The sequence below is a fragment of the Ictidomys tridecemlineatus genome, chromosome 16 (assembly GCF_052094955.1).
Source record: "Ictidomys tridecemlineatus isolate mIctTri1 chromosome 16, mIctTri1.hap1, whole genome shotgun sequence".
Classification (NCBI taxonomy): domain Eukaryota; kingdom Metazoa; phylum Chordata; class Mammalia; order Rodentia; family Sciuridae; genus Ictidomys; species Ictidomys tridecemlineatus.
Genome location: NC_135492.1, coordinates 7,076,659 through 7,220,837, shown reverse-complemented (window position 1 = coordinate 7,220,837; position 144,179 = coordinate 7,076,659). Strand labels below are relative to the sequence as shown.

General features: G+C 37.4%; 1 protein-coding gene across 1 annotated transcript; it reads right to left on the bottom strand.

The window, feature by feature from the left end:
- Positions 1–51,871: 51,871 nt before the first annotated feature.
- On the bottom strand, positions 51,872–143,513 carry LOC144371382 (uncharacterized). The gene is made up of 3 exons (XM_078033720.1): positions 143,229–143,513; positions 54,780–54,828; positions 51,872–54,177 (listed from the first exon to the last, which is right to left on the bottom strand). Exons 1-3 carry the CDS (start codon positions 143,511–143,513, stop codon positions 52,922–52,924), a joined length of 1,590 nt encoding a protein of 529 aa, XP_077889846.1. The 3' UTR covers positions 51,872–52,921.
- Positions 143,514–144,179: the final 666 nt, after the last annotated feature.

Sequence of the window (144,179 nt, the reverse complement as noted above, 5' to 3'; positions counted from 1 at the left end):
CATTTTACAGACACCCACCTTGGGCCTGCTAAGCTCTCTGGAATTCTGATGCATTTCCTCTTCACTCAAGTGCCTGGTGTGAAGGGACTCCTCAGCTTTTAGAATGTGAGCTCTTTACTGGCTGGGCTTTGATTCATCTTGTGAAAAGTCCAAGCGCCCCCCCCCACCCCTGCCGCCTTCTGCATCTCTGAATTTTAACCTCTCTGCAAGTGGAAGCTCAAATTCCACCTGCTCCCAGTCACCTCCCCACCCCCAGAGCCTGCATGGATCTTTTCTTCCTACCATCCTTGCAGGTTCCTAGCAGAGCCACACAGGACACTTACAGTCAGTAGCAGGCAAGATGCGTGTGGTTTAGATGATAAGTCACAACAGCCAGCCTGAGGTAAGGACTAACCCGAGCACCTCACTCAACCAGCTCATTCAGCCTCACGACTCTCCACTGAGCAGACCATGATTTGTAAATAACAAGGAAAATGTTATCATTCCCCAAGCAGATGTTAAAGGACTATGTCTTTTGGGGTTGGGACACAGTAGTGTAGACCTTGGATGTGGTGGGTACAGAGTAAGAAATGACAAGTCAGCCAGTGAAAGAAAACTGTCTACATCTTCACCGGTCAGCAAAAATAGTGATATATCTCATAAATGGAAAAAGAAAACCAACATCTATCAACAGCTCACCAATGCAATTGCTTCCTCAGCAGCTGCAAGCTCTGGAAATGGAGGCTCAAGCCCTATCTGTTCACTGTTGAATTCTGAACCTGTCTATGCTTTCTAGTCCATTTACTGTTAAGTTCCTTTGTTAGGGGTTGCTTCTGTGCATTGCTGATTAGCTCTAAATTTAACTGAACTTTCAGGGGGAAATCTAGAATTCAAATCCACAGAGACTGAAACTACTGACCTGTAACTGTCAGTCTTAATTTCCCCAACATACCACGAGCATGTCCATATTTACTATAGTAAGTGGATGAATTCTAATTTTAAAAGTGCTGAAAAAAATATAGTCTCCCTCCTCATCCAAGTGGCAGATGCCATCGAAGGAAGCATAAGGACTGACAATGACATTTTCAGAGAAGCACAGGCTATTCAATGCCAGATCACTAGAGACCAAACTCAAAACTTTTTTCCCTATCACCTTTTTATTGGTCACATAGTGATAGGAGAAAAGACAAGTGACACTCAGTTTTATTGTAAGTTACCTTAGGTATGGACGATACTGTGGTTGGGTACCTGTTTTAAGTGCTCTGTTTTAAGGACTTGTGTTATTTGGACTTGGGGCAAGTATCATGATGTTGGCCACACACTTGCAAATGATTTAGTGAGGAACATGTTAGAAAACCTGAGCCAAAAGAAACTTTTTCTTCTCTGAGTTTTTCTTGTCAGGCATTTTGGTCACATTGATGCCAAAAAATGACTAACACAGAGTGGGTAGTATGGATGAAAGCCTGGAAGGAATCCACATAGCTCATGTGGCAGGTGCCTGTGGGTATGGAGTGGAGAGTAAATGGGCTCCTTGAAAGGGCTGGTAGCCATATGCCCAACCTTACTGAGATAGGAGTAACCTTGTTTCCTGCTGTTCTCTGTATATTTAGGGTGCCAAGTAAAGGGTGCACCTTGGGGAGTCAGACTGTCCTCTCCCTGTGGCTTCTTTGCTTGGCAGGGTCTAAATCAGGTTTCAGGTTGCAAAGTCTCAGTTTTATGTTGACCCACAAAATTTATCACTATGTGGCATCAAACTATCCATTCATCTGACTTGAAAAAATGGGGCTTAATCTAGTAGGAGTCCACAGGACAAGGAGGACAAGTGTTTAAACAGTACAGAAGCCACAAATGCTGTACCTATAGAAGGGGTGGCCTTTAAACTGTATGAGCATAAGCCACATTCCCCTTGATTCTGTCAGCTGGCCCAGATGGTTCAGTCTGTACTTCCTTCCTTCCTTCCTTCCTTCCTTCCTTCCTTCCTTCCTTCCTTCCTTCCTTCCTTCTTTCCTTCCTCCCTCCCTCCTTCCTCCCCTCGTTCCTTCCTCCTCTTTTTTTCCTCCTCCTTCCTTCTTCATCCTCCTCCTCCTTCTTCTTCTTCTTCCTCCTCCTCCTTCTTCTTCTTCTTCCACCTCCTCCTCCTTTTCCTCCACCTCCTCTTCCTCTTCTTCTTTTTAAAATATTTTTTTATTGTCAGTGGACCTTGATTTATTTATATGCAGAGCTGAGAATTGACCCAGTGCCTCACACCTACTAGGCAAGTGCTCTTCCACTGAGCCACAACCCCATCCCCTCCTTTCGTTTATGATTATCTCAAGATTGAGTCTCAGTAGATGGTCCACTGCCATCCTCCTACTTTCTCACCCTCACCTGCTGTCAGAACAGCTCTTGAAGACCCTGCATAATCTACAAAGTACTGTGTCTGAAGGCTGCTTCTCTGCCTTCTTACTCCTTGCCATCCTTTGATTCCACAATTAGCATTTGCCACTTTCTTCACATGAGGTCTTCCCTCCTGGTTTTGAAATCTTTGCTTTCACCTGTGTCCTTTTCTGTAGTGCACAGACTCCCTAGAACCTTGCCCACTCCAGGACTTGCTTCTCGCCATATTCTCCTTTTCACAAATGCTCTATCTGTGAATGTCTAGTGTGTTCAGGTCCCTGGGTAAGGGTCACAAAATAACCGGGACACAGGGGATGCAGAGCCAAGGCAGCAATTGCAACTGCATGCTGAGGTTTATTTGCATGTTCCTTTTATATTCTTCTTCTAACAAAGCAAGCAATTTTTCAGTAACACTTCATCCACATAGCCCAAATATCATGCCTCAGTGGGTACACAGAGCTAAATTCAAATTGTTCCTGTTCTTTTTGATAAGTACCCTCCCAAAGTTCTTTGTAGACATTATGTAATCCCCTGAGGATAAATTTGCTTCTTTAGAATGTACTGTTCCCAGGTCCAGTATGCAGGAAGCTTATTCCTCTTGGCCAAACCATGCAGGACTTGTGAATTTGTGATAAGGGGAAGAGAACTTTTCCTCCTCCTAGCTGAGGCATGCCTCAGCTGACCTAAATCACAGCCACAGCCCTTGCAAAAAGTCTGGCCTGAGGGAGCTAAATTCTGCACACTTAAACCCCAACAATTCCTTCCTTTTTTGTTTTTGTTTTTCTAAAACAGATTTCCACAAATATAGAGGTTTGAGATGGTCTTATGCACATGCAGTATGTTATTACAAAAAGGATAATAACTAAGCATAACACTATTCCGACTCCTTCAGCCATATAGGTAAGACTTTGAGCAGTTACTTTGGGATCTAATCCCTCTAACTGTTTTAAAAACAATTCAGCAATTTGTGAAGCATCATCATGTTGAAACCCTTTTCCAAAAATTTCAAATATATCCTTTTGTAAAGAATCAATCATTAATCGAGCTGTTTCATTACCATCGAGATAATTTTGTATGGTACTCCATTCATGTAAGCTTTGATTATATTGTATATTAGTTATACAAAAAGAAGTTGAATTCCAGTCACATTTTAATCTAATTTCTTGTTCTAAGGTGAGTATCTTTTTTCCTAACCAATTAACTGTCTGTTTTAGAATATCTATTTGAGTTTGAAGTCTAGAATCAATTTGAACCTGGGATAGCCATAACTCATGCGAATCTTTATGCCATTCCTCAACAAAATGTTTTGTTTGTAAAGAAGTATGTAAAGCTATCCCTGAAACTGTAGCAACTGTAGCCACTGCAATAAGACTTAGAATTACAGCAACCACAACTCCCACAAACCGTTTAGTACATTTTAACAATTTTCTAAAAAATTACAGAACCAAAGTATTTATAGGATCTTGGGACCATGGTCTTTGTAAGTTCACAGGAAGCCAAATGTGAGAGCGCTGTTGTAACAGCACAATGGAATAACCAGAAAGAATAGGAACAGATGTATTAATATAGGCGTACAATTTACAGTTAAAGAATAAAATTCCCTCATCAAAAGTAACATTTACAATTAAGAACAGGTATGGAATGGGAGCACATGTAGTTATATTATATTATTTAAATATAGTAAAATTATAAGAAGCAGCAGATTGACTAGTCCCAGAGAAAGAGCCATTAGACAAAATTATAGGTTTAGTTGCAGCAGCAATTTTCCATAAATGTGTTTGTAATGATGAGGGTACTGCACTGAAGCCAAGCGTGGGTCAGCAATTCCACCATCACCCCAGGCCATCAATTTGTCGTTTTAAATGGTTTCATTCCATCTCTCTTTCGGCGGGATTCTGTATATAGAAGATAAATCACAAGCAGTAATATTCCATTGTGAACAATTTTTTAAGAACATCCCATAAGGACCCCATATTATAATATCCTGAAATATCTTCCCAAATTTGCCTAAACACTCCTGCCATATGAAAGGGGAGTATCTCAAGTCTTGATAAGTAAAATCAGGACACTCGGGGAACATAGGGTATTTTTGTTCAGTTATATTATCCCAAGTCATATTAATGGACCATGCAGACAGCCATTGTAAATGGGTTCGAGAACCATTACTCCAATTTTCAACTAATATCCAATGTTGCCAATCTAATTGTAAGCAAGGAGGAATGCCCAAGCATATAGGTTTACTGTTATTATTCTTATAAGTGAAATTAAATAGTGTTCCATCATTCATATTCATATATGTTAAATTGTTCCAAGGGGAAGATAAAAGAGCAAGAGAAGTATATAAGGTAATATCCATGTCACCCCAAGTATCAGGTTCCAGCAAAGGTGGATTGGGAATAAAGGCCCAATAATGAGTATTATTATTTTGTACCTCAGAAGTGGAAGACACTGTCAGTAATGCACACATGGCCAGAAATAAATTTTCTGGGGTGCAAATCTTCCCTGTTCATTGCAGCACCTTTTGCCCTTCCCCACTCAGCTTTTTAATTTGACCCCACGTAGGTAAAGGAGAGAAATTAGGACGTCGACGACGTCGGGCCCCAAGATGAAGACATGCCATTGCTGACACTGGGGTAGTGGATCTTGATTCCTCAGCTGGGGTAGTGGATAGGGTGCCCCCCTTGGTGCCGTTCTGATTGTGACGGATCTGGATCCACCACCCTGGGAGCCACTGCCAGTGTCCATTTTCTGTTGAAACATAAGCATAGCCCTTTCCTCTATAAAGTAAAATCCCTGGCTGCCATTCAGCATCTGCCACAATTTTTATCCAGATTGGTTCATAAACTATTTCTAAGGTTTTTTGCTCAAAATGTCGTTCTGCTCTTGTCAATATTTCTCCTTGTGGAAGATTAAGGAAATTTAAAATAAATAAAGCTTGATGTAACAATGCTTTAGGTTGACTTTGCAAATGTCTAAACAAGTGCATATTTAAATCTGTCATTTTCCTCCTTTTTAATTTTTTAATTTGTGTTTTAAGCATAGCATGTACACGTTCTACTAAAGCTTGTCCTTGTGGATTATATTCTATTCTGGTTAGATGAACAATATCATATAATTTGCAAAAATCTTTAAAATTTTTACTAGTATAAGCTGGACCATTATCAGTTTTAATCATAGCGGGAATTCCCATAACAGCAAATGTTTCCACCAAGTGTTGAATAACATGACGGGTGGTTTCTCCCATTTGAGCGGTAGCCCACAAAAATTTAGAGTATATGTCAATAGTAACATGAACACAAGAATAGCGTCCAGACAAGAGAACATGTGTAACATCCATTTGCCATAATTCATTAGGTTGAATCCCTCTAGGATTTACTCCGGAAGGTACAATCCTAAGATGTAAAGGTTGACAAACTGGGCAATTTTTAATAATTTGTTTTGCTTGTTTATATGGAATCTTATATTTAATGTGTAAATGTCCAGCATTAGAATGAAACAGATTATGTTCTTCTTGAGGAGTTTTAAACATCACTAATTTTCTACCTGAGCATTACCATATGTCAAAAATCCTGGTAATTTAGAGTGTGATCTAATATGATCTATAAATATGCGAGCATTACGAACTTGTAAAAGTTTTTGTAAAGTAAGAATAAGATTTCGTAGAGCAGGTTTATTAGAATAGGCTACTGCAGTAAATACATTTTTAACCACTCCCATCGTGTATGCAGAGTCAGTAAGAATGTTAATATTTTGATTATCAAAATCATTTAAAACTTGAATGACTGCAAATAATTCATTTTGTTGGACAGATTGATAATTTGTTATTTGAACCCAATATTGATTCTCTGTCCATTAAGCACTTTTAGTTTTTGATCCATCAGTAAACACAGTAACAACATTGTCTAAAATATATTCACTAATAATATTGTTAATTACAAATCGTTGACGTTTTAGTATGTCCCATAATTTGCCCTTGGGGAAATGATAGGAAATACCTCTGATATATTCAGCCAATGCTATTTGTAGCATTTCAGTCATCTGTACCAAGTAAGTCTATTGGTCTTTAGGTAATGGAGTAACTATGTGAGAAATGTCATTGCTCGTCGAGGTTATACTTCTCTGTCTTCCCTGTTCAATTAATAATGCAATCTGGTCAGCATATGGCATAATATTTTTGGAGAATCTATGTTTTGTATAAATCCATTCTAAAGGAAGCTCATGCTGTCCCTGAACTGCAGTAGGATATTGAAATGTATTTAAGATATAAAGAGAAATAGGGGCTGATAAATCTATTCTCTGAAGGAATGCACTTTTAATGCATTGTTCTACAAAGGTTAATTCATCAGAGGCTTCTTTAGTAATTATATGAGTGCTATTAAGTGAAGGATCCCCTTGTAACAATGAAAACAGATGGCTTAATTGATAAGTAGGTATCCCCAAAGAAGGTCATAACCAATTAATATCCCCTAGTAATTTTTGAAAATCATTAAGTGTTTTTAAATTATCTCTCCTGATTGATAATTTTTGAGGAATTATCTTTTGTCTAGTAACTGTATATCCCAAGTATTTGATGACATCCTCCTTCTGTATCTTTTCAGGAGCAATTATTAACTCATAAGGTTGAAAATAAATTGGCAATTTTTGTAATAGGTCAGTAAGTTCCTGTTTATCAGGTCCTGAAAAGAGAATATCATTCATATAATGAGAAATATATAACTGAGGCCAATTTTTACGGATAGGTTTTAAGACTGCATCAACGTAAATTTGACACATCGTAGGGGAATTCATCATTCCTTGGGGTAATACTTTCCATTGATATTGAAAATGAGGTCCTTTATGATTAATTTGCGGTAAAGAAAAAGCAAAGCACTTACGATCAACAGGATGAACAGGAATGGTAAAGAAACAATCCTGTGAATCAATAACTACAATATGCCAATCTTTTGGTAACATAGCAGGAGAGGGGATTCCAGGTTGTAAATCCCCCATGGGTACATGGAATTATTCACTTCCCTTAAATCAGTTAATAATCTCCATTTACGAGATTCTTTTCTATGACAAATATAGGTGAGTTCCATGGGGATGTAGAGAATTCAATATGGCCTTGTTGTAATTGTTCCTTGACCAACAGGTGAGCAGCATCTAACTTTTCTTTTGTTAAGGGCCATTGTTCAATCCATAAGGGGTCCTCAGATTTCCACATAATTTTCAGTGGCTCTATCTAGAATTAGTTAAAATTGAATATAAGCTCCCCATTGTTCTAAAATATCCCTTACAGTTATATTAAGAGGAACTTCTAGAATGTAGGGTTTTAATACAGCTATTGAATAGTTATATGGTTTAAAGCTAGGCCAATACTTTGGATGGGAGCCGAGCTAACTTCCTTAATCTGACAAGGTATAATTTGATACTGAAGATTAGATCAATCTTGAGTTTTTATTATAGTAATATCAGATCCTGTATCAATTAAAGCACTAATCATTTTAGTTCCTAGTTTTACTTTTATAAGGGGTTGCATTTTAGTAATTTGTGTAGCCCAAAAAACACTTTCTGTGTCAGTACTGCCAAATCCGTTCTGCCTCTGATTAGAGGAATCCCCTATAGGGAGGTAAGGTAATAAGAGAAGTTGGGCAATTCTTTCTCCTTTGGAAAAATGAACATCAGCAAGAGAAGACATTAAAATCTGAATTTCTCCTTCAAAGTCTGCATCAATAATGCCTAAATGGACAGTAATACCTTTAGCATTAAGGCTGGAGCATTCTGTAAGCAAAGCAAAAGTCCCTGGAGGTAGTGGCCCAAATATTCCTGTAGGTATTCTTTTAGGCATAGCACCACCCTGGAGATCAAAATCACTTAAGTCTGGGATGTCCACGGCAGCACTATGTTGAGTTGCGGGTTGTAGGAAAAAATTGTGAGTTGCCCCCATTTATTTGTCCAGGGCCTGGGGTCTGGCCCGATGGACTGTTGCCCTGAACTGCAAGAGTGGCCTTATTTTTTGTTCTACATTCTCGAGCCCAATGTTTACCCTTTTTGCATTTAGGGCATATCCCGGGTCCCCTAGTTTCCTTATCATTCTTTTGTTTGCAATGTTTCCTCAGATGTCCAGTCTGTCCGCACCCAAAACACTTTATATTAGCCAAATTTCTATTAGTATTCTGAAAAGCATGCCATGTAAAGGCCATGATTTCAGCAAATAATTGCATCTTTCTCAATTCTGATGTTATATCTTTGCACATCTTTAAGTATGTATTAATATCTCCTGTATCTTTAATCAGTAAAATGGCTCATTTACAATCTTCATTAGCATTTTCATAAGCCAGCAAACATAGTAATTGTTGTCTTGCAGCCTCTCCCACCACGGTTCGTTCAATTGTTAATTTTAATCTAGACAAAAATTCTACATAAGGTTCATTGGGTTTTTGTGAAACTTTTGTCCATGATCCATAATGCTCTCCAGTAGGTCTAATTTTGTCCCAAGCTTCTAAAGCTATTTCCTTCAATTGCTCATGAATCTCAGGAGGAATATGAATTTGATGTTGAATGTCATCATACATACCAGTGCCAGATAACATAGGATATCCTATGGCACAAATAACAGGGTTTTGACTGTTATCACTTTTTCTAGCCTTAGTGGCACATCCTTCTAAAAACCACATGTGCCATTGAAGATATTCAGGTTCCTGTAGAAGAGCATGGCCCACAATCTTCCAATCCTCAGGAGCAAAATTATTGTAATGAGTAGCAAAAGCATTAAGCAATTCTTTTACATAATGGGACTGAGGTCCGTACATTGTCACTGCCTTTTTTAATCTACCAATATGATTAATATCAATCCCCTCATACCGAGGTGGATGTGCCATTCCATTAGCTGGATCAGGCCTGATTATAGGAAAAGCAAAGAAAGGAGTTTTGTCCTCATCATCAGAAAACTCTGAGTCCATTTCCTGGACAGCCTTTAAAGAAGCTGCCAAAAAAGGATTAGAAGCCAGAGGGGCAGAGGGCCTGGTTCCCGATAAAGGCCTAGGGTCCAGTTTAGCTTCTAATTTATTAAGATGTACCAGAACCTCCTCCATAACAAGTTTGAATTGCTCCGAGATGGAACAATCATCAATCGTCGTTTTTACTTTTGTTTTCTTTTCTGTCACATTACTAATTAAATCAGCAGAATTTTGTGAAGAATTATGAGTCAATTGTTGCGTATCTTTTACTACCTTCTCCTTTTCACTAATATCCAGAGGGAGATCTAGAATAGAAGGAGCTAGTTCCTTTTGCAAATTGCCAATCAACCTTTCTTCCTCCATAGCTTTAAACATTGTATATAAAATAGACCAGATAGACCAAAACCGAATCGGAATTTTTTCGCCTTGCCTCATGGCCTTTTCAACATTATGATGGACCCGTTTCCAATTATCTACATCCATAGATCCTCCCTCCAGGAACCAGGGATTCTATTCCCTGACCACCTCAAGACACATCTCTATATCAGAATGAGAAATAATAATACCATAGATGGCAAGTGAATGCCTAAGAATATGTAAAAAAGGAGAAGATGAAGATTGTCCCATTACCCTATAATATAAAGAAATATACTCACCCTTCCTGACAATCCAGCAGAGTCCCTGTTTTGGGTGCCACTTGTGAATGTCTAGTGCATTCAAGTCCCTGGGTAAGGGTCACGAAATAACCGGGACATAGGGGATGCAGAGCCAAGGCAGCAATTGCAACTGCATGCTGAGGTTTATTTGCATGTTCCTTTTATATTCTTATTCTAACAAAGCAAGCAATTCTTTAGTAACACTTCACCCACATTGCCCAAATATCATGCCTCAGCAGGTACACAGAGCTAAATTCAAATTGTTCCTGTTCTTTTTGATAAGTACCCTCCCAAAGTTCTTTGTAGACATTATCTAATCCCATGAGGATGAATTTGCTTCTTTAGAATGTACTGTTCCCAGGTCCAGTATGCAGGAAGCTTCTTCCTCTTGGCCAAACCATGCAGGACTTGTGAATTTGCAATAAGGGGGAGAGAACTTTTCCTCCTCCTAGCTGAGGCATGCCTCAGCTGACCTAAATCACAGCCACAGCCCTTGCAAAAAGTCTGGCCTGAGGGAGCTAAACTCTGCACACTTAAACCCTAACATCTATCCACGCCCATTTTTTTACTTTCAACCCCAGAGGAGCAATGCCTACTTTTCAGTTCTCCAGTTCAGAGTCTCCATTACATTTCCCACTGCCGGTTGCAGCTCAGCCCCTGGATGTACCAGCAGCACAGGTAACTCCACATGTCCAAATGGAGTGGGATCTGGAGGGTTTTCTACTCCTGGGTTTTGGGCAACCCAGGCTCACATCTTAGAGGCATCTTTAGGTGATTCTTTCTCTCATCAAGTAGTGGGCAAGTGTTTCTGATCAACACTGACAATATTTTATATTAGTTTTGTTAGTTTTACTCTTAGCTCCTCCCTCAGACCCTGACTTGTTTTCTGGACTGTTGTTCTGTAATGTTCTCTGCATCACTCAGGCATTTTGTGAAAAGGCAGATTTTGATGCAGAAATGCTCATGTGGGAGTGATTTTGAGTAAAATGCTCACACTTCTGGGTCATTATAATTGTCTCATAAGTGATTGTCTCTAGACCAGGCATTCTCAAAGTGTGGTCCTCAGACAAGTAACATGAACATCATTTGTTAGAAATGCAAATTCTTAGCCGTATCCAGCCCTACCCAGGCAAGCCCTCGGAACAAGCTTGCTGGGTCATGTGCTCCAAGTGATTCTGATGTGGGCTGGAGTTTTAGAGCACCCATCTAGAGTTTGCCTTTTTTGTCACCATACACAGCAAGGATCTTTGTACAGGTGCAATAAGAAATTGTCAATGTATCCACAAGGTGGTTTTTCAAACGCCTGCAGCTTTGCCCCCAGCTGATTTTTTTTCTTTCTTAGTTAATCCTTACTCTGTTCCTAATTTTAAAATAAAAATCATCACCTTTGTTCCCTGTCCGTTCCTGGTTGTTCCTATATCATCTCCTTTATTTTTGTTTCTGTTACCTGAAATACTTCTATTCTTTCTCCATGAAAGTCTATCCTTTCTTCAAATTCTAGCCAAATTCTGTCTCCTCTGTCTTTTTTTCTCAGTTCACCACACTGTGGAGTGTTGCATTTTATGTTCTTGAACTCGATTGTGATTAGCACCTTGAGTACGGCACTGAGACAGTGGTTCTCCACTGGGGCTGACCTGTCCCCCTGGGGAGCACTTGGTATTCTTTGTGAACTGAAGGTCTTGGTCCTTCACTTTGTAAGGCCACTAATAATCTAGCACAATATGATTCTCCTTGCTCTTTGATTCTACTGGTGACCAAACAATACGGCGCTTCGAGGTGAGGCGTGATGTGCACAAGGTTCTCTTTCCCACAGAGCCCTTGCCAAGGTGCACCCTCATGAAGATCCTGATCTGAGATGAACCATGGGCTGGAAATTATCTCTAGGAGCTAAAAGAGACCTTGGAAACCCACAAGTCCAGTTCTTATTCAGTTCATATACCGGTTCATGTGTGTGAAACTCCTGGGCAAACTAAACTCAAATTTTCAGATTTTTAAAGGAAATCAGTCATTCTCCCATAAACTCCATAACACCCCAACACCCCAGCAGAGTCTGGGCAGCACCTGGTGCTCAAGCACACAGTTGTGTGACAAATATCTGAGCAGCCACATAAAGCATGATAAACAAAGACCACAGATGGCTTGCAGCCAGCACAGAGCAGGTTTTGCCACCAAGCCAGTTGTGAAATGTTATTTGGGATATTTGAGAGAGCAAGGTTACAAGCTGATGATCAGATGGTCATTAGTTTTTTCTTGACTAGCTGGTTGCTTGACCTGCATTTAAGCCCTACTATCCTTACCACACTGGGAAAGAAAATGTCTCAGGTTGGGCCTGGGAGAGCATGTTTCCCCAGAGAACTCAGCCAGGTATCAGCAGGATCTGGTCTGGGATATGCAGTTCCAAAACACCATGTGCCCCCGTTGCTTGGCTTTTCTCCTCTCTGTGTCATACAGATGTTCCGTCATTTGGTCAGCTGGTGAGATGAGGTGTCCATAATCCACTGGGATTGGCCTTCTCTTGCTATCTGAGCTAAGCTGAGCTGATCATTCTAAGTTTTTATATTTGGCTGGTGAAAGACCATGGCAGTCTGGAGCAACACTTTTGCAAACAGATATTTTTCAGGCAGTACTTAATGTTACTTCCCCACACCAACATGGGGGTCTTCAGATCTTATGGCCCAGGGTCACAGCTTCTAGGAAGAAGGGGGATGACACTAAGGAAGAGTTCAACTGGAGAAACCAGACAGACCAAACACATCGAGTATTTTGGTGGTTATTGGTATGTATCTAATTTTTATCTGTTATTCAGTTTAAATGCTGCTTTTATCTTATTATTATTTTTTTAAGAGCAGCTTTCCATAATGTGAGTCTTATCAAGATGAACAGGTCATCACTGGCTAACCTTTACCTAGGTCAGCGCCAGTAAGATATGACCTTTGCGTCACCCTAATTTTTAGAAAATTGATATTTTATTTTTTAACCCATAACTGTTATCGAGGACTGAAATATTAGTGCATGGTATTGCAGCTGAATCAGTATTAAAAGATCTATTTGTAATGGTGTAATCTAAGTGTTCCTTTATCAGACTGTGGTGATTAGCTTTTTCTGTGTTTATGTCTGGGCTTATATCCTGTTAAGTGCATTGGGTGTATTTAGTATCTACCATAAGGGGCTGAATAGAAAAAGAAGTTGTGCTAGCTGAAAAATGCCATTCCCATCTCAAAAGGATGACCCAGGATCTGGAAATTCTGTACACCTAAGAAGCATCCACCTGGGGGAGGTGTCTTACTTGCTCATCAGCACAGTGAAAGCCAACCAAAGTTTTCTTGCCACTTGAGGCTTTTAATCAATACATATCCTATATTTCACTAACTGATCAACCTTATTTACCAAGGGACACTGTGGGGCTTCAGGCCATTTTACTGTTCAGATAAGACCCATCTATCTAGCTGGTCATTTATCCATCATCTCCCTCCTTCCCTTCCTCTCTCTCTCCCTCCCTTCCTTTCTGTCCATTTTTCAGCTATCTTCTGTCTTCTGCCTACCTATCATCTATCTCTGTGTATTTATGAAAAGAAAAAAAAAAAAAGATTGGCTTGAGTAACTACGCACACTTCAATTTTCTTCTCCTCCTTATAGCTGTGATCCCAGAGGTTCCTGGATAAATAAGTTCACCACAGTCTGGTACCATATGCCCTTAAAGAAATAAAGGAAGCAAAGGCATCTTTGGTCTTCAAGAATTGCTAATGTGGGCCATCCACTGAGACCCAAAGTCATTAAAAAAATTGCAAGTTCCTGCTAGGAGGATTGTGTTAGCATATCATTAGTTTTCCCTGCACAACTCTCAGCAAGAACTGCATCCTACTGTTTACTTTTGAAAGGTTAAACCAGTTATTGGTTGTGAATAAGTAATGTCTATACCACACTCTGCCTTGATGAACTTGCATTTCACTCTACAACTCAGATGAAGACCAATCTCTATCTTTAATGCTACATATTTCTCTCTCTCTAGAAGGAGAGGTGGGAGCATTTCTTTGAGGAAACCCAGAATCCCGGAGTCCTACAGTAAACAAAGCTTCAAGGTTTAATGCCTAGGTAATTTTTAGAAAATTCATATGTAATTTTGTGTCTGCTGCTCTATTCTGGAAGTTAACATTTCCAAAAAGAGGCACAAATGAAGTATATTTGGATTACTGTTAAATTTGGAGCAAGAACCATGACTTCAGACTTTGAGCTGAATTAATCTATGTGGCATGAAGGGCAGTCAGTTTTAAAGGAAGATGGCAGCCAATTTCTTTTGTTGTTTATTTTTTTTATTTTTTCCAAAAACAGTTAACATATTCTAGGCAACTATTGGCCTCAGTCACTTGCATCTAAAGAGTGACACTAATTCACCCACAGCCTATGTTCTTTGAAATGGTTAGCCTTATTTCTTAGCTCTGTTAACCACTAGTCTATCATTAGCTTCAAGTTCAATTTTAATCATCTACCCCATAATTATCTACTGCTGCCTGCCAAACTGTTCAGGTGAAAAGTGTCCAGGAAAGCTCCTAAAATGAAGGCTTTCCATTTGGAAATGGCTGCTCCTACCCACATGAGAATCTAAATCATAAGTCCTGTCTACAAGGGCATCTCTGGAACCACCCCACTGGAGGAGAATCAAAACACCTCCTCTTCTGAATGGTGGGAGGGGTGAACTTTACTGAGTCCTCAAGAGGAAAAGCTCCAGTAATGGAGTCCACATAAGTACATTTTATCCTGTTTTCCAGACTCACTGGAGTGTGATAATGACTTTTAAGGGGGAAAGAGCTCTTTGGTGGATATTTTTAAATGCTGCTTCTTATTAGAATTTGATGGACAGCCCAACTGCCCCCCCTTTGCTGCCCTGCTCACGAATAACAAGGGCACTGAGCTATGACCACAGGACTCAGCTCTGGGAGGGCTCTCCCTGTGGTCAGGAGCTGTGGTGCTCAGGTTCCTCCTGGGTGGGGGAAGGGGGTTCAGCAGCATTCACCAGAACCTCTGTGGCCTGTAGGCTTTACTCTGAGATGGATGTCTGGGCAGTCCTGAGGAGAGGCTACACAGGACTGGCTCCCTCCACTGCATGATGCCATCTTAGCCCATCAATTCTAATTGGCATAAGGACCCAGAATATTCTTAAGAATGTGTCTCTTAGGACAGTTATAGCTTGTCTCTACTTCTAGATAGCAGCCAGTCTTTGGAACCCTCTGTAGTTATATCATGAGGCACCAAGGACTCCTGGGCCACACCAGGGTGCTTTTTCATTGCCAAAAGTGTGAGATTCTATGGAAGGCTGGTGTGGAATTCACTGATTCTGCTGATGAGTTTCTCTGTACCCTTGCAATTAAAGACTAATATTACACTCTTGAATGCAAAATCAGTGTCCTAGAGCCTCCTGACAGGTCTCCCTAAGAGCTAGAGACAGTTTGCTCACTGCTGACAGAATTTTGCAGTGTTTGCTATAATAAAAGTGGTTGCTTTCCATAGAAGGAGGTGGCATTCACAATACATTTTGTTTCTGTTTTCCTTTATGGTTAGGCAGGTACGTTGGCATATGTGCAACTGTGAGCCACATTGGTGACCTTGTCTAGTGCTCATGACCCGATTTATTTATTTGTTGGCTTCTTTGCTTTTAGTAAAGACCAGAACTTAAGGGGGGCCAGTTAGCAATGTGTCAGAAGGAAGCAGGGCCATTGCAATCACCAGGGAGTCACGCACAACACCAAATGTCTTCCAGATTGATTGCAGTTGGATGGAAAATTTGAGGGTGAGAGGCTAACTCCTCTGCTGATGTACATATCTCCTGCTGATGTCTGATTAGAGGAAAAAATGACTTAAGGTCAAGAAGACAGCCTGGTGTTCTTCTTTCCCACCCAAATGGTTCTGCTCAGGACATCTGCACCTGCTTGAAGGGGTAGATGCTACTCTGCAGTGTCCTGGGATACAGTTCCAAACCTATACATTTCCCTTCCATGCTTCCTTTATCTGGTTACTGGTACATGACTTTCAGGTTTATCTTCTAAACTCAACTTTTCCAAAGTGTGGCAGGAACATAAGACATGAGCAGAAATGGTCCTGTTGACAGTTCTGAAGAGCAACCAGCTATGAAGGGACAGTCTTGCTGTGATGCCCACCAAGAGAGGGAGAGAGAAGTTGTCAATCAAATACAAGGCACAAGCTTTGCCCCGTTGTTTTGATAGTTCCTGCAGAAACCCAGAAAAAATGAATGTTTCTATGAATGCTGAAAAAAAAACACCTATAGATTCATATTAGTTCAGCGTCTATAATTCAGAGCTCCTAAAACAAGGAATGTTCATACAAATCACTGGGGCATCTTATTAGAATGCAGCTCTTCTGCAGAAGAGCTGGAATTGGTTAAGGCACCAGAGAAGACACTTCCTTATCTCTTAAAACCTGCCAGAATTGTAGGAAAAGAAGAAAAAGAGGCCACCACTGAACTGCGAGGTTAGGTGGAAGAGTCTCAAGTCACAGGGCTTCCTTATCCTCATGGGAGGCTGAACCTAGAAGCTTTTAAGGGTTGGACCGGGTGCCTTATGTTGGTCTAAAGCTCCACCCTGGTTTCTGATTTTCCGCCATTCTGACCGGTCAGTGTAAGGATTTGCAATTGTCCTCAGATTTGCAATTGTCCTTGGATTTGCAATTGTCCTCGGGGTGGAGAGGTCACTTTGGTGGGCAGCATTTTTGCCAATATCTCCAGAATATCCTTTCAGAAATATGATCACCTCATCAGGGAGAGGGCTGGGGATGGCAAGGAAAGAGTCATGTGCAGAAGTCAGGAGAACTGGGTAGGTGAAGGCATAGAATTGTTGTTCCATCCTTCATTCTCCAAACAAAATCAATATGCAAAATGAAAAGTTTCAAAAACTTGCACTTTGGGTTAAAGAACAATGAACCCATGCCGCTTATATTATTAAACAAGGTGTTCATATTTTACCTTGTATATTTCCATCTAATCTTTGGCATTCCTTCAAACAACTGAAAAGTGGAATAACATAAAATACTTTCACAAATAAATGTGTGAATTAAGCTCAAAATTTAAGCAAGAGGAATGTAACAAAATTAGAAAATTAAATGGAATGACTTACAAGTTAAAATTTGGTTTAAGAATTTATCAATGATTTGTAGGTAATAATAAAAAGCCAACTGGACACAGAATAGTTATGAGACCCTCAAGATACATCTCATGCCAAAGAAAAAAACAGGACATCCTGGGTCCTCTATTCTGTTATCCCAATTACAATAAAGAAAATGCAACTCAAACTGAGTTTCAAAAACTACGCATGGAAAATGCTGGTGTGTACTGTCTTGACAGTCTTCCTTACACTTGTTCCTCTCTGAAGGCAGGTTCCTGATAGGCATTTGTGCATATGAACCTGTTAGAGAATTTGCTTTGAATATGTGTTTACATAACACAAAGGCATTTCATATTCCTAGTCAAAGTTGGGGCAGTTCCTCTCCGGGTGCATCTCAGCTGAGGGACTGGGGTGAGAGCCTGTGCTCAGGGGAAAACAAGGCCTGGAATGGCCCTGAGGAGCCTCTTACTTGAGTGGTTGTTGGGAGACACGCTTACAGGGGAGATGGAGGGTGTGCGGGAGGAGGAGTAGGGCCTTTGCCGATCCTTCTTGATGGTTGAAGATGAGGCTACAAAGTGATATTGTGATCATCCATCCTAAAAAATACAGTGTGCTCCTATTATACAGGAAGGCAGAGTGATCCTTCACCTCCTGACATTTGAAAGTTCTAAGCATTTGAATTTGCAAAACATTTCTACAGCATATCAAAAGAGATTACAGAGCTCCTGGCCATCATCAAGGTTAAAAGAGGGAATATGAATTAAGACACACCCCTTCTCCTCCAGGCAGCCTGGCTGGGAGTCCCTGCTTTTAGTGCCTGCTTTTCTTCCCAGATGTGGAATAAATGGTCTCTTTGCAAATTTGCTTTGGTTAGAGGTTTTTATTAAATGCAAATATGATGCTCAGAATGTCAGATGACCCTGAAAATGTCTATCCTTTGTTTACCTGTCTCTGGCCATGCCTGCCTTTTCTCCCACTGTCTCCAAGTCTTCCCAAAGTGATTACTCTTGTTCTCAGGACCGATTTGTGAGCAATCAGGGTGCTGGAATGGCAACCTCCCTTCCCACTTACCTTCTTTACCCTGTTTTCAACCCTCTTCCCTGCCACCGATACTCAACCCTGCCTGTCTCAAAGTCTTAGCAGCTGCTGCTAAGTATCCACACTAGACTGTAGTGTTCCCTGGCACCCTGGAAGTTACATTTTAAAATTTGGAGCATATTCCAAATGCATCCTACCAAGTCTCCATTAGCCTTTTAATACCCAGTTCATATATGAAAAGCATGCATATGATTATAAAATATAAATACTTTCTGGATCATTTGGGGAAAAGGAAGGAAGGAAGGAAAGAAGGAAGGAAGGAAGAAAGGAAGGAAGGAAGGAAGGAAGGAAGGAAGGAAGGAAGGAAGGAAGGAAGGAAGGAAGGAAGGAAGGAAGAACAGCTGGTTATTTCATCTTCTCCACCCCAGATAGCTCTTGTTAACGGGTCACAGTATTTACTTCCAGTCTTTCTTCTTAAAATTCAACTATATATCTATCAAAGTAAAGTGTCCAATAGTATTAATGTTGTAACAAAGAAGAGCAGGACTCTATCCTGCTCCCAATTCGTGCTTCACAGAGACAACTGTTTCCAACTGTTTCAGCTTTTCATTTTGGATAATATTTAGACTTTTAAGGGAATTCAATGCTTTTTAGAGAATCATTAAAAATATCAATAGATAAAAATTAATAAAAACACAATTCATACTCATTTTGCTATTGCATCTCTTCATATATCAAACTTTTGTTATTCTTGTTTATTTGAATGCTGGGATGAAGTTCAGATTAGAGGAATATTATTTTAAAAGATACTTTTGTGTACTTACGATGGTGTAAGATCCTCTTATCAATCCCAAGAGCTGGATGTTATTATTCTCCCCAGTTTACAGAGGAGGAACTTGAGCCTTACAATGTCAAGACAGCTCCAAAAGTGAAAATGTAAGCAAGTTAAACATTAGTATTAAAATGTGAAGTACTTAGAAGGGAAGGAGGGCAAAGAGAGAGAGAGTGTGGTGGGTCATGCTGGTGTGACTATTTAGTGGCCTATGGTCAAGGAAGCATTTTGGAGAATGACAAGGTGTCTGACATGGAGGACAGAGGTGGGACTTCAAAGTCACAGGATGAACAGAGGTGACGGTGCTGGGTGGGAACTGGTCTGACCCACGTGAGAACAAATGAAAGGCTCCTGTGACTGAGCAGAGTGAGCAAGGGGACCAGGACAGCAAGAAGCTTTCTGTGCCAAGGACAGTTTACAAAGAATAGAATAGAGGCTGCAATTTCACCAAAAGAGAGGGAGATGCCACACTGACACAGATGGGGTGTGCATGGGGAGAAAGGGAAGATTTGCATCTATGCTGGAGGGTTTTACAAAGAGTGTGGGACAGAGAGATAAAGTCTTACCCCAATGCTTCTGGTGTGAACCAGAATGGCAGGAGCCACTGACTAAGGGAGAACAGGGAGAGAAGTAGAAGGGGAAACCAGGACCACCTTGGCACAGGTTAGGTCAGAGATGGAACAGAGGCTAGAGTATCAATCTGAACCTGTGAACCCAGAGCAATGTCAGGGTTAGAGAAGAAATTCTCGAGTTGAGCATGTAGATATTATTCAGAGCAAGAGAATGGGTGGAACCATATATCTGAATGGAAACACATTAAAGCCGAAGACAGAAACCTGGTGGGCCCTGGGGCATTCCAGAATTTAGAGGGTGCAAGGAGTCAGGAGTGTTTCTCAGGACATTGAGTAGGAACAGGGTGGGCTGGGGGAAAACAAAGTGGGTATGATGTCAGCAAGAGTAGGAGATCAGATACATAAGGAGGAAGAGAAGGCCAATCAAAGGAGAAGGACCAGGCAAACCCACTGTTCCTGGAAAGATGGAAGTCATCATAATTTGAACAAAAGTACTTGATTCTGCCAGACTGTGTCTCACTCAAGAAGGCTCAAAAAATACTGGGGAACTAATGAAGGAGAGACAGGAAATCCAGACATCCTATGGCACAATTCTACCATAAAAGGACAGCAGAGGAATAGGGCTTGAAGAGAGAGGGATCAAGAAATATTTTAATAGATCCCTGGGAAAATTTTGCAGCATTTTGTATGCTTATAGAATGACTCAACATCAAGGAGGGAAAAACTGGTGACATAGAGGAGAAAGGAGATCACAGGAGGAAACAGGCTGATGGGATTCAGTGAGCAAAGGAGTTACTGGCTATGGGAACAGGAGAGAGGCCAGACAGGCTCTCCAGCCAAGATGCAGTGAGGTCATCTGCTGAAGGTAAGGATGGGTTGGAGTTTGGAGGATAGAAGAGGAAAGAGAAAGGAAGGGTGTGGAACAGTTTGGGAGGTGAGGGGGGAGGAAGTTGTCTATGGCCAGGCGCTGGGTGGCCAGGGTGGGCAGAGGGATTGTGGAGACACTACTTGAGGTGTGCAGCAATGAACAGACAATGAGGCGACCACTCAGTGTGGTCCTTTGCTTTTCTTTCCCCAGCCACGTCCAGCTGCTCTGGGGCAGGTGGGCAAAGTTGGATGGAGGTTTTCAGTCATGCAACTTGGAGAGGAACAAGGACAAGAGAAAGTCATGAAACTAAGCCAGGTAAAGAGGAAAATAAAGATGTGAGAGAGGGGATGGAGAGTCAGGATTAGCTAATGGACTGAAGATCCCACAAGTATCAGAGTCTGCGGGAGTGGGGGTGCCTCCCAGATGCTGGGAGTTCCTAAAAGGGAAGAAAAGGCCAAGTTCTCAAAGGAGTAATTAGGAGAAGGAGGGCATTAACCCCACCTCCAGAGCCAGTGACATAAGGTGAGGGAGTCAAGGAAAGAGGAAGCAGCTACCTCCTGAGAGGGTGGGCGAAGTCCCCAGGGTCTCCAAGGGTCAAAGCAAGAAGAGGAAGAAAGAGCAGCCAGGTAATGGACATAGAGGGGCTGCTACCAGCACACTAGGGGTTAAAGATGAAGGTGTAAGACAAAGACAGACTGTGGAGGCAGCCTGAGGTTGATGGATGACCCAGAAGGCTCAGGAAATTTGTAGCTCTTGAATTAATGAATGAAGGGTGTAAGGTGTAAACGTGTCCTCAGGGAATGGTGGGATCATGCCATGGTAAGGGGTAGGGATTGTGGTAGGAGGAGAGAATGTGTTCACTGGAATCCTATGGGTTTTTCTTAGATCCTCTAGAGGGTGGTGTCCATGACAGGAAGGGACAGGTTTACTGAAACATGTGCAGGGTGGAAAATATTTTGAAAGTGTATGTACACATTAATCATATAGGAGAATGATTTTAAAAAATTGTTTATATAAGATAATCTTTTGTTTTGAAGGCAATGCTTGGTTGACAGCAGAAAAAAAAATCCTAAATATGACCCAATGAAGGCAGCTCATTTTATGTTGGTCTCATTTGCAATTTAGAAGGTACACCTTGGGGTTCTAAGTCATGGCTTAGGACAAAGCTTCAGTCAAATCTGAAGCAGTTTAGATTTAATGGAGCTTAGGGTACACTGCTCCCCTATAAATTATTCCATATCAGGAAAATGGCCGTACAAAACTGCTTATGAAGGAAGGAACCCTCAAGGACACAGACACACAGACACACACACACACACACACACACACACACACACACCTTTCAAATTTTTCATAATGTCCAATCCTGAAAATACTCATGCATGACAGAGATGTGACCTGGCAGGTAACTTGTCTCTGGGTGATGGGATTAGCAGGCACCCGAGGGTGGTGAAAGAGGAGGTGGTAAGAGGCAGGGAGGAGAATGCCACTCTGAGCCAGGCCCCTCTCATGGCCATGCAAGTGGGCACAGAATCTTCTAGTGGAGGTGGGGAGAGGGGAGCTTAAGGAGCTGGGCTGTGGAAATCCAGTTAAGGATGTTGATTCGGGCAATTCCTGAGCCACTGCAGGGGAGCCCCAGGAGGAGCAGAAAGAAGAGGTGCTTCTCTTCCCTCTTAGTTCAAGATGCAGTAGACATTTCAATGGTTAAACTGTTGGACTTCAACTTTGCTGCATTCAACCATGCCTGGAAGGGGCTTAAAATTCGAGTTCTGAATGTGCCTATTTCCAAATGTCCCAGAAGCCAGTGTTAACACTGGATGCCAGACCAGGGTACAGCTGGCCTAGGATACAAATTAGTCAATGCTCATTACAAACAGTTATGATGAAGAATCAGTTACTGTGAGGATGAATTTCATGGCTCTACACACCTTTTATTGTATGAAATTTTGCATAGGTCAGTTAAAAAACAATGTTTGGCTTTCTAAATAAGAAAGAAAATGAAGAGATAGTTTCTTTGGGAAAGTTGTTGTTAAGTTAACCTTCTTTCCATCCCACTAGCCACTTACATATTTGTGATCAGCTAGCTACCAATCATTTCCTTCCCACTCTCATTCAGAAAGGCTCAAAGTGGTTTATGTAAACATGTGCCACTTGGAGAGGTATCTTCAATCATTGTTTGCCTCCTTAGTCATGATCTTCTTGTTAAAATTTTAACTCACTGTCAGCCAGAGACCTTCTTGGAGCTCTAGTACATTGGGTTCTTGGACCTAGACCCCCATTGCTCCATCTCTCTGGCTTGCAGGAGTTAGATAAGAAAGCTCAAAGAAGAAAACCAGAGAATTCAGAATAGGCACAGTAACCAGGGAAGGGCTGTTAATCCTCAATATTGACTATAAGGAACTTTTCCAACATCTGTGGCTCAGCAGAATGACCCAAAGGTTGTGCCCTCCAGCTCAAGACCCAGCTAAGCTGTCAAAAATGTGATATGATATCTGCGCGTCAAATTGGTTTTTATTTTTAAACACATTAAACTTAAAACTGGAGGCTGTTAAATGGTTCCAAGTAGATAGAGATGGAAGTCTAAAGAGGAGTTCAAAGTCATTGAACTTTTAAATTGCCATCGGGAATCATCTGATTTTCTTTATCGTACCCCTTTACTGTCTTTCCACCAGTTTAAGTTTCTGTGTCAAAGTTTCTGATATGTTTCTTTATGAAATTTATCATTCCCCAAAGCTGGGGTCTACCCCATTGACATTTTCAAGGATGTGGAGTGCCCGAATGTCAAGTTCATGCACATTCCACAGCCTCAAAACCACTGGGTCTTCACGGTGCGTCTAGGCAGCCGTTACTCTATTCAGTTTCACAGAACTTGAATATGTTTAGGTTCCTGAACTTTTAATACTCTCCATATTATATTTATTGAGCAACCAGTAAATATCTCAAGCAGAATGTTATTACTGGACAGATTTCTTCCATTTACAGAGTGTGGACAAAGGGTCTAAGCAGCTTTCAGACTGTTGAGGATAACACATTAGCCCACAGCTTCTTACTCTGGAAACTCTGTGTGACATTCAATTCAACTGTGCAAGGGATGAGCTAGAGCAGTCTGTCAAGGCTCAGAAATATTATCAGGAATATGCTTCCCCTACTCAGGGTATTACCCTGGGGGCCCTCATAACAGGGCCCTGTAGCTGGAGAGGTGGGATTAGACATCTACAAAGGGTCAGCCCCTTCTTCTCAGTATATATAATGTAAACACAGCTTCAGTTTTTTTCTCTTCCATAAATTAAGTGTAACAAGATTCATGAGCTTGGGGAGTTTGAAAAAAAAATAATACCTAGGCTGTATCCACGGAGATTCTTCTGTTTTAAGTTGTTCTGGGCAGGGCCAGGGCATCATTCTTGGTGAAATTTCCTGCCTCCCCAGAGTTGGTACTAGCAAAGCACTGTGATCATACACTACTGGCTTGGAGGTTTTGCACAAGTGGAGGAGATTACTAGTTGGAATGCAAACGAGCTTTTAAAGTACTAAATCCTAGAAAGCCCTTCAGCCCCTATTCCATGTGGAATGTCTCAAGGATGACTTCTACAGAATCAAAAATAGGTCACAACCTCAGGGTGCCACACACACAGTGAGCTGCAGTCACACCCGATTGCACAGTATTCACTGACTGTGTGATTCAATTTCACATGTCCACACTATTCAGCAGGCAGCACCTTCCCCTTTTGTATCTGTTGACTCTTACCTGGTCAGTTGTGTGCCAGGTAAACAGGAGACAGGCAGCAGATGTCTATCAAATCACGACTGCTCTGAGACTTGGGATGCCTCTGAGACTTGGGAGGAATGTACAAGTCACATGACTATGGTTTTCTTTTCCTACTATTAACAAAATGCTTTCACACCACCTGAAAGTCTCTTGCCATCCTGTCTGTCTGCCCAGCTGTGGGGCAGGAAGGGTGAGTACCCTCTTTATAAAGCCTTAGTGCCAACTATAATGCCTGGAACACAGAGGTGCCTAATAAATTCTAGCTGGATTTAATACGATGGCATTTATTATTGCAAAAGGAAATGCTAAGCAATTTCGTAGGTTATACAGATAGCCTGTACTGTTCTTAAGGTCTATTATTCTATATTGAATAAATATGACAGTCTTATGATATTTTATTAATTTTAGATTAGATTAACCTCACCAGATGAATCCTCTTCTGTGTTGGAATATCTGTCTTTTATGCCATACATGCAGCTGGGCTCAAGGCAGTGTTAGTTTAGGCTAAATAGTAAAAAACAAAAAACAAAAACTGTGCTCCAGCCTGCCTGCTCCATTTTAAGTGGTAATTTCTCTCAGCTGTCCATATTTCAGTATGAGGCAAATGAACTTGCCTCCTCCTTACCAGATCTTGAAAATAATTTTGAAGCATCATTATATCTGCACATCTGGCCCCATATTGGTGCTGATTCCAAACATATCTCTCAGGGCACACATATCAGCTCACCAGTTCCTGCTCACAGCCTCACAGACAGTTCTCTATCCTCAAACCCCTAAGGAGCACCAGGAGAAAAGGATGAGAAGGGAGGGCATATCACATTTCCTGTAAGATATGCTCCAGTTTCTTTCAAGATTGGGTACAGCCACCCACAACTACCAGAATGTGCCCACTAACCTGAAGAGGCTGCTTCCTGAATGTGTCACATCAACATTACTGGGAGGGAAAAAAGATGACAGTCACATTCCTGTCAACAACATGATCTTGTTGATACAGCCTGTCACACCAAGGGGGGTGTGGTGGTGAGAATGTAGGGGAGACAGGATATGAAGCACCTATGTGGGATTAGGTACACAGTCCCACTTGGCCCTAGGGAGCAGAGAACATCCTGTTACCACGAACAGCCAGAATTCACTCTGAGAACAGAATTATCAGGGGTATCATCAACATTAACTTTCCTGATTGTCCACTAGGCCACCTTTCATCCCAGCCCAAGGGGGTCTCTAAAGCGTGTCTTTTTCCAGAAGGTGAAGTCAGAGGGCACCAAATAGTTAACTCAAAACCCCTTTTCTGCCACTTTTCATCTCACTAGTGAGGATTTGGTATATAATCCCTTTTCTCTCTGCCTGATTGCCAAATCCTCCAAACCTACATTCTAGCAGCTCTTGAGATATTTGCTCTTCTTTATAAACTCTTTGTTGTGTGGATGGAGCCAACTTCTTTCCCTGGGGCCTCTTCTCCTCCTTCATCTGGTCCTTCTCCATCCTTTCTCACTCATGAGTGAATTCTGGCTGTTTGACTTCAAAATCTAGAAGTCAGATTTAGCCAATCTTTCCTTGTAATCAAGAACATCTCTGACTCAGACATAAGTTTCTGTAAAAAACAAACCTTGACTGTAGACAACAGTTTTTTATTTCTACTGGGGACATGAGTTGGACTCTGGCTCAGACACTAGGACACCCGTGGCTGGTGTACAGTCACTGGCCTTTTCCTTCCTGGTTTGTAAACAGCTCTGGAACTTCCTCAATCTGGTAAGATTTATTTGGCCTCAAAACAAGGATTTCTCAGTGGGCATACATAAACTATTTGATTCTGAAGTAACGAATACAAGTTTTTCCCCTTAGCTGTCCTTGAAGGCTCTATAGCCCATAAAGCTTGTCAATTCTAATTTTCTTTGAGTGAGTTGAGATACAAAGAAAAGTATGGTGAAAAATCCTTTGGGCTTTTAGCAACGCAAGACCATCTACTAGTCCGCCTCACTGCTTATTCTCGTCACTTACACTCACAAACAAGATTTCTTCTTCAGGGACCTGTTTCTCAAATGAAAGTTAAAACATAAATTGTTGCTACACCCCTGCAAGAGGCAACCAGCTAAGACATTAGTCTCACATGTGAAAAACTTGATTTTTCAAAATTGTGACCATTTCCAGTCATTTTTAACTGTACAAACCTATTAATGTAATCACATTAAGCAGAGAAAGAAAATATTCCAAATTAGTGGTAGTTATACATTGTCCTTATTTCAATAAAAGGTTATTAAATAGAAAAAAATGGAAGCAGGATACTCCCATACATAGTCACAGTAATTGAAGACCCAGGCAATTTTGCATATCAGTGAAACCTTCTGCTTCTCTTGGCTTTAATAAAACAAGCTTCCATCTATTTTTAAGGTAAACTGTTTGTTAAGATTCATTTAAGCTAATTCCATCAACAATTCAAAAACCCACTAAAGTTAAATATTTAAACTAAATTTTAAGGGCCAAAATGGAATATTTGCAGTTTAATGCAGGAATAAATACCACCTGACATGACAGTGGCTTTCAGTAGCTAGTTTCAGCTCTGCCATTTATAATGAAATTTAATTTAATTGATTTGGATATTTAAAGGTACAGTATATATGACGATCTCCTGTAGTGACATCTTTTCAAAAAGACTGTAAATTCATTTTGTGAATTCAATTTAATTCAGTTGGCCTAATCTTAAAGAACCCACTTTACCAAGAAGATTTGACAGGTTGGAAAGAAATGTATATAATTTAGTTGAAGAAAGTAATATCATTGTTAACTGCCCCGAATTAATCATTTATACCAATAGGATGAAGGAGGGGAGAGCTTGGGGAGTTGAAACAAGATCAAATTAGTTCTTTTGACTTCCCTGCTGTCACTTTTGAGACTTTGACCCAAAGATGTGACATGGATGGTCTTTAACTCTGTCCTCTGTGTTCCAATCAATATTGCAAAGCTGAACTTGGGATGCAACTGAACAAAGTCCTGCTGCCTTCAGGTTCACAAATCCAAATGTCTGGCTTTTAGCACTTCAATCACTTTGACATTGGAAATAATTGGGTATTTTTCATATATGCTCATGAGGGGTCGATGAAGACCTGGGTCCCAAATCTGAGGTCTCTGCAGAATGCCCCACAGTGGACAGGGAAGGAGTCACTGAATGCACCCCTGCTGTGCCTAAGCTCCTAGGTAGCTACAATGGAGGTTTATTTAATCAGCACACAGAACCACCTAACAGTTGGCTTCTGATGAAATTTAATTAAATTGATGTGTGAATAGAGAAAGAGACAGGCATAGATCCTGATGATAAAAGGGGGAGAAATGAGTATCTAAAAATGGCCATAGCAATAGCTTCTTGCAAAAATGACCCATGAAAGAAAAGTCTAGCCTTGGTAACCATGCCATGCATGGCATTAAAATACATCTCTATTTTAGAATAGAGCCTGTTAAAAATAATCCTATAGTAAAACAATCAAGAAATAATGACTGAAAAGAATGGCCTTTATGAAACTGGGAAAAGGCAAGCTAATATGGATGTGCTCACTTTGGGAAACTAGAAGAGAGTCAAAGACATAGTAGGTATTCAACAGATATGTGTTGAATGAGTGTAGAAATGGTCATTGGCTACTAGAACAGGGAGGATGACTAAGAGGAATCATGTGATATTACATAAGGAGATTTAGAAAAGGGGGTACTATAGTTTAGAATGGCATAGAGGAAACCCAGTTGATGCATTTCATTATTTGATGCTATGTATGTCATGGTAAATCTGTCATCTGGTTAAATCAGACAATTAGCATAAATGATTCTCAGAGGATGTGTGAGAACTGTGGGTTCATCCGGGTTTATCACCAGGCACTTGGCCAACCTGCCAAGGGCACCATGTGCTAAAACAGGGAAAGTAAAAAAAAAGAAAAATCCAAAGTTTCCACATCCTATGACCTCACTTCATCCTCTGACATTACTGATGCTCTTTGCATTGTGAAAGATTATTTTTTAATAATCTGGAAACTTACAGGTCTTCTTTTTTTTGCCCACTGCACTGGCCTCCTGCATAGGACTAAGGAGTCATATAAATGGCTGGTTTTCAAAGTTGAAGTCAACTGCTGTAGAACCCTTTGCAATGAGAGGTAAGCATAATGGGATCTTCCAAAAATGTACTTTGATAAAAACTGGGCACCTAGAATCAAGGAGTTTGGTGTTGATATGTACAGAACATGCACATCATGAGTATAAACATGTCAGTAACCTTTTAAAAAAGTCTCCACCTTGTAATAGAAACACTAAGCTTTTGGTTAGGCTTCCAGGTAGAGAGATCTGCCCACATGATTTAGAGCTGGTGCCATGTCTCCAAAAGAAGAAGGCACATGCTCTGGCCCATTTCCAGTTGTTTGTTATGTGGACAGACTGAGGGTCAACATTAACACTGAAGATGAGTCTGACACTCTAGAGGTTAAGACAGCGGGTGAGGAGAAGCCAAACCCTGACTCCAAGAGGTGTTATTTCACGGTTTGACTATTACACTCAGACTTTCATCTGAGAGAGTATGGGGCTGAGTAATGGGCCCCAAAGATGTCCTTTTTCTAATTCCAGAACCTGTGAATAGACTACATTAAATGGCAAAAAGGACTCCGAAGGTATGATTAAGATCTCAAAGGACAAGGTCAATCTGAGGATGCCAGGGCCATTTCAACCACCATGTCCTTCCTCATGAGAGATTCAGGAGGTGAGAGCTGGGGAAGGCAATATGGTGCTCAATGGAAGCAGAGAGAGGGACTCAAAGATGCTTTGTTGCTGATGTTGAATATGCAGAATGAAGCCACCAGCCCAGGCATGAAGGCCACCTCTAGGAGCTGGAGGACATAAGGAAGGTGACTCTCTGGAGAATGTAAAGAGGGAGTGCATCTCTGCCAACACTTTGATTTCAGCCCAGCGAACCTATTTTGGATTTCTGGCTTCTAGAACTGCAAGATCACTTATTTTTGGTATTTTTAACTTTTTTGGTGGTAATTTGTTAGTATTGTAGTAGGAAGTAAATCCAGCAGGTGATCCATTTCTAACTCCCTTTGAGTCATGTTTGTTCAACATAATGACTTAGCATTATGAAAAACTTGTGGATAATTACAGAACTGACATGGTACTGTGGCCTGTGTTAATATGATTTTTTACACTGTCTCCATTGCCCCACATTCTCTAATTACAGTTCTAGAGCATTTGTTCATAACTGCAACAGTGGTAGACCAAATAGGCTTCTGCCATATTAGCATGTGACCCACTTTAATATGGTCTAAGATTAGGCGAGGAATTTTCTAGAGGTTGGAAAAGAGGCACTTCATGAAGGGGGCCAGTGGCTGAGTATTCCTCACACCCCATCTCTTAAAATCCAGGGGACAAACTTCTTAAAGAGCTTGACCATCGGCTCCCTGGAGTTTGGGTGTTGCCAGAGCTGGTTTCTTGAGTAACGTGGCAGGATGATTTGGGGTAAGAGGCGATTTGACCATGTAGCACAAGAAGCTTAAATTTTAGATCCTCCCACTGCATGAGCTCCTTTGGAGGATGGTACATAATTTTATAATAATAAAGTTACTCTTCTTTTTTAACAGGACTTCCAAAACTATGTTATCTATAGGAATGCAGAATTTGTATCTAACCAGTCTATATACAGTGAAGAAGCAGAAGCCTGAGGCTGATGCATAATTCTGAGAAGTTGGAGGAGGCTGGGCCCAGGCCAGGCAGCAGACGGAAGGCTCTCAGCAGCAGGTGACACTTCTCTGTAAACCAACCACTACCCTCACAAGAGAAGGAGCTAGCAGGTGGACATCTCCCACAGCCCAAGTGCACCAAAGCAGGATATGGCTGCATTGGTCAGGTTGGATCTCCTCACTGTGGCTTCCTTTCCCACTTGGTCTAACCTCGTTGGTGGCACTGGGAAGGGTAAAGACACAGCTTATGAGAGAGGGAGGGAGAAAGGGAAGGTGAGGGGAGCATGAGCACACTCAGCCAAGTTGAGGTTTTCATAGGTGACATCCCCAAATCTACTGGGATCCACTGAAGATGGAGTGGGTAAGGTTGACGTGATCACCCAAAGTAAGCCACAAGAATGCACGTACACTGAATGCTTATGTTAAACTTCTTGAGTATTCTAGTTACTGATGCAATCATTTTTTTTTCTGTCTTTTTTCTGTAGGGTATTTTTGTCATGGGTGACACTCTGTAATAAAGTTGTATTATAGGGGAAATGTATAATTTGGGCACTGCTATGTGGATTTCCCTGACTTGGGGACCTGTCCCAGCAATAGCTATAACTTAGTCACTTCTCGTTTAGCATCTGCCCTGTGCATTAATTTCCACTTTTGCCCAACTGATTTTTGCTTCTGTTCCCATTTGTGCCTTTGTTTTTGGACAGATATCATATGATGAGTGCCTGAGAATTCTCTCTGAGAGGTCAGGGGACCTCATGAAGAAAGAACTTCATTGTCAATAGAAACATCAACAAGTAAACGCCCAGATTTATGGAGTAGAAAGTACCATGGACGAGTTTAACTTCAGCCTTTTCATTTTCTACCCTAACTTCATATCAAGCAGTTTGTAAAAGAAAACACTAGAGGAACTACAATTGTGAACTTTGAGGGCTCCAGCCTTGGGGTTGTTTTAGAATCTGGCTAGAAGTCCTTGTGTTTTTCCAGTCATACCTTGGTGAGCCATTTTTTCATCACTGCTGAGAGATTAATAAATTCCTGGTGAACGGGTTCCCTGATAAAATGATGGTTCTGCATTTAGTGGTTTAATTTATTTCTGCAGAGGATTTAGTGCTATTCCATGACTATCTTAGATACCCAGAGAATAAAATCTATTAATTCTCAAAATGGTACATACCGAAGGAAGTATTGAAGTATGTCTCACTCTTCTTACTGCAAAGCTTAAGGATCACAATTTCGAATTTTAACTTTGTTGTGTTTTTTCCTTGATGATATTTCAAAATAGATTTCCGATTTTCATCACAAACTAGGATTGTTCTTCAAATGCCCAGCAGACCAGGCTGATGAAGGGATGTCAGACATGAGCCCTTAACTTCAATTTGCAAGAACAGGACTCTTGGCTCATTTATGTGCAGTGGTCATCCTTGAACAGGCAGAGGAGGCCACATAAGGGCTGGCTTCACTTTCCCACCTGTTGTGGTGTGGACACCGGAGGAGACCTGTAGGCATTCCCTTACCTATCCATAATTACTTATTGATTTCTTGTTTTGTCAGTGCAATGATGGTAAAAGCCAATGAAATGAATACCATGGTAGGAAGAAAAGATAGTCCTGTGTGAGACAGGCTGTGAAGGGCATAAACTTCACTTCTATCAAAGCTCATTATTCACTGGCTTAATGGAATGTGCATTCTGAGAGTCTGTATTCCCTGACAATAAAGGGAAGGGCAGCTAAATATTAGCTTTATGTTTTGTTTCTCACATCAAAATGGCAATAGCAAATACAATATTGCTATTCAGAGAAACATGACCTTACCCAGTTTCCAGGACAGGCAGCTTGGCATTCCAGGAGAAAGCAAATCACTGTGCATAATGCTGACATTTCACTGGGGAAGGGGCATGATCCTAAAATCCCCAGGCCTGGAATAATCTGATTTCTAACCCTAGTGATTGTCAACAAGAGTTTGATTCTGATGTTTGATTGATCTTGGATTTGATCTCTGCATATATATGCTAAGGGTTGTAATTCTTACGGAGAGGCTGAGTAGATGTTGTTCTCTTTGAAGCATTTTGAATTTCTTGGAACACATGAGTCTCAGTAACAGAAGGCTAAATGCTGGAAAAAATCAGCTGCCACTTGGCAACAGGAACTGGCCTGTCTCTTCCATGGTAACACAATAGTTTGTTTCAAAGGCTTAAACATGTTTCTAGGAAACATTTCATGGATAAGCAGGGGATTGGAAGAACAGAGGGGGTCTCACCACATACCGATTGCTCTGTCAGCACCCAATGCTCACAGGCATTTTTACTCTGGTGTCTGGCTGACTGATACTACTTCCAGTTGATCCCAGATGTACCAGTATATGTTTCGGAAGGCAGAACAGAGTTCATTGTACCTGAAGCTCCATGATTGCCCTGTAAATCAGTTACCCTGAGGTGGGTCCCCATGGAATTACACAAGAGGGCACAGATGGCTTGGGTAGGTAGGGCTTCCGGAGCTTCCCAAAGCTGTGGCTGAGTGGCCCCAGCTAAGTCCCACTGAGACTCCAAGAGCAGATTGTGAATGTCGTGGCTTGTGGAGAGCAAAACACTGATGTGTGGAGCTGAAATCTGACCAGTTTAGGGAGGAATCACACACCAAAAAGATGTCATGGAAAGTGACAAGGAATCTCCTGGCTGGCAAATTAGCCTAGAGCCTACCCACCACCAGGCAGGGATGATTCACTGGTGAAACATTCACGTACACTGGTTGTCATTCTTCAGCAAAAAGTTATTTTGCTTCAATGTGACAGTGAATATGAGTTCTTATTTGCATTTTTAATAATCAAACAATAGCATAATTCTATTTTACCAAAATTGAAGGAAGAGTTTGATCCAAAGCCTAAAATCTATATGCTAAATCTTGTTCAAATATCTGTCCAGATTTAACAGAAGCTCAGAATTTTAGGCCAGTAAAAAATACTCTGTATGATGCTATCATAAGAGATACCTGCCATTATATATCTGTTCAAAATCAAAGAATACACAATACCAAGGGTGCACCCTAATGCAGTCTATGAATTTTATGTGACTATGATTTGTCAGTACAAGTGCACTGACTATAACAATTGCCATTCTGGTGGGGGATGCAAATGTAGTGCAAGGGGTATATGAGAAATCTCTACACCTTCTTCTTAATTTTGCCTAAATTTAAAATTGCTTTAAATAAAGAATTCAAAAAAATGTATTTAAGGGAAAATAGTAAACTTCCTGAGAGAACAACAACAAAATCTGAGACCAAGTGCTAAATATGCTTACATTTTTAAGAGTCTGCTACATAAACAATACTTTGAAAGTAAAGAGGGTCATGTAAAATGTAAAACCGAAGTCTGTCACTGAATTCGTATTCTGGAAGGCTAACTAAATTAATTATAGACCTACAGCCTCATGAGGACAAATAAAACAGAGATCAATATTGGCTGGGGGTGAGATAAATATCAAGTTTCTTTGCCATTAAACTGCGAGTTGTATCTTTTTATATTCTGGTATCCAAGAGTGGAGTTTTGAATTTTGGGAAACAGAATAATCAAAGTAGTTGAGATAAACTATGAACTATGATTTTAAATAAGTCAAAAACATCTGTTTTTGCTTAAGACATAGTTATGCTTACTTTCATTTATTTCATTTTCTGCATTTCTGTTTTCTAGCACATATGAATAAAATCTCTTTCAGGCAGTACTTCTTAATTTTGCCTGGTACCTATTTTTGATATTCCTTAACTCAATACTGTTAATTAGGAATGAATACTAATTGTACCAGAGCTGGGCACTAACACCACTGCAATTTCCTTGGAGAAATCACTTTGCAACATAAGTTCAGGGTGCAAATTCTTCCACAATAAATATTTGGAACCAAAATAAAATTATTTTCTAATAAAAACACAAATACAGATTAGGCTGTAACATTTTAGCTGTAGGTTCAAACTATTCCTAATACTTGAAAGTTATTCTTTCAAAGTATGAATTTAAACAATTTTATTCATTCAAATTAATCTTCTATGTAATGATTTCAGATTAGTAAGTAGTGACCTTACTTCAGAGTTAAGGAGAGGTCAGAAACATTATTTTCAAGGAAGGTGGTACAAAAAATGAAGGGAGAATGAAGATTTAGATGGGCTAACTGGATGGAGTATGGACTTGGGAAGGCTTTGGAGGATGGTGGAGATGGAGAGTGACCTGCAACTCTGCTCAGCTGTGGTGGTGGTAAGGGCTTACAGAAAGCAGGAAAGAGCTACAGAGAAAAGCCAATTGAATTATTTCTTGATGATCTGACAGATTATTGCAGTATTTACACAAGGACAGGTACCAGTGGTTTCCCCAACTCTATATTCTTTCTCCTACTAACCCGGTCGGAAATTCCAACAGTCCCCAACCGTGGTCAAATGTAAGCACCTCATGTTGTCAGTGACATTCTAAGGTTCTGGAAAACCAAGCTCTTCTGAATTCCTGCTCATCTTTGCTCACACCTGCAGACAGTTCCTGGGGCTAATAGCCACCAAGATAACACAGATGGCAAAGACGTTTTGCAGATTTATTTGTGGGTAGCTAAACTTAAAGACTTCAAAAAGGTGACATAGTATTTATCTTGCATGTCATAAGTTTCTTGCAATGGTGTATTTTTCCTGTGGGGAACAAACCCAGAAGGCCGTGTCTTACTCAGGTAGAGGGACAGAGAATACAAATGTGGTTGGGCTCCAAACATAGGAATTACAACACTCGGCCTGAAGAATATTCCAGCCCAATAGTCCTCTAAGAGGTAAATAATAAAGTAGACAAGCTAGAACTAAAAGTCCATGGCCTCTGTGCCTGGGTCTAAGGGAAGATATCTGTGACAGATGGGTCTGAGTTCTGTCCCTGACACATGTGGCTGTCATTCCAATTTCCATCTCCCCCTCATATACTTTTTCTCTGGCCATGACTCCCTTACCTCTCACCTCCTAATTATGCATACTGTAAACATTCTTCAAGACTTTTCTCTATAAGTTTCCTTCCCTTAATTCATGCTTTAAAGCCTGAAATATATAATTCAGGATCTAACAAAATCTCCAGTAATTGTTCCATCTTTCATTTGTACTCATAGTGGCTACATCCATATCTTAAGTTTCCTTTGGAACTCTTCCTTTGCTCAGCCCATAATAGGTGTTTAAAAAATAAATCTGAAGTGTGGGTAGTTAAAAGATATGAATCTGAACTTTTTCTGATTATATGTAAATTGTCAATGAAGAACAGGTTAATGTGCCCTGAACATTCTCCAGTCCTTTTTTCCTCTTGTATCACCTTAGTGCCTCAAAGCTGTACTCCACTTTATTTTAGAACAGTTATGTTGAATCTATTTCAATAGTCTTGAAAAGTGTGTCCCTGACTATTTAATTTTATTTAGGATAATTTTATTTTGATACCTTGAAAATAGTCAAAGCAATATGAAGTACATGCTCATAAGAAAAATATTTAAATCATTTTTTTGTTTCCTGCCATCTAGATATAGTCATAAAGTAATATGATTAAGTCAGATAAAAACTGATTTGAATGTATTTTGGAAATTAGAATTTAGATGTTTTTTTGTAAATTGTCTTCAGTTATCCTTTACCTAAGTATCAGAGTCTGTTTTCTCACCAAACAGGTAACTCTTTGAACTTTTTTACATAGTACTAGGTTATTTTGAGCAAATTGCCTTTTAAAAGTGACTTACCTATCCTCTTCTGAGAAGTTTCTGTTCATGTCCTTGGTCCATTTTTTGATTGGGTTATTTTTTTGTTGTTGTTTAACTTTTTGAGACCTTTGTGTACTCTAGAGATTAGAGCTCTATCTGATGTTTGAGGGGTAAAAATTTGTTCCCAGAATGTAGGCTCCCTATTCACCTCACATATTATTTCTCTTGCTGAGAAAAAACTTTTTAGTTTGAATTCATCCCATTTGTTGATTCTTGGTTTTAACTCTTGTGCTATAGGTGTCTTATTAAGAAATTTGGGCCCTGCCTCCATGTGATGAAGATTAGGGCCAACTTTATCTTCTATTAGACGTAGAGTCTCTGGTCTGATTCCTAGCTCCTTGATCCATTTTGAGTTTACTTTTGTGACTTGAACAGAAACTTCTCAGAAGAAGATATGCAATCAATCAACAAATACATGAAAAAATGCTCACCATCTCTAGCAATCAGAGAAATGCAAATTAAAACTACTCTAAGATACCACCTCACTCCAATAAGAATGGCAGCCATTATGAAGTCAAATAACAATAAGTGCTGGGGAGGATGCAGGGAAAAAGGTACACTCATACATTGCTGGTGGGACTGCAAATTGGTGCAGCCAATTTGAAAAGCAGTATGGAGAGTCTTTGGAAAGCTGGGAATGGAACCACCATTTGACCCAGCTATTCCGCTTCTCGGACTATACCCAAAAGACTTAAGAAGAGCATACTACAGGGACAGCCACATACATGTTTATAGCACCACAATTCACAATAGCTAGAATGTGGAACCAATCTAGATGCCCTTCAATAGATGAATGGATTAAAAATGTGGCATTTATACACAATGGAATATTACTCAGCACTAAAAAAATAATAAAATCATGGCATTTGCAGGCAAATGGATGGCATTAGAGCAGATTATGCTAAGTGAAGTTAGCCAATCCTAAAAAAACAAATGCCAAATGTCTTCTCTGATATAAGGCGGGGGGTGACTTAAAATGGGATAGGGAGGAAGAGCATGAGATGAGGACTATCACTAAATAGGGAAGAGAGGTGGGAGGAAAAAAGAGGGAGAAGGGTAGTTGCAAAGAAGATGGAAGGAGAACCTCATTGTTATACAGAATACGTATATGATTTTGTAATGAGAAAAAGGGAAAAAAAGTGTGTCACATTAGATTGGATAGAGAGAAAGAATGGGAGAGGAGGGGAGAAGCAGGGAGAATAGAAAGGGCACCAGAATAGAATAGACAATATGATTGATGTAAGTAGATTCCATGTATGTATTATATATCAAAATACATTCTACTGTCATGTATGACTAAAAAAAAATTAAAAATTGACTTACCTAAAAATAATTTTTGTTATTAATACTTTTTAAAAACACATTGTCTATAACTGTATTTCCCCTTTGTTTTTAATGCTTCTTTCTCTGAAACCCCTTGATTTTGTTTTGCTAAAACTCATTTACTAAGACCTAACTATCTTTGGGTTTGCTGTAGTGGCCTCGACTAAAACCATATTATTGGGTGCCCCTAATGACTGGCACTGACTTTGTGGTCCAAGTCTGTTGGTTGCTATTTACTAATTCAGCAGTATTTAGTTATCTCTGTAAAGTGATAATCATTTTTGGCCTTCTGTCTCAGGTGAGTGAGAGAGAATAAGGTGAAGGAGAGTGAAGAAAAATGTTAGGATTTCCTTAGATAATTTAATTTATAAAAGAAAAAAATGCATCTTTCTGAATTCAAAAAACTGATCTACCAAGTGGAATGTTTGGAACATGTACTTCTGCTCCCAAATGATTTTCCAAATACATCAAAGAGGAAATTTTAAAAAATAGAGGTAAATGAGAACACAGACACAATATATCTAAATTTCTGGGGCACTATGAAAGCAATTCTAAGAGGAAAGCTCATTGCATGGAGTTTATTCTTTAAGAGGAAAAAAAGTCAACAATTAAATAAGTTAACATAACATCTCAAAGCCCTAGAAAAACAAGAGCAAATTAACACCAGAAGCAGCAGAAGGCAGAAAATAATTAAAATCAAAGCAGAAATCAATGAAATTGAAACAAAAGAAATAATTGAAAAAATTGACAAAACAAAAAGGTGGTTTTTTGAAAAACTAAATAAAATTGGCAGACCCCTAGTCATGCTAATGAAGAGAAGAAGAGAGAATACCCAAATCACTAACATGTGTGACGAAAATAGAAATATCACAACAGACACTATGGAAATACAGAAGATAATTAGAAACTATTTTATAAACTTGTACTCCAATAAATAGAAAATATTGAAGACATCAAAAAATTTCTAGAGTCATATAATTTGCCCAAACTGAATCAGGATGATCATTTTTGAGTGAAAAAATAGCAGATGTCATCAAAAGTCTACCAACAAGAAAAGCCCAGGACTGAATGGATACACAGCCAAGTTCTTAAAGACCTTTAAAGAAGAACTAGTACCAATACTCTTCGATTTATTTCAGAAAATAGAAAAAAAGGCAAAACTTTCAAACTCATTCTATGAGGCCAATATCATCCTTATTTCAAAACTAGGCCAAGATGCATTAAAAAAAAGAAAAATAACTTCAGACCAATATCTCTAGTGAACATAGATGCAAAAATTCTCAATAAAATTGTGGCAAATCAAATAAAAAACATATCAAAAAGATTGTTCACCATGATCAAGTGGGATTTATCTCAGATATGCAATGTTGGTTCAACATATAGAAATCAATAAATGTAATTCATTACATCAATAGGCTTAAACATAAAAATCATATGAATATCTCAATAGATGCAGAAAGGGCATTTGACAAAATACAGTGCCCTTTCCATTCAAAACACTAGAACAACTGGGAATAACAGAAATATATCTCAAAGTCATAAAAACTGTCTATGCTAAGTCTCAGGCCAATATAATTCTAAATGAAAAAAAGAAAATTTTGAAGGCATTCCCTCTAAAAACTGGAACAAGACAGGGGTGCCCTTTTTCTCAACTTTTATTTAACATAGTTCTTAAAACACTGGTCAGAGCAATCAGACAAATGAAAGAAATTGAAGGAATACACATAGGAAAAGAAGAAATTCAATAGGGACTATTTGCTGATGATATGATTCTATCCTTAGAAGACTCTAAAAGTTGCACCAGAAAATTTCTAGAACAAGCAAATAAATTCAGCAAAGTAGTATATATATCAACACCCCTATATCAAAGGCATTTCTGTATACCATTGATAAATTCTCAGAAATCTAAAAAGAGAAAAACTACCCCATTTACAATAGGTTCAGAAAATATAAAATACTTGGGAATAAACTTAAAAGAAGGTGAGAGATCTATGTAATGAAAATTACAGAACCCTACAGAAGGAAGTCAAAGAAGACCTTAAAAAATTGAAAGTTCTATCTTGCTCTTGGATGGGCAGAATTAATATTATCAAAATGATCATACTTCCAAAAGCAATATACATATTTAATGTAATTCCAGTCAAAATTCCAATGGTATTCCTCATAGAAATATAAAAAGCAATCATTAAATACATCTGGAAAAATAAGAGACCCAATATAACTAAATCAATCCTTAGCAGAAAAAGTGAAGCAGGTGGCATCACTATACCAGACCTTCAACTATACTACAAAGCAATAGTAACAAAAACAACATGGTATTGGCACCAAAACAGACTGGTAGACTAATGGTACAGAATAGAGGACACAGAGTCTAACCCACATAATTACAATTATCTTATATTAGACAAAGGTGCCAAAAAGATGCATTGGATTAAGGATAGCCTTTTTAACAAATGATGCTGGGAAAACTGGAAATCCATACACAACAAAATAAAATTAAACCCCTATCTCTCTCTATGCACAAAACTCAACTCAAAATGGATCAAGAACTTAGGAATAAAACCAGAGATCCTGCAACTAATAGAAGAAAAATTAGGCCCTAATCTTCATATGTGGAATTAGGCCTCAAGTTCCTTAATAAGACTCCTGTGGCACAAGAATTAAAATCAAGAATCAATAGAAGGAATGAACTCAAATTAAACAATTTCTTCTAAACAAAAGAAACAATCTGTGAGGTGAATAGAGAGTCCACATCTTGGGAGCAAGACTTTACCCCTCTCATATCAGATATAGCACTCTCCTCTAGGGTAAATAAAGAACTCAGAAAACTAAACACCAAAAAAATCAAATAACACAATCAATAAATGGATGAAGGACCTGGATAGACACTTCTCAGAAGATTATGTACAATCAATAAATCAATACATAAAAAATGTTCATCATCACTAGCAATTAGAGAAATGCAAATCAAAACCACTCTAATATTTCATCTCACCTCAGTAAGAATGGCAACTATTATAAAGACAAACAACAATAAGTGTTGGCATGAATGTGGAGAAAAAGGTACACTTATTTACTGCTGGTGGGACTTAAAATTGGTGTAGCTAATCTGGAAGTCAGTATGGAAAGCAGTATGGAAATTTCTTGAAAAATTGGGAAGGAATCTACCATTTGACCCAGCTATATTCTCCTGGATATATACCCAAAGGACTTAAATACAGCATACTACAGGAACACAGCCACATCAATGTTTATAGCAGCACAATTCACAATAGCTAAATTCTGGAACCAATCTAGATGCCCTTCAATAGATAAATGGATTAAAAAAATGGCATATATACACAATGAAATTTTACTCTGCAATAAAAGAGAATAAAATCAGAATTTGCAGGTAAATGGATGGAGTGAAAAAAGATAATGCTAAATGAAGTTAGTTAATCTAAAATAACCAAATGCTGAAGGTTTTCTTTGACATAAGGAGGCTCATTCATAGTGGGGTAGGGAGAGGGAGCATGAGAGGAATAGTTGGACTCTAGATAGGGCAGAGGTTTTGAAGGATAATAGAGGGAGCATGGGACTATAAATGATGGTGGAATGTGATGATCATTAATATCCAAAGCACATGTATGAAGACAAAAATTGGTGTGAATATACTTTGTATACAATGAGAGATATTAAAAATTGTGCTATATATATGTGTAGTAAGAATTATAATGCTTTCTGCTGTCATATATAAATAAAAAATCAAAGCTCTACATCAAACTTAAAGACTGCTTTGTGATGTGTATTTTATGCACATTTATTGGACTCAATTTTCTTGAAATGATTCTCTATAAAATTATACTATTGTGTCAAATCATATTCATAGAACTTGAGACAATCAATTCTAAAAAAATCTCTTTAATCTGACTGCCCAAATTGTAAAAACTAATTCTATTCAAATTAGATGCCTCTGGTTTTGTCATTGGTCAAGCAAGTGTGTAGCACACTTGCTTGACCAATGACAAAAGTTAATTTCATAGTTTAATCCCTACAGTCTGTTAACATATGGCATATTAAGTATACTTCTCTTGTTAACCTTGTTTGCTATCAAAAGTCTTATTACCTGTATGCCCGAAGCTGAACAAAAATTGTCTTAATAACTCAGGTTGTTCAAGACTTAGAGTTGGGAACTGTTTCAGGCCCTGATCTTGGACCTACCTGGGGGTCTTGCTCATTGGTCAGCAGGGAAATCCTAACATGGAATGCTATGTTTTTGGACAAAATGCTGTGACAATATTGGCAAGTCCAATTTCGTGGCCTCTTTGACAAGACGTATTTCCTCTGTAGGTGCAAGTTCAGCCTACATGTCAATTTCTAGACTCTTGGTGTCTGGATTCCCATAAGATGATATATTATGTATCATCTCTGGTCTATTATGACTGTTAAATGTAAATTGGCACATATCCACTATAAAAGCTATTTTTTACTGTACAATAAAGTAGATGTTGTTCTCTGAAACCATCTTTGAAGTGGTTTCTCCATGCCCTCAAGCTTCCACAGTCGATACTGGACAATGGCAGTTCCCTCAGCAATTTTTTTTTTAATTTTTTGTTATTTTTAATTTTTGTTTTTTACTATGTCATACTCTCTGTGTAGGTCTATTTTCAAAGACTGCCTAATCTTTAGGGAGACTACCAAGAGTTTAGCAAGATAGCTTCAAGTAGAAGTAGCTCTTTCTATTTTGATGACAGACCAAGAAGCAAGTTTTATCCTAGCCATGTACTAGTATGTGATTTTGAAAATAATGTTTAACTCTCTTTGCTATGTGTGGCCTCATCCAACAAGGAGGTCCACAGAACGGGGTCGAGGAGAGTGTGGCTTCAGAGTCAATAATCAATATCTCCAGAGACCAAACAGAAAACAGGTCTCATTTTATTGCACAGTTACCATGTATTTATACTCAGGAAGTAGCTAAGCAGATTACAGGGAGCCACCAATGCAATGTCTGCTAACTTTCCTTGCAGCAACCAATCAATAAGTGGGCCATGGAGCAAGCACACAAACTGCAACGTATGGCCACGGGCTGTGCCTTTTACAAGCCAAGCCTAGCACGAGGGGAGTGGCCTATAATTCACATGCCTAGCACAAGTGGAGTGACACTTGTGCTAGGCATGTGAATGTTAACACATGCCACGTATGCAGTAATCCATGCACTTTTGCCCACATCTTCCAACTGTTACTCTGCTGCAAAGATTTCAGCCAGCATTGCTGTTTTTCGTTGTATTGTCTTCACATGGTTACATAACCATCTCACAACAAGAAAAATATTATCACTATTATGAACAGTAGGGCCAGGGTAATAGCTTTATAAGTATTAGTTAATTTGGCTATAAGGTTTTTCCAATGTTCAGTCAATTCATGGAAGCATAAAAAGGTTTTCAAGATAGACACCTTTGTCTCATTGATTTTGACAATTGTCTTAGTAAGGTTATGCATAGTCATAAAATAGCATCCCAAGCACCATTAATATACTAAGAAAAATTGGAGAAGTGTAAGGTTACATTTTCAGATACAGCATATTGAGTGACACAAATACTCTAAAATTTAGGGTCACAAGTGAGCCTTTGCAACATAAACAGAATATCTAGTTTTTCCTGGTAGAGGTCTAGTTCTTGCTGAAGGACTAAGATAGTGGCTTGGAAAAATATATTTAGTCATTTTGAATGGCATAGGCTTCTGTCATGGTAGTAGACAAATTGTTTATAGTCTGAGCAGTCTAGATGCTCTGAGTTTGTGAAGCAGCAGCAGTGGTTGTGGTGGCAATGGTGGCAACCAGGGCAATAATCCCAATGATGATAAGTCTAATTGCCTACCTTGTCCAGTGTAGTATCTCATTTAGAAGATTCTTCATCTCCATACCCCATGGACTCCTCTACTCTCCAGACAGGTTCACTGGAAGCCAGACTGCTGAGGACACTCTGAGAATAAATATGTATTTAGCTTTTATAGCATGGGTCAGACAATTTATTATCCAGCAGGATATATTTACTGCATAAGGGATCTCTGTCTTATCAGTATCATTGATTATTAGCTTGGCAAAGAGTGGTGTAACACAAGCTTTGCATAGTGAGTACAAGCATAATTTGGCACAAAGACAAATTCATGCATATATAATATATAGTATATTAAGGGTGCTTGGGATGCTAATTATTTTATGACTATGCAGAACCTTACCAAGGCAATTGTCAAAAATCATGGTCAGGGTATGGACTCAATAAAGACCAATTTATCCAGCCAACTGCTGTCCATTTGATGGGTCTAGCAGCTAGAAATATTGGTGTGATATCCATCATGCCATATTGATTTCCTGCATACCCATTGGTAATGGCTTATTCTGCATAGCGGTTACTGAAGTAGCCCATGTGGTTTTTGGGCACGTTAGTTACATTCCAGAGGGCTGCACCTGCCCAGGAACATAGATGTTATTCTTCCCCAGAAAAGGTATGGCAGTAACACATTGATTCTATGGGATGTTATCATTATTAGAGGGGGGATGTTCCAAAAAGCATTGTTGGGTACGTTGGTAGCAAGGGATTTTTGCATTTACCATGGAGCAGTCTCTGGTTATAGGTAGAATTAACTATAACTCTAAGTTCATGAGAGATAATCCAGCATATGACTTATTACAGTTATCTACAAGAGTTTCATTTGCAAGAGCAAAACAGAGAGGACTGCCTGGATTGTTGTAGGAACAGATGAAGCAAGGCCCTGAAGATATCAGGAAGCAGTTTTATTTGGCTGCAGCCAGGTTCAGGGGGCACAGCTTTTCTGTAATCAATCAATTCCCTGAACCCTGAGTTCAGGTAGTTTCAAAGTTTTATACCCAGCATGTAAGAGGAGAGGCTTAAAAGTTCACAGTCTACAGAACTTCAGATAAAAGCAGCTTTTTCTCTCAGTGTTTTGGGCAAGTTAACCCTTCAAGGACAATACCTGAAAAGTGTAGAGATTCTTCTTCTCCCCTTTCTTTTCTCCCCCCTGCCAGCTGTTACTATAAAGACCAATTAGTAATTTCTCTTATCTTAAAAACATCTTAGACATCTCTGTGAAGCCCAGCTCATGGCCAGAGGCTTTGTTTGCACATTTCTACAAACTACTATATTGGATATGTTTGTGAAAAACTAGTAAGCGGGTGTCCAGCACTTGAAGTGCTGGTGTCTTCTTGGTCAGTGGCCAAGTAAACAGGTGAAACAAAAATAGAAAGTTTATCTACATTGAACTATTTAGCTGGCAGTCCTAAAATCAGCCATGGTAAAGATTCTGGAGAAGCCCAGTTAAGGCTTTTCTGTGGAGAAAGGGGTGCAACTTCATAATCAAGGTCATAAACTTTTGCTTGTGGGAATGCACCAACTTGTTGGCAATGTGCCTTCTTTGTTTGGCCTTTATATTGAAAAGATATATGGAAATTTTCCTGGGGGCTTGTTAGGGGCTATTGCCACCTATGAATAATGGATAACCAATATTCCAAGTGACTTGCATCTTCTTTCAACTGATGGATTCCTATATTTTGCTTCTTGGGCCTGACCCCTGCCCTCCCAGAATTATCTTTAACCTAACTTTTTATATGATGTCTCAGATCCTCTTAACTTTGCACATTAGCTTCTTTGTTCAGTTGATTTGTAACTACTTTTTGTAGTTGGAAATAGTGTAACTATTGAACTTGAAACCTTTTATTCTGGGAATCCTGGTGGTTTCTGGTGAGGGTAAGTTGGTGAGAGGGTGAAGGGAAAGTGGGGTTCTTTCCTATCATAACATGAAGTTTCCCCCACAGTCTGCTCACAGGTGCCAGACTTCAAGTATTTCTTACAGTGATATACTTTGATTATTTTTACTTCTCCTTTACCCATACGTTTTAACAGCATTTTATCAAACTGCAATTATTAAGAGCCATTTTTAAAAGAAAGTTATAGTTCGCCTAACCAGTCTGCACTTATTGCTTATGGTTTCACTCACCTGCTATGCCTGTTTTTGGTGTCTGAAAAACAGATATATTATTTTCAATATTTTATCCATTTTCCTACATGTATATACTGAAAATAAAATTATGTCAGGAAATCTTTCATTTTGATTGAATGCTATAATCAAAAAAATAAAATTTAAATATGCTAAATATATCTCCAGATTTTCTCAAGTAGCTATGCTTAAAACAAGGAAAATATTCTGAAATGAAAAACCATGGTCAGCTTCAAGAAAGCAAGAATAAAACCCAAGTATTTATCCATAATGATGGATTATAGATAATAAATACAGAATAACCTCAACATTTAAAGGAAAACTAGTATTAAACCTGGAATTCTAAAATGAAGTAGATTGTCCATAAATGATAAATAAAAATAGATTTTCATAAATAATAAAAATCTAAAAAGCTATTTTCCATGCCTCATTTCAAAGAGAGTTACTCAATATAGAAGAACATTTTTTTAAAAAGGGAGCAGAGGGGCTGGGGATGTGGCTCAAGCGGTAGCGCGCTCGCCTGGCATGCGTGCAGCCCGGGTTCGATCCTCAGCACCACATACCAACAAAGATGTTGTGTCCGCCAAGAACTAAAAAATAAATATTAAAAATTCTCTCTCTCTCTCACTCTCTCTCTCCTCTCTCACTCTCTCTTTAAAAAACAGGGAGTAGAGTTTGTGGAGAGAAACAGTGGCTCTAACTGCAGAGCTCAAGAAAGTTATGCTGATTCTGCAGTAGACCTTGAAAATAGTTTTGTTAGCATACCTCAGTCCTACCTTTAAAATGATGCTTTAATAGAAATATTAGCTAGTGAGTAGTCAAGTGATTGAATGTAGCAAAAGTTAGAAGATTCTAGTGATCTATTTTTCTAACCACAAAATTTTGAATATTAGAAAAATACAGGAAAAACAAAGTGATGAAAAAAGAAAGTAAAAACTCACTGAACACAAATAATAGAAAGCCAATTTTTGTATATGAAATACAGTAAAATGTGCACTTTTTGTAAAATTTAATGGGATAGAAGAAAGTAGTATTGATTGTTCTCCATGAGCAGCATTCATGTCCTGATATTGGATGTCAGAAAGGCTAATAAATTAGAGAAAGAAATCATTCTTAGTTCGGGTGTGTGTTTTGTGATGAAAAATATCTTAAAGTCAAATTTGTGAAAATGCTTACAGGTTTTTAACCTTCATAAATCTTCTCTAGACAAAGCATGCAACACATAATTATTTTTAAATCAGAATAACTAACTGAGGAAGCATGAACACAGGGACTTGTAACTATTAAAAAATAGAGTTGGGTGTGGTGGCCTGTACAGATGCTGATACTCAGAAATAATAAAGTGTCTAATGTACATTAAGCGAGAAATCACAGAACACATATCATAAATGATAATCAATTAAATGCTAAATCCTTTTAATATTTGATTCATTAGGCCTGAAGAAAAAGAAGTGGCCCCATAAGTTAAATTGGTTTTTCTCCCTTTCTCATTGCAATTAGAAAAAATAATGGGAACACCTAAAACATTGTAAAGGATCTTCTTTGTATATATTTCAAGATTATAATCAATATAATCAGACAACTAGTAGTATGTATGGCTAAATTTAGTTTCCTTTTAAAACATTACATACTTGCAGATAGAGTGTAGGCTGCTGATTTGGGTGTAAATTTTGAAAACTACTGTTTTATATGGCACTGGGAATTGAACTCGGGGTGCTTTATCACTCATATATCTACAAAATTCTTTGATATTTTATTTTGAGACCTGGTCTCACTTAGTTACCAAGGCTGACCTTGAAGTTGTGATCCTTATTCCTCAGCCTCTATGATATTGGGAATTATAGGTATGTACCACCACATCAGGCCTGGACACTATTTTTTTAACATGCATCTAATAATCAAAATTATTTTAAATAATTCTGCCTTTTCTTTGATATAAAATATTCAATATTATCTTAACAAATTGGTTTTCACCCTAATATTCTTTTATTGAAAAGGCCAATATGTATGTTGAGTAGTTAGACTTTTTTTTCTTACCATAACAAGATTTACTCATTAGATTCTATCATAATTTATCAAGTCAATTTTATCCATGTTTTAGAAAAACAAATTGCTATAAATTGTTCTTGTAATGGTTTTAATAGAAGTACCTTTCTCTTAGTCATAATCAAAAAAATGATAAGAGAAAATTTAGTAAAGTCAAAAGCTGACATCCAACGCTTTGCCAGTTTTTGTTTCAACCAGATGTTTATGATTTGATTGTTTCTCTTTTAAATTTCTTCTTCTGGTTACTCTGTTGGACTTTTCTATGATATTTAATAGTCAGCTTCATTTAAATGCACTAGTTTATGTGAAAAGTGGATACTAAGGGAAATAAAGCAAGTCTTTTTTTCTGTATTTCTCTGACTTCCTGTCTCATTATGTTTTCTCTACCTCTCAAATGAGCCCTCATCATAATGCCACCTCATGTGTAATGCTGGTGAAAGAGCTGTCACAGGAGCTGAGAATATTCTGGTAAAGTGCACTTAAATCTTCAGAACTATGTACTCAAAACTATATTTTTATTGATTTGTAAGATGTAGTCGGACACAATACCTTTATTTTATTTATTTATTCATTTTTATGTGGTGCTGAGAATTGAACCCATCTTCTTGCATGTGACAGGTGAGCACTCTACCACTGAGCCACAACCCCAGCCTCTCAGAAAATATTTTTATGTATTTATATTTCTTTTTATACATTGGCCTGCTTCTGATATTTTTCTAAAACATTATAAAACAAACTAAAACAACCTCTGTGTCTTATTTCTAAAGAAGACAGGTGAGACTTTGCAATGTATTATCAAAAAATTCTGTAAAAGCTTTAGAATAAAAACTGCTATGCATTCACTGAGTGACCTTTAGTGAGTGATTAAATATCTTTGAGTCTAAGGCATCTTACTATGAGAGTGAGTAGAACATCTAAGATTACATTTTAAAAGCTCTGGTATAGTTTAGATTGTAATGGCTTAGCATTTCTGATTCTTATTTGTTTTTATATTTCAAAGGTGATATCTTATATTTCTTATATTTCTCATGGTGCTTAGGTTAATGTATTGCCATTTACTTTGGGACTCAAATATGTAGAATTTGTTTTGTTTAGTAAAGCAAAAGCAAGAGTGTGTACCTTAGAATATAGCAAAGGCTCTATGAGAATGTTTTTATTTTTAATGGGAAAAATTGTCTCATTGCTAATGATTTTAGAGGGAACTTACATCTTGATGACACCCATTAATCAGAAATAGTCTGAACTGACTAGATCAAAACAATTAGAAAACCATGAATAAAGAGAATAAACCATTTTTTAATTTATTCATTATTTAACCATGAATAAATTAAAAAAATAGGTTTGTATAGAACCATTTTGAGTCTCCTAATAGAGTACAAATTATAGTATTTTTTTCTTATCAGTGAAAGGACTCAGACACATGTAGCTGCATTTTAAGCCTCCTGTAATCACACAAGTCACCATCAATCATAATACCATTGTAGGAAGAAAAATGTAGATCTTCACAGGCAGAATAATCAAATACAAAAAGTGCAATTTGCCTTATGCAAAAAAGACCTCATTATTTATGTCATACTTCTTTTAGCTCCCAGGTTCCATATCTTTGAGCACAAGATATTCAATCAGAAGTAAGTGGATTTGTTTTATGATAGATGAGTTAAGAACTGATATAATAAGAATTTAGAGTAAACATATTTTGATTTGTGATTTAATTGTTTTAAGTATTATGACTTGCCCAGGAAAGCAATGCAGGAAATTTTGTCCTTCACTTCACCCAAATTGTATGGAAAAATTATTATTTGTTTAAATTAAAAGTGGAAGCCACAGGCAATCCTCAGCAGGTATTGAAATGTCATGATGATGAAACATCAAAGTGCAGTTGTTTTTCTCATGTTTTTATATCAGTGATTGCTGTGGATTTTGAATATTTAAAATATAAAAACTATATTTAAAAATAAACATTAATATTCTTTTGTATTTTAAGGTAATTTTAAGGCTCATAGCCTTAGGTCCTAATATCCAGTATAATTACCTCATATTTTTCTAATGTAATCCCAAGACAAAGTAGTTGGGATATATTTTTTATGAAAAAAAAAATATTTTTACTAAGTAAAATTATTGTTTCATGTATCATACTTTTCTATGCAGAATATGTTTGGCCTTAAAATTAATAGAAGTAAATGCCTTGATAGGACTTCCAAAAGGTTTATATTACCTTGTCCTGGTGAATATTGTTGCAGAATATATGGAGGATGAAACAGAAAATTTCTGAAATTGTGTATTTTGTGGCTGGAAACTGTTGAATGGTACATCATTGTTTTTAATGAAAAAGACTGACTGAAAACAGCAATGTCCTTTAAGCGTACATACATACGTGAACAAAATCTTTGTTAAGCAAAAATGCCCTGTGCAGCCAGGAATGGCTGAAATACATTATACATTATACTTACTAGTAAATTTTTCTAACTCAATAAATTTCTCTCATTTTCTCATTTTCATTTTCTTGCTTTTAAAACCAGAAGAGAAACACTTGTCTGGATTGTTTCCCAATTTGACTGCAATAAAATATGCAGAAAAATTTTGGAAAATATTACAAAGCATACAAATGGAAGTGAATAATCTTTGCTTACTTTGTGACTCTTTTTCATTCAAATGCTGTTGTAGCTCAAAGTGGGTAACTTAACATTCTTCAATTACCTTTAACTGATTACTTCAATTTTTGCCCTAGAATTTTGAAACCACACTTCATCCACTATTGATCTCTTGCTTAAGTCTTTACAAGCTTTTATTTCTATATTGTTGTGTGTTGATCCAATTGATTTTACTTCTCATTTAGTGTAGTTCCATGTGTAATTAAATTGGTATAAATATGCCTATATTGGAGAGTGTACAATGTCCAGAGACCTTGTTCTTAGGCATATGTTGCTGTAAACTCAGTTCTTCATAAATTATATGTAATGTTAATAAAATTGTGAATGATATTCAATGATTTTTGTATGGATTCTGTGTATAAGAAGCTTTTACTCTATTGTACCTATAAAGCCAACATTTTATGATAAGAAACTTAATCTTTACATACAACCTTCTCAGTTTACCTCTTACTACTTGGCACTCAGAAAATTAGACTATAAAATATAGCTCATCGATTATTTTGTCATAAGTATAAGGCCTCACTCAACCTTGACTCCACATGCATTTCTCTAATTCCTGCTCTGAAATAACACTACCTATAGAATAACAGGGATGTCAGAATTTACTAATATACATGAAAAAAATTATCATTGACCTCATTCCATTAAAAATGAAATGTCTCCAATGAGGATGAAGTCTAGAAGGCCATTATGCACACAAGAAAGATAAAGCTCTTCTTTCATGTAAGAGCTACCTTTAATTTTGTGTAAATTCAGTCTATTAAAATCACTAGGAAATGTTAAATGTTAAAAAGTTAAAATTTTAAAATTTATAAATGAATATGAAAATCTGGGGCTTATTTTCCTAAATCTATATCCTTCTTTTAACTCTTAATTTCACCATAAATAAAAAAAATAATGATCTGACTTATGCAAAATGTGTTCCACATTAAGTCTGATTAAAATGTGTAAAAGTATTAAGAGATGCTAGAGTATTATTCACTCAACAGTATGTTTTACTGCTACATAGGACATTTAGTCAAGTGGAACACTATGAGGTCATTTAACAGGATGCAATACATGAGTGTTAACACATAAATAAATATTCAGTTATAAAGACATATTGCCTACATAAGTTAAATATAGGTTAAAAATGCACTGTAAACCTGGCATGATGGTCCATGCTTGTAATCCAAGCAAATTGGGAAGCTGAGTAATTTCTGAAATTTAAATTCAGCCTCAGCAACTTAGTGTGGTTTCAGCAACTTAGCAAGACAGTCTCAAAATTTGAAAAAGTGGAGAGAGGGCTTAGGAATGTGGCTCAGTGTATAAAAATACCTAAACTTAAACTGAAATTCAAAAAAAATAAATAAAGTTTAAAATATTACTCTTGAGTGTTAAACATCAAAAATAGATTTTATATAATTCTTTTCCCAGTATTCAAAAGTGAATAGTAATTTTTGATTTAGAAAAACAATTATATTCTTTCAAAGATGAGGTTTCTTCACTATGCATATATGATATTTATGACTGATATTTCTGAAAAATAAACTGACAATGCTTAATAAATTTAAACAAAATTTAAAGACAACTACTTGCTTTATAAACTTAAATGAGTTCTGTAGTTTACTCATCCTCATATAGGTAATAACTTTACTATACTCTCACATTTATTAAAAATGTTTCATTGTTATATACGGCATACATTTTGGACAAAATCTGTTCAATGTTCACTACTACTATGAGTTTTCAGATGTTCAATGAATTTAAAATTTAAATACATTTTGGAAATATTATTTAACTTTTTAGAGTTTCTGGGCACAATAAATTCTCCAAAATTAATAAGTGTTTTAGAAACATGTAGCTACATTTTTTTTCCATTTGTATTTTCTCTAACCAGTGTGTATCCACAGGTGCTTAGTATTGCTGAATAAACTTTAGAGGCATTGTCACATTGTCAATTTTCATATTTCAAAATTTTCTCTATGCTATCGTTATTGTGGTGAGGATTAAATGTTGTCCCTTTCTTAGAGTAATGGTACGATGGGCTCATGTGTAGAGCTACTCTCCAGTGGGTTTTCAATGATGCCTAGTAATGTATGATATATAATTTAAAATGTTTCTACATTCTCTACATTCAGATGTCTTCTTTCCAGAATAAGTAGCCTAGTGGTGAAAATAATTGATTTCTTATTTAAAGCTTTGCTTCATTGTTTCAATTTGTAGGGGTTTTTTTCTGTATAAATTCTGTGGTTAATAAGGTTTAGTCTTTCTTTTTTTTAATGCTTATTTTTTTACTTTTAGTTAGACACAATACCTTTATTTCACTTATTTATTTTTATGTGGTGCTGAGGATTGAACCCAGGATCTCAAAAATGCAAGGCTAGCACTCTACCATGGAACCACAACCCCAGCCCCAAGGTTTAGTGTTTCTTTAAAATTATTATTACTTTATTCACATTTCAAATTCACCAGGATGTCTTCTTCTGTGGTGAATAAAGTTTCATTTTTTATTAAAAGCTTTTCCACATTATTCACTTTTGTAGGGCTATTCTCCAGTGTGAGTTCTGTTGTGGTGAATAAGGCCTATTTTATTGCTAAAAGCTTTGCCACATTCCTTATATTTGTAAGGTTTCTCTCCAGTGTAAATTCTTCTGTGGCAAATAAGATGTGATTTTTGACTTAACACTTTGCCACTTTCTTTACATTTGTAAGGCTTCTCTCTAGTGTGAGTTCTCTGTGGCAAATAAAGCCTGATTTTTGAGTAAAAGCTTTGACACATTTTTTACATTTGTAGGGCTTCTCTCCAGTGAGTTCTGCTGTGGTGAAGAAGGTCTATTTTTTACCAAAACCTTTGCCACATTCTTTACTTTTGTAGGGCATCTCTCCACTGTGATTTCTGCTCTGGCAAATAAGGTTTGATGTGTCACCAAAAGCTTTGCCACATTCTGTACATTTGTAGGGCTTCTCTCCAGTGTGAGTTCTGCTGTGGTAAATAAGGTCTGATTTTTGACCAAAAGCTTTGCCACAATCTTTACATTTGTAGGGCTTCTCTTCAGTGTGAGTTCTTCTGTGGCAAATAAGGTGAGATTTTTGACCAAAAGCTTTGCCACAATCTTTACATTTGTAGTGCTTCTCTCCAGTGTGAGTTCTGCTGTGGTAAATAAGGTATGATTTTTGACCAAAAGCTTTGCCACAATCTTTACATTTGTAGTGCTTCTCTCCAGTGTGAGTTCTCCTGTGGCAAGTAAGGATTGAATTTTGACCAAAAGTTTTGCCACAATATTTACATTTATAGGACTTCTCTCCAGTGTGAGTTCTACTGTGGCAAATAAGTTCTGATTTTCAACCAAAAGCTTTGCCACAATCTTTACATTTGTAGGCCTTCTCTCCAGTGTGGGTTCTGCTGTGGCAAATAAGGTGTGATTTTTGACCAAAAGCTTTGCCACATTCTTTACATTTGTAGGGCTTCTCTCCAGTGTGTGTTCTGCTGTGGTAAATAAGGTATGATTTTTGACCAAAAGTTTTTCCACAATCTTTACATTTGTAGGGCTTCTTTCCAGTGTGAGTTCTGCTGTGGTAATTAAGGTCGGATTTTTGTCTAAATGCTTTTCCACAATCTTTACATTTGTATGGCTTCTCTCCAGTGTGAGTTCTGCTGTGCCAAATAAGGTGTGATTTTTGACCAAAAGCTTTTCCACAATCTTTACATTTGTAGGGCTTCTCTCCAGTGTGAGTTCTCGTGTGGCAAATAAGGTGTGATTTTTGACCAAAAGCTTTGCCACAATCTTTACATTTGTAGGGCTTCTCTCCAGTGTGGGTTCTGCTGTGGCAAATTAAGAGTGATTTTAGACTGAAAGCTTTTCCACAATCTTTACATTTGTAAGGCTTCTCTCCCGTGTGAATTCTGATGTGGCAAGTAAGGTGTGATATTTGACTGAAAGCTTTGCCACATTCTTTACATTTGTAGGGCTTCTCTCCAGTGTGAGTTCTACTGTGGCAAATAAGTTCTGATTTTCGACCAAAAGCTTTTCCACAATCTTTACATGTGTAGGGCTTCTCTCCAGTGTGTGTTCTGCTGTGGCAAATAAGGTGTGATTTTTGACCAAAAGCTTTGCCACAATCTTTACATTTGTAGGGCTTCTCTCCAGTGTGAGTTCTACTGTGGCAAATAAGTTCTGATTTTCGACCAAAAGCTTTTCCACAATCTTTACATGTGTAGGGCTTCTCTCCAGTGTGTGTTCTGCTGTGGCAAATAAGGTGTGATTTTTGACCAAAAGCTTTGCCACAATCTTTACATTTGTAGGGCTTCTCTCCATTGTGGGTTCCTCTGTGGTTAATAAGAACTTTTTTTTTACTAAAAGCTTGGCAACATTCTTTATATTCATAGGGCTTCTCTCCAGTATAAATTTTCTGGTGATTAACAAAACCTGATTTTTTATATGATTTCTGGTGTTCACTCTCACTTGTAGTTTTCCATATTTTCTTTTGTGGTAAATAGTCAAGATCACGACTTCCATATTTTGCACTTATCACTTCATGTAATATATGTTTTAGGCCCTCTTCTGTTGAATATTCTTGGATTTGATTAGAAGTGATGGCTAAAATAAACAAAAATTAAAAAAATACCTATTAGAGTGGGATAAATATATTTTGCATACATAACATGAAATTAAGGTAAAATAAGTACATCTGGAGTGTAGCAGATTAGTAAGTCCAAAGTCACCATAAATCCAAAAAATATATTAGTTCAATAAAAATGTACAAAAAAATTACCTTGAGAATATTATCCAAATTCTTGTAGAGGGCACAGTATCCGAGAGGAGTACATCATTAAAAAGAGTAATATAATAAAGTGTAGAAAAGAATCATTAACAGCCTTTTGTCCTTCATAAGATAGTATTGGGTATTTAGGAAATATCTACCAGCTACCTTCACTGTCAGTAGAATAAGAGAAATGTAAATCATATACAAACATTTCTGGCTTTTTCAAAGAGTGTCCAAAAAATTGTTTTTGTCTATCATGAAATGGAGACATGAAAATAACTAATAGATTTTGAATGATAATACCATAAATATTCAACAAGGGTAAAGAGGCAATGGACCCTTAAAAAGAAATATGAACAAAAAATTTACTAAGAAATATACACATATATGTCTATAAATATTTTTGTAAAAACATTTTGAAATTTTTGAAACTCACCTATGCTATCATAAACCATATTAGTCATGCGTCCATGGATGTAAATATGCTTAATGAAGATCAAAAACAACATTGTCAAGCCATACTTGACAATTATGCTGAAATTGATTGTCTGTTATTGTTACATCATAAAGGATATCAGAAGTTTAATACCACATATTCCTTCAATTTAAGTTATAATAGTAATTTTATTTCAAAACACTTAGATTACCTTAAAGATATCATTAATAAGGTTCAACAAGATGATGGATTTTGGACTTGTTGGATTGGTTAACTTCATGTTTACTCAATTTCATCTGGGTCAAAAATATTCATAGGTGGATGTTTACTGATGTTGGAACTTGCTGTTGTCTATGCCTGCCCTATTTTTTGCCCCCACCAGCATTAAGGATATAAGTAATATTATTTATTCAAAAGGCCTTAAAATAGGGGAGGTATTAGGTATTCTGATCTTGGAATTGACAGGAAAGTGTGGGGGTGATTGTAACTGGCACCCTGAGTCCCACAATTGCAATGCCCAGCAGTTTCTCACTGAAGATATTAAGACAACTCTACAGGTGCACTACCTAGTTTCTGTGGTAATGTCCTTAGGGAGAAGGGGCTCTATATTTGTATTAACTGGACCTAATCTTGGTTAGCTAGCACATGGGGTTAAAGGAACACTGGGTTAGAATGTAGTCATGGTACCAGAACCTATGTAATTTTGGGATATTATATGTGCAGCTGCTAAGAGGGGTGGCCAGTTTTTTTTTTTCCACTGTGTGTGTCTCTCTCTTCTGTTTGCTCCTTTAAAGGTTTCTTCACAAGAATATTTGAAACAGATTATGCTGGCCCTCACAACAAAAGCTAAGTTTTGATGGTTAATCTGAATAAACTGGGACATCACTAAAGAAGAAAACAGAGAACAACAAGGAATTTGAAAATGTGATAAATATAGGGCAGTATGTGTTCAATGATTACAATCAAAATAAATAAACCTAAGCTTCTGAAAATATCTTCTACTGGGTAACTACTCTTTCAACATTTTTTAGTTTGTTTTTCTCTTTGACATTTGAATGACTCAACTGTGTCCACTGCTATGTGTAGTCTACAATAGTTTTCATTATATATATATATATATATATATATATATATATATATAGAGAGAGAGAGAGAGAGAGAGAGAGAGAGAAATATCTGTATTAAAAATGTCATTTTTTCTTTGAAACACAAATCTGAAGCTCATTTTTATAGAGAAGTTCCCAGAAGATACTCTGCAACAGAAGTAAATTAAATAATAATTAGTAATTAATAATTTTAAAGGGAAGTTTAACTTACCCAGGAAGGCCAAGTTTCTATAGTTATCTAGCATCACATTTCTATATAAATTTTTCTGAGCAGGCTGAAGGCATTCCCACTCCTCTTCAGTAAAATCAATGGCTATATCCATAAATGTTAACAATTCCTAAAATAAGAATATGTAAATAAATAACATATTGAACACAGGAATATTTGCACAGTCTGTAATGCAAATACAGTTGAAATTAGGGTTAGTAGACTATCATGTAGGTAGTGTTTTGGAACACAATGATACTATTATCTACAGAAAAAGTGATTTAAGTTCAAAAAAGTATGCATACTCCATATTTATGAAACACAATATAAAACTCAGGCATTATCACAAAAATATATATTTTGTAATTTTTTATATCTTGATCTAAATTATACATATTTTTCAGATGAGAAAATCATGTTAATTAAGAAAGGGAATCCACAAATTTTAATTGTACAACCACTAATCAGAAATTTACTAATGTGTAGAATCCTATTTGTTATTTCTGATAGAGCTGGCTATTCTGAATGTGTGAGATCTCTAGCAATTCCAATATCAATAGTATAAGAGAAATTTTGAAATGCAAAAAGGTAGGTAGACCACTTAATGTAAATAATTAATAGTTTATTTATGTTCAAACATTTTATGGTTTTATGTATGTTATTAATATAAAAAATAGCAACAACAATCCTGTTTGAATTTTTCTTTTTCCATTTTTTAACATACAAAATTATATATATATACAAACTTTGATCGATGTTTATATTGTATGATATTTAAAGTAGAATATACATATAGATCTTAAAACAAATATACTTTTTTATATTATTTTATTGGTCCTTTCTAGTTCTACCTGACAGTAAATTAATTTTTATGGTATTATGCAAGCATGGGATATATCTTATTCTAATTAAAATCCTGTTCTTGTTGGTGGCTTCAATGGTAGGATTCACTTATGGATATATATCTTTTATATTTCTATCCTTGTCCCTTTTATTTATTTATTTACTTAATTATTTTTGTTTACCATTGTGCAATCTACTGATCTTCTTTTCTTACCCTTCCCCACTTTATAAGATTTAGAATTTACATATCAGCAATAACTTTCAATATTTGATTTTAAAGAAATGGTTTGTTTTACTTAGCATAAAATCTCTAGATTCATCCATTTCCTGGCAAATGTCATAAAGTCATTCTTCTTTATGGCTGATTCATAATTTATTGTGTACATAAGCAACATTTTTTATGCTGTCATCATTGAATGGACCCATTCATCATTGAATGGTTGGTTTTATATGTTGGTTATTGTGAATTGTGCTGCTATAAACATTAATGTGGCTGTGTCAATGTAGTATGCTGATTTTATGTCCTTTGGCCATATATAGTGCATTCAAAAAACTGGGTAAAATTGTGCTTCCATTTATTTAACAATATCCATACAGGTTATTATGTTTCACTTAGACCTCCATACAGCTGGAAAAATTGGAATTCATCTATACCTGAGGTGAAAATAGAACATACAAAAAAATTAGTAAGCCATAAAATGACTAGAATTTATTATCAAATCATACATCCCAATAAAAAGTAAAATTTAAAAACTAAAAGTAAAGAAAGTCTTAAGCAAAAGAGCAAAATTAGAAGCTATTAAAGATAAACATAACACAGAGTTACCAGTATCAATGTTAGTGCTTTTAAAAAGAAAATGAGCCCAGTCTAGTGATGGACAACTGTAGTTCCAGTGACTGAGGAGGATAAGAAAAAAGGATCATAAATTCTAAGACAATATTATATATAATATTGTCATATATATATATATATATATATATATATATATATATATATATAGTATTGAGCAACTTAGTGAGGCATTTAGCAACTCAGTAATATTCTGTCTCTAAATAAAATATAAAAAAGGACAGAGGATGTGGCTTTATTGTTAAGCACCCTAGGGTTCAATCTTCAGTACAAATTTTTAAAAAAGCAGATACAATTAAAAAAAAAACTAGCAAATTTGAAAATTCAATTTATAAAAATTATATCAATTATACAGTATATAATTGCAAATATAGGCATATATAATGACTTCTCACTTTATGGAAATACACTCTGAAAAATTTATCCTAAGAATCTTCTGCAATTTTCCAATACTCTGAGGGCAATGATAGAATCTAGATGGTATAGACTAGTACATGGCTCATATATTTGCTAGGTCCGTGGTTGTAAATAAAGTCTACTGCTGACCAAAATACCATGATGCCACATGATTGGTGTTATGAAGTAAAATCAATCAGGATAAACCTCATAATAAAATAAATGGTGGAACTACAGAAAACACCAACAACAAAACTCTTAAAACATGCCAAAATATTGGGAAAATAGTATGATAATAAAATGCTATTTTATCTCTTCACTCATAAAACTTAACAAATTTTGACACATTAAATGTTGAATATAAGTTATTAATAAATAATATTAAAATAAATAAGAAAGTACAAAGCTCAAAAGTTTACAAACAAAAGATAGTGTTTATATGGTGGTGCACACCTGAAATATCTACTATTCTGGAGTCTAAGGCATGAAGTTCAAAATTTAAGGCCAACTGAAGAAACTGAGAAAACCCCATCTGGAAATAAAATTTAAAACAGAGCTGAGAATATGCTCAGCATTAAGACACTTTGGTTGAATCCCTAATAACACAAAAGAAAAAAAAAGTTTTGTTTTTTTTTTGTAGTTTTCAAAATTATACAATAATAGAATTAAACTTATGAATTACAAAATATTAATACAAAAAAATCTATTCATCAAATGATTACATTAAAAGCTGCAAAACTGACAAGTTAAAAATAAACCCTAATTTCCTCACATATAATCAAACACTTATAAGAAGAATAAATACAACAGAATGCATAAGAAAAACAAAAAATTCTTGAAGAGTCGCTTTAAAAAGTATATATATATATATATATATATAAATATATATATATAAGTGTTCAATAATCATAAAAACTCAAAATCTTTAGAAATTAGGTAACATTGAATAAAATCACATCATATAGATGAATTAAATAGTATTGATGAATATGTGGAATAAATGCATTCACAAAAAGGAAAATAATAATTTAAGCTTTTATTATCCATTTGTAGAAACTGTTTTGTAATCATATGTATATGATACACCAACACAAGAAACAGAGACTAAAATTACGGCAACTGTTCATGAGAATACATCTACATTCTTCCAGAGTTGAAACCAAGGGGCATGGCTAAAGAGGAAGAAATAAATATTAAATTTTGTAAAATATAAATTCTAGGAGCTAGAATTTTTGTTGATGTATTATATCCAGTTTGACAACTACTATAAAATACCATGTATGTCTTATGCTGATGTCACATGAATATTGTATTTCATATGCAAGTATGTTTATGAAAGGAATATTCAGTATGAAAAGAATATAAAAGACTCTAATATTCAACATATTTACAAAGAATAGAACTATTATAAAAATGATCATTTTTCCCAAGGTACCCTTTAATAATAACTGGTCATAATTTTACCATTCTTTACTTTTTATTAAAGAAGAAATCAAAGCAAAAACTTCTAAAATTTTCCTGGAAAGATGAATGTATATAAAATTAGACAAGTACTCTCTCACATATAAGAACAAATGTACTAGTGATCATTACCTGACACTAATGCATGCTATAATATTACAACAGTGTAGTAATTTTAAGATAAAGAAATCACAATACAGAAAACTACATAGGGCAGTTCATATGTATGCAAATATGTTTTTATTGTTATTTATTATAAGTATATAAATCAAAACATATCAATAAAATATTTAATGTTAATGAATGCTACAATCAAACTTCAAGGTAGATGTTAGAATAAAAGGCATAGATTACAAAAGTGACTTGTGTGCAGAATGTGTGTGACACTGGAATTATACACAAGCATTCACCAAAGAGCAGATATAAAGAGAGATAATTTTAAAAAATAAAATAAAAATAAATAAATGCAGAATACACGCCTACCTCCATTTATGGATACACCAAATAAATATATATACTCCTGTTTTGAGTCCTTCTAAAAACTGTAAAGGAATTAGAGGTACACAAATTGGAAAACTGAAAAAAAAAAATATCGACCAGGAGGAGATAAGTAGAATGCACTTGAAGATTTTTCTGATTTGAGCAATATGCAAAATTACTGGAACAAAATGCCCAAATCCAGTGTTAATATAAATAAAGAAAGAATATAAATAAAAAAAGATTGATTTGCATTTGAAAAATACTATTTAACTCTAAATTGCCTGTAGTTTAAATGCTAATTTATCTGTACACACAGAAGAAGGAATAAGATATACATGAGTATTTATTGGGGCGGGGAAATAAATGGTCTTCTATGGCCATGCAAGACCCATGGGCTTTATTCTATTAGGCCAGAGTGGAAGAGGTATTAAATCTTAAGGCAATCCCTTAATCCTTTAGAGGGATTTGTCAGCATTCTCTAAAAATGTAAATAGCTGTTGCTGACAGTTGAACTTTTATCTAGACAGTACCAAAAAATTAACAGGAAAATGCAGACTACCACTGAACGCCAAAGTGGCAGTTTAGCACTTCCTGATCTCTCTCATCCAGCTCACTTTACTAAAAATTAAATTTTTCCATTCAATGGACTACATCTGAAACCTCAAAGCATTGAAAGCACTGGTAACTGTGCAGGTGCAAATCTCCCTAGATCAAAAAGGAGTGTTTTTCACATTGGTGTGCAAACATTGTAATGGGCTAAAATCTTGAATATTAGTGAAAAAAAATGGTTACAATCACAGATCCCTCTTTATTTCTAAAATAGGTGCACATCAATTTTTTTTCCAGTGAACATATGGCACCCTGGAATCTAAAAAGCTTGCATCAGAATTTTAGTGCACCATCCAACTATAAGATCTTCTGTATGAGCACAGCTGTTAGAATGGCAACTCTCAAAATGTGCAATAGTAAGTAGTACTCCAATTATATAAATATAGAAGAAAGAAACAGTGTGCTAGACTATAAAATTAGTGAAGACATTTAAAAAATGGAAGTTGAGAGTTCTCTCAGTTATTTCTTTGAGAAACTAAGCTCTCTACATTTATATTGCTCTTGAACAAGATAAGCCCCAAGTACTGGTCTAGACTTATGAGAGGCATTAGATGTGCCAGCTGTGGGATCCTCATATTACATAGTTCTGAAACACAGTTCCAGGAGAATACCAGAGTAGGGAATGAGAATGCTCTAATATACATTCCACAAAAGGAAATCTGAGCATAAAGACACTCTGACAGGTTGTCTGCCTTTGGAGACACAAAGGAAGAATAGAAACACATGATTTTTCCAAGATCAAGTGATTCTTTTTTTACTTTTCAATCATGTAAAATGCTCATAAACAACAACAAAAATTTTTGCTTTTGATATTTTTCTATGGTACTGGGGATTTTAAACAGCAGCATGTTAATTCTGGGCTACATACCCAGCCATGTTTTAAAATTTTGAGACAGGTTTTTCTAATGGTCTAATTAGTCTACCTAAGTTCCTGATGTTTACCTTGAAATTGCAATCTTACTGACTTAGCCACTTGAGTCTCTGTAATTAACATGCATGTATCTTTGCACCCAGAGAGAAAAAAATACTTTAAAGTCCCATCCAGTTTTTGGTATAACAATTGAAAATACCATGTTCATTTGAAATATAATATGGGTAAAGTAACTGATAATACTGCAAAAATATAACTGATAATACTGGGAAGTGGAGAAGTTGTCATTGAACAGGAAGCTAAAATTTATGTATAAATACAACTCAAAATACTGGAGCATAAATTTAAAATCACACTCAGTAACTGTTTGAAGATTTAAAAATATTAAAATGTACCAGGTATGTAGCTAAGTGGTACAGTACCTCTGGCTCAATCCACAATACCACAATCTCCAAAAAGTAGAAGAATGAATTTAGGAAGAAAGAAAAACTGAGATACCTATAGAGTATCTCACCCCACTCCTGGAGGAAAAAATACATGGAGTTGTGATTGGGATGATCTCCTCACTCAAGAATCCACAAAACAATCCGAGAAGATTTGGAAATATTGCCACAAATGTTCTCACACAGAATTTAAGGTAGGGGCTGAAGATATTCTATAGGATACTATAGGACTTCCAGTGTCTACTGTTAGTATATGGTCCAGTTGACTGGCCAGTAGAAATTCATGGCTGACTTTTCTCAGGAGAAGACACAGGACTGCAGAAACCAAAGATTACACCAGATATTCTAGCCAACCATAGCCAGTTCCCACCATAGTCAGTGCAGCCAGTTTCAACCAGACTCACCATCCAGTCTCAGGATTTCACTGCACACTCATCATTTACTGTATTTTTAGAAACCATGTGTCCTCTCTATAAATCACAAAGTACTGATACAGGAGAAAAAATCAGGTTCACTGAACATAATGAGGAAGCCTAGAAATGAATACCCACTGTGGCAGACTTCACATCAGATGGTCACAACTTGCTTTTCTATACTGAATATGTGTAGATTGGACAATGCTTATATAAGGGATCCTGATTAGACACAACTTATGTCTTTATATGCTCAATCTGAGCCTAGTGAGTTTTTTGAGAGTCAGGAGATAACCTCACATCCAGAAATAAATGATGTCCAATTGTAGGGTCTTATTTGTACATTTATTTATTTATTTATTTTTCTTTTGAGGCTCGGGGAATTGAAACCCAGATCCTCAGGCTGCAGCGAATTTAAGGCAAGTTATCCTTGGAGAAGTAAAATCCAGCCAACCGAGAAAAGCATTTGCATTTAAACTTGCATATGAGGCCTTTTGAATTTGAAGATTATATATGTAAATATATTATTTATTGATGGAAATAATACAGTGAAAATCCTGTAAAATTTCAGTTAACTTCTCTTGAATGGAAACAGATTGATCATTAAAATTATATGAGGTGGAAAGATAATTATATTTTAGAATTCATATAAAAATAGTAAAAATTGAATTTTATAGTATAACCCATAATTTCCACTATGTGAAAATTACCATTATGTATTTATATTATTATTAATAAAGTATATATATTTTTGGAACAGCACCCTCAAAACTATGTCAAGACTCCAGAAAATCTCAGTTCACAGAACCATATTTGAGAGTTATGCTTATCCTGAGTTCAAGAAGATGAAGGACATGATCACTTCTTTTATGCTACAGGTGAAAGATACATTTATTTTTTTAACAATATTTCTCCTGAGATATAAAAAACTAGAGAGAAACTGCCCTGAGTGAGGGCAAGGAGATTTAACCAGAAAGTGTATTATGGTGTGTGTGTGTGTATAATATATATATATGTTTGTGTGTGGGTGTGTGTGTGGGGGTGTGTGTGTGTGTGTTTCCCCAGATCCAAATATTTGAGTATATTACTTAAATTGATTAATGCTATATTCATTATTTTATGCCATGGCCTTAGACCCAGTGGCCTGTCTATAACATTTTATTTTTCTTCCTAGGATGAAAGTCCCTTAAGAAAGTGGGCTTGAAATGAAGATGAATTGTGTTGCTATCATAATGTCATACACCTGTAATCACAAGTAGAGGATTTGAAATTTTGCTTTTTTAAGAATAGTACTAAAGCACAAGAAATAAAAACTAGAGTCACTAGATGGGATGAATTCAAACTGAGTATCTTTTGATACTTCTCAGCAAAGGAAACACTCAGTGAGGCAAAAAGTGATACCAGAGACTAGGAGCAAATTTTTACCAAATGCACATCAAATAGAAACCTAATTTCAAGGACATATAAGGAAGTTAAAAAAAGTTAATAACAAAAAACAAATTTCCCAATCCTTAAATGAAATGGACTAAGGAACTGAAGAGACACACTTCTTAGAAGATAAACAATCAATCAATAAATTTAAAAATGTTCAACATCTCTAGCAAAGAATTGCAAATCAAAACTACTCCAAAATGTAATCTTATTCCAATCAGAATTACAAGTATTAAAAATACAAGCAAAAATATATGTTGGTGAGGATATGAGGAAAAAGGCCCACTGTTAACACTGTTGGTAGGACTCTAAATTGGTGACACCAATTTGGAAAAGAATAAGAAGATTCCTTAGAAAACTTGAAAAGAAACCAAAATTTACCCAGCTATCCCATTCCTCAATTTAGACCAACAAGAGCTAAAAACAGCATAATACAGAGGCATATCAACATCAATGTTCATAGCAAAACAATTCACAATTGGTAAACTATAGAACCAATCTATATGCTCTTCCCTAGATAAATGAATAAAAAAATATGGTCTATTTACAAGGTGGAATATTACTGAGCATTAAAAGAGAATAAAATTATGGAATTGGGAAGTAAATGAATGGAGTTGGAGAATATCATGTTAAGGCAAGTAAGCCAATCCTCCTAAACCAAAGACAATGTTTTCTCTGCTAAGTGGATGGTGATCCACAATGAGGGAAGTGGGAGGTAGCATAGAAGAAATGAAGAAACTTTGAATAAAACAAAGGGGAGGGAGGTGAGGGGAGACGGTATAGAGGTAGGTAAGATGGTAGAATGAGATGAAAATCTTGTTGTACCCAAAGTAGAGTTACATGGGTTTTGTAACTATACTTTCTGACCAACAGGAGAAATAAAATCTTGTACTCCATTTGTGTGCTACAAAGTGAAATGCATTCTGCTCTATTAGCAAGTTAGAACAAATTAATAAATTAACTGATTTTTAAAAATCCAGGAAAAAGACTTGCCATTCCCTAGATCTATACATAGACATATATGAGTATATATAACATATTTAATGTATATAATTTATGAAAAATTTTTTTCATATTTCTATCAATTTTTTAAAGAAATGACAACAGAAGCATTACAATTCTTATTTCATGTATAGAACACAATTTTTCATATCTCTCATTGTATATAAAGTATGGTGATACAAATTTGTGTCTTCGTGCATGTACTTTTGATGATTGTCACTATCACATTCCACCATTCTTGCTAATCCCCTGTCCCATTTGTTTTCCTTCCACCCCTCTTCTTTATTGAGAATCCATCTATTTCTCTCATGCTCCCCCTCCTTACCCCATAATGAGTCAGCCTCCCTTTTTTTTGAATTGGATAACATCACTTAGCATTATCTTCTCTAATACTATCCATTTACCTTCAAATGGCAGATATGATTATATACCTAGAAGACTCAAAGAACTGCACCACAAAACTTCTAGAACTAGTAAATAAATTTAGCAAAGTAGCAGGATATAAAATCAACACCCATAAATCAAAGGCATTTCTGTATATCAGTGTAAAATCTTCTGAGAAAGAAATGAAGATAACTACCCCACTTACAATAACTTCAAAAAAAATAAATAAAATACTTGGGAAGCAACTTAATGAAAAAGGTGAAAGATCTAAACAAGAAAAACTACAGAACCCTAAAGAAAAAAATCAAAAATGACCTTAGAAGATGGAAAGTTCTACCTTGCTCATGAATAGGCAGAATTAATATTATCAAAATGACAATGCTACAAAAGCACTTTACAGATTTACTGCAATTCTGATCAAAATCCTAATGGCATTTCTCATATAAATAGAAAAAGCAATCATTAAATTTATGTGGAAAAATAAGAGATCAAAAATATCTAAAGTAATCCTTAGCAGAAAGAGTGAAGCAGGTGGCATCACTATACCAGACCTTAAACCATACTACAGAACACTGGTAACAAAAACCCAGCATTGCATTTGAAAAAAAAAAAAAAAAAAAACTACAAACGAATGGTACAGAATAGAGGTCACAGAGACTAACCCACAAAATTATAATTATTATATATTAGACAAAGGTGTCAAAACATGCACTGGAGAAAATATAGCCTCTTCAACAAACCACTATCTCTCACCATGCACAAAACTCAACTCCAAGTGTATCAGGATCCTAGGAATTAAACCATATACTCTGTGTCCAATGGAATAAAATACAGGCTCTAATCTTCATCATGTGGGATTAGGCCCCAATTTCTTTAATAAGACACTGAAAGCACAAGAATTAAAACAAATAATCAATAAATGGGATAGAATCAAACTAAAAAGTTTGTTCTCAGCAAAAGAAATAATCTGTCAGGTGAAGACAGAGCCTACATTTTAGGAAGGATATTTTACCCCTCACATATCAGATAGAACACCAATCTTTAGCGTACATAAAGAACTCAAAAAAACTAAACAAATAATAATAATAGTCATGTTTATGATGATGATGATGATGATGATGATGATAACCCAATCAAGAAATGAGCCAAGGATCTGAACAGAGAGTTCTTAGGAGAGAATATACAAGCAATCAACATTTTTTTTATATATCTGATTGGTTATGGTCCTCACATTTCAGGACCAAGAACAGTTCTGGCTCAGTTTCTAAGGAAGGGAAACACGAACAAGAATTATTCTCAACTCTCCTTTATAAATTATCAAATAAATTATCTGTGTCATTTTCTAAACATAGCTGGACATGAAAAATATAGGTTTGGGGCAGAGAACATTTTTATTAGAAACACAGTGTAGAAGAAAGAAAAAAAAACATAATTATTTGTACCACATTGAACTATAAGAGAAACAGAACCTGGAATTCAGAAAAAAAAGATTTAAACTTTTATACTTGGAAATGTGGATGACATGGATGCCTAAAGTGAAAAAGTTATTACAAGCTTTGGAAAGAAAATTCATGTGAATGGCAGATAATGGTTAACCAAACAGAATCTGCACAGTGTATTCCAGGGCCTTTGTCACCTGTGCACTACAGAACATACAGGTATTCATAGCCTCATGAAGAGCATTATTCATCTTTGCCCTCTAAAATTATTTCCATTGTACACATAAAAAACATGGGTATCTGGATATTAAATGGCAATTCAGCAGCCCACAGAAAACTACCCAGAGACAGAACTGTATGAAATTTCTTCAAAGACCATCAATGTATTGTTAGCTCCTTATGCAGGGATGTCAGTCTGGGAAAATATTATTTTCTCTCCATTTTGAAGAGAGTGCATTGAGAATACATTTAAAAGGCAACATAAAGACATTTTTTTCTTTCATTTTAAGAAACTCTTCAGAAATAGAGCTCAAAAGACAGATTTCTTAGAAGAATAAACGCCTGAAGATTACAAAAAAAAAAAAAAAAAAATCAGTGGCCCTTGACTCAGGAAGGAAATAAATCTAAAAAGCTTATAAGAAACTGAAAAGCAAAATAAGTAACTATTTCTAAAAATAAATATGTTCATTATTTGCTATCTCCACAACATGTCATTAAGTCAACAACAAATTATATTTGAATATTTCTAGGATTGGCCAAATTTTATTCCATATTATTTTATATTAAATCCCAAAATCCAGATAATATAATTAATGATTCACTGCCAAAAATATTACAGAAAAAAATTTTTAAGGAGTGGATGTTTAGTAAGTATGTCTTTTAACAATTTTATTACCATATGATTTTAAAAAAAAAATTTATTTATTTTCCTGCAGCCATAGTGAAGAGAATTTTCTTATTTATTTTTCCTCTGGTAATTAACAAAGATAAGCCCTAAAATCTACTTTAAATAACCTACACTTAAAATTATACAAGAAACCTAAAATAAATGATGAGTAAAGAAAAAAGTCAATTTTAAAAAATATTAAACCTTTTTCTTTCTTTTTGAAATAAATCTCTAGCTGCATTTTTGGATCCTTTTCTCATCTTTTAAGCCAAAAATGTATAAAAGACAGAAGACTGAATTTCAAATTTATACATGAGATATGTTTATTAACTATAAAAATTCAAAATACTTAGAAATTTAAGAAATACAAAATAAAAACCCATCATGGAAAAAATTAAGTAATATTGGTGAATATTTAAAACAAATTAAAAATCATTAACTCAAAAGGAGTTTAAATTAGTATCTATTTGTGGAAACTAGTTTGCTATTGAATATACATGATACTCCCCATCACAGAGACTTACTGAAATTTGAGCATATGTTATCATGATACCATGTAAGTATGCAATGGTACTCATCCAAACACTTGAAGTCCAAGGGCTTGGCTCAATACAATGTACATCTTGGAAGAGATAAAAACTAATCTGTAGGAAAAATGGTCACCGGGGCCAGTCACATTTCATAACATATCCAGTTTAAAAAAGAGCATAAAACACTATGTATAAATTTTACATACGTGCCTTATGCAAGTGGTATTTCACATGTGTACATTTTTAGAAACAAAATATGTAAAACTTATGAGAAAATAAAAGTCACAAAAAGCACATAAAAGACTGAATTATACATCCCATGTAAATAATAAAACTCATCATTACAAAGGTGATCATTTTCCCCCAAGTTAACCGACAATATATCTAACCAAAACTGCTATGTACAAATATGAATATATCACAGTGAAGTCTACTTTTATGTGTATTCTATAAAGCAATAATTTTAAAAATCTATAAATAGGGCTGGGGATGTGGCTCAAGTGGTGGTGCGCTTGCCTGGAATGCGTGCGGCCCAGGTTCGATCCTCAGCACCACATACCAACAAAGATGTTGTGTCCGCCGAGAACTAAAAAATAAATATTAGAAATTATCTCCCCATCTCTCTCTCTCTCTCTCTCTCTCTCTCTCTGTCTCTCTCTTCCCTCTGTCACTCTCTCTTTAAAAAAATCTATAAATAAATATGATAGAAGAAACTTGGAGAATAGAGAAAGGGGAACTACTGGATACTGAAGGGGAGCAAATTATATTTCATGTTTTATGGTTATGTCAAAATAAACCTGACTATTAAATACAACAAAATGTAATAATAAAAAAAATCATCAAGCTTTACTTTAAATGACGTGGAAAACCAAAGCATAAATTTTTAAAATTCATCTACAAAGTTATATGTAACTTTAGCCAAAAACCTTTTCAATTATAAGAGCAAAAAAAAGAACTTATCATGGCCTACTATTCATATATATTGTGAAAATATAATATTACAATAATAAAGAATCACAATATAAATAAGATTCCCATATGAATACATATGTATGTAAAACCACTATGCTTTATTGCAATAGCAAATTCTAGATAAATCAAACCATAACAAAAATAATCTCAGCAACTTAGCTAGGACCTTTCTCAAAATAAATTTAAACCTGTTAGGGATGTTTACTGGTGAAGAGTCCTTGCTTCCCCAGTGCTGAAGGGTATCACCAGAGAAGAGTGCCAAGGCAAGTTTAGACCAGAAAGTAGAAGCTTTATTAAAGGACAGTAGAAAAGACTTCTCCCCAGAAGAAAAAGGGGACAAAAGAGGTAGAATCCATAAAACGGATTTTTTTTTTAACTAAGGTCTTTTTAGCTTTTTTATAGCTAAGGTCTTCCTTTAGCTATCCTGCATTGTTGTCACATTGGTGTCCTTTGTTCTGTTTCTTGCAATGTTGCAATATAGATGGGAAGGCCCAAAGTGTGGAGGACAGGTGGGCTGAAGGAGTAATCTGGGCAGGAAGGGCTTTGGGATTAGCATCTCCATATTTGCTGTGAGCTGCTTCATTAAAATTTCCTTGGGATGGGCTCAGGGCCTTGGGGACATTTTCAATTCCTCTTATCCTGGACTCCATGCTCAATATGGTGTTTTTTCTTGATTTTACTGGATATTAGACCCAATTTACCTAACTACACTAACTACCTATGTGCAAATCTGGCTCCACTACCAAGGAAGGATATGGCTAAGTAGTACAGTATCTCTGAGTTCACCTAACTTTTACAAAATAATAATAATAAAGAAAGTAAAAATAAAAGAATGTCAAAATGAAAACTAGCTAGCTCAAAAGGAATTTAGGTACCCCAAAATGGCAGCTCCTTTCCTGCAGGAAAATGGACCTTGAAGATTTGATTTTGAAAATTATTCCACCTGTCAATCTCCAGCATCTGGTAAGACACTGGGCTGCAGGAACACACCTGCCACATAGTATTTTATGCAGATTCTGAGGATGCACTTTGAGCATAAGGAAGGCAACAAAGAGTCTCTGCACTGACATGTTCCCCCCTGGTTGGCCAGTAGTACTGAGGACATAGTAGCCAAGTGGAGGAGTTAAGCCTGCAGACTCCAGAGAATGCCCGGAGTCCCAATGTGCTAGCTCCTGTTTTCAACACAGCCAGTCTGTGGTTCCAATAGTCTTCCTCCCTCAGCCTGCTAGGCCAATGCACATCACCATTTCCTTGTTCTCAGGAGTAGGGCTACTTGGGATCCTCAGTTCCTGCACAGTAGAACAACCTCTGACTCTGAAGTGTGAGACTACAGATGGCAAAAATGGAGGACTCAGGAGATAAGAAGTGAGCCCACCCTCCTCCTCCCTGATGACACACAATTGGACAGTTCCCACAAAATGATTTTGATTGGAAGGGGCTTCAGATTATGAACATTGAATCTGAGAGAAATGAGCCCTTTTTTGAGTGACAGGGAATATTATCCAATCCAGGCATGAATAAGGGCTAGAATCTCAGGTCATTGAGTGCTGTTTTTTGTTTTGTTTTGTTTTGTTTGTTTTCTGTTTTTTGTTTTTTGTTGTTATTGTTGTTTTTAAACTGAGAAATGTACCCCAGAGTCTCTGGATGCTATTATTTTAAGGCAGGGTTGTTTTCCCATTTTTGGGAACTAACCCAACCAATAGAACATTTTCATTTAAACTTACATATAAAGTCATTTCAGTTTATGAGTTATATATGCTTGTATATTATTCAGGAATTAATATAAAATAATGACAATAATTATCAAAATTTTTTTTTTAATTTTTTGATCTCCATTCTTTTTAGGTTACAGATTGAACTTTGACCTGGGAAGAAAACCCCTAAAGTAAAAATGCCCAACAAAAACAACACATAAGTGGCTGGGATTGTGGCTCAGCAGTAGAGTGCTCACCTCCCATGTGCAAGATCCTGGTATCAATCCTCAGTACCACATAAAAATAAATAAGTGAAATAAAGGTATTGTGTCCAGATACATCTAAAAAAATACTTAAAAAATATAAGGTACAAGGTGAGAAACCAGCCTCTACCTCAGAGCAAAGACTGTCCAAGAAAGGGGGCATGACTCTTGTCCTTGGAAAGACACACAGAGCACTCCTAGGCTCATACCCAACTTGCTGAGTTGTTTATCTACAAATAACAGGAGAGATCTGCTCTGCCTGGTGTCTCTGACTCAGTCAGGCTAGGTGGGGATCCATAGCAACCCCCTAGCAGCCACCAATCAGCATGAGACAGGGAAAATTCCTGGAATTCCAAATGAAACTTCCAGTAGTTTATGGTGGTTGAAAAAATTTTGGGAAACCATATAGTTCACCATATAATCCCCTCATGGCCTAAGCCAATCTGTTCAAATGAATCCCCATTTGTACTAACCAATCATGCTTACCCAACTTGTTCCCACCAGTGAATGTGCTAATCATGTTTTAGAGTTGTTTATGATTTTCCCAAGGTGTGTGATGATTCGCTAAGAGATGCTATGATGTATGTGGGGTTCCTGCCTTCCCCAAAGAGTTATAAAACTGCTGCAAACCCCGGGCTCAGGGCCTCTATGCCACCAGTTTCTCTGTGCATGAAGGACTGAGCTACCTTGCAATAAATACCTCTTTGGTGCTTACATGGATATTGGTCTCTAGTGGTCTTTTTGGGGTCCTGCATTTAAGCATAACAGTCTCTCTTGAAACCCATGGAAAAAGAATTCAGCACTCCAGTTCTCTAGGACTGTAGTTTTACAGCACAAAAAGTTACAAAAGGGGGGGTGACTTGAGAACTTACATGAATAACAGGATTTTCACAAGCATAATACAAAGACACATAGTAGGTTAATGGTCTAAATGGTTTAGCACTTAGGGAGTAAATTTAGATCACACCATCAGAATTCATGATGCACCACTAAAGTTTCAGAGTTGTGTTTTTATTTGGTCAGGGAAAGCCAGAATTTATGAGTCATCACTAAAGTTTCAGGGAGGGTTGTTATCTCATCAGGGAAAGCCAGACATGGGTGAGTTCAAGGCACTGGTAGGTATGTCAAGCAAATCACAGTAATTTATAATGAAGCAGAAGTTAACTTTTCATGCCTTTGTGATGAGATAGCTCCCAATCTTAAAAGAAAATTAGGCTGGATTTTCCACTTGCTATAGCCATAGCTTTTAAAGTATATGTTTCATACTTTAACAAGTATGAGAATTAAATTATTAATATTAATTACTACTAATTTTTAAGAGACTAAATAGAATAGGAACTAAGATATTTGTTATTAAATGCATAAAAATTTGATTAATATATTTATAATATAAATATGGAAAATTTTGACAATGATAAAAAGACATTTAATATAAGGGATTCAATATTATAAGTCCCTCATGTTCAGTGGGTCAGTCCTTCAATGATATTTTTCATTTTTTTTAAGTCATTTTGAATTACACTTCTGCAAATGTTTGTTAAGTATTCAAATTTAAGATTTTGTATTTTGTAAAGTAAAAAAATGGCATATTTGAGCTCCTTTCAGGATTCTAAAACTTATAAGCCATTTAGGGCATCTTAGCACTTTTTTTTTCATATTTGCACACAGTCCAATTCTAGAGATGAATGAGTTGCTGATATAGTATACTGTTCTGAGCAAAAGACAAATTGCCTTAGGATATTTCTAACGTTTTTAACTTTTCTAACTTTTCAGAATTTTTGGTGATTTAAAAAAAATTTTTATTTTAAAAAATGAATTGTTTGAAATTAATTATTTATCTTTCCTGCATTATTTTTTAGTTTCATTGATTTTTTTAGAAGAACTAACAGAACAGAATTCCAAAAGTGTTTCATGTAAATTTAAAGGTATGTTTCTAATATTCAAAATAGAAAGCAGAAGCAAAACATCATCTAGTTTGGTGGTTCTGCCTCAAACTAAATAGTTATTTATTTATTTCTGCTATTATTCACTAGGTTCCTGAGGTTGCAGAAATCACCACCCAACACAGATAAAACTCTTGTTAGTTTGATTCTCACAACCAATTCAAGCTAAAATACATTAGTATCACTGTAGTTTCAGACCAAAGGTGTTTCTAAATAATAAAAATATGTATACATAAATATATAAATAAATATAAAAGAAAATATAATATTAGATTTTTTTCCTGGATAATCATTTTGTATGTATTTCCCTTTGGACACAGTTCTGGGAACAAAGTGTCACAAATAAGACATAAATCCTACAATGCTACACAGAGTAATTAAGCACATACTAAGAGCTTTGTATAAAACTTGGCATAGAGACATAAATAACTAGAGAACATCATAGAGAATTATACCTAAGTGCTAAATAGGAAATTCATAGTCTTTAAGTACATGAAGAGACAAGTGATCATAGCAAATTTTATAACTCAGTTGCTGCTAATATACACAGATAGAGATATATATTAAGAGATGGTTTTATGCAGATTTTTGGTTTAAAAAGGGAAAGATCAAATAATGGAGGTGATTTAAACATGAGCAATAATATTTTTCTGCACTCAGTACCTTTTTTGCAGATATATGAATTATAATTAATTCCAACCAGTAAAATGCAAAAATAGTGTAAAGATTATTCACCAGGAGCATAACTATTTAAAAAGAGAACCAAAACTTCCATTCCTGTCCAAATGTTTATTCCTGACAAAAAGACTGCTTCTTTTGAACCATTTCTATAGATATGATTTTTTGTAATAAATATTTTGGTAATTTTTTCATATTACTTAATATATTTATGCTTCACATTTTCTCTTGTCATATTTTACTACCTATATTCTGAAAGAAAAAATTTCTAACTCCTAAACTCACTTGATATTTGAGATATCTTTTAATTTTTAAGCTTATATCATTTCTATAATGAATACTGTGTTTTTAGTAAAGAATGACTATTTTTATGCACCTGGCTCATTTACAGGATTTTGTTGTGTTCTTTGGCTTTATTTACAGTGACATAAAAAAAAAAGATTAATGTTAAACCAAAACACAAAAGACCACCAACTCAAATTTTAAATCAAATTCAATCAAGATTGTATTGTGTACACAAAAGCTGGCCAGGACTGCCTCTTACAAGATTCTATGCTAGAGATCATCCCCCTGATCTTCAGGAAAATGTTTTTACAGCACAAAAAGTTACAAAGGAGGTGGGTATCTAAGGTACTTACAGCTAACAAGATTTTTACAATCATAATACAAAGGCAAATAGCAGGTTAAGGATCTATGTGGCTAACATTTCAAGGTGGAAAATAAATTCAGCTCCAGACATTAGAATTTATAAGTTGCCACTGAGATTTAGAGAGAATTGTTATTTGGTCAGCAGGAGCCAGAATTTATGAGGCACCAGTAAGGTTTTAGAGAGGGTTGTTATCTGGTAAGTGATAGCCAGGCATAGGTGAATTCAAAACACAGGAAGAAATTACAAGCAAGTTTAAAAATCACAATAATGTCAGGCCAAAGAGAAATTTTAGTTTTCTTACACAAAACAGAAATAAACTTTTTACCTCTAAAAGCTCTAGGAGAAGATTTTATTTATTATTGTATTTTCTCATATCTAATGGCTTCTGGCATTCCTTTGTTGTGACCATAAATGCTTCTCTTCTGTGTTTATGGGGCTTCCAAAACAAAAAATATAGATAAGCCCTTCTCATAGGGACGATTTTTCAAACATAGCAAGTAACTACCCTTTAACCCACAGGGTCTGACAACCATATTATAGGATATGAAAGACCCTGCAATATGCAACCATTGTTGACAAAAGATTGACAAAAGTCAATTCATTGCACAGAATGAGTGAGGTGACTCTGCTCTACAGTCCACAACAGAATGTAAAAGAGTCCCCAAAGTGAGTTTAAGACAGAGCTTTACATGACATAGCTGACAAAATCCTAAAAACAAAAGAAAACATAAACGAAACATAAAAGAAAACATAAATTCAGAGAGAACCATACCCACATGATCTCATTTGACAGAATCAAATTTATAAGAGGATCAGAGGTAAATCTAAAGGGATTTAAATATATTTTCTTTTTCTAAATTGCTATTAATATCTTCCAGGATTATAGAATTCTGGATCTCCTCAATTACTACTTCATCATTACCTTTGTCCTACAATGCATGAGGCACACGGAATTTACCCTCATACTCATGTACTTATCACTTATTTTTTTCTATAGAAATGCATATGTATATGAATATATTTTTTCCACATTTCCAAGATTCTACCATGAAAATTTCTGTGATATCACTTCCCTGAAATGCATTTTCATTATTTCATGTCAGTTCATCTAAATATTCTACATCATGTGTTGGAAAAGTTGAGGCAACTAAAAGGCCCTTCTTATTTGACTATTTATAAACTATAATTAAACGTCAACCTTGGTACCTCCAAAGAACTTAAGTCTCATTCTCCTTTCTCATTCATAGTGCTTTATTTTTTAAGTAGGTAGCAGAAATTTTATTTTGAAGAAGAGTAAGTGATTTAAAGCCATTCAGTGTACTTTAGAGGATTCAAAAAAACCTATGGTTGTGGTTCTTAAACAACCTTACCACTAAAATATCTAGATTACACTTCAGGTTGGACACTGATACTATGCTTCCATGGAAAATGGTTTCTTGGTTGTGAGTATTGTCTTTCCCTTTCCCTTATAGTCTTGCAAATGTGTGGATTGTGTGAAGTTTTAGAATCACTATTTTCAACACAGTTAGCATGGACCCATTTGATAATAGAAGAAATCTATATTCTGAAAAAAAAAGACCCTTCACCAAGGCCTAAAGAAGTGATAAAATAATCCCTGGAAAATATAACAGTCATCCATTAGATTACTTTTTAAAAAATACTAAGAATATGTTTAGTTAGTAATACATTACCATACTAGGAAAAGTGATATAAATGCAATTTTAATTTTTAAAGTTGTTTCTGATTACTACAAAGAGAATATAAAAAGCTGGGTGCATGTGCTGAAGTTGTGTCTCGGTTGTAGATTACTTTGCTAGAATGTGCAAAGCACTGAGTTTGATTCTCAGCAATACATATAAAGATTTTTTTTGTTGTTTTATTTTTTAAATACATGACAGTGGAATGCATCACAATTCTTATTACACGTATAGAACAATTTTACATATTTCTGTATATAAAGTATGTTCACATCAATTCCTGTCTTCATATATGTACTTTATTTTTTTGAGAGAGAGAGAGAGAATTTTATTATTTTTATTTTTAGTGTTCTGTGGACACAACGTTTTTGTTTGTATGTGGTGCTGAGGATAGAACCCCCGCCGCATGCATGCCAGGCAAGTGCACTTCTACTTGAGCCACATCCCTAGCCCCATATATGTACTTTAGATAATAATGTCTATCACATTCCACAATCTTTGCTAATGTTTACATAACACTCCTAAACTGGATACTTCACATAAACTTGCCTCAGGGATTCAATGCATTAATCAAATAGATTTTATTCAGCCTATGCAGTGCTGTAGGAATGACTATTATAAAAATCTAAAATTGTCATTTGTGGTGGCTTATGCCTGAAATTCTAGAAGCTATAGAAAATGACACAGGAGAATTGTCAGTACAAAGACAGCCTCAGTAATATAACAAGGCTACAATCAACTTAATGAGAGCCTGTCACAAAATATAACATAAAAAAGAATGTCTATGTATCTCAGTGGTATGCAACTCTGGATTCAATATCCAGCACCAAACCATACAAAACCAAGCAAATATCTCATAATGAATACGGATTCAAGGGTACACAAATATGTAAAAATGTTGGTGACAATATAAATTTAATAAATATATTTTTATAAAAGTGTTAAGGTTCTTTAAAAGCCCAAAATAAAAATGCCACATAATCCACTACTAATAATTTGGGATAGCAGTGCAAAATTGTACATGTCTGTACTCCCAGTGGCTTAGGAGAATAAGAGGTAGGAATCTAGGGATTTATTCTCAAGTTAAAGACCAGCCTCAAGAACTTGGCAAAGTCCTAAGAAACTCAGTAAAACCCTCTCTCAAAAATAAATAAATAAATAAAAGTGTTGGAGACTGGGTATGTAGCACACTGGTAAAGTGCCCTGGGATTAATCTCCAGTATTTAAATAAATAAAAATAAATAAATAATAATTGTTGGTAAAAATAAAGTGCCATACAATCCAGTAATAATAACTTTGAGGGCTGGGGATATGGCTTAAGCGGTAGCGCGCTCGCTTGGCATGCGTGCGGCCTGGGTTCGATCCTCAGCACCACATACCAACAAAGATGTTGTGTCCGCCGAAGACTAACTAAGTAACTAAGTAACTAAATAAATAAATATTTAAAAAAAATAACTTTGAGTATATATGTAAAAACATTGGAATCCTTTTGCTAAATATATTGCCACATATCTATTTTTTATTGTACCTTTATTCACAGTACCTAATAAAAGGAAACAAATAAAGTACCTTTTAGATAGAAAGTATATCAAAAAATGCCTTCCAGCTGCAAAGCATCCAATTAGTCCCTTCAGAAGCTACACACTTAAAATTCAAACTGGTCTCTAGAAGACAAGACTCAGAGAGTGGTATTTTCTAAATACTCCAAAAAATTTGGAATCTCTGGGCACCTTGTTTCAGATATTCTAAAACTCAGAACTAAGTCAGATGGGAGGTCAGAATGACAAGACATACTAAATTCTTTAATGGGGAATATTAACTCAGACACTGACATAACCAAAAGCAGAGTTGCAGATAAAAAATAGATTCTGTTTCACTGATTTCTGAATTATGGATTAAAATCAAATATATATTAGAAAAAAAAGTTAAGGCTACTGGTTAAAATCTACATAAAACAGGTATTAAAAATGTACCAGGGGCTGGGTGTGTTAGTGCAAGCCTGTAATCCCAGTTGCTGAAGAGGCTGAGGAAGAATTATAAAAATTTCAAAACCAGCCTTAGCAGAAATTAGGTGCTAAGAAACACAGTGAGATTCTGTCTCTAAATAAAGTAAAAAAGAATCTTGGGGATTTGTCTTAGTAGTCAAGTGTTCATAAGTTCAATCTCCAATATTTCCTATAAAAAATGTACCAGGTGGCTGGGGCTAGGGCTCAGTGGAGCTCACTTGTCTGGCACATGTGAGGCACTGGAATATAAGGTCTATCAACAACTTTATATATATATAGTACCAAGATATTAACATGGACTTTGATCTAAATTGCGTGTACTTCAGCCCTTAAGATTGAAGTTGGTTGGTGCTGGGGATGTGGCTCAAGTGGTGGTGGGCTCGCCTGGCATGCACGCAGCCTGGGGTTGATCCTCAGCACCACATACAAAGATGTTGTGTCCGCCCAAAACTGAAAAATATTAAATTAAAAAAAATCTCTCTCTCTGTCTCTCTCTCTCTCTCTCTCTCTCTCTCTCTCTCTCTCTCTCTCTCTCTCTCTCACTCACACACACACACACACACACACACACTCTCTCTCTCTCTCTCTCTCTTAAAAAAAAAGAGATTGAAGTTGGCCAGGCATGGTGGTGCATGCCTGTAATATCAGCTATTTACAAGACTGAGACATAAGTATCATGAATTCAAAACCAGTCTCATCAATGGTGAGGCACTAAGCAACTCAGTGAAACCCTGTCTCTAAGTAAAATACTAAATAGGGGTAGGGATGTGGCTCAGTGATAGAGTGCCCCTGACTTTAATTTCTTGTCTCCCACCCCAAAAAATGTGGCTGAGTAAATAGCTCAGCTTGTAGAGTGCTTGCCTTCCTAGCATGAGGCCCTGGGGTCAATCTCCAGTACAGAGAGAGAGACAGAGAGAGAGAGACAGAGAGAGAGAGATTGAAATTGCATGTAATTTAAATTCAAGTTAGTCCTACTTTTATTTTTTCCTTCCACACCAGAATAAAAGTTTCCTGAAATATTTGGAGTGTTTGTGTGGATTATTTATTTTTTTAATTTACATATTTTTATGTGTTGCTGAGGATCAAACCCAGGGCCTTGCACGTGCTAGGTTAATGCTCTATCACTGAGCCACAACCCCAGATTGTCTGACCATAAATAAATAAACAAACAAATTAATAAATAAATAAACCCTCAATTGATGACCCATTACAGTTTTTAAAAATCCTTAATTGGGACACATAAACCTCATTTAGGAGAGATTCATTCTTTTTAATGTCACCTAATTTTATTCTTCTTGGGGGCTTCTCTGGGTGCTTGTCTCATAAATTATGAAGAAAAAAAATCTATTTAAGCAAGAAGAAATAGAACACGCACCATGTGGTATGAGGAATAATACCAGAAAAAAAAAAAACTCATCTTTGTGTGCCATCTTAGAAGTTTACTGATGGTTTTGGGCAGAACAGGAAGCATAATGCATTTATAATAGTCTTTGAAAAAGGCATCATGACTACCATATGGGTTCACTTTCATTATTTCTATGACCCATCCTTTTTTCTTCAAATTCAATCAGGAATTACCCCTGGGACAAAAGACTTTGAAGATGTTCCCACAAGTGGGCTTCAAGGTCTTTTACATTTGAAATAGGCCTTAATGGTCCTCATTAACATCTTTTGGTTAGCCACCAGGTGTGTTTGAGTGATGCCCATTATCCACATTACATGGTCATTATTTTATCTATTCTATTTTATACTTATTTTCTGTGAACAGAGAACCCTAGTTTTGGATATGTGAACAGAGAGATAGAAAACTAGGGGTTTATTCTAAGACCTATGGAGAGCTAAACTGAAGTTCTGGATTTCAGATTTTTGTTTTGGATTTGAGATACTGCTTCTGCTACATTTAAAAATCTCAGGACTCATGAAGAAAATTAGTTAAAAGCCAGCATCATCAAACTTGTGAGGCCCTAAGTAATTCAAAGGAACCCTGTCTCTGAATAAAAATATTAAAAAAGGGGTGGGAAAGTGAATCTGTGGATGAACACCTCTGGGTTGAATTTCTGGTACCAAAAAGAAAGCAACATACACACAAAAATAATAATAATAATAATAATAATAATAATAAGAAGAAGAAGAAGAAGAAGAAGAAGAAGAAGAAGAAGAAGAAGAAGTAGACAAACAAACCCTCACGATTAACAACCCCTAAAATTAACAGCCTCTCTCATGCATAAATACAATAAATGGATTTGTAGTTCTCTCCTGGTAATTATCTCAGTCTTCACTAATCAATCTGGAGACATGCTGGACTCATGGCACATGGAAGCCCACAAAGGGCTTTAGAAAGAAGCTAAAAACACCATACAATTATGGAATAAAATGCCCAGGTTTTCAACTGCTGATCTAAGCCTCACTAGACTAGTCAGAGGTAGGTGAAGGCTAAGCTACCACAGAGAGACCCTCTGGCCACAAGACTCTGGAGAGGACAACGAGGAGTCCCTAGCCATTACTGCCAGTTTCCACCATTGTAACTCCTGTCAGTTTTAAGCCACCTTCCTACCCAGTCTCAATATAACAAGCCATACTTACCATTTTCTGACTCTCAGGGTTCTCAGCGTTCTCCCTGTGGTTTGTTTTCAGATTCTGCATAACACAGACACCTGGGCTCAAGATCCAGGACAGAAGCCTACAAAATGATTTAAAAAATGGCGGGTTTCAGACACAAAGGGAACAGAAGATTGTGGAAGCCCTCCCCCTCATCACTGGCTGTGTGAGGATTGGACAGTTCTCACCTAAGTGACTGATTGGTCAAGGCTTCAGGCACTGCCTCCAATCTGAGCCAAGTGGGCACAGAATCAAAGTCTGAATGACAGGCTGCTCCATTGTCATTGTTAACTGACTACAGATCAGGGCTGAGAATATAGCTTAGTCAGTAGAGTTCTTGTTTTTCTGATATAAGGCCATAGATTCAATCCCCTGCACTACACGCACACACTCCCCCCCCCCAAAAAAAAAGATTAAATAAAGGACTTTGGGGACTAGGATTATGTATCAGTGGTAGAGAACTTCCCTAGCATGCATGAGATACTGGGCTGAATATAAAGCACTGCATTGAAAAGCCACCCAAGAGGGGGATGTGGCTCAAGCTGTAGCGCACTCACATGCCAGGTTCAATCTTCAGCACCACATACAAACAAAAAGTTGTGTCTGGGGCTGGGGATGTGGCTCAAGTGGTAGCGCGCTTGCCTTGCATGTGTGCGGCCCGGGTTTGATCCTCAGCACCACATACAAATGAAGATAAATGAAAATAAATAAATGTTAAAATTCTCTTTCTCTCTCTGTCCCCCTCTCTCTCACACTCTCTCTTTAATAAAAAAAAAGTTGTGTCTGCCAAAAACTAAAAATAAATATTTTTAAAAAGCCAATAAACAAACTGCTAATGATACTGTGTCCATCTACAACAAAAAAATATTCAAGAAAAAAAAAAGACTTTGTATTGGACTTGTGCAACCTCACTACAGAACTCATAAACACTTTTTATAAATAATATATACATATATGTCTTCAGACAATGTATAAAATTCTTCTGTGATGTCTTTTCAAGTAACTTATATTACAGGTATGCTTCACAACCTGAAATTCTTCCCACCTCACTTATTATTATTATTATTATTATTATTATTATTATTATTATTAGCCTGTTAATTGTATTAAATGCCTCTGTATGGGGTTATTCTAAGTCAAAGTTTTCTTCCAATAATAGGACCTAGCCAAGAGAAAAATATATTGAAACTTATAACTGTTTATAAGGTTAAAGCAATTTATGAATAAATATGTATATATATTTTTATGAAAATGATATCACAATTACTTTAATATATTTTTTTAATTTTTCTATTCTTTGTTTCATAAAAGAAGCAGTTTGAACTTTAAACTCTTTAGCAATATTCTTATATCCCTTTCCCCAAATAAGTGACTCACAAGTATAATTCAAATTATTGAGACCCATAAGTTTTTGATCTTCTATTTTAACTAATGAAGTCTAAAGATTTTCTTTTAATTTTCACCTTTAAATGAAACACACTTTTATAGCTTTCTTGTTGTGTAACTGACCTTTAATATTCTGCAATTTTTACCCCTATTCTGATCACTTTGGACTATTGATGTTTTTATGGAGGGGATCTCAAAGTGGTCATGCACAAGGTAGGAAATGGATATAGTAAGATATAATAATGGTGATTGCTGAGTATGTAGATTTTGCTATACAAAATAAGTATTGGTGGATGATATGAGGGTAGGGAGAAAAAGAGCAATGAAAAAAAGAAGAAAAACTTGAATAGTAGAGGGGTTCACATGCTATGAGTCTACAATGATAGTGTAAATATAAAGGGTAGTGTTCTTGGAAGCAGCAATAAAATTTGAGGGAAAGAAAAAAGCAATTTTTTGCACAGTTCCCAAGTGAGAGAGCCAGGTTCTGTGTTCAACTTTTACCACCTAGGAGTGGAATTTATAGTTCATAGGGTATGTCTCAGTAAGTAGTAAAACACCATTTCTATGTACCTTTACACTTTTTCATAGCTACAAGCTGACTTTGACAATTCCAGTCACATTACATCTTTGCACTTGTTAGCTATTCATTAATTAATTCATTCATTACATTATTTATTTGTTTTTCATTAATTCACTTTTTTTAGTTGTCATTGTTTTTACATTACTGGTGATTATATATTTGCATAAATATTCTGAATGTTGACTTTTGGTTAAATATTGTTTAATGTGTTTATTCATACATTTACTTTTCATTGAAATGTTTTTCCTTTGCCAAGCCTGATTTATATTAGACCTCAATCTTTATTTATGAAGACTAGATAAAATCACATTATTCTAAATAACTCAAGAATTTATCATCTTTGCAGAACCCTAATCACCTGCTTAAGTTGACCGGTCTGGGTCAACTAAAAGCTGTGTCAAAACTACTCTTTTTTTTTTATATACGCTTTAATAAAGAATTTCTCTCTCACTTTTATATATTGGAGAGTAGACTAACTTCCCAAGCAGTAGTTAATAACCTAGATGAATTTTCCAACTAGCTCACTATTACTTATAAATTATTTACATCCTTGACACTAGATCTAGATACACTGGATATTAGTCCGGTCTTAAGAAATGTACCGTATTTGGGACAAAATTCCCAATTACCATCATCACCTCTAGTGAACAGAAATGTGAGAGAGGGGCTGAGGATGTAGCTCAGTTTTTAGAGTGCTTGCCTTGTATGCACAAGGCCCTGGGTTCAATCTCTAGCACCACAAAAAAAAAAAAGAAAAAAAGGAAATATGAAATAAATTATACAAAAAAATGGTGATATCTAGGAGCCATAAAATTTTTCAGAAGTGTTTCATCAGCTGTAACCAAGACACAAAAATACCCAAATATCAAAGCTGTCAATTTATCTAAAAAAAAAATCTGCCACCATATTTTCCCAATTGCTGTTGCTGACAAATGAAGTTCACTCTAGCTTGTATTATATGTGAAATAGGGAGGAATCCAGTAAACTACTCGTAGCTTGAGTGAGATTTTAGCACTTTCTGAATCCTGCCCCAACCCTGATACACTAGTAATAAGGCCAGAACTACCAATTCCTCCTAGAAAAAGGTTTTTTTGGGGGTGTGTGTATGTGTGTATTGAATGTTTCACATTTAACATATTTTGTTTATGTTACTATGTCCCTGATACACTAGTAATAATGGCAGAACTACCAATTGTTCCTAGAAAGTTTGTGTGTGTGTGTGTGTGTGTGTGTGTGTGTGTGTGGATGTGTGTGTGTATGTGTGTACTGAATATCTCAACTTTAACATATTTTATTTACCTTACTATGTCCTGAAGTTTCAAACTCTAGAACAAAAGGTGATTGAGCTTATGTAAATCTCTGTAGTTTTCAAACAAATGAATTTACATTCTTTTCCCAGCACTTTTATGAACTATGATACCAAACAGCTGTTAAGAAAGAAGATTATAATACAATGATCCCTGTTTATTCCAACAAATCTTTACAGAATAGTCCTACATTTGCTACTTCATATTGAAAGGGTGAAGTTTCTGAGCTGCAAAGCCTGAGTTAAAATGTAAAGGACCAGGCACTGTAAACCTGCTTCTAAACTGCAAAGCATGAGTTAAATTCCTGAGGCAGTTAAGACAAGACCCTACTGGCCATTTAATTGATTTATAGCCTAGGACCCTATGTAACTTGTCATGTAAGCATTCAAGACCCTGTGAAGTCCAGCACATACACACCTTAGGGCCTAAACCAATCATTTTAAATGTAACCCCCTCCTTAGGAATGACCTATCATATCACTCCAGCTTGCCCTGTTCCCACCAATGAATGTACTAATCAATTCTAAAAATTATTGTTTGATTTTTTCCTCAATGTAAGGTGATTTGTTAAAGGAGACTGTGATATATGCAAAGCCCCCGCCCTCCCCAAAAAGTGTGCTTAAGCATTGTTCAACCCCTGCTCTGGGCTGCTTTCTCTTCCTGAGTGAGCCTGGAGCCTCAGCGTGCTGAATCAGGATCCTCAATAAAAATCCCCTTACGCTTATTATGAAGCCAGTCTCTTGTGGTCTCTTCCTCCGACGTTTTGCTAGTCCCTTACAATATAAACTTTTCTCAGGGATAAAATGCATCAGTCAAAGAGATTTTCTGTAGCCTGGACAGTGTTGTTGAAAAGGTTATTATAATAATCTGAAAGAGCTAGGTGTGGTGGCAAATATACTAGAGGCTGGAGAGGCAAGTCAGGAGAATTGTGATTTGAAAGACAGCCTTAACAACATAGAAAGGCTATAAGCAACTTATTGAGAGATTAGTAATACATCACCTGTCTCAAAAAAAAAAAAGGACAAGAGACATAACTCAGTGATAAGCACCCTGGGAGTTCAATTCCTAGCACCAAACCACACCAAACTAAACAAATATCTGAAAGATAGTAGGGACTCCAGAGTATAGGTGTATATGGACAAATAAAAATTTTGGTTACAATATAAAGTTAATAAAGATACTTTTGAAAAAAAAATTCATGGTTCTTTTTTTTTAAAGAGAGAGAGAGAGAGAGAGAATTTTAATATTTATTTATTCATTTTAGTTTTCAGCAGACACAACATCTTTATTTATACGTGGTGCTGAGGATAAAACCCATTGCTACACGAATGCCAGGCAAGTGCAATACATCTTGAGCCACATTCCCAGCCCCTATCATGGTTCTTAAGAGCTCAAAATAAAAATGCCATATAATCCACTAATAATAATTTTTTGAAGCAAGGTATCATTGTGAATGTCTGTACTCTCACTGGCTTGGGAGGATGAAACAGGAGGAACTTAAATGCAAGACCAGCCTCAGAAACTTGGCAATGGCTTAAGTGAGTCAGTGATATCCTTTCTTATTAAAAAAAATAGGGATGTAACACAGTGGTAAAGTGCCTAAATAAGTAAAAATAAATAACAATAGCAATTTTTGGTTTACAAATTGCCCTATAACCCAGTAATTATGATTCTGGATAAATATCTAAAGAAATTGGAACACTTTTGTTAAAGATATTACTTCACTTTTATTTTTATTGTAGGTTTATTCACAGTATCGAATAAAAGGAATCAAATGAAGTGCCTTTTAGATACAAGGTATTGATGAAAAGGTTTCTTACAGCTGCAGATCATCCATCTACTTGCCTTAAAGGCTGAACACTTATAATTCAAACTGCTCCCTAAAAGGCAAGACTCAGATATGGATTCTTCTGAGTACTCCAAGAAATTTTGGTACCTCTGGACAAATTCTGTAAGACTTTTTCAAGGGCTGGGGATGTGGCTCAAGCAATAGCGCGCTCGCCTGTCATGCGTGCGGCCCAGGTTTGATCCTCAGCACCACATACCAACAAAGATGTTGTGTCCACTGAGAACTAAAAAATAAATATTAAAAATTCTCTCTCTCTCCTCTCTCACTCTCTCTTTAAAAAATATTTTAAAAAAGACTTTTTCAAAACTAAGCAATAGGTAAATTTTGGAGTTGGGAATGTGGACAACATACAGTAAATACCTCAAGGGGGAATCTTAATTCAGACACTGTGATAAGGTATCTTGTCTGGGGAACAAAGAGGAAGTAAAATCAGAGTTTCAGATAAAACTAGACTTTGCTTCACTGATTTCTAGGTTACTGATTTAATCCAAACAAATATTGGAAAAAAGTTAAAGCTACTAATTGAAATTTATGTAAAACAAGTATTTAAAAAGTACCAGGAAAGGGACTGGGGATGTGGCTCAAGCAGTAGCGCGCTGGCCTGGCATGCGTGCGGCCCGGGTTTGATCCTCAGCACCACATACCAACAAAGATGTTGTGTCCGCCGATAACAAAAAAATAAATATTAAAATTCTCTCTCTCTCTCTCTCTCTCTCTCTCTCTCTCACACACACACACACACACACACACACACACACACTTCCTTTTAAAAAAATAAATAAAAAATAAAAATAAAAAGTACCAGGAAAGAGCTGAAGATGTGGCTCAGTGGTACAGTGCTTGCCTAGCATATATGAGGCCCTGAGCTTAATTCTCAGTGCCCCATATAAATAAATTAACTATAAATAAATATTTTAAAAATACCAGGTAAGGATTTAGGGTTGTTGCTCAGTAGTATAATGCTTGGCTGGTATGTATGAGGTAGTCTGTTTGATACTGGACCCACATTAATAATAATAATAATAATAATAATAATAATAATAATAATAATAATAAAGATATTTTGTTCATCCACAACTAAGAAAAAATTATTTTAAACAAGTACAACAGTGCTGTGGCCTGTAACCTTCTAATTATCTGTGTTCTAATTAAGCCGTTGCAATTGAACTTTCTTGTTATTTAAATTAAAGTCCAGTTCCACTTTTATTTCCTGCCACACCAGGACAAAGGAGTTTGCTTGAATATTAGTAATGCTTCTAAATGTCACTGTAATAAAGTTGTTTTACATATTTAAAAACTCAGTTGAGAGCAAATTTGGTGGCACAGGCCAAAACCCCTGTGGCACAGAAGAATTATACATGGGTATCATGAGTTCAAATCAACCATCAGCAAAAACAAGGCACTAAGAAACTAAGTAAATAAATACAAAAAAAATAAATAAATACAAAAAAAGACTGGGGGTGTATCTCAGTGCCCCTGAATTAAATATCTGGTACAAAAAGAAAAAAAGATAAAAAATTCAATTGAGGACAAATACATTAAAGAAACAAACAAACAAACAAACAAAAAACCAAAACAACCTTAATTTTGGACAAATTAACTACACTGTTGTGAGGATGGCCTTAGGCCTGGCCTAAAAAAAACTCCATTTTAAAATCTTCAGTTTGAAACATGCAGCCTCACCAGGCATGCCTAAAGAAGCCCTGCAGTATTGCCCTCAGACATAAACTAATCACTTCCCTTCACCTTGATAAACAGAGTGAGGCCTCTGGCAGGTTGTCCTCACCTAATAAGAGGGAAGGGTGAGAAGACCAAGGTGCAGACCACCAGACCAGATGTTTCTGGTCCTAGAGTAAATGATGTCATAAAAAAATCTGGTGGTAACTAACAAGAATTGAAAAAAGGGTAAAAAAGCTGCAAAATTTAGTATAAAGAGTAAAGCAAATGAACAGATGTTCAGCCAGCTCAATAAAAAAATCCCTTGAGCTGGGGAGGCTGATGAGAACTTGGAATGACATCTCATCACTTCTCATAATTTGTATTATTCTCACCAATCTTAAACTCTACAGCCACACCTTAGTGAGAAGGGAAAAGGTAAAAGATTATGTGATGTTCTTCTCATGTAATGAAAACTTAATTTCAGTGGGGAGAAACCCAATGGGGAAAATAAAACCGAGAGGCAAGATCTCCCACACACCCAAATTATCATGAATAAAAATTTTATCAAAATTACTTGGGGCTGGGAATGTGGCTCAAGCGGTAGCGCGCTGGCCTGGCATGCGTGCGGCCCGGGTTCAATCCTCAGCACCACATACAAACAAAGATGTTGTATCCGCTGAGAACTAAAAAATAAATATTAAAAAACTCTCTCTCTCTCTCTCTCTCTCTCTCTCTCTCTCTCTCTCTCTCTCTCTCTCTATCTCTCCTCTCTCTCTCTCTTTAAAAAAATTACTTTAAAATTTTATTTAACTTTTGTGCTCTCTGGTCTTATGAGAAAGCAAATTTTATTTTAAACTTATTTTAAACTTCTAAGCAATGTCCTAAGGCATTAATATTTTCCCAGAGGGAAAAACAATATAATGCATTAGTATAATTTAAAAATTTCTAGTATTCATAATAAAAATTAAGAAGGACAGCTTAAATCAATTTAATAACTTAAACCACTATGTTCAAAATATTATTATTTTTGAAAATATAAATTGACAAATAAATAAATGTATTTTTCAAGCTTCATTTTTCATCCTAAAATTCACTCTTGACCTCTCAGGGATATCTATGGTCACCACAGCTGTATTCCATGTTTGAGATCTATAAATACCCTGACCTCAGCAAGGTGAAAAAAGATTGACAACTCAGTTCTGTGTCATAGGTTATGGAATAAAGATACTAAACAACATTCTTTCAGGACCAAAGAATAGGAGAGACTCTGCACTTTGAGAGAGAAGCCATCTAAAACTTAGAAGTGTACAAAAGTGGAAACTTTCTCACAGGATTCTGGGCACAGATCCATTTTCATTTTAGATATCATACTTTAACCAAAAGAGATTGGTATCACTGGAGAGAAGACTCTAGGTCATCAGATCATCAGTAATCCAGAAACTAGAGTCTAAACATATAAAAAAATTTATTTTGCAGTTTTGTCTTTAACCTAATGCAGGACTGTGATTTCAATTTTCTTCTTTAGTATGGGGTACTCTGAAAATATCATCAAACATTAAAGGCATAGAAGTCTACACATATTTACATATAATTCAAAAAAGCCTGTCAAGAGATTAAAGTTTAAATTTAAATTAATAACAATTTAACCAGTACCTATAAGGCATGTAAGAGGGGTCCAGCGGAGCTTCGGAGGGAGATACCAAACAAGAGACTTACTCCATGCAATTGGCAAAAGGGGATTTATTGGGGATCCATTCCAGCGTGCTGGGGCCCCGTGGTCACTCAAGAAGGGAGAGCAGCCTGGAGCCCTGGGCTGAGGTCAAGCAGAGCTTAAGTACACTTTTTGGAGAGGGCGGTGTGCTTTGCATACATCAGAACAAATCATCATGAGGCGCGGGGAAATTGAACAACAACTCTGAGACGTGATTGGCACATTCATTGGCGGGAACAGGTCGGGCGGGGGTGATTGGTCATTCCTAAGCGGGTTACACATTCAAACTGATTGGTTCGGGCCCTGTGACAACTGCACAGGGCCCCAGGCTAAATGGCCAGTAGGGTGTTGTTTTAACTATCTCAGGAATTTCAGGTTCTGGGTGTAACAGAGGAACTTAATAATACCTAATCTTTTACATTCAAGCTTTCCAGCTTAGAAACTTTACCCTTTCAGGCACAATATGTTTTTCACATAACTTCTGTTCAACATGTGATTGAATCCTGACATTCAGCCCATGTTTAGTGAATTAGATATCTATCACTGAATAAGAAGAAACCATATAAAAATTATTGTCTCAAGTGTGGGCTTATCATCAATTAAGCCTGGGTTCATATGGGATCTTTTTACTGCATTAGGTGGTACTTGGCAAGGTTACTGAACTTCAGAAGGAGATATGGTTGCCAAAAATGCACCCTTCTTCACAGAATCAAATAAATTAAGGTGGGCTCAAATAAATTAAGGTGGAGGTGACAGTGTTATGAAAGTAAAAACAAAGTATTCAAAGTATTTCCTGACTAATACACTTTCATAGTCACAGATTTACATAAGTCACTCACAAAAAACCAGACCTCAGATCCAAAATTTGAGAAATATACTCTGCACTTTGGCTACAAGAGGAGTAAAACACATTGTCAACTTTATGTGTACAGATAGGGCTAAAGAATTGCTAATATGTTGACACTCAGTATCATTCTGTTTTTTGTAATGGATGAGGTGTACATAGCTGTTCAGTGTGAAAGAATATTTTAAAGGTCTCCTGAATATTAAGCAAGTTTACTGGAATTCAGGATCAATTCTCTGTGACCCCAAAGCCACAACTCACATCCTCTAGACTACATGAATTATCAATCTTTCATTATTGTCTTAGAAGTTAGATAGTGGCACAAAAAAGCAGAATATTTTTTTGTACCAAGGACTTGACTCAGAACACTTTATCACAAATCACATGTCCAGCCCATTCGTTTTTAAAGACAAGCCAAGTTCTCACTAAGATGCTTAAGGACCCACTGAGTTGCTGAATCTAGCCTTGAACTTAAAATCCTTCTTCCTCAGCCTCTTAAGTCACTGAAATTATAGACATGCATTACAATATTGGCTCTTGTTTCCTGGTTTATGAATAGGCAAAATTGAAATGATAAGCAGAGAAGCAGCTGTTATAATCACCCCTTTATTAATTCTGGCTTAATTCCTAAGTTTTAAATATTGAAACCCATATTTCAATGTATACTGAAGGTAACATTATCTATTATAGTCAACAGTCAGTTGATCTCCATCTTATCCAGACAATTTTTTACTGCCTAAACTTTGATTTAATTTGCAAATGTTACTCAATATGTTTGAACTTCTGGTTTTTCTTCTGGCATTATTAGAATACTAGGTTAAAACCATACAGCCTATGGAAAATTATGGTGTGCTTATAGCTAAAGAGAAGACTATATGATAAATAAAATTTCAAACTCATGAGGATGAGGTATTTTCTTTATTTTTATGGAACCTTCATGAATAAGATACAGAATACACAACCAAACCTTAAATCTTTCAAAGCAGGCTATAACTCTAGTTAATAAAGAAAAATATCAAATATAAAAAATTGTGTTGCAAAATCACATAGCAGTTGGTTTGTTATCAGCAGCACAGGAATAGGTTTCTGCCATATTATAAAATCAGTATGACTTAAATGCATATGATATCTTTAGATGCAGCCATACAGCAGTTGATCAATGATAAGTTGGAAGAATGATGAGCTTGTTTAGATACCATCTGGAGATGGCTTTTAGTAATCCTATACAGGGGGATTGTGTTCTAGTCATATCACAATACAGCATGTTTTTTGAGGCCTGTGGATGCAGAGCTCTTACCTCCTTGCTAATATATCATTGCAGAAGACTTCAGGTGTGTAGATTTTTTGATGATGAAACCTATAAGAGTGGATCATTGGAAAGGCCAAACATGGCTATAGCTACTCTGTTGTTGATGCTTCCAAAAGGTTATTGTTATTATTATTATGATGATGATTATAAGTATTATTATCATTTATTTAAGTAATGAATACCTTGATTAAGTGTATACATTCATTGTCATAAACATTTTCTTCTGAGAATGTCTTCACTATGTAAAATATTGATCATGCACCTTTGTTTTCTGGCCTATATATGAAAGGGCCTATGGAATGATGCAGGATTCTGAGGGCTGAATGCTCTGGGATACCTGGGAGCTATTGTTACCTCTGCATAAGCATGACTACAATGCCAACTCTTCCTCACATCTCTCAATTGCTAGAGACCAAAATTTTACATCCTGGGTCTCAACACCCACACAGCAACTCGCATAGTCTTTAGGATATTTGCAGGTGAGAGATATCTCAGTCCTGATAGATTAATGGAGATTTTTAGGGGAGTAGTGGCAACTATGGACACGAAGAAGCATACAACATTTTGTTGCCTCAGTCCAATTACAGTGAACTCCTGTGGAGAGCTGTTACATAGTGGGATAAGTTCCTTGTAAACAGAAATAAGGATTCTGACTGCACTGTGTGCAAACATAAACCTTGGAAGTTGAACTGCTGAAGCCCAGGCCTCAGCCCCTGGCCAAAGAAAAAAATTGCAGCAGTGGCATAGATGATTTGGAGAAGTAGTCAAATGAATCATGTGCAGCTGCTCTGGTCATGGGATAAATGGTTTCTATAGATCTGACAGCAAAAACTGATGCAAGTGTATGAGAGACTACCAGAATGAGAAATTGCAAAATAATCAAGAAATATAGGGGGCTGGGGATGTGGCTCAAGCGGTAGTGTGCTCGCCTGGCATGCGTGCGGCCCGGGTTCGATCCTCAGCACCACATACAAACAAAGATGTTGTGTCCGCCGAAAACTAAAAAATAAACATTAAAAAGTTTGAAAAAAAAAAAAGAAGTATAGGAATCCAAAGTATATTCAGTAGAGTAAGATCTCTGTATTTTGAAAATATCCATAAACCTTCTCCATTATGATGATTGAGTCTGGGGAGAAGAAGAAGAATAAAGGCCTTCAAGTCCAGTCAATGGATGATGCATAAAATGAAACAATAGCATCCAATGGCTCCAGTGAACAACTGCCATGGCCAGTCCAGGTGTCCAAATTTACCCCATTTTATCTGTTAAGCAGAACTGGTGGACTTTTAAAAATAATTTACCCAGGTGGTAAGAGAGCAAGATTATTATTTTTTTGTCTGTAAGAATAGAGATAAACAGCAATCTGTGTTGCACCTTAAGAATGGAGAGGTTAGCATTGCTCCTTACAGTAGAAGTTGTAAAATGCTCAATGCCATGAGGCATTTAAGGACAAAAAAATACCAAGTATGTTAGTACCTGGCCAGGCTTCCAGAGGGCTGTATTTTTAGCAAGTAACCAATGTCATAAACACTCATATTCAATCTATGTACTAAAGATCAAAAACATTTGTTTGTGAGCATGCTCTTACATCAGTAAAATGTTGTTGATATGCCTTCTTTATCTTACCTGCATAAAAAAAAAAACGTTCTATTTAAAAATTTGGGGCTGGGGATGTGGCTCAAGTGGTAGTGCGCTTGCCTCACATGCGTGTGGCCCAGGTTCGATCCTCAGCACCACATACCAACAAAGATGTTGTGTCCGTCGAGAACTAGAAAATAAAAAAAATATATTAAAAATTCTCTCTCTCTCTCTATCTCTCTCTCTCTCTCTCTATCTCTCTCTCTCTCTCTCTCTCTCTCTCTCCTCTCTCTTTAAAAAAAATAGAAAAAAAAATCTATAAAAATTTGGGTGGCTGAGGGATAGAAGCTAGAGTTTGGTTATGGGCTATTGCTGCCTTCAAAAGTAGCATGCCTACCATCCCAAAAGTTCCTCACATCTTCATTCAACTGCTTGAGCCCCAAACCTTGCTTTTTTGATATAAGTCCCTGCACAATAGCCACAGATGTGAAATCATTTGTAATTTGAGACTATCACAAATCCTCTGCTTTATGCAAGGATTATTGTGTTGTTTTGTAGACATACTCCCAGATAAAATTCATATAGTGGGGATTTAGTATATTATTTATTTTAGATTACACATATGGCCTTAATGTTGTCTCACCCTCACTTTTTTAATGTAGTGTTTCATATTCTCCATTTACAAAACTTTTGTGATACAGATACAGTCCTTTTGTTGCAGTTTCCATAGCATCCTGCATTTTCATCATGACTGAAATGAAATATGGCTCTTTTCAAATTTCTCCTGATAAGAAATTTTAAAAATATTGCTTGTTCTTGATTTTTCATTCAATTTTCAGCAATTTCCCAAGTTTATTTTAAATCCTTGATATAAGCTTTAGATGTTTTTCTAAAACATATTATCCCCATTGAATAAAAAGTTCATCAGATGTAAAAATTTTGGGTTTTTTTTATTCTTTCTTTTCTTATTTTAAGGGGGAGCGGAATGAATACTTAACCCAGGATAGTTCTCCTAAACCCCTATATCATCAAGCTTTTTAAATTGTATTTTATCTTATTTTTAGTTTTCACACAAAGTCTTGTTTGTTTCTTAGGGACCTCTCATATTATTTAGGCTAAATTTGAAATTGTGATTCTTCTGCTTAAGTCTCCCAAATTATTAATATTGCTGACATGAGGCACATATGTGTGTAACCCCCCTCCCCTTTTTTAATAAATTTCACTACTTAAAAATAATGATGAATCATGGCTTCTGAAGGAGGTAAGTTTTGCCTTTGTGTCAGGCATATTTGATCTTGATATGTACTTAGAAATTGTGGGCACACAACAAAGCATCTTTGTAAGATCCTGTTTCAAAATAAAAAAAGAAAAGAAAAAAAAATTGAGGATATAGGTCAGGAATATTAATTCTCTCAGTTTAACCACCAGCACTATACTCATATAAACACACACACACACACACACACACACACACACACAGTACTTGTGGGATTTAGAAAATATTTTTTTGCTGCAGTCTGGCTGGGCACAAGATCACGAGCCACTCACAGCTTTGTAGATTCAAACAGCAATTCTTTATTACCGAACTCACACTGGCCTCTACACACGTTCTGGGGAAATCCAAGTTCTGCCCCCAAAATTCACGTACCCCCCCAGGCTTTTAATCCCAAATACCTTCTGAATTCCAGGAGAACTCAACGGGAACTCAGGCAGCAGGATACGCCCTATTCCCAGCAGGAATAATCTTAAACCTGGAACCGCCCTAAACCCAGATTGTCCTAAACCGGGAACACCCTAAACCCAAGGAGCCGGATACTTCCTAAAACCTGCAGGATACACCATAAACCTGGATCCACCCTGGTCCTTGAGCAGGGTCACCTTTCTCAAACATACATTCAATGTCACAGCGAACGTCCAAGGCCAAGTCCATTTCCAGGAGTCCTTCCTCTAAGCAACATGGGGTACACTGGCAAGAAAATTTCGATGCGTAATTCCTACTTGGCAACGGCCCTCAGCATTTTTTGACACTCAACAGCTGTATTAACCTCATCTATTACAAAAGGCAGAATTAGTGACATAATATCATTGGTCCTTTAGCCTTATCTGTGTACAGAAATCTGGTAATGCGATTTTACTCCTACCCTAGCCAAATGCAGAATGCATTCTACAAACTTTGGGTCAGGACTCTTCTTTTTTTATGGCTTTTATAAAATTGTGGCTATGAAAGTGTACTAGTCAGATACCTAGTCAGGAAATGTCGGGAACTAGAAGGACATTCTTCTTCAAAGATTACCCTGACAGCCCCCTGGGAGACATTCTGCCCTTAAGGCATCCTGCAGCTACCTATCTCAGCAATTGGGAAGAGCTTCCCCATCCCCAGCATATAAATACCCCTGTGTGAACAATAAAAGTTTGCAGCTTGATCAGAACTTTTGTCTTGCTGTCACCTTTCCGTGTCTCTTGTCCCTTCATTCCTCCCCATCTAGGTTCGCTGGAAATATTTTTTAATGTTTTTGCTTTGGCTTTTAGAACACTGTCTCCTCAATGAGAACAAGCTCACCTTAATTTTTTAGATTCTGAAATATCATGTGAAGAAAATTCAGGGTGCTTTTTTTTGGCAGCCAGATCACCCTCTGAATATAAGTAATTTTAACAGCTAAACATATGCAGCAAAAATATTGTAGATGAATGCAGTTCAATCCAAATGTTAACTAGTAAGTTTTAGAGTGACTTCTTATACAGTTATAGACAACAATAAACCCACTGGAGGGAAAAAGTCAGGTTTTAATCATATGTGGTACAGTGAATATCTGGAAAACAGCAGATATCTTATAAGCAGTACTTTAATTTCTTTTATTTAAGTTTATGTTCCCAGCCCTGATCCTTAGTCTTTTAACAATGAAAATGGACCAGCTTGCCTTTTGGACTTGATTCTGGGCCCACTCAGCTTAGGTTTGAGTCAGTGCCTGAAGACTTGTCCAATCAGTCTCTTAGGTGCCATTCTTTTAATCATTTTGTAGGCTTTCTGTCATGGATCAGGAGCCTAAATTTCTGTGCTAAGAAGAAGCTGAAAACATGGGGCTGGGGACGTTGCTCAAGCAATATTGCACTCGCCTGGCATGCGTGCGGCCCAGGTTCGATCCTCAGCACCACATAGAAAAAAAGATGTTGTGTCCGCCGATAACTAAAACAATAAATATTAAAAAAAAGAAGAAGCTGAAAACAAATCACAGGGAGAACTCTGAAAACCCTGAAAGCAATAAAATGATAAGTGTGCCTTGTTATCTTGAGACTAGATAAGTAGGTTGTTTGAAGCTGGCAAGAGTGGCAATGGCAGAAAATGAAAATTGTGGCTAGGGACTTGTTGTGAGGGGGCAACAATTGTGATATATGCAGTACAGGAGAGAAATAAAGAATGTCCATGCACTTCTGCCCCTTTAAATACTTTATTCATTCAATTACTCAACATAATTTTACTCTATAGGTTCTTAATCAAGAAAACAACAATTCTTAATTCTAGGTACTGAAATAGACATAATCCATTAAGAGATAACAATTATAAATTAATTTTAAGCACTGCAAAGCACACGTAATAATGACAGGCTAATTACAGACATTCCCTCTGCATGCTAAGTTCAAAAGTCCCAAGCCTTAGGCTTTATGTCCAGCATACGCAAACTCACTCAGACCAGGGTGATCAGGACAAAAACCAAGGCAGGGCTTTCCTGGTGTGGAGCAGATGGACTGGTTGAGGAGAGGATGATAGGGAGAAATTGCAGCTCTCACTGAAAGGGTAAACTTTCTAAGCTGGAAGGCTTGAATTAAAATGTAAAAGATTAGGTATTATTGAGTTCCTCTGTTACACCCAGATTCCTGAGATAGTTAAGACAACACCCTACTAGCCATTTAGCCTAGGGCCCTGTGCAGTTTGTCACAGAGCCCAAACCAATCAGTTTGAATGTATACCCCGCTTAGGAATGACCAATCACCCCTGCCCGAGCTGTTCCCGCCAATGAATTTGCCAATCACGTCTCAGAGTTGTTGTTCAATTTCCCCGCACCTCATGATGATTTGTTCTGATGTATGCAAAGCCCACCGCCCTCTCCAAAAAGTGTACTTAAGCTCTGCTTGACCTTTGCTCTGGGCTCTGGGCTGCTCTCCCTTCTTGAGTGGGCACAGAGTCCCAGCGCGCTGGAATGGATCCCCAATAAATATCCCCTTTTGCCAATTGCATGGAGTAAATCTCTTGTGTGATCTCTCCCTCCGATGATCCGCTGGACCCCCCTTACATCACCAGGGTCCAGAAAAGGGCATAGATTTGGAGAGTGGTGAGTATTATGCAGAGAATAAGGAAATGAACACAGCTAATGGGATGTCAGGTCCTCATCAGGTTATCCATCTCAAGTGCATCTTTGTTTTGGCTGGCTGAATTCCTGTTCATTAGCTATTATTTACATAAAATTTTGGGCTTTTTGACCCCCCTTGCAATTTTCTTCAGCTACTACAGGTTTCTCATTATCATTTACCCTGGAGTCAGAAACATCTTGTCTGGTGGTCTCCACCCTGATATTTTTGCCTTTCTCTCTTATCAGGCTAGGAGATCCTGCCAGGGGATTCACTCTATTTATCAGGTTGAGGGGAAATAACTTGTTTGAGGCCATACTGGAGTGCTCTGTGTGTGTGTGCCTGGTGAGACTGCAGATTTGAAACTAGAATTTTTAAAATGGAGTTGTGTAGGCTCAGGCCTAAGGCCATCTTCACAGGACTCCTCAGAGGATCTCTGTGGTAGATAAACCTCCATCCCCCATCCTTACTAGTCTAGAGAAACTTAGATCAGCAGTTAAAAACCTGGGTATTTTGTTCTATAGTTGCATGGTGTTTTCAGCTTGTCTCTAAAGCCCTTTGTGGGCATCCATGTGCCATGAATCCAGCATGTTCCCACATTGTGTGGTGAAGACTAGAATAATTATTTGAATAGAACCCCGACTTCATTTGTTGTTTCCATGCACAAAAGAGATTGTACTTTTAGAGCTTGTTATGGAGGGTTTTTTTTTTTTTTTTTTTTTGTGTGTGTGTGTGTGTGTGTGTTTTGTTTTCTTTTTGGTACCAGGAATTCAACCCAGGGGTGTTCAGCCACTGAATCACATCCCCAGCCCTTTTTAAATATTTTTATATGGAGACAGGCCCTTTGAGTTTCTTAAGGACTCATTAAGTTGCTGATGCTGGATATTAACTCAATGCTCCTCATGACTCCTGAGCTTTTTTAATGTAGGGGAAGCAGTATCACAAATTCAAAACAACAATATAAATTCCAGAACTTTGGTTTAGCTCTTCCTAGGTCTGAGAATAAACCTCTAGTTTTCTAGCTCTCTGTTCACATATTCAAATCTAAGTTTCTGTTTTTTCATAGTGAATTAGTATAAAATAGAAGGGATAGTAAAATTACAGTGTAATCAGGATAATGAACCACATTCTAACACAGCTGGAGGCTAACTGGAAGATATGTTAATGAGCACCATTAAGGCCTATTTCAAATGTAAAAAAACCTTAATGCCCACCTTTGGAAACAACTTCAACAAAGTCCTTTGTCCCATTGTTACCGCTATTGACGGGTGACAGTCCTTCTTCCCCAATATTGAAGAATAACACCAAAGAAGCACACAGAGGCAAGGTAAGAGTAGAAATTAGAAGTTTATTAAAGGACAGCAGAAAAGACTTCTCCTGGAGGAAGAAGGGGACCCAAGAGGTGGAATCCATGGAAATGCAGTTGTTTCCCCATTTTATAGTTTTGGTGATGGAATGTGGGTTGAAAGACCCAAGGGGTGGGACACAGGTGGGCCAAAAAAGTATTCTGGGCAGTAAGGACTTCATTAACACTTCTTTGTGATGGGCTATCTTCAAATCTGTTGGGGGCTGTTTCCTGGGCTCCATTAACATTTCTTTGAGGTGGACTTTGGCATAGGGCCTTTTCAGGACTTTATTAACATTCCATCAGTTGTCCTGTTCTCCCTGAGTCATTCTCAGTATGGCCTCCATTTTAGAATTCACTCGGTATTAGACTCGATTTACCTAATTACACTGACTACCTAATTTTAAATCTGGCTTCACAATTGGCAAAGTGAGAAATTTTGTTTCATCCCCAAACTCCACTTTCAACATTATCAATGACTATTTTCCCATATTTCGTTTCATTTTTCTTAAAGAATTAGAGAGCATTTTTAAAAGATTTGATTTATCATCTGTGTAGTAATGGTGGAAAAGCTCCATAAACTCAACAAGCAGGACTGTAGAGGCCTGTCACAGAAAAGAAGGGGGAAGGAGGAAGAAGAGAGAGGGGAGGGGGAGAGGGAGAGGGTGTTGGTATTTATGAGCTCAACGGGGGATGAGGAGTAGCTGGGGGGAGTGGGCTCTTACTTTATTGGCTGAGAGTTCACGTCACTTTGGGGATTTAAAGGTGTGACATTGTGCCATTAAAAGTTCACACCATTCAGTGTCATGTACCTGAGCTACTGGAATAGAAATGCTCCAGGCACCATCTTTTTTTTTTTTTTTTGAGAGAGAGAGAGAGAAAGAATTTTTTTTTATTTTTAGTTTTCAGTGGACACAACATCTTTGTTTGTAGGTGGTGCTGAGGATGGAACCTGGGCCGCACCCATACCAAGTGAGTGCTCTTCCACTGGAGCCACATTCTCAGCCCCTCCAGGCATGATCTTTACCAACAATCCGAGCTTTTTACATATGAATAAAGCAGAATAAAATTAGGTGACATTAAAAAGAATTAATCTCTTCTAAATGAGGTAGTGTAGTTTATGTGTCCTGGTAAAGGTCCTCAATTCATTTTGTTTTCATATGTAAGATCTTTTTATTAAAATGGCCCTGAACCATAGAAACATTCCAAACATTTCAGTAAACACTTTTCTCTGGTGTGGCAGGAAAATAAAAGTGAGACTAACTTGAATTCAAACTACATGAAAGATCAATCTCTCTCTTTCTTTCCTTTTTTTTTTGTTTATTGTTTTTTGTGGTACTTGGAATTAAACCCAGGGCCTCATGCTTAGAAGGCAAGCACTCTACCAGCTGAGCTATATCCCCAGTGCCATATTTTGGGAGGCAAAACCAGGGATTGAAGTCATGGGCACTCTAACACTGAGCCACATCCCTACCCTTATTTTTTATTTTTACTTAGAGAAAGGTTTTCACTGAGTTGCTTAGCTTCTCACCATTGCTGAGACTGACTTCAAATTCAGGATCCTCCTATCTCAGCCTCTGAAGCAACTGAGATTACAGGCATGTACCACCATGCATGGCCAACTTCCATCTCAAAAACTAAAGTACACAGCAAATTAGGTAACAGGCTATCATCAAATAGGTACACTATGTAAACTAATTTTTAGTTGTTGATAAACCTTTATTTTATTTACTTATATGTAGTGCTGAGAATTAAGCCAAGTGCCAGACAAGTTAGCTACCACTGAGCTCCAGCTCCAGCCCCCTGGTACATATTTTTTTTTATGGTGGATACTAGAGATTGAATTTAGGAACACTGGACTACTGAGACTCAGTCTCAGGGTTATTTTTTACTTCATTTAGAGATGAGGTTTCACTGAGTCATTTAGCACCTCACTTTTGCTAATGCTGTTTTGAAATTTGATCCTTTTGCCTCAGTCTCTCCAGCAACTGGGATTATAGGCCTGCACAAACACACCCAGCCTTTGGTATATTTTCATTACCTATTATAAATAGATTTTAACCAGTAGCCTTAAGTCTTTTCTAATATATGTTTGGATTGAATCCATAACCCAGAAATAAGTGAAACAGAGAATCTAGTTTTATTTACAAAACTCTTTCATCTATTAGAGTGTCTGAGTTAAGATTACCCATTGAAGAATTTACTGTATATTGTGGTTTCATCCTGACCTCCCATATGTACCTCGATCTGAGTTTTAAAATGAAAGACCCTAGCCCAGTTAGCCCAGTTACCTAAAGCCAAGATATGAAATCAAGATACCGGGCATGTCATAAACAGGCTCAGGTGCAGGATGTGCCTTCCACATAACCGGTTGAGAAAGGACAGAGCACCTGAATCCTGGGGCATGCATGAATAAACAGGAACAGATAAGCAGGAACAAAAAGAATGGAATGCAGACCTGGGGTTTTTCAGGGACATAAAGTGAAAAACAACCTTACCCCCTAGGTAGCCTGTATGCTAGATTTAAAAAAACCAATAAGAAACCGGTTGCTTCCGGAGTTCGAACCTGTCCTAAACCCTATAAAAATCTCTGTATCCCCAAGCCTGGTGTGCCAGTTCACCAAAGCTCCTGCTGAGGTTCTGCTGGGCACCCACAGGCACCTGTGTCTCAATAAACCTCTTGCTTTTGCAGCCAGTGTTTCCTGTGATTCACCTTGGACACAGAAACGGAGAGTCTTTCAAAAACAGTCTGAAACAAGGTGCCTACAGATACCAAATATCTTGGAGTACTTAAAAAACACCAGTATCTGAGTCTTGCCTTCTAGGGACCAGTTTTAATTTTAAGTGTGTAGTTTCTAAAGGCATTAGTTGAATAATGTGCAGCTGAAAGACATTTTCTGATAATGCCTTTTATCTAAAAGGCACTTAATTTGTTTCCTTTTACTAGATACTGTGAAGGAGGATACAATAAAAATAGAAGTGCAGCAATATCTTCAGCAAAAGGATTTCAATTGCTTTACATATATACCCATTTTTTAATTTATTTTGAATTTAAATTACATGCAGGTTCAATCTATCTCTTTCTCTCTTTTATTTTATTTATTTACTTATTTGTGGTACTGAAAGGATTGAACCGAGGGATTAACCCATGGGCATTTTACCAATGTGCTACATACCCAGTCTCCACCACTTTTATTTATTTATTTATTATTGAGACAGGGTTTACTGATATGCTTAGGACTTTGCCAAGTTTTTGAGTCTGGTCTCTAACTTGAGATCCTCCTGTCTCACCCTTCTAAGCCACAGAGAGTACAGGCATGTACAACCTTGTGGTAGTACCCCAAATTATTACTAGCGGATTATGTAGCATTTTTATTTTGGGCTTTTAAAGATCCTTAACACTTTTATCAAAAATATAATTATTAAATTTATGGTGTTGCCAATATTTTTTCCATGTTTTTGTACCCTGAATCTTTATTTTTATTTTTATTTTTTTTTAATTTTTGGTTTGGTGCTGAGTATTGAACCCAGAGGTGCTTTCCACTGAGCCACATCCACTGTCTTTTTTATGTTATATTTTGAGACAGTCTCTAACTAAGTTTCTTGGAGCCTTGTTAAATGAATGAGGCTCTCTTCAAACTACCAATTCTCCTGCCTCATTTTCCTGAACTTCTAGGATTCCAGGCATGTTTCACCACTCATGACAATTTTACATTATTATAATAGCCATTACAACAGCACTGTACAGGCTGCAGGAAATTCATTTGATTTATGAATTAAATCCCTGAGGCAAGTTTATTTGAAGTAGCCAGTGTAAAAGTGTTGTGTAAAGATTCCTTGGGAATAAACAGCGATTTTTTTTCTAACCTCTTTTGTGAATGACTGTTGGAAACCATAGTCCATAAAAATCCTAGAAAAAAGAATGCAAATTTATTTGTTTGCAGTTTACAGATATTTGCCCATGCCCAGTCGCCTTTGCATCTAACACTTTAAACTTCAGAACATAGTAACTCGAACAAAATTTGTTAAAGTTGAAACAGTGCACAAACAAATTTCTTTTAGGAGCAATTGGTAGTTGTGGAGTTATTACTGTGGTCAGCAGAATTGGCCCAGGGCTATGGAAGGTCTCACTCAGGGTATTGGTGATTTACTTTATTCTACACTATTACACCCACAATACAATACTGCTAGCAATAGTAGTTGAGAAAATATGCTGATAAAGTCTTGAGCTAAACTGGCACCTTTAATATTTGCCTACTTCTCTGCACTGATCCCAGCTGAGTAATTAACATGGAACCAAAATGTGAATAGGGTATTTCCTGGGCTTATTGTTTTGGGGTCAGCTGCTCCATTAGGATGGGGAGGGGATCTTAAACCAGGCTGGTGCAAGTATTTTTGTATATGTTCCTTTGCTCTGGCTAAGGTCTATCATTTTAAATGACAAAAGATTAAGAGTAATGTGCTTGGACTTATTTTTCATAGACTTCACAGTTTACATCAAGAAGAAATGTCGCAGTCTGGCTGGCACAAATAACTGAGCCGCCACAAAGCCTTGTAGGTTTAAACAGCAACTACTTTATCTCAACTCTCATGGGCACTGTATGTGTGCTTTTTCGCCAACCCCACTCACATAGCCCTTCCAGCAACCCCCCACACTGGAAATCCCTCCTCCGGCACTTCCCCAACCAATGGAAACTCTCCGGGAATCCCCAGAAGAACTACAAAGTAGAGCAAGAACTTCAAATTAGCAGGCGTCTAAGGCAGGAAGAGCCACCCCATTGCCCGACAGTAAAGGTCAAATATACAATGGAATCAATCTAGCATCACAGCAATTAGATATAGCTTAACTCAAATAATCATCTCAATGGTTCCCTGGCTTAACCTTTCAAACATTCCCTGTCACCTTTCAAACATTCCCTCTGGCAAATGCCAGGCGTCATTTTGACTGGCCATGGCTCTCAACAAAGAAACAACAGCTAGAATTTATCTCAACACCCCTTTACACACAAAATATAGGTTATCATTGAATATATTGGAAGTTTAATCAAGATTTATTAATTAGAGAACAGGCTGATCTAGAGAGAATGTAAAGTACCACCAAGTCCTATGTTTTCAAAAGAAAAAGAAATGTGAGATATATAGGCATGCAGAAGAATTTTTTCTTTTTTCTTTGTTTATTTTATTTCATTTTTAAAATAGAAAGCAAATAGAGGAAAAAGGAGACCAAGGTGGGAAATATAATTACTGGCAGTACTATGAAACATTGAAAAATAGAATCTGGATTTCAGAAAATAAAGATTTGACATATTGTATTTGGAGATGTAAATGGCATGAGTGTCCATGATAAGAATGTTGTAAGCTTCTGAAAGAAAATTGATATGGTGAATGAAGCTTATATAACCCAGATCCTTACTTAAGCCACTTTCTGTCCCCCAAATAAGCCATGCTAGGTAAACCACTGCTTGACTCTACTGCTGAATACTGAATAAAGAAGATTGCCAATGAGAGGTTTGCTTCATACCTTCCACCTTTGTCATGTTTGTGTCATTTATGCTATTGTTAATCAATCCAAAATTATACAAACAGTAATGACATTTCAGCCCCTTTGAAATTTTTCAGTGAATTCCTGACCATTTTGATGCAGGCTCACAGCAGGCCTAGCAGTTGCCCTGGAGAAGACTTGGACCTGAATGGCAGCATTAGAACCTTATTTTTGTAAAGGTAAAATTTCTAAGCTGATTCTAAGCTGCAAAAGTCTGAGTTAAAGTGTAAAAGATTAGGCATTGTAAGGTTCCTAGATTACAAGGCCTGGGCTAAAAAGTAAAGACTAGGTATTGTTAAAATTCTTGTGCTACCCCCGGAACCTGTAATCTCTGTAAATTGTTAGGACAATTCGGGAACTGCCAAGTAAATATCTCCATTGATTCCCTGGTTGTTTAATAGCTAAGGGCTCTAAGTTGCACAGCACGTAAGCATCTAGGCTCCAAAACCAATCAGTTTAAATGTGTACCCAGCTTAGGAATGACCAATCACCCCTGGCCAGATTGTTCTTGCCAATTTATGTACTAATCCTGACTCAGAGTTGTTGTTCAATTTTCCTGTGCCTCATGATGATTTGTTCTGATGTATACAAAGCCCCCCCCCCCCGCCCTCTCCAGAAAGTGTACTTAAGCTCTTCTTGACCTCTGCTCTGGGCTCTTGGCTGCTCTCCCTTCTTGAGTGAGCACGGAGCCCCAGCGCACTGGAACGGATCCCCAATAAATTTCCCCCCCTGCAATTGCATGAAGTAAGTCTCTTGTGTGGTCTCTCCCTCTGATGCTCCGCTGCACCCCAACAATTTTCCTCCTTCTGAAATTAATCAATATTTTGAGATGACTTTCTGGCTGGAGCCAGAAAACAGGAATCATTTCAGAAGAATTGAGTCAGCTAAGAAATGTGTCAAACCCAGCTGGGCACTTGGCTCAGTAGTTGACTGGTCACAAATATTTGCAGTGGCCTCATGATTGGCAGCCTTGCACAAAGAAAGATCAACCTTAGTGCTTTCCCAGTTTTCAGGTAAGTCACATAGATCCCAGGCATTGGGCACTAACCTGCCTTTCCTAAAATACCTGCAAAGTCACTATCCAGTTGTTCATTCTTAATAGTTGCTGAACACTCTGTGCTTTTCAAGGCAAATACATAAATAAATAACAGCATCATGACTGCTCACCCCAGCCTGCTTGTTTTTATGCAAACAGAGTTGATCTGTTTCAAAAAGAAGCTAAGTGGGGCTGGGATCCTGGCTCAGTGGTAGAGCACTTACCTTGAATGTGTGAGGTCCTGGTTTCGATCCTCAGCATCATATTAGATAAATAAGAAAATATACTGTGTTCATCCACAACTAAAAATTATTTTTAAAAAATAGGCTAAGTGTTCTCTTTTGCTTCCCAAGTGGTTCAAAAAGTCACATAATCTTATTAAGAGAGACTCAAGGAAGGCACAGGCAGGGGGCACCGGAAGGAAAAAGTCCATAGCTGAGGAGGGTCTGACTCCTGGCGCTCAGGACTTTCTGGAGGGAAGAAAAGGAACCCATTGACTCCCTGGGAAACGTGCCCCGGCAGCGGCAGCAGCTGCGTTCTCTGTCAGCCGAACTGGATGAGTTTACAGAGGGTTTTTTGAGGTTCCCAGTCCTGGGAAGGCAGTATCCCCCTCTCGGTTTTTCTTCTTTTTTTAGTTCGCTTGGGTCTAGGGTCAGCACCAGGCAAGCAAGTTGCCTCGGGAGTCAGAAGTAGCCCACACTGGGGCAGGAGGACAGGCCCGAGGGCAGCAGAGCCTGGCAGCAGGGGAAGCTGGAGCTCCCAGCCCCCTCTGTGGAGATGGCAGGAGGCCTGTATTGACTGCGGGCTGTGCTCCGGGCTCAATGCACCGTGCCTCGTCCCCAGATCGTCCCCAGATCGCTGGGCTCCGCAGGTTCCAAGGGCTTGGTGGTGTCTCTGGCACTCTGTTCTCTTGTCGCTCTCCATCACTGTGAAGTTACCACCATTGGAGCCCGCTTTCCTGAGGCTGTAGGTGCCGCCTGCTGTGAGCCCTGGAGGCCAGGCTGCCCAGATTTTGGAAAGGACCAGAGTGCATCATCTGCTCCATGACCCTGAAAGTGCCTCATTGGGAAAACCAACTCCAGTATGAAGCTCCTGGTCCTGAAGGGATCTCAGGAGACATGTGAGTTGGGGCATGGCCTGCAGAATGTGGGTCTTGGGAGGAATTGGCAGACCTTAGGCCAGGCAACAGCAAAGAAGCCCCTCAGTTTACTCTCTGGGCTGGCTGCCAGGCACTGTCAGGTAGGGCAGTGGTACAGAAGCAGAGGATAAAAGAATATACATTAAAATCCCAATTATAATAACAGACACAAAAAAATAAAAACTATTAGGAATGCATTGAAATGTTAACCATGATATTGGGTTAGAAGTGATAGGAAATCCCACTTCTCAAAAACCCTTATTCCTTATTTTTAAACTTCACTCTCTTGGGTAAATTTAGTAATCTGTCTTTTGGAAATCTAGCTTATTGGAAAAAAAATCTTAAAAAGGGAACTTTCTGTATGAAGAAGATCAATTTTTATATATATATATATATATATATATATATATATATATATATATATATATATATACATACATATATACACACACATATGAAAATCTATTTATAAATATATAAATAGATTTTCATATGTATATATGAAAATCTAAAAACAGAAGAATGGAAATAAATCAAATATGCAACCAAAGGAGGGTAAACACAATAAATTCATCATTAGTATATCTAATCATTAGCATTAAATTTATTAAAAATGCTTTAAAATATTAAAATATTTGTAATTACCAAAAAAAGCAGAACAGAAAATTGCCTTATGTATTAAAAATGCATTATCTATCAATGAATTTTTCAAATTTAAGCATAGGGAATAAAAGACCAAATATGTATACTAAAATACTAACAGTGGTGTGACTACAGATTTTTTTAATACTTTTCTAGATTTTCCAGACATCCTCAACTATTTCTAAATGTATCTACTTCCATATCTCTCCCCCAACAAACACACACACACAAAAAAAAAAATCTTGTACAGGTGCCAGAGAAAATCAAAGTATAAATATGAGTTAATTATGTATAAATACAAGGGCTAATTTTGTTGCTATGTAAACCTACCTGAAATTGTTACAATTATTGTTTTAGTTATATTTTCTTTAAATCTCTTAGAAAATATGTGTCATTGGGAGTCAAATTGTCACTTACTTGAAATAATAGCAATGACATACATGTCTCAGGATATGTTCTTTTTCCTAAAAATCATCATAAAAATTAGGAAGTGCTTTAAATAATATAATAAAGTAAATATGCTTAATGCTTCCAATTAAAGAAGAGCTAGCAAATTAAAAGTCTTATTCACAGCAAAGAAAAACATATAAAAACTAATTAATAATCAAAATATACATGTCCTTTTCCAGGCATGATGACACGTGCTTGTAATTCCAGCTACTCAGGAGGGTAAGGCAGGAGGATTACAAGTCTGAGGCCAGCCTCAGCAACTTAGCAAGACGCTGTCTCAAAAAATAAAAAGGGAAGGGAATGTAGTTCAGTGGTAAAGGGCCCCTGGTTTCAATCCCCAATTTAAAAAAGAAATAAACACACACACACACACACACACACACACACACACACACACACACATTTCCTCAAAACTTCAAGGAGTTGTGACACTTTCTGCACCAATGCATATGAAAACCAAGAATTAAGCAAAAGTATCTGTTCAACTTATTATACTTACCATTTTGAGAAGGTAAACAACTAGCACTATCTACCTTTGAGGCTACTCATATAAGAAATGCAACAGAATAGATTATTAGAAGGCAGTATTCAATTATTCTTATTTAATGTTGGATAAGTATGCCAACATAGAAATCTTTCCCTGCTATGTACCAGGTAAAATAGACTACTGAAAATGTTTCTGACTTAAAAGCCTTCCATAAGGGGGGGGGGGAGGATGAGATAAAAAGAGATGAACAAAAAAAAAATCACAGAATTTAAAAATGCACCTGCCTCCAAACAAGGCAGTATACTTTAGAATATAACCACAGCTCCTGATTCAAAACCTTATTCAGCAAGTAAAATAGTATTTTGAGGGGAGGCTATTTATTAAATGGAAACACATTATTAAGGAGACAACATCTGACTCCAATCAAAATATTATCATCATGTTTTCCTGACCTCACAAAACACACACACACACACACACACACACACACACACACTTAATATGAATAAACATGTGTATGGGTGGGAGAGCAACTCTTAACCCAGAAACAGGTTCTGCAACACCACAGACCCAACCTGTCTTTCTGAGAGGATGAGTCTATCTTGGCATGATGTTTGGCTGATACATTCAAAGAACCCAAAGTTACTGTACAGCTGCCAATAACCTGCAGAAAGAACTTACTTGAAGACAAGGAACTGACTTGAAGACAAGGAACTGACTTGAAGACCAGAAACTGCCCCAGGCAGGCCTCTGGGGAAAGGTGCCCCCATCCAATGGGAAGAGAGACTCAGGCCCCACACTGCCTGGCCAGAATAGCAAAGACAGAACAGCTGAGTCAAGGTCACTGGCCTGCAGTTCAAGAGGGGCAAGGGACAGCAAAATGATCCCCCAAGAGCTTGTTCATTCACATCTACTAATACACACGTTTGAGAAGCTGGTAGAACAGGGTTTTGCCAAGACAAGTACAAAAGGGTGAGGGAGATCTTGGTGTGATTCATTAATGCCACCTGCAGTGGCAGCTCTGGATGTGCCCACACCGCACCTCAGTCATTGCCTGACTATGATGAGAAATTTCTTCAGGATCTTCCACAAGGACTTAGGCTTTAGACCAGAGACCCTGCGCCTAATAGAAGATAAAGTAGGCCCAAATCTATATCATGTTGGCTTAGGAACTGATTTCCTTAACAAGACTCCTAAAGCACAAGAAGTAAAATCAAGAATCAATAAAGAGTATAATGAATTGGACATTACTGTCCTATGAGCATATATGGTTATATGGCCTATGTAATTCTATATCATGACAACCAGAAGAATAAGAAATTATACTCCATATATGTATGTCAGAATTCATTGTATTATCTTGTATAACTAACAAGTACAATTTAAAAAAAAAAGAACAGGATCTTTCAAAGAAGATATTTAACTTTAACCTGTCCTAGATCAGGCCTGGCATCCAGGACTGAGGACATAGCTCGCTCATTCTCTCTCACAACAAATCCATTAACAGACATAATAGACACCACAACATGTGCTAAATTTATATGTATACCCATGCCAACAAAAGGGTCCTTATCTTTTCCCCCGGTTAAATTTTTATACTTTTAAATTACAATAGGGAAACAGAAAAATGGCAGAAAGTATGCAATAGCATAGAAGTCCAGAAAGTGAGCTGGGACTGCTAATGGTATCAGGATTTGGCTTTACTTCCCCAGGTTCTACAGCTCTTAGTCAGTTACCCAAACTATAGGAGGGTGTAGATAAGTGAATAACTGGTTATATTTAATATTTCTATGCCCAACCATCTTGTCTCCAGTGATGATGTCAGTTCTTGGAGGAAGGATCATAACTCTTACTTGGTCAATGATTCCCACACATCTAAAGACTAGAATACCCTGATCTCTGCACCATGTGATGCCAAGGGAACACATGCAAATTAATGTGGCAACACACTAAAATCCCCTCTCACATACCACTAACTCAGCAGAGTTGCAAAAATTAAAAATCTTAAAACTAATAGTTAAGGATCCTATCAGAGAATACAAAGAAATGTACATATTTACATAACAAACTAATACAATGTAAAGATGATTAGATCTTATTCTGAGCTTCCTGTGTTTCCTTCATGACAGCACTGTATGAGCACACCACTGAGAAGGGGTGACTGACAGGACGGAATTTAGATGAAGGTGCTGACATTCCTGCCCTTTACGCAGTAGAGATGCAGACATGCAGACTGGAAGGATTAAGCTCTCAGTCACTGTGTTCACAGACAGGGCAGATACAGCCATATTTTTTATTCAATATATGATAAAAATAATTCAGTTGTTTCTTCTTCTCACTTAGTAGATAGCAGGTTGAAAAACTTTTTCTTTAAAAAAAGTATATATATCTTTTTAAGTACAGCGCCTCAAGGGTAGAGGGGGTGAACTTCATATTTTTCTTTTAAATCCAAAAAACATTCTACTTTGGAGATGGTAAACCACTTCTTCCATTAGGTGATGTGGAGGGGAAATCTGCAACTTGACTTTAGGGCACGGTCTGGAGGGACCACATTGGTGAGGCCATGTAGTCTTGCATGTGCAGAGCAGAGTTGTTGTAGAAGCTCAGGTAGTCAGTGACTTAAGTGCCACTCTTTTTTACTAAGATAGTAAATGCTTCATTTTTCTAATATGAATTCGATATATTAGCAAATCCTTGTACCACTAGAAGAGAGAACTTTATTTTTATTGAACCTGGATTAGGATTACCTACCTGCAAATTCTTGTTCAATGTTGGTGGAGCAGGATTTTGGGGAAGCATTTGTCTTTTGGTGACCAGGAGTGGAGCCCAGATACAAGAAAGGACCTATAGGTGTGACCTCATTTCCATAATAAAATATTTCCTGTGATGGATTTGAGTCTCTTGTACAGTGGTGATGTGGGCAGTTCTGTGAGCCACATTTTGAAGATGACAGAGCAGCTCTCAGTTTGAGTGAATTAATTCCTGGAGGAGGCTTCCTACCTCTAACCCCTGCCCTTACTCTGACACCAGAAGAGAAAGAGACTTCCTGTTTCCTTCTTGCTTGGGCCCTTGCATGTTTGGAAATTCCTTTGTTATGGCAGCTGGTATTTCCCTAAATAATGGCCTATACTAGAGTACTAAAGGGAATTTAAATCACGGAATCCTTGCTCTGAGGTTTTAACCAATGATGCTGGGTGTGGGCCTCCTCCTGCCTTACCACTTCCTTGTCAAAGTGACCTCAGGGTCACCCTGGACCTGCACACACTCTGAGCACAGCAAATACAATGGCTATCTGAACTCCTTACTCACAGGTTTATTATAAAAAAAAGACCAAGTCACATTGTTCTCCATTTTTAACTGTCTTCCAGTTTCCAGCCCACAGTAGGAGATTTTTACATGTTTAATTGATGAGAGAAGATGTCAAGTTGATTTACAGTATCAAGTGCTTTAGTGTTTAACAATAGCATTCTCCTCTGAAAGGATCTATGAAGAAAGGATGAAAGCCACTGCTGTCATTAGTGGGGTAGGTGGGTAATGACCACTGCCACAAAGGTGTTGCTAGGGTTCCAAGTGGGAATGAACATGAATCCCTTCATCCTGTGGCCCCTGTGTGGGGAGCTGGAGCCTTTGACTCAGGGTGTATGCACGCTTGCTGTTCTGCAGGATGGGAAGAACCGAATGTTGGAATGGCACATGGCAGCCACCACCTCTCTGAGTGTGCTGTCCAATTCAGGTGGTGTTTTTATGTTAGGATTTCTCTCTGGCACCACTGCCCAGGTGATGAACACTGTCCATTTCCAGGTTAGTCCAGGCTCTCATCAGGCTTGGGAGGAGTCTCCATTTATAGCTAGCTCTACAGCTGCTCTAATGTAATTAGCAACCTGGATGCTTTCTTCAGGAACCTGTTGCATCTGTTAGATACCAAACTAAAACCAGTTTACTATAGGAGGAGTGCAGCCGGCTCTCTGTTTCTTCAGTGTTACAGATGTCTTTCCACTGCCTGTGTTCATGGGAAATGTGGTGCCTCATCTTTGTAGATTTGTAGGAACACAGGTTCCCCTTGACTGCTTTTTAAGTGCTTACCTTTATTATTGGTTTTGAAAAATGTAATCATGATGCACCTTGCTATGGTTTCTTCATGTTCCTGGAGTTTGGGATTTTTTTTAACTGCTTGGATCTGCAAGTTTACATTTTTTTTTCATTAAATTTGAAAAATTTTCAAATCTTTATTCCTTCAACTTTTTTGGTCCTCTTGCTCCTTTCTCTCTCCTCTCATTTGGTGACTCCAAATACTAATTGATGATGTTCATTAACAACCTGTATGTTTTCTTTTTCTTTCAGTTTTTTATTTGAGATAGTTTCTATTCCAATTTTCCAAGTCACTAATTTTTTCTTCTACAGTGTCTAATCTGCAGATATCCAATGTGTTGTTTTTCATTTTACTCATTGTACTTTCAACTCTAAAAGTTTCATTTCATTCTTTTATGTATGTTGTTTTTCTATCTAAATTTATGAACACATATAAAACTAAAAGTTATAAAAAATTCCTGTTTGCCAATTTTAACTGTCAGTTCTGAGCTGGTTTCTCATTATGAATTGTACTTTTAAAAAATTTTATGTGGTAACAGGGTAATTTTCAACTAGATGCCAGATGTTCTTAAATTCAATACTGGGTGCTCTTGTATTCCCACAGATATTTTAAAACTTCCTTCAGGAATGCAACTAATTTTCTTGGAAACTGTTGATGTGTTTGGATGTCACATTTAAGATTCAACAGGAAAGATTAGCACATGTTTAGTCTGGAGCTAATTATTCCTCACATGGAGGCAAGATCCTCTAAGTGCTCTACCAGATTGCTCATGCTTTATGAGGTTTTCCTGTCTCTTAGAAACACACACTATACCCATCCTATGCAAGTGCTGAATTTCACTCTCTCTTGTAATTTCAGATGGCCTTCTCCAGACTTGGGTATTTCCCTCATATGCATGTGCTGATGTTTCTCTGCTGCATAGCGGAGGGGAATCCTCTGTGTATCTCCAGGTCTAGGTACTCTAGTCCATTTGATCTCCCCAGATTCCCAGCTCCATCTTGTCCATGCAGAATATTTACAGGCTTCCCTGGGGGTTCTCAGTCCTTACACCATGGCTTGGCATAGCTGAGGCCAACAGGGCTCATCATGTTTGTTTCCTGTCTCTTGAGATCACCGTCTTTCCTTGACTAATGCTTAGTGTCTTATCAACAACCCACACTGTTTCATATATTTCCATTTTAGGGTAAATCAGAGCTTTGCCACTCCATCTTGCTATCTCAGCTGGAAGTGAAAGGTCCTTTGGTTTAGTGGTTTCTATAACTTCAGAATGGAGTTCCACAACTTAGCACTTCAGAAATCTTTGAAATCAATGACCATCAAAAAGAAAATGGGTCCACTGCCCAGGTGGTGTGGATGCAGATGACATCTTCCAGACAATACAGCTCTTGGGTGGGTATTCTCAGTACTTCTTTTAGAGAAGGAACTGCTGAGTCACGTGTGGCTGTGGGCTAGGCCTGCTCCTCAGGGTGGGCCTCTCCTTCCTGCTTCAGGCTGAACATCAGCTCCACTCAAGCCCTGTCTCTGAGAGACTTCCAATAGAGAAGAGTCCTCAGATACTCTGGTGCTGATTCTGGCCCAGTCCAAACCCATGAGGCATGATGCTTCATGCCCCGTTTTCTTTATAATCTTTCAAAACTCTCAATAGTCTTTCTTTGCATTTAAACCTCTTGCTTTTCCTCACACTGTTAACTGAGACAGAGGCAATTCACTTTGTCTTAGATGTGAACTCATGACTTTAACTTCTCTTTGTTGAACTCCCCTAATCTTGCCTGGTTCTCTTCCCCATGCCCACTGAGCACTAAGCTATGCTAATCAGTGTCCTTCCTCAGGCTATTGACTCTGTCTGTAAGAATAAGTCTCGAATTTCCTGGTTCCCTTATAATTTTTAGTCAATTGGTCCATGTGGTCACAGATTCTGTTTCCTTCACTAAGTCTCTGTTGCTATCATGTTAACTCATTAAATACTGACGTATTATTATCCAAGTATTCTTTTCTCCTATCTTATTTTTAAAACCAGTGGGAGCATATTCACATTTTAGGGGGGAAGTTGAAAGTACAAAGATACCAAACATGCTTCACTTCATAGCCAGTACAGATTTTATTTTTGTAGTTTAATCCCTAGGTTTCCATAAAGCTCAATTACAATAGAAATATCCATAAATAGAATGAAGGAGCATTCATTCACATTTTGGAAATCTTCAGGCTACTATATCCAATTGTTTTAATATTCTGCCACAAACAAAACCATTGTACTGTAAATGAGAAAAAGGTAACTGATGTGCATGTCGGCTATGAAAAACATGTATCACTTTGCTTCTGCATAATGCCATTATCTTTTCCTGATGCTCATAAACCAAGTAATGAATGTTTTAAACTTTAAAAAGTGTTTAGGGCCATTATGAAGATCTAGTTTGCTAGTCAATTTGTTACAGAAAAAAAAAATAGTGTGCATGCTCTTCCCATTATGGAAAGTTATTGTTTCAGACAATGAGGTCTATAAAAAGCTATCTCCATGCAAAATTCTGGTGTTTTACCTTCACATTTATGTTTTTGTTGGGCCATAAAAAGTTAAGGACACTAAATTTTGACAATTGCTATAAAAACACATTCTTAGACTCTAGATTTCAGACAGCAATATTATCTGTGTGAAAGTCAATTCTATTGTGTATCCTGTCAATATTTTAATTATTCAAGAACTGTCTTTTGAAATAGACTTTTGAAAGTAAGGGTTTCCATGCTTGGTTTCTGCACACTTAATTCTCAATTTTCTTGAAGCAATTTGTTAGTGTTTGGTCCAATGAAATTTTTCCCAATCTTGTCCAAGAATTGTCCACCTCCCTTCCCACATTGTAAATTAATAAATTATGTAATAGATGTTGATAATGTGATTGAATTATATATGTACCTGTGTATTTGTATTTTAATAAAAAAGACCCTACATAAGCATATATTTATTTAAAACTGCACAGAATGTTCCTTAGTAGCAACTCACCCTGCTTGAGGACTAACTCAGTTGTCTAGAATTAGTGGGGGAGCAGAGCTTAGAATAAGACTGGCATTCTAAAATTCTTTCTGTCTTCAAAAATTTACTAGTGGCAATTTAACATGTTCTTGATGACAGAGGTCAGCACTATGACTACCAGAGGTTGTTCTAATAACTGGTAATCTGAGGCCAGGACGAGTGACATCTATGCCTCTGAGCTTCTGAAAATTCTGTAGCTATGTGTCAATGTTAACATCACTTTGAAGAGAATGAATGACAAAGAAAAAAGTGGTTTATGAACATCCCAAATCCTTACTTTGATATTAAATGGATGAAAAAAGGTGGCAAAATCAAAACTTTTTTAATGTTTTTTCTCTTGGCATTTCCCCATACATTCTATCTTCATTTCTCTAAGAGTGGTCACACATTTTTATATTTTAATGCAACAAGGCAAATTGGTGCTTGTAACTATGATGATCACAGTCAAGAAATTTTTCCCTGGTGAATCTTTTCCTATCAAAAATTGGGGTCTTGAGAATTTTCTGTGAAAATCAAGCAGGAATAGTGTCAGTTTATAAGGACTTGGAGAAAGGATCCTCTTAATCTTGTCAAAATCATACATTTTTAAAAATATTTTTGCCAAATGGAATTAACAATACTGTTCTCCTCTGTAAGCTCATGATTTAAAAATGCAAGGGGTCTTTTTGGGGGCTGGGATCCAGTACAACATCTAGAATACTCATATGGGTGTTTGCAGATTAGCTCCCTTAACAGCCAATGATGGTGCTTTGAAAACATACACATGTCACAATTGTCCTTGAAAGTCAAGCAGTTCAGCTGTCCCCATAGAATCACAAGAATTTCACAGCCTTTTCAATGATCATATTATTCACCAGTGGTCTTCAAAGACCTCTGAAACCTTAAAAAGAATTTCATTTTTTTAAGTTTTTTTCAACTTTCTAAGCCCAACAACTCAATATAATTTTTTTTCCTAAACCTCTTTGTTAGAATTTCACCTCTTAGAACTACACTTGCAATACTTTCTCAAGACTTGCTGCAACTCCAGATTCTTTTGTATTGTAAGGAACTAGCCATACCTTCCAGCTTCCGGCGGCCAAATTCTGCAGGGCACCTGCCGCCCCTTCCAGCATGTCTGGGACTGAGCACTCAGAGAGCAGTGTGAGGTAGGGTTTAACTACGGAGGGGTGCCACAGCATCTGGATCCATTTGGGTGGTTCTGCACAGTCTGGAACAGGTCCTACTCCATCCCACGGGTGGAAGAAAAACAAGAGAGTAAACGTCTTTAACAACTTCCTCATATTTCCATCCTCAAACATCACAAACAAGAAAAAAGCAGGTGTTATAGAATCCAGTGAATACTGGCGACAGGGTCAATTGTTCAGGGATTAGGAGAGCTATTCCTGCCACAGAGAGCTTAGGATGGAGTTTATGAGGGGTTGGGACATGTATAAAAGTGACTGAAACTGGTAGCCATCCAGGATTAGCTCCCTGAGAACTTTTCTGACACAACCTACACAGGAAAGAACAAGCAGAGATGGGGCGGTTTTGGATGGGTGGAAGAAGGCTAAAGATCAAGGTAGTACTTATTATATTTACATATATCATCTGTTGCATAGGAAGTTATCAACAATGGAAAGCCTGCACTAATGCAAAATTATAATAATTTATGCATAACTCATGCATAACTGTTGTCAATTCTTATATAATTTGTAAATACATATTTGCTTGATTTGTGGTACCATATTGCATCTAACAAACAAATGACAGAATGGATGAAAAAGAGAAAATTGCTATGGTTTATTAGATGCACTGACATGAGCTATAGGCAAATCTGAATCTTACAGCAATCCTGATAGTTAAATTTGCTTTGAATTAAAAATAATGAATAATGGGAGCATGTGTAATTAAAAATTAATTACACATAATTTTAAAATGATGGCTTATATGCACAAAGAAATACCAGTCCACCACTAGAAATGAGAGTTATAAAGATTATAGCAACTTGCACAAATGATAACAACAAAAGTTAAATGAACAAATAAGATTCAAAGCACAATGGAAGATGGTGCTTTTCCCTAAGCAACATGCATCATAAAAACATGCAACAATTATAAAAGATGCTTTGATAAAATGTTTCTTTCATTTTTGACTACACTTCAAATCTTCTATCTTCACTATGAATTTTAAAAATATTAAAATGTGAAATAACTATTCTGACCTTTGATTACATGAAGTTTTTGACTTTTGTGAAAAACAAAGGCAATGATTATAAAGAGGACAGAAATGAAATATGCATATATTTGGGGAAAATATTTTCATACTTCTGAGAAAAACCACAGTAAAACAAAGTTCTTCCTTCATAATTTTAGGGTGGGGTACCAATCTGTTTAGCCCATTTGTATCCATCAATGTATTTAAAATCAATATAACATATATGTCACACACTAAGCTTCCTCACTGTCATTTTATATACATCCATCTGTATGTAGGTGTGTATATGTAAATAAATGTGAAAACAAAACTCTATTCCAGAATCTGAGTTAAGTTCCTTAGTCTTGAAATTTTTAGTGGAAGAAAGTAGACATTTGTCTCATATAAAAATGAAAATGTTGATAGAGATACTATAAAGTTATTTAACTGTCACAGATAATTTCCAGAATTTGATTACTTATTTTCCAAGAGACAAATTCAAAATTCATTACCTTTTCCTCTCCATTATCATTCAGCTTAGCTTAAGTCAGAGCTAAATGATATCAATTGATGGATGTTGGACATCCCACTAAAGGTCATTTTCAATGAGTTTGTCACTCAGTTTCAACTTTATAAAAAGGAGGCTCAGTACATAAAGCATGTTGGTTTTTTTAATCAAAACCATTCATAGATAACTTTGCATGAAGCCTTTAGATGACTATTCATGAAGCCTGCACACCTCTTCCAAGTATTAACAAAAACACTGAAAGTGAAACGCCCTTGTCGTACTGCTCCTGGGTCCTTATTTGAGACCGCCCCGCTCTTTGTGTTGGACAGAAAGCACACTAGGGAAAGACACAAGTCATTTTGCAAGTGTGTCAATTTGAATGATGGAGCAGTAGTAACACTGGCTTCTCAAAGGAAGCCAGTTAGAGCAGCGAGTCTAGCTACTAATGTAACAAGAAATAGAAAAATATTGCATTGCCTATTTTGTTTGTTCTATTTTATACTTTATCATCCCCTTAAACATTTTAAATTAACATTATCATTTAAAGACCTGATAAGATCTAGAAAAATAAGAATACGAAATGTCAACTCAACAAGGATGAGATTTCCCTCTTCCAAAAGAGCTGACAGGTGAGCAGGGTAGGTAGGGAAGTAGTGTCTGTGGGCTCATCACAAATGTGACAGCTGAAGTGCAAAAGAGGGAAAGCAGCTGCATTATATTTTGCTGGCTCTTCTCTTGTTCCACGTTTCCAACTTCTCCACAATAAAACAGGATTAATAGTTATAGCAGTAGACAATTTTCTTCTGCTCTGACATGTCATCTATATAGCTCTTAAATACCTTTTATTACAATCATTTTTTAATGGCTACAGAGACACACTGAAGAAAATAAAAGCACAATGGATGTGAATATAGATAATCTTTGATAGCAACTAGAGATAGAGTCCAAAGGGGATTCTTTGCTATTTCAGAATATTGATGGCCCCCTGACAGATTAACATGGAAGAAAAAGAACTACTTCAGAGCCAGTTGATGTAACTGACCTTTATTCAAACTTTCATTGAGTTAATAGGGGCAAATGTATCAGTATCCATTAAAGAAGAGATTTTCATTAATGAAAATGACTGGACTTTTTTCAAGGGTTATGTTAACATATTTGACATTATTTTGTCTAGCTAACCAACATTAACAGGCAACAGAGCAGTGGTCAGCTAGGGTTACACTTTGAAGTAGACAAAATTGTTCTGTAGTTGAAAACTTTTAATGTGATTATTTCTCTTGGTGAGGATCCTTAAGAAATTGTGGGATATGCAACTCTTACTAAAATAGTAATACATCATTTATAAATTTAGATATACAATGCTTCTCTCCTAACATTTCTACTGGTATATTGAGTAAAGGCAAGTGGTGACTGAATCTTTAACATGTTCAAAAGGCTGACCAAACGAATAGCTATTTCATCCCACAGAACACAGAACTGAATTTGTAAACCTTGTCCCAACTATGTTTGATATCCACTCTATCTTGAGGACATGTAACTGAAAATTCTTGGAATATTAAAGAAGAATGAAATTAGGGCATTTTCCTATAAATGGATGGAGTTGGAGAATATCATGCTAAGCAAAATAAGCCAATCCTAAAAAAACTAAGGCTGAATTTTTTCTCTGATATGTAGATGTTAATTCACAATAAACAGTGGGTGGGGATAGGGAAGAAGAGAGTTACTTTAGATTAGATAGAGGGTAGTGAAGGGAGGGAAAGGGTATGGGGTAAGAAGGATACTAGAATGAATCTGATAATTAGTGAAAATACCCCTTCCTGGCATGGTTTTACTCCCAGGATTAACAATTATATAAGTGTTCTGCAATTTTGTGCAACATGTCTATTCATTACTTTTTAATAAATAAAAGGAACAAATGTAGCCATTTTTGATTTTTTCCATGTATCACTTCAAGATTCAAATTATACTTTGTAATTCACACACAGTTAAACAGGAAAATACTAGAGATATGTTTCTAGTGTTAAATCTCCTCTAATTAATTGTCTTGTTTGTGGCAATGTAGGATTTTATGCATATATTTAGAGTTCATCAAGCTAAGGATTAAGATTATCTCATGGAAACACACACAGCAAGTACTAAGAACAGTGCTTCTAGGAGAGCCTGCCAACTACTTCTCAAACTCTCTGCCATGAAGTACTGGTGGGGACAGGCTGGCAGCAGAACAATGGAGGTGCTTAGAGGATGTGGAAAACAGATCATGGAACAAACCATGAGAGGAGAGAACACTTACACTTAGCCAGGGAGAAGCAAAAGGCCCGCCCGGCCCAGGCCGGCCCCAGCAGGGCTGGGCACCTTGAGAGCTCAGGAGCCAGGCTGCACCAGCACTGAGACATGAACTCACGCCCCCTAATCTTCCCAAGCAGGTTCCTTTCCCAGCAGAAAGACACCAACTAGCAAAGGCCTGCTGACAAGAGGGTGGGAGTCACATCTGGCTAAGGAGACATGTGTCTGCTTACATTTTGGGGTGCTTCCAGAGTAGGAGGCATGGCATAAGCCACATAACGGTTTTAAAAGGCCACTCAACAGGGCAATCACGTCAGGCTGAGCTTCAGGCCAAGCCCCTGGCTGGCCAAGAAGGAGCAGTCAGCAACACTCCACGTGGGTGGGGACCCTGCCTCTTACAGGCCCATCCTCCTCTAGGCCAAGTTCCTTGCACTGTGGATACCATTATGAGAAGCCACACTTCTCCTTCCACAGGGAAAGGCCCAGAAATTGAACTCACTGGCCCTCTTAGAGCCTCCCTGAGCTGCTTCTGAGCTTCCCGAATGGGGCCTCTCCTAGGCTGGCCACTTGTCCCCTGCAAGCTTTCCTGTCTTGAGGACAGTGAAGGAATGAATTGAAGTGTTTAGGACAAAGGTCCACCAAAAAGGTGTTGGATATTCCCTGGAAATTCAAATGTGGCTGGGCCTCCTAGTTTTATCTACTAAATTCAGCAACCATTATTGTAGCTGGGTCTTCATATGTATGTCCCTACTAGCATATTGGCACATTGTTCTGTTTCTATTTTTTTATTTTGAAAAATGTCACCCATCAAAGTTGAAATAGCACCCTGAACCCCTGAGTTCTCTTCATAGGATCCCAGAGTTGTTCATGTTCTGCAAAATCTCTCTTTCTCTCCCCTTTTCTCCCTGCATACCCCTTTTCTCTGTATATCTGTTTCTTTCTTTTTTTCTCTCTGTCTATATTCTGTCTGTCTCCATCTCTTTTCTCTCCTCTTTCCCTCTTCTTTATCTGTTTCTTTCTATTCTCTGTCTTATCCCTTATCTCTGTCTATCTCTGAGTCTCTCTCTTTTCATGTCTTCTTGTCTGTCTCTTTTTCTTCCCCCCCTTCCTTCCCTTCCTACCTCAAAGTTAACAATATCCCCCCATTCACAGCAACAGGAGGTAGGATTTAAACACTTCTTTCTTGGAATCCAATGTTCTCTCATTTTCCTACATGCCTTTCTGCTTTATTCAGGTCAATGAGCTACTTTGTTGTATAAGTGATAGAACATTCTTGAGTTGATTCAACCTTTCTGAAAAGAGAAGACAGTTGTCCAAGAGCACATGCCACTTCAGATAGACTGTATCAATGAGGAGATGCCCACACCATTGTCCATGCCTCAGGCAATCCTAGGGTCTCTTGCTCACAGAAGTGTCCTGGGCCAAGGTCACTCCCCAGGGAGCTGCTTGAAATGGAGAGTCCCAGGTTCAACCCAGACCTACTGGACGAGCAGCAGCACTGTAGCAAGACCTCCAGGGGATTTATTAGCATCTGAAAGTCTGCATGTGCAGAAGTGAAGCAGTAAGTGAGCACATTCCCCCTGCCAGGAAGGGTACTGGTGGGGTTGGGGTGCTGAAGTGGTAACAACCTACCCAACTCACAGCACTCCAGGAAACATCTGAAATCCTCAGCCTAACTCTTCAGCCAGCTCTAGTCATGGGCATGGGCCATCACCATAGCCATGGGCAGTCACAATGGCCAGTACACACTACATGACCAGAAACTTGGACAATCCTGACCAGAAGGCAGTGCATGGATAACTGAGGACACAGTGAGAAGCCAAAATGAGCCCAGACCTGTCACCCTCAGGATCCAGCTGCCAAATGGTCATATACACTATAGACTATCATAGCACGATCTCTGTGGAGGAAGGACTGGCAGGTGGATTAGGAGTGATTTACATATTTTGCTTATTTCCACTTTCAACCAATTGGCAAGGGGCTTCTGGCTTGTGAATTTGTTAAATTTAAGTGGAGATTTTACACTGAAATTTTGTTTCCCTCAAAAAGTAAAAGAAGCGCAAATAGAAAATCAAGATGACAAGATAAGCAAGTATTTTCTTCTTCCTGAAAACAAGGCTCATCCTCTGGGGCATGTAATGCTTTAGAAATGGCATCTGGGCTGCTGTGCTCTAGACAGCAATTGCTACAAAGACTCAGCCTTCAGTTCCAACGGCTTCCAAGGGCTGGATGGGGACTGGGATAGTCTCAACCAAGCCCGTGAAGTATTCCTGACATTTTTTATGGGTTTGTTTCCTGCAAACAGCTTCCTCCTCTGACTCACAGCTTCTCTGATATCTGACCTGCCTGAACTCCTATTCACCATCCATCATCCTGTGTGGGCCCCTCCATTCAAACACCCACCAGCACCAACTGATTATCCCTGCTCTTACTTCTATTGCAAATTCCTTTGGAGAGGATCTGAGGGTCCCTGCTTGAGTCAGCTTTGAGCCTGTGGCACCACATTGTGGAGGAAGCATATGGTACAGGAGGACCGTTTATCTCAGGCTCAAAGCAATAGGACAAGTCTGTCATGGGGTGAAACCGCCAAAACGGTGAGCCAAAATAAAACTTTCTCCTTTTAAATTGACTTCTTGCAGGTATCTTTCACAGTGATGAAAAACTGACAGCACAGTGCCCAGGGTCACTCATCAAGTGGGTGGCAGATCTTCAAACCCACACTCCATGGCCTGGAGTTTGGTTTCAAACTACTGTACTATGGGCTTCCCCTTCAGACTGGGTCTTTTACTTTCTACACCATGAAGATTGCATACAGAAAAGAGAGATTTAAGAAGAAAGAAACCAAATTTGTTTCCTTTATTTTAAAGTTCAAATCTAATTCATTAAAGGAAGGAAATGATTTGCTCCTTCCTCCCTTCCTCCCTCCCTCCCTCCCTTCCTTCCTTTCCCAGTGCCATATTTAAATTCCAGGGCAGGCTACCTAAAAACTTCACAAAAATCCCTCATGCATTATCAGTCACTTCTCACTGTTTAATTGTTGGAATGAGCAGACACATTTCCAAAGAACATCAGTAAGTTGTCACAAATCAAACCCACAGATTACAAAATCTTGTGAGTTTCTATACTTGAGTCATCAGAAAAGCAGAGCATGATGGCAAATTTGACTCAGAACCTGAGGTCTGCCTTGCAGCAGAAGTTGGGTTTTGTTGTGTGTCTTTTTTTCCCCATGTCAACAAGAAAGGCAAGTGTGAGTCACCCCAATGGTACTCCTATTCTGTTCTTGTGTGAAAGGTTATCCAAAGGAGCAAATGCAAATATCAAAAATTTCTTCTGGGCTCTTAAGCTTCATGTTAGTAATGAATAGCTGTTCGTGGCTTCTTACTCTTTCCTAGGTATCAGGGGCTCCAGGTTCATGAACATCTAAATCAGTACCCTGACACCCCTTTCTGGACTCATGTGTAAGACATTTATTCAGCCTCTTCAAGCCTCAGATTTTTCATGTGTGTTCATCACTGTAACAAAATATCTGAGATAATTTGCTTACAGAAAGAAAAGTTTTATTCTGTCTCATAAGTTTGGAGGTTCCAGTCAATGATCAATTGGACCTGTTACTTTGGGACTGTCACAGCCAAAGTATGTGGAAGAGCAAAACCACTCAGTTTTTATGTTCAGAAAGCATAGAGATAAAGAGGAAGGGGCACACAATCCAACTGGAGGATATTTCCCCAATAATCTAAAAACCTCCAACTAGACCACACCTTTTAAAAGTTTCATCACTTCCCACAAGCACCACCCAGTGGAACAGGTTTTTAACATGACGGGACATTCTAGATCCAAACTAGGCACTGCCTACACATTGGCGACAGTAATAACTACAACTACTTCAGAATGTTGAGGGCACTCATCCAATTTTTCAGTCAAGTTCTCACTGTGGTGACCAAGGGACAATGACTTGGTTGGTTAGGGAGGGACTGGCTATGCTCAAAGATGCATCAAAGAAAAGTCACTCAGCAGAACTAATGCCAGATTGGGATAGGATCAAGACAGATATTTGGGTTCAGAGCTAATCATAAACTGTTGCCTCACAACTACTTTGATTCTGATATCACTCTTAAAGGTCAAGCAAGATATAAATAGCCATGATTCCCAGCAGAAGTACAAATCCCAAAGTTAGTAAAAGTATGCTGATAGAAACTACAGGGACTTCTTAAGTTATCAACATGAAATAACAGCATTCTAATACTTAATTACTCCTTTGAGAAATCCAGTTAAGACAATAAACATAAAAGATCATTTAATACACTGCTTCAAAGGCTAATTAACCCTTGACATTTGTTATTCAAATATTGATACCTGTGGCCCATCATCAGAGATTTTAATTAAATTAGTCTGGGATGCACTCTAGTCATATGTCTTTTAAATGCCCCAAATAATTCTAATTTGCACCAAAGTTTGAGAACCATGCTTTAATGGAAATTATCTATTCTGTTTTTCAGATACACATATGCATAAGAAGTCACACATGCAACCCTGAAATGATTAGATGTAGTATTAAAGTAGCCTTAAGGCTCTATCCTCCATGTCTGAGGAGTGAGTGAACACCAAAAGTCCTATGCAAAAAAAAAAAAAAAACAACCTCTGAACTCTCTTGAAAACCTCTGTTTATCTTCTTAGAAACCTAATGTTTCCTGTTCTTAGAAAATGAAAGTTACCTATTCTATTTCCCCCATAATTCTAAGTGTCACCAGTATTGGAGGTGAACTGGACAATTAACCCAAATATTTGTTCCCCGGGTGTATGTTATTATTCTATACAGGCAAGTTTTGATTAACCATCTGTTTTACACCCACCCACCAACCGTTCAACTCTTGGCAAAATAATTTCTACCACCTTCCTTAACTCCCTCTTCCATAGGGACTGAAGTAATAAGTCTATAATCTTGTGGAAACATCTCCCCTCACAGCTGTCTTTGCTACCAATTTTTCTGGGGTAACAAAGGAAGTCATTAACAATCCTGGGAGTTAGTCATAGAAGACATTGCCACAAAATACACTCAGATAGGGCCCAGAGCCAAAAGGTCACTTTATATTGGGGGTTTGGGGTGGGGTAGGGTAACAAAGTAGAAAAACAGGAAGGGAGCAGGTTTTCCCTCTGTTTCTCTGGAATCTTCAGCAAAAATAATTTATTCTGTGCAAAACAGAAAAAGTTTAGCTGAATGGATCAGTAATTCATTCAAGGGTGTCTCAGAAAAAAGGAAAGAGAGCCAGTGAAAATAATGCCTCTGGAAAGCCTGACCTTTAAGGCCAAAATACTTGTCTAAAAAAATACTGAAATTTCCACCTTATTTCCAGAAGGCTGGGGAAGTGGCCAAGACTGCTAACAAAACATAACACCTATATTTACTATAATAAATGATAGAAAAGTCTACCCAAAAAATGTTTGACTACTGAAACCCAACATCTTCATGGGGTAGCAGACCCTTCTTACTATGCCTACCCTCTCACTATACCAACACCAGTCTGACCAACTACAAGATTTAATTAACTATTTTAGAGATTCTGTTAACTGCTGCCAGACCATTTCTCCTACTTAATAAGATGAGGCTGCCTTTCAGCCAATTGAAAAGAGTTTCTAAATTTTCCTTGTTTTGCAGGAGAGATGAATTATCTAGAGCTACATCTTATTCCCTTTCTGAAACAGAGAAAGGGAATAGGATGTGGTAGAGATGGTATGGCAAAATTAGTCAAACCTGGGTCTGTTAGTCTGAGGGTTTGTTCCTGCCTCAAATTTCAGAACAATTTTCAGAGTCCAATTAGTGTCTCTGAACATCAAAGTCTTTGAAATACACTAGAGAAGGAAAGTATTATGAGAAGCTTTACTATAGAATTCTGAATCAAATATGCAAAGTCAAAGAGAGTGCAATTCACATTTTAGCTCTTGTAGACAGTATCTGTAACTTCAGACTCTCAGTTTCTTCCTCTCTAAATAACAGTAAATTCATCAGTAAGCTCATGTTTTTCTATGATTTTTAAGCATGACACATAATGGAAATATCATCAGGATGTGGCATGCACACACATACCCATCCATGTGTGTGATATGTACACATATACCTTAAAAAAAGTTTTTTAAAATAATATGCAATCTTAGAAAGTGTGATATACTCTGATAATCATTTATTTTATTCCACTTTATAAAATGCTCAGTATCACTAATAGCTTGAGAATTGCTATTTTAAAAATCATTCCATGCAAATGGAGTTTGAACACAAGCAGGAGTAGTTATTCTCATATCTGACCAAGTAGATTGCAAGGAAAAGTTAATCAGAAGAGACAAGGAAGAACACTAAATACTGTCAAAGAGAATAAAATTAATCCAACAAGAAGATATAAAAATAATAAATATTCCCTAAAGTGCACAAAATTACATGAGGAGATAGGAATAAGAGAAGGAATCTTGTCAAAACAGAAGTGAGATCAAAAAATAAAAGCAGGGGATTAAGGAATAAAGTGGAGAGGAGGGGAAATGAAAGAACTGTGAAATAAATTTGACCAAATTATACTGGGTACACATGTGAATATAATACAATGCATTCTGATTTTATATATAACTATAATGCATTAAGCTTACTCATTACTGTTAAAAACAAAATGACAATGAAAACCACTAAACACCTATTTAAAGTGGGAAGGCTCCTCTTAATCACAGAAAATAATTTTATAGAAATTTTATAAAAAGTTAGCCCTTGGGCTGAGGGTATATATCTAAGCTAGTAGCGTTCTTGCCTTGCATGCACAAGGCTCTGGATTCAATCCCCAGTACAACCCACCCCCCCCAAAAAAAGAAAAAAAAGCAAGCCCTTAAACCAGACATGATGATGCATGCCTATAATCCCAGCAACTCGGGAGGTTAAGGCAGGAGGATCACACATTCCAAGTCATCCTCAACAACTTAGCAAGACCTTATCTTGTATAGCTCATTGTTAGAGATTCCTAGGTTTAATCCCCAGTAATATGAAAGAAAAGGGGGGGAGGGCTATAAAACATGTCTTAATATACAATCTACACTAAAATCAATTGTGATGATGAACTATAGTCCAGCTAACTGAGGCTGAATATCCAAGAAATGCTATGTTCTTGGATAACTTCTATACTTCAAGGGAAAAATGAAATCTTCTAAGTCACAATATTCCATAATAAATTGAACAACTGAAATGTTATACAAATTTTAGATAATAAAAAAAACACATTTATTTATCTTTTGGTCATTTATAAGTATATATTCCATACCACACTATTTCATTCTCTTCTCTGCTGTTTTATTTCTCCTTTCATCTTATTCATCACCACTACCACCATGTGTCTTCAACAGCATCCCCTCACTTGAGTCTAAGCTTCATGATGGCAAGGACCATTTTTGCTTGTCTACTTTACTGCTATCCCTAGTACTTAGAAGATTAAGAACACAAGAGATATTTGTGAAATAAATTAATAAATTAGTGATAAAATGAGTAGAATATTGACTTCTGTACAGAAGTTCAACCCCAACAAATCACATGCCTCATTCTTTTCCCTCCTACATGGTTATGAGAGAATCACAGAAAGCCACGCCCCTATACTCTGAAGGCATAAGCTGTATATCATGCACTACCTATCAGTGCTTGTTTCTTTCTTCCTGTACATTTACAAGTAACAACTCCCCAGCTCCCTTTGGCACTGTTTTGGAACTACCAGTTGCTCATTTCCTTTCTGAAAAAAACACAGATGTGAAATCAAAGCACCTTGTCCTTATGCCCCTCCTTCAGCTAAAGTCAGAAGCTCCTCAGGCTACAAATAATAACAGCAGCAAGGAAAATGCAAATGACAGCAGGGCAAAACAAACCAGAGGCTTCTACCTTGATATAGTCCAGTAAAACTGAAAATGGTTTCATCTTTTTCTATTTGTATCCCTCTGCAAAGAAGTAGTTGGACACTGAAAAAGGGGCTGTCTTCTGGCTGCATACCCCAGGTTGTGGGAGAAAAGATCATACCAACTGGCAGTAGACTACTGATTTGCCATTGGTACTTCATGCACCTATTTGACTGAATCTCTACAAAATTCTTGTTAAGGGTCAAGTAATCCTTTCTGCAATGACTTGATCAAGCTTGCTGGAAAATCTAACAAGAATCCAAGGTTCTTCTTGTTTCTAAGCTTATGGTGTTGTTGTCTGATGTCATTTGGAAGTAGTTTAATGCCTTCTCCTCGTTAAAACATGTATGTGTCTTGAGTTGACATTTAAAGTTTGGGAGGTGAAATGGGCTCTCCTAGCAGAATAAAAGCAAATAACCTAGTAAAACAGGAGATAAATGCATAAATATAGCCAGAGACTCTGAAGCAGATATACATTACTGACTCAAAATATCATTTCAAATGACTTCATACTACAAATTGCCTTTAAGAGACATCTCAGTCTGCACATGTATTCCCTGCTGAATGTGTTGCCTATTCAAGTGACCAAAACCAGTCTATTTTTAAATTCAGAATAAATTTCCGGCCTCAGAAACAGAAAAAGGAAGGAAAAAAAGGTTCCAAAGCAGAAAGGCAATAGTAAATGTTACTCATAGGACCCATCTCTCTGATATGCCTCAAACTTGCTAACAAAGGAGAGGCATGATACTCTCCTTTGCCCTCCATTTATTTTACAGGATATCCTTCCCTAATAGCCAAGAGAATGAGACAAAGCACTGTGACATCTCTCCTGCTTAGAAAAGGCTCAAGAGCCTGGAGAGATGCCGCAAAAAAAAAAAAAAAAAAAAAAAAAAAAAAAAAAAAAAAAAAAAAACAGCACGAGCACAACAAAGAGCAGTGGCCTAGGAAATTCAATCCCAATTTAAAATTTGCCAACTGGGAACTACTTGATAATTGAAGAACAAGCATCTATTTAAATAGATAGTTAAGTATAAACCGTGTGGTTATTAGGATCAGAGAAGAAACCCCTCCTAAAATCACCACTGGCCTGTTAGAAGTTCCAATGACTATAAAATCATTCCTCCCTCTAAGGTGAATGTTCAAATCTTCAACAGACTCAGTGAGGCACAGGAGAGAGCCACCAGGGTAGTGGTGCTTCAGGTCACAGCAGGCTTGGTGATGTCAAATGGGATGGGAGGATATGCAGGGATTACCATGCCCCACGTGGCAAAGCTGGACATGCCAGGGAGCCCCACAGCATGTGGAGCATGGATTTGGATATGAGTAAGAGGTAACATCCAGAGCCAGGAAGAGAAGTCTAAGCCAATACTGATACACAACAAATCTAACCAACTAGAAACAATACTGAATTACACACATTTAGAGGCCATTTAAATAGACTCAATAAGTCCTTTCAAAAATCAAATTTACTCTTAACATGACCCAAATGTTAAGAGCTACTATACTGGCTGACCCTAATGAACTGCCCAAACACAAGGCAACATATCATACTGCTCTTTCCCAAAAGAGAATGCCAACAGTTGTACTTGACTACAGTAACAGAAGGTAGAACTTTTTTCAAATGGCAGATTTCCCATCCAAATTAGTTCTTCTGATATATATATAGATATATATATATACATATATATACATATATATACATATATCTTTCAGTATCTGGATACATACCAAAAAGGTTGCCTGAAAATATAACCTGGGATCTTCCCAAGCTAAAGGTTTATGGGATTAAAAACATCTATGAGGTAAATCCGTGACTATAACTACAAATAAATTTTCTGTTGCCTAAAATCCATCTTCCACTGGTAGATACGATAAAAAATCATCAGGACTAAATGAGATCCTAGGACTCAGAGCAATCATGGTTCTAAAATATGGCCTTAATCTTAGACCTGAACCTGAACCCCCAGAGGTAGCACCCGGGAGCGTATGCTGTTAATAAGTTCCCTGGGGTTATTTTGAAGTTAAAAAACACTAAGTTCATCTCTTTCTCTCCAATTACAGATGGGAAACTAATAAATCATTCAGGAGAGAGTGCATGTTCAGGCCTTCACATTAGAACTTTGTGACCTGAGAATGAATGACCCAAGGCACTTGTTTCAGCAGCCACATATAGCCATCCAGAGTAAGGGCAGCCAACTCCCAGCCCACAGGCATCTCCCTCCCCAGAGCTTGGTGTGTGGCCTTTGAAACAAGTGGGAAGGGAAGGAGAGAAAAACAGAAACCTATCATTACATTCTACACTGAGATTAGATTACAAGTAATGTGGTGAAGAGCCTTTAATAGACTAGAAATACTCTCACAGAGATGCCTGTCAATTCTGTGCAGAAGAACTAGCTAGTAAAACTTTAAACAAACAATTATTTAAACAATAAGTTATTCTACTTTTCTGCAAGGCTGCTGAAGGCAGAACAGAAGAAGAGTTTTCTTAGGAGAGCTGGTCACCAAATCTGAGGTCAAGACCAAGATGTAATTCAAAGTAACTACCCCTCCAGGCATTATCTAAGGTACAGCTAACTAATGCTATGTGCTACTCACTGGCCCCCATACCTAGCCACCCCCCCTTTTCTCCCAAGTGGTACTGTTACTATTACTAATAATGCTGGCATTAGGCAAATGTATTATCAATTAAAGGAGTTTGTATTTTTCATTTTAATAAATAAAAACAAGAGAGACATTTTTCAACTAATGAAATAATTCTGAGAAAATATCACACCAAAGGATAATCTTATAGAACTAACAGAGTAAAAAAAGAAAAAATTGAGCCAGGCATGAATCTGAAGGCTGAGGTAGGATAGGAGAATTGCCAAGTTGGAGGCCAGCCTTGGCCACATAATTAGAACCTATCTCAAAATTTAAAGTACAAACTAAAAGGGCTGAGGATGTATATCAGTGGTAGAGCACCCCTGGGTTCAATATCCAGTCAAAGAAGTGGGAAGAAAAAGGATGGGAAGGAGAATGAAACAGAAAAAAAAGTTAACTAAGAGGTTCAAGATCCAGATTCCTGCTCCAGTTTCAATGCTGTGAAACTAAGCTGGTTATATGGCCCTGCTAGATCTGGTTCACCATCAGAAAGATAGGGATTCGGAGAAGGAAGCAGTGAAAATGATCAAGTCCTTTTGAAATTGAATTAATTTATAGATCTGTGGATAGCTCTTTAAATTGAAATTGAAATCAAGTCTACCTGATTATAATATCAACGAATTGTTTTTTAAATCAGAGCCTATCAGTGATTGCTTAGGTCTGTTTTGTTGTTTGCTTTCAAAGGTACTCAAGAATGGCAATGAATTCAGAGTGGAAATCATGACAGCCACTTGAGTCTCATTTAACTCTAGCAATGACACTCACCAATGACCATTTATCCCTAGATTCTACTTTCCCGCTTTTACCCCTACACTCTGAGTCACACCATCCTTTCAGGCACCAGTGTGTACCTACATCCACTTACAGCTCTATAAATAGCAACAGCCAGGCCCTACGCAGTGACCAGCCACCTGTGAAATTAGCATCAAATGAACTCATCAGGTTTCTTTACTATCTCTCCTCCTCTTCACCCTGGGCCAAAAATCCAGATGCTGCTGTGTGTCACATTTCCCTTGATGGGTGGAGAAAAGACCTGTCGCCAACACAGGATGGCCACTTCACCACAGCATTTCAACTGACTTAAAACAGTAAAGGTCAAAATTTTAATACCAAATCTCCAATATTTATTTTGTAAGTTTTGAGCCCTACGAAATTCATAACAAAAGTTCTATTTCCAAGAAATTAAACACAAAATATTCTGTTATTTTATAATCAATTTAAGTTAATAAAGTCAAAAACAAAATCTAAAAATATTACCTAAATTTTACATGATTAAATATCAATTGGAACTGAAAGGGAAAAGAACTCTAAAGATGACAAGCAGCTTATGACTAGTACACATAGAGAAAATGTATTTCCATTATTTATTATTTCCTTTAATTATGAGACTTCTTGCCTAGGTTAGGAAACCTAAAATGGCAGGGGCTTGTTTGTTTTGTAAAGCTCAGAAACAAGTGTTCTATGTCCTTCCTAATGTAGGGGCACTTAATGTGAAAAGATAGCCTTTCCAATTCATTTAACAAACATGAATTTATTGAGCACAGACTGTATGTAGGACCCACAGCTATAACTTAAGGGATCAACATGTAATAAACAATGTTTCTAAAATTGTTATACACACACACACACACACACTGAACTGTAGCAACTATATGCAGTACCCTTATTTTATACATGAATAAATATAGTTTAAATGAAATGTAAAAATGACAGTCATTTTTCAAAGTTCAGTCTATCACTATTTCATATTCCACAGCCATGCCTCACTCCAAATGCACTTACAAGAAAGTCTGTTAGGGTAAGTACTAGCCTATTTAAGGGGAAGTTCAGAAGGCAGTTAGCAAATGCTCCTTACTGCTAGTGGTAGCATGCACCTCAATCCTACCCACTGGCCCCTTGCTGCCTCACAAGCCCCTCTGCCTACCCCCAAGAAACCACTAGAAAACTAGTTGACTTATTCTCAGTGTTAGTTTTATAAGAACATAAAACATACCTTTTTTTTCTCTTACCATTCTTTAAGATAAGAATCAATAACTTCTCAGGAATATCATGTACTCTAAATCTAAAATTATGCCCCTTACACATGAGACCAGTAACTCCCCAATCTGACTGCATACTACAAATAACTGAGAGCTTTAAAAATAGAAAAATACATTGAAGATTCCATCACACAGCAATCCTCGTTTACCTGGTCTTGAGTGTGTGTGTGTGTGTGTGTGTGTGTGTGTTTTAAAGACCCTGGATGATTCTAATGCACACAGCCAGCACTTCATTAAGTGTGGTCTCTGGACCAGGAACACCAGTGGTATCTGGGAACTTCTTAGAAATTCGGAGTCGAGGGTGTAGCTCATCAGTAAAGGACCTGGGTTTGATCCCCAGAACCACAAAAGGGAGGTGGTGAGAAGAAACGATAAGAACAAGAAAGAAGGAGGGAGAGATAATGAGGGGAGGGGACAGGGTCTAAGTTGTCCAAACTGGCCTCAAATTTGAGATTCTCTTGGCCTCTGCCTCCTAAGTAACTGGAATTACAGTGTGGGCTACGGCACCTGGCCACTATCGGTATTTCAGCAAGGCTTCCAAGTGATTCTGAGGCACATTAACATCCAAGAACCACTACACTAGAAAACCTAAAAAAATATTTAAGAATTACTGTACTGTTGATTCATTTTTAAGGCATTTAATCTTACCTTTACAATTAGATAATAAAGTCCTCAAAGGAAGAAAATGAACCTTCTAAATATCCCTATAGCCAGTACTGTGACTTACACAGGTAGGTGCTTTGTTAATATTTAATGGCTTATCATTCAGCCAGCCTCCTTGTGAAATCATAAGCCACACTCTCCACAGAGAAAAGGGAGGGAGGGCTCTATGTCAATATAAACTGGCATGAGTGGTCTGTCCCCAGAAACTTGATTAAATGCCAATTCCTTCTAAACCTAAAGGAGTCAGCTGTTCCCATACTATCCAAAAATTCTCTTCCTTTAATCAAGAGTTACAAGAAGAAATTTGGAAAAAAATTATCCTGAAGAAGAAATTTTTCTTCAAAGTCTGTTTTTAAAAGAAAGAAAGAAAAATTATTGGGAAATGATTTTATATTAAAATCGATAATAATCAATCATCTATTGAATAAAAAACACTTCATTGGACTTCATTAAGGTTTCAACTATTTCTTAGAAATCAAAGCTCAGACCAGATGCAATGGTGCATGCCATTGAAATAGGAGGATTCCAAGTTCAAAGCCAGCCTCAGCAACTTAGTGAGACCCTTTCTCAAAAAAAATAAAAGAGCTGGGGACCTGGCTCAGTGGTTAAGCACCCCTGGATTCAATACTTGGAACCTTAAAAACATCAAAGCTCAAAGGCCTTAGAGTAAAATAGTAGCACCTATAGGGAATTATTCTAAAACCTAGCTTTCTGAGAATCATCTACATAAAGGGAAGCTTTCACAGGAATTGCTCAAAAAATGTTAGCTGCTTCCATCAGAATATGGGTGCAAGACCTTCAATTAAAGCAAAGTGTGTTCTCAGAACTACAAAGTGTACAAATGACTATTAGAAAGTTGCTTAAGTAACAGAGCTTGAAATAAATACAAACATTCCATTAATACAACCAGAAAACTTTAGTAGTCTAGAAATCCTAAGTGACAGATAAGAAAATGGCATGGGGCAGGCATAATGGGATAGATTTCCTCTGTTTATGAAAGCCTCTGCTGATTTATTGTGACCACGCTTTCTGGGATTACCTGAGACTGCCCAAGAATCAAGGAAAGTCATGTAAAATTCTGAAGTTCCCTTTAGATATAATGCCTTTATTATTTTCCAAACATATTAAGTTGTTTTAACCATAGAAGGGCAAGTACAGGCACCAAGAGGGAAAAGTGGTTATGATGATTACTTCAAAAACCACTTTTGAGTTCAAAGATAGCCTTAGCAAAAGCAAGGCACCAAGCAAATCAGTGAGACCCTGTCTTTAAAATTTAAATTTAAAAAATACAAAATAGGACTGGGGATATGACACAATGGTCAAATGGCCCTGAGTTCAACCCCTGGTAACCCTACTCCCACCCCTACCCCCCAAAAAAAAACCACTTTGAGTTTATTTTTGCTCTCAAAAAAAGAAGCTTCATCTCGAGTAGGAATCAGGACCCACTCTTGAGTAAACTGCTTTCCACAGTCAGGGATTAATGATTAGCAAACTGGCTGTGTTCCTCCCCAGGTAAAAGAATGGTGATGCTGAAAGTGACTGTACATACTACACATGATTAAGAATCACGCTGTCAAACACAGACAGGTAACAGGGAGCCTGAAAAGTTAGGAATATCCATGGGAAGGGCAAGAGACACAGAGATAAGCACATACCATGGTATTTCTTGTTATCTCATAGATCCCAGAGCCACCTAAGGAAACAAAAATGACTCCTCACTATTAACTCCTAGGTTTACTAAAAAAACAAGCACATTAGATCCATAGCCAGGGATACCAGCACATATAGAAATCACTTTGGGAGAAAGGAGAGATACTAGAATTGCACTCAGGACCACTGAACCGCTGAGCCACATCCTCAGCCCTATTTTGTATTTTATTTAGAGACAAAGCCTCACAGAGTTGTTTAGTGCCTTGCTTTTTGCTGAGTCTGGCTTTGAATTCTGGATCCTCCTGCCTCAGATTCCTGAGCTGCTGGGATTACAGGTGTGCACTACCACACCCAGCAGAAATCACTTTTTATGAGTATTTCTTATGGTTCCACAGTTGTATTCATGGCTTATTGTCTTTTAAAGAAAAGCAGAAAATGAAATTTTAAAATATTCTTAGCGGTTTCCCAGTACCCATCCCTTCTGTGCCACACCCAGAACTTCTTGAATACCTTCACTTACATAAGACTTATTTACATTTTTTAAAATGTTACCAGAGTGCTGTTCCTAAAACAGAATAATACTGTATTTGCCTTCTAATTCAGTCATGGTTCTACATTAGGAAAGAAAAAAAGCTACCCCATCTTAGAAATCATACAGATTTGAAGACAGATACATACACAAATTTTTAAGTGTCATCACCTGTTAATATAGGCTGAAAATTCCAAATGTTTATATTCCCCCCACAAATAGTTTCCTTAACACAAAGCCAATAGGATTAGAATATAGAACTGTATCTAATCTCCTCTCTTATTAGTCACGAGACATACCACAATTCAGCTTTTTTTATGACCTAGCACCATAATTGACAGCTTCCAGGAATACCACATAACTTTGTTTATTTGTTCTTTTTAGTTATATGTGACAACAGAATGTATTTTGACATATCATACATACAAGCAGTACAACTTCCCATTCTTGTGGTTGTACTTGATGGGGAGTAACAGTGGTCATTTATTCATATCTGAACATAGGAAAGTTATATCCAATTCATTCTACTATCTTTCCTATTCCCACCCCAAATTGCTTCCCCTGGCTACCCCCAACCCCCATCCAATTCGGTGACCACATAACATTTTTCACAACATTGCCCAATAAAAGAAACAGACAAAAATAACTTCCATATGGGGATAATACACTTAACCGTTTGTAATTATGTTTTCTGTTTATTCTGCAGGTACTTATCCAGTAATTCATAATTTACCAGAATAAGTTTCTATTTGTACAGATTGCTAACAGATTTATATGCTAATGAATTCACAACTAGCCTAGATTCCTCTGGAGAAATCTGTATTCCTCAGAGCCTCCAGCTGCCTTCAAACCATGTGATGAATTATTAAAAATATATATATGCTTGGACTCTGTCATAGAACTACTGAACCAGAAGCTCCATATTTGAATTACTGGCCCCATGTATTTTTTTATAAATCAACTTTATTAAGGTATAATTTACTTCAAATAAAAGTACCCATTCTGGTTTCAAGACTATATCCATCACAAAACAATTTTTGGAGGCTGAAATGCTAATTTTATTAATATTGTATTGGATTATGTATAAAATTATAAAGTTTGGTTATTTAAAATTAAAACTTTAGATCTAGGAAAAAAATACCTATTGTAAGTACACTGTTTGGTGTAGTATCCACAACCAAGATCTACAACATCTCCATCACGCTGTGAACATCAAAACTGGCCTCCTGTTAGGTCCATAAGACTTTTTCCTAAGATTTCATGTTTTTCAATTGTTTAAATAAATTCCTTGTTGAAGTATTAAATTCCTCTCATAATTCTGATATCTAATTCATCTCAGTGCTGACATGTGCTACTGGCTATTCTCATTCATGTTCGATTTTCCTGATTCTTTTCATTTTATTCCAGATGTCTTTAGTTAGTAGGCATGTTGAAATGTAGCATGGGGGATGGAGAGGCAGAGTGTAGATTCTGTTTCCCTCTGGGACCCACCAAATACTACAGTGGAAAAAGAATGCACTGAGTCTCACTGCCTGTTACAGATGGCAAGGTGCAAGTTCACCTCCCTGCTTGGCCATGCTGACACCTTTCAAATAAAATATGCACTCGCTGGCATTGCCTCATTTCCGCCAGTTGAGGGTGTAAGATCAGGTTCCTCTCAGCCCCGCTGGCACCCAGGGAAGGGGAGAGAAGGGATGATTCTACCACTTTGTTGCAGAAGAATGGGAATGGAAGCTCAGTTTCAGCCTGGACCCCCCAACCCCCACCCCTACTTATATTCCCTGGCCCTCTTCTAGACTACCACCTAGTTCTGTCAATCATGGAATGAAAGCTCAGCACCCTGCTGTTGACACCACCTGGCAGGGATATTGATGAACACTGCCTGCTTCCAACAAGCAGAGTGCGAAGATCAATTTTTTTTGCTCTGTCCTGCTGTAGCTTTAGGGGTATGGGATATGGTTTTCCCCTTGGTATTGGATACAGTAGGGAAACAAACATTTAAGGTTTTTGGGTTTTTTTTTGTTTGTTTGTTTGTTTTTTGGATAGGGGAGCAGGGCAGGAGGGCAGTTCCTATAACTGTAGCCATTACTGACCAGAAGTTCCCACAATACTCATTCTAAAACTACACAATTTATGAGTTTTGTGTCCTTAGGCATCATTAAGCAAATCCAGAAGATTCACCGTCATGCCTTTTCTCAAGTCCCTAAGAGGTAGACACTCTGGATTCTTTCTACCTTTCATGTGCTTTTTTGTTGTGTCATGTTCAAGGTTTTTAGTTTAAAGGAAAAGATCTTAAGGGGAAAAAGTTTAAAGGAAAGAAAGGGGCTAACACTCTTTGCAGAACTAGAACTCTTAGAGATGTATATTTTTAAGATGCCCTCTCAATGATTTTGATGCACAAATGTACAGAAACATCAGCAATGTTCAAGGGCATTAGAAAAATCAGACCCACTAAAGGAGGTCACCAGACAATCCAATTGTGGATAATACTATGTGTAAGGCGACCTACTTGTATACTTTTGTTTGAATTTGTTCATTTATTCCTTATAGTAATTTTTATGTGACAATGATTTAAATTATCATTTTCCTTAGTATTTCCTTAGTATATAAGGAAGTACTCCTAGTTTAATAGCCAAAGATCACACAGCTCATAAATAATGGAGATAGAATTCAAAACCATGCTCTTTTGCTCCCTGAGTCCACATTTTTACAAACTACTCTCTCACACAATGCAAAGCTTATAAAACTACCTTTAGTATACATTTTCAAAATTTACTCAAACACATTAAGGCATTATCCTCCTGTAATAAATAAAGTAAAGGAACATGGGAATCAAAAAGGATTTGCCTTAGGCTATAAATTCAAAGAACTCATTGGCATTCTCTCTGGGTTGGGGGTGCAAATTATTAAGTCCTAACTTCTTAGACTAGCTCTTCATAAACTGATACCAGCCTATATTTTCCAAAGTTAATTCATGTTTTAAGGCTTTAAGCTCCGGACAGGAAAAAATTGTACTTCTGTTAGACTGCACAGCTGTTTAGAACCAACTCAGTAAGCACTGACTTAATGAATGAGAAGCAATGAACCCAGCAAGGGGGGCAAAAAAAAGTAATGACTCAAATGCAGAGCAACTAAAATGGAACCGGACCAATGTGAATGTCTTATTTGACCCTATATCTGTCACTAAACTAATCATGTACATCTATCTCAGGCTCTATAAGTTTTATTATCCAAGTTAGACACAATCACAATTCTCCCTCACCCCACCCCTATTGCCAGGGATGGAACTCAGTGCCTTGTTTATGAGGGTCAATACTTTATCACTGATGATTAGATGATTACTAAATAATCTTAGCCCAAGATCACAATTTTAGACATTTTAGCTTTCTATGCCAAACAAAAGGGAGACAAGGGGATTCCCATTTCTTTCCCTTAGTAAAAGCAAAGAAATCAGGTCACATGACAGGCAGGTATAAGGTGGAACTGAAGCAAAATACACCCAGTCTCTGAATTTGGTTCTTAGCTCCAAATCTTCTTAAGAGACAGACCATTCATTGTTCTTTTGCCCTGGTGATCTCCCTTCTTGTTTATTTGGCAAGCTTCTCATTGTCTTTCAAACCCACCTTGATCAACGTCCTCCTGAACACTTCTACTGCATGTTCTATACTACCACCATTCTTGTGGCCCCTTTCATTGCTGCTGTTTTCACAGTAATTGAAACCATTTATTTGCACACAGATTGTTAACACTAGACAACTTCTTGAGAGATGAAACAATGCTTAATTCTTTATTCCAGTGTGTGCCTGGAACCTAGCTGCACTGAATACATATTTTCCATTAAGTTTCTGAAAGCCAAGTAATTTTCCCCTAAAAATCCCAAATCCCCTTTCTCATCAGTCCCTTGTCCAGATACCAGGTTAAGCCTGTGGCTATGTGTAGAAAGATCTCCCCGGCTTTAGAAGATGGGGGTGGGGGTGGGGGGAAATTTTCACGGGAAATGCACAAGAGTCATGGGTGCAGAGGCCAGAGCAACTGCAAGGTTAGTCATCCACAGTTCTTTCTGCTGTAAAATCTGAGCCCTCCCCCACAGTGCTCCAACACTGTGAACACAGCTCCTTGAACTGAGGGGTCAGCAGGTAAAGCTACATTTTATTTGGTGATCTACTCTAAAACCAACTGGCCATTAGCTCCCTCAAGTAGCAATCTGTCCTGCCTTATATGAGTCTTTACTTTTTTAACTGCAACTTATTGGTGTTCTTGAACAAATCAGTTTTACATTTATTCTCCAACTATAAATGATGCCACTAAGTCCTTCTAAGTGCATGTGAGAAGAGGTGGGGAGGGGAGAGGCAGAAAGTCATTATGCAAAGCCGTGAGACAAACAATTGGCGCAAAGTGGGAAATGTCGGCCTTCTGTTATTCTCTCATAGGCCTCTCTAGACTCCATTTATAAAGTACATCATCTCTGAAATCCACCAAGTTTCTGTAGTGAAGCACTCCACAAAAAGCTATGACTTAGGTGAAATACCACAGCTGCACCTAACTCCACATAGCTAACCCTATAATATGTATAACCATGTAGCCCATGCCCAATAGTCCAGGTGACTCAAGACACAACTACCTTCTCCAAAAACGCTGGAGGCAAAAGGCTGGCACCTCAAAAACACCCTCAGGTAGCCCTGGATGATTCTACTGCAGCACTCACATCTCATTTTTGGAAAGCCCTATAACTCAAGTCTGAGGACAGTGTCACAGAGTTAATAAATTCTAAACAATCCTCATTAAAAAATACTCCCACACATATACTGATTACCTATCATTACAGGCATTTTCCAAATGATGGTATGGTCCTCATTTATATTTTTAAAAGTATAAAAAGATGCTTTGATACATTATGACAACATCACCTGAAATAAATCAAACTAATTAATATCAAGAACCAACAAAAAGGGGCTAGGGTATAGCTTAATGGTAGATCATGTCCTTACCATGTGCAAGGTCCCAGGTTCAACCTCTAGCACCAAAAATACTATAAACCAACAACAGTCAAGAAAAACCTCACAAAACAAAATGAAACTGCAACTTAAAACATTCTCTGATATGTTAGTTCCAAATAAGAACAATTCCATAATGTCACCTTTTGTTTCATTATGCCAACCATCTGGAAAAAGACATAAACATATCAGTTACATGCCTATTTATGCTCTTAACATTCACATTCATACCACACTCACCATTCACCACAAATACCAACTATGTATCTAATAATAATGAAAGCAAATAAAATGCACTGAAACACATTCTAAATGTTGTTCTAAAGGTTTAGCATATGTTTTTACCCTTCAAAACAACCATATGAGGTAAAAACTACAATTATCTTATTTCCTAGCTACAGTTTGGTTCAATGACCCCTCCAAACACACCGTCTATATCTTTTTTACTTTGGTTTATGTCTCTTATTTATTATCAATAATCAGGTTCACTATAGATTATTCTGTGACTGGGAAACAAGAGCACCAAAGAACTGAAAATATACCATCCTTTTCACTCACAAGCTCTGGTTTGCAACATTAATTCACAAAAGATAAAGGCATCAGACAGCTCCCATGAAAGGAGAAGAAGATACAAATGCAAACACATTATAATCTGAGAAGCAATTAGGTCTCTAACTTGGAAAGTTAGGTATTTCCAGATAAATACAGAATTGTGCATTTCCAGTGCCATTAACTTTAGGAAGACTGCAGCTAATCTCAGTGAATCCATAAATAAAACCCACTCTGTGAACATTACATAATTCACCCCTCAGCCTCTCATTTCCTGGACAGCAATCAGTTCTTGAAAGGCAATCAACTTCTTTCTCCCCATGGAACAGGAAAAAAATTCTAGTGATACTGTGTACACACCAAGACATATTCACTAAACTCGTCTCTTTGTGATTTTTGTCTCCCACCTAATTATAGATGAAATATGATTTACATTCCTTGTTCAAGTGTGATATATTTAATAGATTATTCCACATCAGTTTATCCAGTCAAGTCAGAACGACAGTAACAATGTTAATCAAGGTTAGGCCTACGTATCAATTTTAAGCTTCATATAGTTCAATGAAATTATCAAGAGTTGTGGGACACCATCAATATGTTTTGCTCTCTGTGTCAAGAGATTCAGAGTATTTGTTGATTTCTCCTTCATGTTCTATTTCACTCATAGTGGGGGAAAAGAATATGTGCAACATATGTGCTGAAACTCGGCCCCACACGCTCCACGGTGGGGATGCTGAGGGCCCAATCTAAGAAGAAGAATGCTATCTTGCTACCTGGAGCATTGACACCAGCTAAGCCATCAGGTCACATTTCCCTGTTCTGCTGGGAGACTGGAAAACCCAAGCCCCTCTGTGAAGGAACTTATCTTCTCCAGCCACCTCATCCTCTCATTCCGTCCTCTGGAACTAATTTTCCCTCAACTCCCCTTCTTCCAAATCAGGGCAACTATCTCTCTCAAACACTTTCCGATAGCATACAACCTTCTCCACTGTTCAACTTGCACTGATCACTCCCTCCATTTGTTACTAATTAAAATGTGGTTCTTTTATACAGGGTCTCAGTACCCAACCTCAGGATCTTCCTATTCATTCTTCTAAACCTTACAACTTATAGTTCATTGCTGGTGGTGTTGAAACTATCCTAGCTCCTGGTTATAACTATAACATGAGTTTTCTAGCCTCATGGAAAAGAAATATACATCCTGTGCCTAGTCTACCTCTTTGAGCTGAGCAGACTGTCTCCCTTCTCCATCGTTTCATTGCCTACAAAAGTGAAATGTATTCTACTGCACTACTGTAAAGTGGAATGAGCTAATGTAAGTGCTTAGCAAAGTACCTAGCACAAGGTAAGTGCTGAATGTTCTTTAACCTATGCTCATTCTTTCTTTCAGCTCATAAACTGACATGACAAGAAGAGGGCTGGTAGCTTAGATGTGGTCAAACAGCCATCTGGGGCCATGGTCAAGATTAAAGACACTAATTCTACCATATACCTTTCCATCAATCACTTGTCTGATAAACCAAACATTCACTAGAAAATTGCCAACAGAGTATTGTACCAAATTCTGCAGGTTTTAGAGGAGATAAAACTAAAACGTGGTACCTACATATAGGAATATAAAGTCTGATTTAAAAAAAACTGTCTTGTATAATTACAATAGAACTGATGAGACACAGTGATGACAGTAATCTCCAAGTGGGGCACTGAAAGATCTGGACAATTAAGAAATATTTAAGCTCAAGCCTGCTAAGATTCAACTTACTTCTCTGGCCAGTCATGGATCCTGAGAATCTGTTATTTGGGTCTGGGCCTCAGTGAGCAACGGACAGTGGTGGAAGTGTGTTCAAGTTCAAGGTATGCTACAGCAGGTGACTGAGAGCACTTACCCAGGGTCAATTCAAAACAATCTAGAGATCAAGGACCAACAAGATGACCTTAAACACATATCTTTAAAATCTAGTTATTTATGAAAAACAGTTCCTTGAAAATAAAAACAGACTTTTCATGTGATCTAGAAATTTTACTTCTCTGTGTGTGTATGTGCGTGTGTGTATATATATATATACACACACATATACATATATCAATATCTATGTCTGTACATACACACAGAGAGAAAATAGAAAAGAGGATTGCAAAGAGACTTGCACATCCATGTTCATAGCAACACTACATATACAATAGCCAAGAGGCAGAAGCACCTCACATGTAAAAATAAAAATGAATGGGTAAACAAAACGTGGTATAGACACAGCGGGCCAGACAGATCAACAGACAGCACCAGGGGGGAGGCCGGCGCTGCCAATGGGGCCGCGCAGAAAGGCAGAGGGGGGAGGGGGCGCTTACCTCTAGCGCTTCAAAAGTGACAAAGCTGGTCCTGGCAAACCCATGAATGATGTCCTCTTCGGCCAAGGTGGACTCTCGCCTCTTCCTCCGCGGGGGTCTGGGCCGGGACCCGGCGGAGGACAGGGGCTTCCCATTGTCTTCCCTGTTGGAGCCCGAAGACGAGGCGAGCGAGGGCGCCCCGGTCTGGCCAGCCCCGCCGCCGCCCGCAGCGCTGTCCCCAGACCGCCCCGGAGCGCCTCTCCCGGTCTCGCTGCGACCATGACCGCTGCTTTTTGGGGAGTCCATGGCCCCGAGTCGGGCCATCCATGGCTCTGCCACGCCGGGGTCCCCGCGCTCGCCGCCCGCGCACCACAGGCTCCAGCCGCAGCCGCACAAAAAAATTGACACGGAGCCCTCCCTCCCGCGGCACGGCGTCCCTCCGCTCCGCACAGACGCTCGTGGCCCGCACCCGCCGGCGAGCCCGCAAAGGTCGCGGCAGAGGGGCGGGGCGGAACTTCGCACGCCCCGGTGCAGGAGAAAGCCCCAGCCGCTGCTCACGCAGGAAACTCACCACCGGGCCGCCGCAAGAGGTCCAAGCGGCGCAGCCAGCGGCGGCCGGGCAGGGCAGCAGCCAACAGGATCACGTGGGCGGCTGGGGGCCCACAGCGCTCCCAAGCCCAGGACGTGCACGCTGGGGCAGCCGGGCATGCGCACTGCGGGTAGCGGGGCGCGGGGGGGGGGGGGGGGAGGGGGGGAGGGGGGAGGGGGAGGGGGGAGGGGGGAGGGGGGAGGGGGGGTTAGGGTTAAGGCGAGGGGGATGAGCGTTGGGGGAAGCGCTTGGGGATGGGCTGAGCCCCAGGGCATTCCCCCTGGGCGACCCGTGGGGTCCAAGGAGGGTGCTCAGGGTGGGGACGCCAGGGGGCGCTCGGGGCCAGGGCGTGCCCAGGCACTGCAGATGGATCAAGCATCAGG

What these genes read in the sequence shown, in the direction of transcription:
- LOC144371382 (XM_078033720.1), bottom strand. Translation starts at nt 143,513, where the DNA reads ATGGACTCCCCAAAAAGCAGCGGTCATGGTCGCAGCGAGACCGGGAGA. An exon ending in TCACTTTTGAAGCGCTAGAG is followed by an intron (nt 54,829 to 143,228) that starts GTAAGCGCCCCC and finishes ATCTTCATTAAG; the next exon opens with CATATTTACATCCATGGACG. An exon ending in TATGGTTTATGATAGCATAG is followed by an intron (nt 54,178 to 54,779) that starts GTGAGTTTCAAA and finishes TGTTTATTTTAG; the next exon opens with CCATCACTTCTAATCAAATC.